The sequence below is a fragment of the Pongo abelii genome, chromosome 3, assembly GCF_028885655.2.
Source record: "Pongo abelii isolate AG06213 chromosome 3, NHGRI_mPonAbe1-v2.0_pri, whole genome shotgun sequence".
NCBI lineage: Eukaryota > Metazoa > Chordata > Mammalia > Primates > Hominidae > Pongo > Pongo abelii.
Window position 1 is genome coordinate 93193434 of NC_071988.2, and position 144179 is coordinate 93337612.

At 37.1% G+C, this 144179-nt stretch overlaps 1 protein-coding gene across 3 annotated transcripts; it reads left to right on the forward strand.

Moving 5' to 3' along the window:
- The first annotated feature begins 3115 nt into the window (after positions 1–3115).
- NPFFR2 (neuropeptide FF receptor 2) lies at positions 3116–108466 on the forward strand. Of its 3 annotated transcripts, XM_024246174.2 has the most exons (5): positions 10219–10501; positions 30100–30210; positions 89789–90123; positions 97676–97775; positions 107139–108466. In XM_024246174.2, the coding sequence occupies exons 3-5, from the start codon at positions 89796–89798 to the stop codon at positions 107971–107973; spliced, it is 1263 nt and encodes a 420-aa protein (XP_024101942.2). In that variant the 5' UTR covers positions 10219–10501; positions 30100–30210; positions 89789–89795; the 3' UTR covers positions 107974–108466. The 3 variants fall into 3 exon arrangements, with proteins under 3 accessions (XP_024101943.2, XP_024101942.2, XP_002814894.3); XM_024246175.2 differs by lacking the exons at positions 10219–10501; positions 30100–30210 and adding an exon at positions 3116–3316; XM_002814848.4 differs by lacking the exon at positions 30100–30210.
- The last annotated feature ends 35713 nt before the right edge of the window (positions 108467–144179 follow it).

A 144179-nucleotide genomic window follows, 5' to 3' on the forward strand; every position in this document is an offset into this window, starting at 1 on the left:
AGGAAATGTTGAGACAGCCATTAACACTGTCAAGTAAGAGTCTGATACTTATAATGGAAATCTCGACTGGAGATGTAAATGTAGGGATTGCCTTCCTATGCATGCTAATTAAGGCCAGTGGTGTGGATAAGAATGCATAGAAATTAGTCCAGCGTAAGAAGAGAAGTGAATCTAGCACTGAGCCTTAAAGAAATACCTATGTTAGGCCAGGCGACATGGCTCATGCCTATAATCCTAGCACTTTGGGAGTCCAAGGGGGGTGGATTGCCTGAGCTCAGGAGTTTGAGACAAGCCTGGGCAACATGGTGAAACCCCGTCTCTACTAAAATACAAAAATTATCCGTGTGTGGTGCTGTGTGCCTCTAGTTCCAGCTAGTTGGGAGGCTGAGGCACGAGAATTGCTTGAACCTGGGAGGCAGAGGTTGTAGTGACCTGAGGTCAAGCCACTGCACTCCAGCCTTGGTGACAGAGACTGTCTCACAAAAAAAAAAAAAAAAGAAAAGAAAAAAGAAAAAAAGTAAAAAAGCTGGGTGTGGTGGCTCATGCCTGTAATCTCAGCACTTTGGGAGGCCAAGGGATCACGAGGTCAGGAGATCGAGACCATCGTGGCTAACATGTTGAAACCCTGTCTCTACTAAAAATACCAAAAATTAGCTGGGCGTGGTGGCGGGTGCCTGTAATCTCAGCTACTAGGGAGGCTGAGGCAGGAGAATCTCTTGAACCTGGGAGGCGGAGGTTGCAGTGAGCCGAGATCGTGCCACTGCACTCCAGCCTGAGCAACAGAGTGAGACTCCATCTCGAAACAAACAAACAAACAAACAAAAAACAAAGAAAGAAATACCTATGTTAAATGGCTGTGTAGGAAAATAAAAATTTAAAACAGCCTGTAAAGGATACAAAAAATAAGTAGCCAGAAATGCAGGGTAAACAAGCAAAAAATAGGGGATTATGATGAATTATATGCCAAGAGGAGGAACTGTTACAGATAGAAATCAAGCTGTTCTAACGCCAAATAAGATGCCGTCTGAAAAATATCCATTGTATTTCATTGTATTTCTCAACATGGAAGTACTGATGATTTTTGCAAGATTGTCCGGTGAGAAGGTCTAACTGGAGTGGGTTGCTAAGTGGATGGGAAGTGAGGAAATGCAAATGAAGATTGGACAGCAGAACAGTGCAGTTGTTCCTGAGAAGGAACGATGTAGGTATTACACTTGGACCTTGCAGGAAAACAGTGGGATTTTCATTTTGTTTTGTTTTAAATGGATGATCTTGACATATATAAAAGCCAGGAATAATTCATTTCACAAGGAGAGAAGAAATATATGAGAGAGTGTGAGAATCCCGAAAATACGGGAGAGGGTGGGAAGAAAAGCTCACCATTGTAGACATGGGCTTTAGCTAGGAGAAAGAAAGACAAGCTCCTCTATTAAAACCAGTTATAGCAAAGAATGATGAATGAAAGCATGGAATTTAAAGCAGGGTGTGTATGTGTTTACAGGAGAAGTACTCAGGGAAAGGTGCATATCAGGTCCTTCCCTAGTTTTATATAATTTTCTCCTGCTTATGGATATAGTCTACTGTTTTCAGTGGTGGTGGAATGGTAGGGGTGGGGAGCAGGAGAATAGTTCTTGCAGTGTGTTGTTTCATGATACAGAAATGGAATCATGGTTTAAATGATTGTTACATAAGTTTCATATTTCTTTTAATTTGTAATAGAATCCTAGCAAGCTGGACATTACCTCACTGTCTCATCAAAAGCATTGCTATTGTTTTCATTCATTTTAATGACTTATTTTTCCAGTGGTATGAGGGACTGTGTAGAGCAATGATTCACAATTATTTTTGCACTTTGATTTGAGAATCTCAGGTTGAATACAAAATGCTTTTCTCTTCTTAGTTTTACTTTATCCAACTAACTTATTATTCTGTCCTATGACTCCTGTGTTATCTCTTTAATGTCTTTTTCTTTTCTATGACTTTCTGTGCCTTGAGTATCCTGATAAACTTCAGAAAAGTGGGACCAGTATCCTTACCTTGAACTTGGTAAAGTCTTGGGAGAAATACGTCTTCCTAAATCCTCAATTTAGTCATCAAACACACACACCACACATACACACTTGTCAAAATCTGCAACTTTAATCCAAGACCAAGGAATCCTACTTTAAAAGGTCTGTCTCACCATTGGCTTTTTTTCTGTATTCCACATGTACCAGTGATATAGGCAGAAAAATGTAGTAGATAAAGAAATGAATTTGGCTTCTGGAGCTTTTCTTTCATTTAAATACCACCTCTGTAATCTTAGGCAAGTCACTAAACCTTGGTGCCTCTGTGTGGACTGGAAATAATTATATACCAACTCTTCACAAACCTAGGGTACTCTCATGAGGATTACGTCCAAAAGGCTCCTCACAGGCTTCTCATGCTTAAAGCACCTTTAATTATCCCCTTCTTAGTAATTGTATAAATCTCTAAGTTAATCCATTAAAGTCTAGTCATCATCTCTCTATTAGCAAGACCCAACTGGGCAGATAGTCCTGTTAGGATCATTGTGAGTGTCTCCAGAGTTCTTCCCCTTCCATTTCTGATTATGCTGTGAATATATTTCCAGAATTTCAGAGGGGTTTGCTTGCAAGCTAAAAGATCTTTGCAAAGACTCAAAAAATAGGGTCTGCTTCAGACAGAGAGAGGGTTTGCAATATGCGATGAAACTCTCAGTCCCATTAGAACCTTAAAGATGATGATAGCTCACATTTAATGTAATGATTAATATGTACCAGGACAATTCCAGGCACTTTTGCATGTAGACAAATAATTCTCAGATTACTTACTGATTAATATCATCATCATCTCTATTTTACAAACGAGGAAACTGAGGCACAGAGAGGCTAAATCACTTGCCCAGGATCTGGAGCCAAGTAATGGCGATGATGCTAGTCATACTGATGCTTCCTTTTCTTTGCCGCACTCGGATTCTGAGTTTCACAAGAATGTACCTGGGTGCCCCTTAGCGGGATATGAATAGCTTCTTCGGAACCCCAGCGGCCAGCTGGTGCCTCCTGGAAAGTGAAGTCTCATCTGAACGGGACAAGGAGGCGGGGAGGGAGCGCAGAGCACTCAGCGCCCGGCAGCGTGGCGGGGCAGCCCGGAGCGGAAGCCTGGAGTGGAGCAGGGAGCCCACGGGGGACAGACGTCGGCTGGGATTGAGCCGCTAGACTGCGAAAAGTAGCTGGAGCTGGAGCAGGGACAGAACCTGTTGCTGCAGACGGGCTTGGTGGATTCTGGTTCCTGCCGCCGACAGGGCTCGCCGGGAGAGGTAACAGCATGGGCCAGTTTGGCTGGGGGCCCCCGCTTGGGAGCGCGACCCCTCTCTAATGCCCAACGCTTGCCTTGATGATACATATTAGCGATTGTGGACCGACACCTTGGATTTTTCAAATCCCTTCCTAATTACACAGGCACCCGCTTGGTCACTGGCCCAACACTGGGGGGCTTCTCTGCCCTGGATGTCTGCACCACAGATGGCTGTGGCCCCAGGCTTGCAGAGCAGGGACCTTGTCAAGGGATGTGGGGCGCTTTCTTAACCTTAAAGTTCCCCCCAAACCCTCTCCGGGGCTGTATTGTGTTGTAACTTTGTTGAATTTCCTTAGCGGGTCTGAAGCTAGCGAGTTTCTAAACTGTTTTTATCCGTGATGCTTCTGAGCGATGATCTTTGTGTATCTGAGGCTTCATCCTGTGCATTTCCACTTGCTAGAAAAGCTGAAATGAGGTTTCTGAGCTGCCTGCAGGACACCAGAGTCCTTATTGAAGGCGTTTGGAGAGGTTTTATCCCCTTCTGGGAGTGAGATAGGGTTTCCAGACAATACCATTTTAGTTCTTCTGTCAAACCATCAGGCATTTTCCAACAGTGCCGCCCTAGGTCAAATTTAGGGTCTGGCGGAGAGGAAAATGATCTTCTTCGAGCTGTCGTTCTAGTTAAAGACAGAACTACTAACTAAAAACAAAAAATACATTTGTTCATCTCCCATTTCCCCTCAGCTATAGTGTAGATATTTGAAATATTTATTTTTAAAAATCTTAATGATAACATGAATTATACAAAGATGCTGGTTTCCTTTTTTTAATCCAAATATTCAAAGTTGTTTTAAACGTATGTCTAAATTTATAATTCCATTCACATCCAAATAACTTTCAAGTGGAAACCACTAATGAGAGGAAGGATGGAAAATTCAATGGTTTGTAAACTGTGAAAGACATATTTTTGTTTCCATCTGGATTTCTAATGAAACCATAATAAATTGAGTAAAATTATCATAATAATGATGGATCTAAGTTATGGATGAATTTGCAAAATGGCTATAATGTGCTCAAAAATAGTGCCATTATCATCAACAGAATGGCAATTGTATGCAGAGTTCAATTAGAGTCTTTCATCTGTTAAAAACTTCTATAGATTGATCATTTAATAAAACAGTGATGCAATATAGTGCAGTAACAGTACCTACTGCACTACATTTAAAGTCACATATTAACATTAAAGACTGGCTATTGTAATAATCAAAAATGTGCTTTCTTTATTGCTTGAAAATAACATGTTACTCATATATCATTATCCTATTCTTTTTCTCAATATGTGTTTCTCCAAAATCCATACACCCCAATAAGATCTTTCTACTAGCCATGATTTCTTCATGTCTATAGAAAACTTCAGAGCATTTGAGGCTTAAGCTTATTTTTGCTTCATCTATCTATTTGTCTGTTTTATCTGGCAGTTTTATTCTTGGTGCATTTTGTGAACACATTACAAAGTATCTAAAATTATATATTAGAAATTCATTGTTTTATTTGTGTGATTATTTTATCCCATAGTTCCTATAAATCATACTGCTCACCAATAATCTCTTTTACAGATGTCAAAGACTATAGGTTGAATAAATATGAATTCACTATAAACCAATGAATGATTTCTTCCAGAAATATCAGTTTATTTATTGTAGTTGTTCTTTGGCTCTGTGTGTGTGTGTGTGCATGTGTGTGAGTGAGTGGCATTTTTTAAGAGAATTCCATGCAAATGCCTCTGTGATAAATATTTATAAACCTTTTCACTGTATTGCATTAAAATGGATTTCCAGCTGTAATATGTAACACAAAATAAGGACAATTTCATGCCTTGAAGCTTCAGAAACTTGAAAATAATAATTTTGTAAAATACTGCCCTCCTTATTATGGAAAAAAGGACAGTGGTTTTAGCTAAAGACTTCAAAACTGTCAAGCACATTCAAAGAAAATGGAATAAATATAATCTCACATTCCTAAAACATATCTGGATTAGTCTATTCTCATGCTACTGTAAAGGACTGCCTGAGACTGGGTAATTTATAAAGGAAAAAGATTTAATTGACTCAAAGTTCTGCAGGGCTGAGGAGGCCTCAGGAGACTTACAATCATGGCAGAAGGGGAAGCAAACACGTTCTTTTTCACGTGACGGCACCAAGGAGAAATGCCAAGCAAAAGGGGGAAAAGCTCCCTATAAAACCATCAGATCTCATGAGAACTCACTCACTATCATGAGAATAACATGGCGGTAGCTGCCCTCATGATTCAATTACCTCCCACCAGGTCCCTCCCAAGGACACACGGGGATTATAAGAACTACAATTCAAGATGAGATTTGGATGGGGACACAGCCAAACTATATCAATATTTATATAGTATTTTAATAATCTTAATAAATTGTTCTCTTAAACATATGAATTTTATGCTTACCATTAACCTGATGTTAACAGCTGATTTTCTTTTCCTCTCTGTTTCCCTTTGATTTTAAGTTCCAGCTTTGTGGATAAATTGGTTCTTAAATGAATTTTCCAATTGCCTTGAAACTGAACATTAAGGGTCCAGGGAGACCTCCACTCCATTAAACTAGAAGGAAATGGAAATATACTGCCCATACAAAAAGATGCAATGGTCACTATAGCAGACAGCTGTTTAGAATGGGTCTCGTGTCCTTGCTTTGCGGAGTTTTCAAATACAAGACTTCTAAAAGTAAAGAAATTAGGTTTCTTCCCAGTCAGACTTCTAACTGGCTCTGTGCCTCAGGCAAATCATTTAACTTCTCTATGTCTAAGATTCCTCAAACATAAAAGGATGAATTATAATTTGATTTCTAAAATCCTTTCACCCCATTTAGATTTCTCTGTTTCTATGGTAGAAGGCAGAGGATACAGAGTGAGAAAGCTCAGATATCCTTGCTTTGCCATTTGAGAGCTTCTGCCCTTAGGCAAGGCCCTGAAATTCTATGACATCAATACCTCCTCTATAAAATGGCCTAATAGAAGAAATTAATGGAATGATCTATTGTGCTGGATACAGTGTCTAGTACATAAAGGATGCACAAGAATGTTTTTAAGGCAACCATCTCTGAAAAATCTAAAGGGATTTCTGCCTGTGGCAGGGGAGGAAATGAACTAAAAGCAGAGGAGTCTATCCTGCATCTGTAGGTAGGCATTTCCCAGTATAGTTTCTATAGTATGCACCAGAGACCAGGAAAAGAGAGGGCCAGAGCCTCAAGCATAGTATGAATGCCTCCTTGATATCTTTCCATAGTTTAGCCCACCCCAAGAAAAGTCAAAGTGAGTCAGGACAGCATAAATATTAAATTTAATGCCACACATGACTGACAAGACATGTCCTATTCTGATTTCCATTCAAACTAGGCTTGATTCTGTTACAGCTAAGCATACCAGCTAGGTTGTATAATGACCAACAGAATAATTGCACAATCCAAATCACACCACACCAGTAATTAGAAAAAGGAAAGAAAAAACAAACAAAATAACTCCTGAAATGCCAAAAAATTGGTTCTCTTTCAGCTGTATTTCCATTTAAAATTTAAAGTTTTCAAATATTATGAAAGCATATTTCTTACTTTTTATCTTCCTGGGCTATTGTAAGAGTCTTATTTAGGTGTCTGCATGGAGTCTGGGTTCCATGTGGCAGTTGCAGAATAAAGCACCTGCCATTAGAACTGATGTGCCTTTTTCTAGTCCCTCAATCAAGTCTCAGTTGATCCATATTTTTAGAACTCTGGAGGGTTTACCAAACATATTAGAATATTACAGTTCTGGTTGCATTCCCACAAAATTTAGAAAGCATCAATAATTTCCCAAAGCCAAATGAGATCAAAATATCTAAACTTAAGTGAGCTGTAACCATACACATTATCTCATTTAATCTTCATGATTTTAGAAATTGAGTATGCTCACAATCCCTTTTCGGTGGATAAAGAAACTGAGGCTCAGAAACAATTTGCCAAAGTAAACATGTTTATTAGGTTGAGGAACCAGGATAATGAACTCATGTAATCTCCCAGTCTACATGCTTAAATTCTACACTGCAGGGCTCCCAAGTATGTAGCAAAAACAGCTTATAATCAAAGTACCAATTTCTGTATATACTGATCCTTTCCACATGAAAGCTGTGTACCTAGGAAGAGATAAATATTACAGTCCTCATGAAGATTTTTCTAAGTGGAAGTAAGAAGCATCAGAGTTATTTGTGAAACTTTCAAATCTCCCACCACAGATTAGTGGGCTGGAGTTGGGTTCGGGTAGTATGTGTGTGTGTGTATGTATATATAATACATATATACATTTAAATACGTAGTATATATATGAGATTCTGAGTCAAAATTATTTTCATGATTTCCCATAATGAAAAAAATTTGTCCCAATCCACAATGCCATTTTGCAGCCATAGAAGACTAATCTTAAGAATCTTAAGTGTTGTCTTGGACAGGAGGTATTTAGAAAAATTATAATGAGAGGATAAACATTTCTTTAATTTAGCCTCACCAGAATGTGAGTTAAATCAAATAGTTGTATATATTAGAATTTACCACCTGCAAACATGCAAGGAAATAAGGACAAATTTCAGATTAAGCGCTTGCACATGACCTTATGATTCTCATATCTTGGGAGAGTTTGTGACTTATAAAAACTGCTGTATCTTATCAAGAATGACATCTCAAACACCCTGTCTCCTTGATAAATGTCAACATTTAAAGAGGTGATACTTGCAGCGCTCAGGATTTCTCTCAAATTCTCTACTTTCCCTTAAAGTATGGAGTCTCATTTAAAATCTTTAAAGTACCTCATTTAGGCCAGGTGTGGTAACTCATGCCTGTAATTCCAGCACTTTGGGAGGCAGAGGCAGGAGGATCGCTTGAGCCCAGTTTGAGATCAGCTTAGGCAACGTAGTGAGATCCTGTGCCTACAAATTAAAAAAATAAAAATAAAAACTAGCTGGTCATAGTGACACATACCTGTAGTTCTAGTAACTCAGGAAGTTAAAGTTAAGGTGGGAGGATTGCTTGACCCCTGGAGGTTGAGGTTGCAGTGAGCCATGATTGTGCCACTGCACTCCAGCTTGGGCAGCACAGCAAGATCTTGTTTGGAAAAAAAAAAAAAAGGACCTCATTTAAAGTCTCTAAATTTTCCTTCTCATTTTACTTCCTGTCCTTGCATTCTTGGCGCACTGATGATAAACCGAATGTGGGGTCTTTCTAGGATCACATCTTCCACTCTTTGTAAGGATGCTGTGTCTCATTTATAATAGACAACTCTCTCAGCAGAGTTTATAGCCTTGTGTTTCCCTTTCTCCTTACTCATGATCTCCTCTTCTGTCTGGAATTCCCCATCCTCCACAGGTGTGCAAAGTGTTTTGTTTGTTTGTTTTTGTCCTTGGGTAGCCATTTATATCATTAATATCAGTGTTACTTAAGGCTTCGAAGGCTTTGGCTAAAATCTTCCCTGTTTGAGGGAGTTTCCTTTGTTCCTGCTCTTTTTTCAGCTGGAAAAACTACATTAAGTAACTTCTGTGATATATGCTTCTTTCAAAACTAGTGGCCCTGTGCTTCCCTTAACACGGAAGTATCAAAGACCAGCATGAGCTTGGCCAATATCCTGAGCTTGCTTTTCTTGATATTTTGATTATCTAGGTTTTAGTAACTTTTTCTAATTCATGTTTACCTACAGAATTAGTGTCCGGCTTGAAGATTCTACAGTATCCAAAGCCTTACAGTGTCTCACTGTCCATATCCTCAGCTCTCATCTTTTTTCCTCCTTTGACACCCTCGAGCCTTGAATATGCCAAGCTCATTCTCAATTACAGGTTTTGCACCTGATGCTCTCCCTGCCTGGGAATCGTGCGTCTCAGAGCTGCACGGGAGGGGTTCTTTAAGTCCTTTCATCTCGGGTCTGGAATGCTTCTCCACACTACTAGTCATCACAGTATTGTCTGATTTGTGTCAAAGCCCACTTGCTAGTTGAGACTTTCTCATTTATGTGTTCACTTATTAATGATTTTATTCCCCAAAATGAAATATAAGCTCCATGAGAGATGTACAGTATGCGTTCATATTTATTGCTGGCCTTAGTGCCTGGAACAGAGTCTAGCACATAGTAGATACTAAGCAAATATTTGTTCTGTGAAAATTTTACTTCCATTTCCCTATTAGATTATCCTGCATCTTTTTATAGGTCCAGACAAGTTGCTGAAACTTCAACCTTAGGTTGGTCCCATGCCTCATTCCTGTTTTTAATTCCTTTCTGTTGATCCTACCTTAGCTAAAATACCAATCAGTATATTTTTTTTCCTGTAATATGGAAAAAAAATTTGAAAAAGCTATCATTGCACCATTTTAATATACATTCAGGTTCCATAGTATCTGTATATGTTGATTTCAGAGAATAATCTGGATCTGAGTACTAGGAAAAACGAAAATAAAAAGTAGCACAACGTTTACTTTTTATTAAAGTTACATTACCAATTCCACTATATTCATTGACATGATTTTTCATGTTTAAAATATATTTTGAAAATATATACATATATAGAGATATAATTTTGTATAAGTGCCTAAACTAAATTATATCATAATGTTGTTTTTTAATTCTTGATTTTTAAATTTCCTTTCTTTTTTTTTTTTTTTTTTTTTGAGATGGAGTCTCGCTCTGTCGCCCAGGCTGGAGTGCAGTGGCCCTATCTCTGCTCACTGCAAGCTCCGCCTCCCGGGTTCACGCCATTCTCCTGCCTCAGCCTCCTGAGTAGCTGGGACTACAGGCGCCCGCCATGGCGCCTGGCTTTTTGTTTTGTTTTGCTTTTTTGAGACAGAGTCTCGCTCTGTCGCCCAGGCTGGAGTGCAGTGGCGCGATCTCGGCTCACTGCAAGCTCTGCCTCCCGGGTTCATGCCATTCTCCTGCCTCAGCCTCCCGAGTAGCTGAGACTACAGGCGCCCGCCACCACGCCTGGCTAATTTTGTTGTATTTTTAGTACAGACGGGGTTTCACTGTGTTAGTCAGATTGGTCTCCATCTCCTGACCTTGTGATCCACCCACCTAAGCCTCCCAAAGTGCTGGGATTACAGGTGTGAGCCACCGCGCCTGGCCAATTTCCTTTCTTAATTGCCTCTGCCCACCTCTTCTCTTCTGCTTCCATATTACAGGTAACCAATCTTAACTGGGTTCTGTTATGTTAGATTTTTCTCTGCTCTTATTTCCATTCACATATATACACATTCAAATCAATCTTTTTGTCATCATTTAAAATATATATGCATCTTGTTTTTTAACTCATGATGACCTTGTGGAAAGCCCTCCATGTCGATTGTTATGGATAAAATTCAATTCTAAATGGCTATGTATAATACACCGTGATGTGGATAATAAGAAACAAATTCAACCATTCCCTTCTTGATAAACATTCACTTTGTTTCCAGAGGTTTCTATTTTGTTGGGTTTTGTCACAAAACAAGGCTACAATAAAAGTAGTTATTTAAAAACTACTTTATCTCCAGGTTTAAAGAGTAAAGCTATTTTTCAATTTTAATGTATGTTGCCTTATTGCTAAGTACTACAAATATTTACATTTTTACTAGAAGACTATGACACTGTTCTTTACTCATGTCCTTACAGCAATAGGTGTTGTAAATGTTTATGTTATTAGTTGTTAAATTAATTTGAATTTCTTAACTACTTGTGAAATTAAATATATTTTTATCTTCTTCAGATGTTTGGACTTCTTGTGTAAATCATTTATTAATATTCTTGCCCATTTTACTGAGATATTAGTCTTTTTCTCAATTTATATGTTCTTTGAATATTGTAATTATTAATACTTATCATAGATAGTAGGTGTTTTCCATATTGTCTGCTGCCTTTGTTCATAACTTTATCATGCACATTTAAAATATTTGTATAGACAATATATTTAATTGTTATTGTATACATTTCGGATTCCAGTGTTGATTAATATGATTTTTTTCTTATTGCTGCATTAGACATGTAGTCTTCTAGATTTTACTGAAGGATTTTTATTGTTAAGAATTTTAGCATGGGTTTTTAATTCAAGTGGGGTTTTAAAACACATGCCATAAATAGTGAGCCAACTTTCACTTCTTCCAAACAGCTTACTAAATATTTCATTTTTCCCCTTCGAATTGAAAATCCACTTTTGTCATATTTTAAAATCTCATATATAATGGGATCTGTATTTGTATCCTTGATTCTGTTTCACTGACCAATTTCTCCATTTTTATGGCAACACCAAATTGCTTTGATTATATTTGCCATAGATTGTTTTTCTGATATCCTAAAAAGCATATCTCCTTACTGTTTTTCTTCACAAATGTTCTTAGCTTTTCTTGGGCACATTTTCTTCCCTCTGAACTTTTAAAAATCATATTCCAAAACAAATCCTGTCACTGCTTTGCAAATATTTTTACCAAACAGTTTGTCTATACATATTTTAAATGATATTATATTAAATTGATATGTTAATTTGGGAAGATGACCTATAAATTATTAAAATTTCTCTTCCAAAAATTAGGCATGTTGTTCAATTTTAAAGAAATTTTAAAATCTTTCAATAGGGTTTTATTTTTTATGTCATTATTTTATACTCCATCTTTTTCCTGTTAAATTTATTTGTATATATGCTACATTTTAGTCATTGATGTAAAATATATATATATATATATATTCATTTTAATTTCTAGACGCTATTGCTAATATTAAGAATGGCTACTTTTTAAAAATTTTTAACTTATTTTATATTCGGGGGTACATGTGCTGGTTTGTTACAAAGGTATATTGTGTGATGCTGATGGTACAGTTGAACCCATTACCCAGGTAGTGAGCGAAGTATCCAATACGTAATTTTTCAACCCTTAATCCCTTCCTCCCTTCCCCTTCTTGTATTCCTTAGTGTCTATTGTGCCCCTCTTTATATCCATGTGTTTCCAATGATTAGCTCCCTTTTATAAGTGAGAACATATGGTATTTAGTTTTCTGTTTCTGCATTTATTTGCTTAGGATAATGGCCTCCAGCCGTATCCATGTTGCTGCAAAGTACATGATGCTGTTCTTTTTTATAACTGCATAGTATTACATGGTGTATATGTATCATATTTTTAAAATCCAAACCACTGTTGATGAACGCCTTTATTATTGTGAATAGTGCTGCAATGAATATGTGAGTGCAAGTGTCTTCTTGGTAGAATGATTTTTTTTTCTTTTGGATATATAGCAAGTAATGGGATTGCTGGTTTGAATGGTAGCTCTATTTTTAGTTCTTTAAGAGATCTGCAAACTGTTTTCCACAGTGGCTGAACTAATTTACTCTCCCACCAACAGTATATAAGCATTCCTTTTTCTCCACAACCTCATCAGCATCTGTTCTTTTTAGACTTTTTAGTAATAGCCATTCTAACTGGTGTGAGATGATATCTCACTATGGTTTGATTTGCATTTCTCTGATGTTTAGTGGTGTTGAGCATTTTTTCATGTTTGTTGACTGCTTGTATGTCTTCTCTTGACAAGCATCTACTCATGTCCTATGTTCATTTTTTAATGGAGTTTATTTTTTCTTGATTTAAGCTCCTTATAGATTGTGGATATTAGACCTTTGTTGGATGCATAGTTTGCAAATATTTTCTCCCACTCTGTAGGTTGTCTGTTTACTTCGTTGAGAGTTTCCTTTGCTGTGCAGAAGCTCTTTAGTTTAACTAGAGTCTCACTTGTCAATTTTTGTTTTTGTTGCAATTGCTTTTGAGGTTTATAAATTCTTTGCCATGGCCAATAATATGGCTTGGCTGTGTCCCCCACCCAAATCTCATTTTGAATTATAGTTCTCATAATCCCCATGTGTCCCTGCTGTTCTTGTGATAGTGAGTTCTCATGAGATCTGATGGCTTTATAAGGGGCTTTTCCCCCTTTTGCTTGGCACTTCCTGCTGCCGCCACGTGAAGAAGGGAATGTTTGCTTCCCCTTCTGCCATAATTGTAAGTTTTCTGAGGCCTCCCCAGCCCTGCAGAACTGTGAGTCAATTCAACCTGTTTCCTTTATAAATTACCCAGTCTTGGCTATGTTCTTATAGCAGCGTGAGAATGGACTAGTAGAGTATATTAATATCCAGAATGGGGTGCTGCTATAAGGATAGCCAAAAATGTGGAAGCAACTTTGGAACTAAGTAATTGGCAGAGGTTGGAACAGTTTGGAGGGCTCAGTAGAAGATAACAAATGTGGGAAAGTTTGGAACTTCCTAGAGACTTGTTGAATGGCTTTGACCAAAATGCTAATAGTGATACGGACAATAATGTCCAGGCTGAGGTAATCTGAGATGGAGATGAGGAACTTGTTGGGAACTGGAGCAAAGGTGACTCTTGCATGCTTTAGCAAAGAGACTGGCGGCATTTTGCCCCTTTCCTAGAGATCTGTGGAACATTCAACTTGAGAGAGATGATTTAGGGCATCTGGCAGAAGAAATTTCTATGTGGCAAAGCATTCAAGAGAAAGCAGAGCATAAAAGTTTAAAAAATGTGCAGCCTGATTATGAAGTAGAAAAGAAAAATCCATTTTCTGAAAAGAAATTTAAGCCAGCAACATAAATTTGCATAAGTAATGAGGAGCAGAATTTAATCACCAAAACAATGAGAAAAATGTCTCCAGGGCACGTCAGAGACCTTCATGGCAGCCCTCCCATCATAGGCCCAGAGGCCTAGGAAGGAAAAATGGTTTCTTAGGCCAAGTCCAGGCCCCCCTGCTGTGTTCAGCCTTGGGACTTGGTGCCCTGTGTCCCAGCCACTCCAACCATGGTTAAAAGGGGTCAATGTACATTTTGGGCCATTGCAAGTCCCAATCCTTGGTAGCTTCCATGTAGTGTTGGTCCTGCAGGTGCACAGAAGACAAGAATTGAGGATTGGGAAACTCTGCCTAGATTTCAGAGAATGTATGGAAGTGCCTGGATGTCCAGGCAAAAGTATGCTGCAGGGGCTGAACCCTTGTGGAGAACCTCTGCTAGGGTAGTGCAGAAGGTTAAATGTGGGGTTGGAGCCCTGACAGAGTCCTCACTGGGGCACTGCCTAGTAGGCCTGTGAGAAGAGGCTACTGTCTTCTAGACCTCAAAATGGCAAATCCACTGACAGCTTGCACCGTGTACCTGGAAAAGGTGCAGAGACTCAAAGTCAGCCCATGAAGGCAGTCAGTAAGGGGGCTGTGCCCTGCAAAGCCACAGGGGCAGAGGTTGCCAAGGCCATGGAAGCCTACCTCTTGCATCAGTGTGACCTGGATGTGAGACATGGAGTCAAAGGAGATCATTTTGGTAATTTAATGTTTAATAATTGCCCTATTGGATTTCGGGCTTGCATGGGGCCTGTAGCCCCTTTGTTTCCACTAATTTATCCCATGTGAAATGGTGTATTTACCCAATGCCTGTACCCCATTGTATCTAGCAAGTAACCAACTTGCTTTTGATTTTGTAGACTCATAGGTGGAAGAGACTTGCCTTGTCTCAGATGAGACTTTGGACTTGGACTTTTGAGTTAATGCTGGAATGAGTCAAGACTTTAGGGGACTGTTGGAAGGGCATGATTGTGTTATGAATTGTGAGGACATGAGATGTGGGAGGGTCCAGGGCCAGAATGACATGGTTTGGCTGTGTCCCCACCCAAATCTCATCTTGAATTGTAGTTCCCAAAATCCCCACATGTAATGAGGGAGATCTGGTGGGCGGTAATTGAATCATGCGGGCACTTACTTCCATGCTGTTCGCATGATAGTGAGTGAGTCCTCACAAGATCTGACGGTTTTATAAGGGGCTTTTCCCCGTTTTGCTTGGCATTTCTTCTTGCTGCCACCATGTGAAAAAGGACATGTTTGCTTCCCCTTCCACCATGATTTTAAGTTTCCTGAGGCCTCCCCACTCCTGCAGAATTGTGAATCGATCAAACCTCTTTCCTTTATAAATTACCCAGTCTTGAGTATGTCCTTATAACAGCATGAGAATGAACTAATACAGCCAATGTCAAGAAGTGTATTCCCTGGGTTGTCTTCTAGGATTTTTATAGTTTTAGGTCTTACATTTAAGTCTTTAATCCATCTTGAGTTACTTTTTGTATATTTTGAGCAGTAAGAGTCTAATTTCATTCTTCTGTATGTGGTTTGCCAGTTATCCCAGCACTACTTTAACAGTATAGATTCTTTGAATCTATGAGCATGGAATGTTTTTCTACTTGATTATGTCATCTGTGATTTCTTTCAACGGTGTTCCCTTTTATCCACATTCTCACCAGTGTCGGTTATTTTTTATCTTTTTAATAGTAGCCATTCAAACTAGGGTAAGATGATATCTCATTGTGGTTTTGATTTGCATTTTCCTGATAATCAGTGACGCTGAGAATTTTTTTTCATATAGCCATTGGCCATTTTTATGTCTTCTTTTAAGAAATCTCTATTTATGTTCTTTGTCCACTTTTTACTGGGATTATTTTTTTTTCTGTTGAGTTGTTTCATTCCTTGTATGTTCTGGATATTAGTGCCTTTTTGGATGAATAGTTTACAATTATTTTCTCCCATTCAGCAGAGTCTCTTTGCTGTGTTCATTTTTCTTCCTTTGCTGTGCAGAAGCTTTTCAGCTTGTACTAATCCCATTTGTCTATTTTTGTTTTTGTTGCCTGTGTTGAGGTCTTAGCCATAAAATCTCTGCCTAGACAAATGTTCTGAATTGTTTTCCCTATTTTTTTCTAGTAATTTTATAGTTTTAAATCTTAGATTTAAGTCTTTATTTCATGTTGAGTTGATATTTGTGTATGAAGGATATGTGTCCAGTTTCTTTCTTCCACATATGGATATCCAATTTTCCCAGTACCATTTACTGAAGAGGGTGTTCTTTCCTCAATGTATGTTCTAGTCCCTTTGTCAAAAATCAGTTCGCTGTAAGTATCTGATATACTGATTTTGTTTCCTTGGGATAAATACACAGTAGTGAGATTGCAGGACTGAATGATATTCTATTTATAGTTGTTTTTGAGAAATCTCCACATTGTTTTCCATCATGGCTGTACTAATTTACATTCCCACAGCAGGGAGTATTTCCAGGTTCTCTATTCTGTTCCATTGGTCTATGTGTCTATTTTTATACCAATACCATTTCCTCTTTTGGCTACTATAGCCTTATAATATATTTTTAAATCAAATAGTGTGATACTTTTGCCTTTGCTCTGTTTGCTCAGGATATCTGAGCAACCAAGTACAGATGCTCCTCAGCTTATGATGTATAATAAACCCATGGTTAAGTTGAAAATATTGCAATTCCCAAATGCATTTAGTACATCTAACCTTCTGAACATCGTAGCTTAGCCTAGCCTACCTGAAACATGCTCAGAAAACTTATATTAGCCTACAGTTAGGCAAAAATCATCTAATACAATACATATTTTGTAATAAAGTTTGAATATCTCATGTATTTTATTGAATGCTGTACTGAAAAGAGAAAAAATAATGGTTGTATGGGTACTTAAAGTATGGTTTCTGTTGAATGCATATGGCTTTCACATGATCATAAAGTAGAAAAATCCTAGGTTGACCCTTTGAATGTTGGGAACTGCGTGTATTGATGGTGTGGAGTAATGAAGATTTTTACTTGCTTTGATCACTTTGGAAATCAATCTGATTTCATACAATTAAAAAGTATATGCCCTATATATGCATAAGGAGATATATATATAAAGATGTTTATTACAGTATTATTTGTAATAAAATAATGAAAAATTAAACCATTAATTAAAGAATGGGTAAGTAATATGTAATATACTCATGTGGTAAATACCACAGGTAGGCAAAAAAACTGCTGCCATGACTTAGTTAAATGAAAAGACTAGATAGGTTTGAGTCCCAGCCCTGTCATAACTTTGAATAGTTACTTATACTTTTCCTGCTTCAGCACTGTAAAATATAGATAATGCTATGGTTTGAAAGCTCTCTCCAAAACTCATGTTGAAATTTAATTGCCAATATAATATTATTGCAAACTGGAGACTCTAACAGATGATTAGGTCATGGGAGTTTCACCCTCATGGGTGGATTAATGCCATCATTGCAGAAGTGGGCTAGTTATTGCAGGAGTGGGCTCCTGATAAAAAGATAAGTCCAGCCCCCTTTTGTTCTCTCTGTCTCACATGCTTGCTTACCCTTCCACAGTGGGATGACCCTCACCAGATGCTGGCACCATCCTCTTGGACTTCCCAGTATCCAGACCCATGAGCCAAATAAATTTCTGTTCTTTATAAGTTACTCAGTGTGTGGTACTCTATTATAACAGCAGAGAAAAAGACATACTATTCATACTGAAAAGTGAGGCTGTCATTATAGCAAAGTGCTGAAAAGGTGGAAGCAGCTTTGGAACTAGATAATGGGTAGAGGCTGGAAGAATTTGGAGGAGCAGGATAGAAAAAGTCTAGATTGCTGTGAATGTAGCATTAAAGGCAACTCTGGTAAGGGGTCCAAACAAGAGGAGAGCTGTAGGGAAACATGAAACTTTTTAGAGATTACATAAGGGGTGGTGACCAGAAGGCTGATTGAAATATTAAAGGTAAAGGCCATTTTGATGAGGTTTCAGAGGGAAATGAAGAACAATGTTTTAGACACTGGGGTAAAGTCCATCCTTGTTTTACAGTTGTAAAGACCTTGACTGAATTGTACCGAAAGCCTGAGGGCTTTGCAGAATGCAGAGCTTAAAAGTGATGAACTAGGATATCTGGTGGAAGACATACCCAAGCAGCAAAACATTCAGGCTGCTGCATGGCTGCTTTTAGCTATATACAGTGAGATATGAGGGATGACTTCAATAAAGAATGTATAATAAAATAAGAAACAGTGTGAAAGGATTTGGAAAATTCACAGCCTGGTTATGTAAAGAATTAAAAAAAAAAAGAAAATTTCAGAAGAGAGCACTAAGGATGTGGCCAAGTGACAATTGCTAAAGAGATTAATATGGATAAAAGCCAAGTGCTATTTATCAAGACCATGGAAGAAAGACCCTGAAGGCATTTCACATATCACTGAGGTTGCCCCGTCCATTATAGGCCCAGAGCTATAGGAGGGCAGAATGGTTTCTGATGATGGTCTTGAAGGATCCTCCATGGGCTCACTGCCCAGGGTTAACTTGGGTCTTTACTCATTGCGATTCCAGCAATGTGCCCCTAGTCTGTACTGGGAGCATCTCATATCTAATGTTTTGATCTAACCCTTTTCAAAGTGGGCATGCCCAATCTGGGATCTGATTTAGCTCTCCCTGATCTACTTTGCCCCACTGCCCAGGTTTCCCAAATCACAGAACTCATAATCCTTATGATTACTTGCTCAGTGCTTTGTCTTTTATATAGGATTGTTAGCTTAATGCAAACTGTTAAGCCCGAATATTGTATTCAATTCACAGTAGAAGATCCTAAATGAATAATGAATGAATAAAAATTATAGAAATATACGCATATATGTTAATAATAGTTGGGTCTTACAGAATATTTCAAATAGTAGCCTTCTTTCCACTCATCTGAATTTGGAGCTGTTTAGAGATAGACACACAAGTATATATGCTTCCATTTAGGATAGATGCAAACATATAGACATCAAAATATCAGCTTTATTCCTGTTGAAACTAACTATTTGAGAATGTGTCTAGGGACTGTGGGCAAGGAGTAAAGTTATTCCTAAATTTGACAGTTTCCCCCACTCAATCTCTCATTACAGGGAGATGGCTAACTTCATATATATTACAGTTCATATCATATTGTGTGTGTATGTATTACACACATGTATATTACACACACACATATATGTTTATGTATAGGTCATCTCCCTGCCATATATATATACACACGTACGTAAAGCACAGACAGCATATGCACTTTATTGGCAGCAAGATTCAATAGGGAGCAATGAAAAGGCCAGAGACACTCAAGTTCAGTTTCTTCTTCCCATGTTCCAGATTCTTGGAGAAGTGAGGAAGGAGTCAGACAACTTATCCAAGAGAAGATTTCGGGAATAGAGAATAAGTTATCTCTAGAAGGGGGTAATTTGGGTTTTTGGTTTTTTGTTTATATTTTCTATGTTTTCCAATGATCATGACTATTTTTAATCAGATAAAAATTCCTAAAACATAAATTGCTATCTTAATTTTTCTTGGCCTCTTATTTTCTCACAAGTGTTAATTTGGCCAATTCACAATATACATATGCCTGTGTAAAATTGTAGCTCTCCTGTGTGGGAATGAAAGAAGTATCTGATGGAGAAAATGAACAAATTGCTTAAAAATATATAAAAGAGAAACATCTATATTAACTATTTACAATTACTTGGGGATAGCTTCTTGTGTGAGAAAATTATATTTTAAATGAAGTGGCTGATGCCAAGTGATATGAGTACTAATTTTTTTTTTTAATGATACTTCGGTAATGTGGTCAAAATGTGAAATAACTTCTTCTTTTATCTTTTTTTTCAATATTTTTCTACTACTTCTCAGTAAGCATGAGTTTTGTTGGAATTATTGTGAAGTTTTAGAGTTAGAATGTAATCTTTTTCCTAATTTCACAGATCTATTAAAATTTACAAATAGTTATATTGCTTATAGAGCCACAATGAGGAGTCTGGTTCTTATTCTGCCGGTTAATGTAGTTAGTGTCTGCTTTAGAATACTATCATCTACCCTAGTTCACAATTTTTGAAGATCCTGTGAAAGAAGATATGTAGGGAAGTCAATAACAATGAATCTTCCAATAAGGAAAAGGAAGAAAGTTCTCATTCCCTTATTTTTTGAACCTACATTTTAACCAGATGGTTTTACTGCTCTATTACACAGCATAATTGGATTGTTTTATCTGAAAGTGAATAATAAGGACAAAACCTTAAAAATAGAACTGTTTGAACTTAGAGCTTACTTTTATTAAGAGAACTTGTCCTATGAAAATTATTATTTGCAAACAGAAGCCAAAGTACATATATTAAATAGCATCTTTTGCAATCAATGTCAAGGCTGTGTTGTGCCTTTGGTTGTCTTTTGGTAAATCTACAAAGGAGCATCAACTTAGTGTCCTCATAAAAGACACATATGTGTTCCACTACATTCAGTGTGAACAATATTTTAATTTAGCTTGCCAAGATGTAGTGAAATATAATTTTTTCAGGGTGATTGTTCTCTTAAAAATATATAAAAGGGCCTAGAAAATGATCTTTTGGCTAAAGCTGTAGAAAACAGACTGCCATTGATTTGTAGAATATGCTGTTTGGTGTTTAGACGCTGGAAAATGTTTGGTAGGAGAACATTAAAAACCTGTTATAATTGTAGCCTTGAGTATGATATGATTTGGCAACTAAGAGATCACCTTACAAAGCTATGATCCACAGGCAATGCAGTCTTAGGTATTATAAATTCATATTTATATCAAAAATTCCAAATATCTATTGAGATATTGTGATACAATAAGAATACACATTTTGGTCTTCTTTCCCAGCTCCTGGCCAGACCTCATGAAACTCTTGTAAGTGCTAGTGATAAGAGCTGTAGGAGCACCTTTTATTATAATGTAATTGGTTTTTGTTCCTGACTCTTGAAACGCTTCTAAAAATGTGAAAGAATAATCTTTTGCTAGTCATAAAAAGCCCCATTCAACTACACTTGAATTTATGTCAGTGAAGTGACTTGTGGAAAGCGCCTAAGGGTGGGGGTCACTGGTTGTGAGGGAAATCAACACCATTATTAGAGGGTTGGAGTTTTTAGCACTCCCATCCAAACCTCCAAGGATGGGAGAGGGGCTTGAGGTTGAGTTAATCATTAGTGGCCAATGATTTAACAAATCATGCCTAGGTAATGAATATCCTAATCCTTCATAAATGTCCTAATCAAAGGAGTTTGGAGATTTTCCACGTTAGTGAACACATGGAGGGCTGTAAGTCTCAATTTCCAAACTATACAAACCAAGAACAAATAATTTCATACAAATCCTTTGCCATTGACATTAGCCAGAAGACAGAGTACTATATAAACCCAAACTAATATTTTAAGCTCCCTAACCAACTGAATGGAACCCTCTTCTTTGCCAAGGGCATTCAAAAGTTAGCCTGAAAAACTAGTTCAGTCTGTGATGGGAAGGGAGGTTGCATGTGCTTCATTATACACTCCTCCCTTTACAATTCGGGCACAACTGAACAGCATTAACATTAAAACTGACACCTTAAGACTGACAAAACAGACTCTTTGCAGCAATAAAATACCAAATTCCAACCCAACTCTAGTATAGCATGACATGACAAATAGCAGGCCCTGAAGGAAATCAACATGTTTTACTTCAAAATACATTTCTTTGACGTATTTTGAAAAGGCCCTGCAAAACTGTCTCTTGTGGGAAAAATCTACATTCTGTAGAGAATCCCTTTCCCTTTCCAGGTCTTTGCCCTGATCTAGGAGAGATTAACTAAGAGTCTGGCACCTTTTTAAGTCTAATAAGAAACATTTACAATCTATTCTCTTTGAAGCCTGCTACCTGGAGGCTTCATCTTCATGATAAAAATCTTGCTCTCTACAACCGCTTATCTTAAGCAGACACTCCTTTCTATTAATTTCAGGTCTTACATAATAACTTAACTCTTTCAACCAATTGACAATCAGAAAATCTTTGAATCTACCTATGATCTAGAACACCCCTACCCCTTGCTTCAAGTTGTCCTGCCTTTCTGGACCAGCCAGTGTACATCTTACATGTATTGATTGATATCGTGTGCCTCCCTAAAATATAAAAAACCAAGCTGTAGCTCGACCACATTGGGCACATGTTCTCAAGACTTCCTGGGGCTGTGTCATTGGCAATGGTCCTCGGGTTTGGCTTAGAATAAATCTCTTCATATATTTTACAGAATTTGACTCATTTTGTCAAAAACTTCAAACCAAGTTATCTGTAAATAGAAAACTATAATAATGACAACAACAATACTAATTTCAAGCAGAGATGTTTCTCAAGCTCCCAGACCTCCAGGCTTTGTGGAGAATGAAGTGAATCTAGGGGAAAGAAAACAGCATGGAAGAGATAATCAGAGAACAGAGAGCCTATGAGTGAACTAAAATTGTCCCCAGAAAGAGAAAGTTTACCCTAGGAACAAAAATACTATAAATAGTACTGGAAATTCTATAAGAAAGGTATTTTTTTAATATCCACCAGCAATGTTTTGTAGTTTTAAGCATATGCATTTTATACACCTTTTCTTAAATTTATTACCATGTATTTTGTTTTTTTATTTATGATAAATCAAGTACTTTACAAAATTTTACTTTCAGGTTATCCATTGCCAGTATATAGAAATATAATTATTATTTGTAAATTGACTTTATATCTTGAGAACTTACTAAATTATTATTTATGATGACTTTCATATAGATTCAGGATTTTCTATGTACGCAATCATGCATTATGCCAATAAAGACAGTTTTAGTTCCTTCTTTTTGATCTGTATGTCTTTTATATTTTTTTCTAATGCACTAGCTATATCTCCAGTACAGTGTTAAAATAGAAAGAACAGACATCTTTGCCTATTCCTTATCTAAGAGCACAGTATTCAATAATTTTACCATTGATGACTATAGTAACTGTATGTTTTGTATAGGTCTCCTTTCTCAAATTCCCTTTTCTCCTAGTTTTTAAAATCATAAACAGTATTGAATAGCATGTTCATATTTTGAGTCTACATTTATGGGAAACTCAATATTATTAAGATTTTGATTCTCTTAAAATTGATCTATAGATTCAGTTGATCTATAGACACTATTGATCTCTATTCAATCTATAGATTCAATCCAACACAATCTCAGCATGCTTTTTCTGAAGAAAATAATAAGCTATTAATGTATATGGAAAAGCAAACAACCTAGAAGAAACAACAATTTTTTTTAATGAACAAGTTTGACTAGACTACTTGGTTTACAGATTTGCTGTAAACTACAGTAATCGAGACAGTGTTGTTGGTGTAAGCATGGCCATGTAGACAAACAGAACACAATCACCAGTACAGAAATAGACCCACACTTATGTGGTCAATTTATTTTAGACAATGGATCCAAGATAATTCAATTAGAAAAGATTAATCTTTTTAATAAATGGTACTGGAACTACCAAATATCCCTATAAAAAATTAACCTTAACTCTTACATTACACCATACACAAAAATTAAATTGAAATGGAACATAAATGTAAACATATAAGCTAAAACTATAAACCTTCTGTAAAAATCATAAGAGAAAATTTTTGCAAACTTTTACAGGAAAGATTTCTTAAATATAACACAAGAATCACAAACCATGAAAGAAAGAAACTGACACAATTAACTTTATCAAAACTTACAGAAAAAATTTTTTTGCTCTCTGAAAGACATAGTTAAGAAAACAAAGAGACAAATCACAGAATGGGAGAAAATGTTTTGAAAATATATATTTTTACAAAGTACTTTATCCAGAAGATATAAACAATTCTTATAACTCAATAAGAACACAAAGAACCTTCACAAATGGAGATATTAATAGCTAATAAACTCATGAAAAAGTGTTCAGAGTCCTGTCTTCATGAAAAAGCAAACTAAAAAATAATGAGACATCTCTACACCATCATCCTCAACAAGGGTGATATCATCCCCAAGGTAGCAAAAATTAGTTCTTAGGCGCAGATGAAAATTTTCTATATTGTATAATATACAGATTTTATATGTATATATAATACATATACACATAGTATAAAACAGATACTATTAAACTACTAATATATGCAAAACATCAATGAATCTTAAAAAGCATTAGACTAAGTAGAAGAAAATCTTAATATCCACATACAAGTATACATCATTTGATTACACTTTTGCTTTATTGTGCTTCACAGTATTGTGTTTGCAAATTGAAGGTTTGTGGTAACCTTGTATTGAACAAAGCTATCAGTGCCATGTTCCCATGTTCCCCAAGCGCATAGGCTCACTTTGTGTCTTTGTCACATTTTGGTAATTCTTGTAATAATAATAAAAAAGTTTGAAATATTGCATCTGTGAACATGATCTGTAGTGCTATTATTGTAATTGTTTTGGGGTACCACAAACTGTGACTGCATAAAATGGCAAAGGTAATAGATAAGTGTTGTGTGTATTCTGACTGTTCTACCATAGCACATAGTAGAGCAGATATTCTCCCCTCTCCCTCTCCTTGAGGCTTCCTATTATATGAGACAAAACAATATCAAAATTAGGCCAGTGAATAACCCTACAATGGCCTCTAAGTGTTTAGGTTAAAGGAAAAGTTGCACATCTTTCACTTTAAATCAAAAGCTAGAAATAATTAAGCTTAGTGAGGAAGGCATGTCCAACGCCAAGACAGGCCAAACCCTAGGCCTCTTGAGCCAAACAGCTAGCCAAGTTGTGAATGCAAAGGAAAAGTTATCAGAGGAAATTTAAAGTGCTGCTCCAGTGAATACGTGAATGATAAGATAGCAAAATAGCTTTGTGGCTGATATGGAGAAAGTCTGAGTCGTCTGGATAGAAAATCTAACGAGCCACAACATTCCCTTAAGTTGAAGTCTAATCCAGAGCAAGGCCCTAACTCTATTCAATTCTATGAAAGCTAAAAGAGGTGAGGAAGCTGCAGGAGAAAACTGTGAAGCTAGCGGAGGTTGGTTCATGAGATTCAAGGAAAAAATTCTCTCTGTGCCATAAAAGTCAAAGGTGAAGCAACAAGTGCTGACACAGAAACTGCATCAGGTTATCCAGAAGTTCTCATTAAGATAATTGATGAAAGTGGCTACACTAAGTAATAGATTTTCAATGTGCATGAAAACACCTTCTGTTGGAAGAAGATGCCATTGAGGACTTTCATAGCTAGAGAGAAGAAGAAAATGCCTGGCTTCAGAACCTCAAAGGACAGCCTGATAAGGCAGCTGGTGACTTTAAGTTGAAGCCAATGCTCATTTATTATTCCAAAACCCCTAAGTTCCTTAAGAATTATGCTAAATATACTCTGTCCATGCTCTATAAATGAAACATCAAAGCTTTGATGACAGCACTTCTGTTTAAAGCATGGTGTACTCTATACTTTCAGCCCACTATGGAGACCTACTGCTCAGCAAAGAAGATTCCTTTCAAAACATTACTGCTCATTTGCAATGCACCTTGTCGCTCAAGAACTCTAACAGAGATATACAAATAGAATAATGTAGTTTTCATGCCTGCTAATACAACATACATTCTTTAGTCCATAGATCAATGAGTAATTTTGACTTTCCAGCCTTAGTATTTGAAAAATACATTTTTTAAGGCTATAAATGGCACAAATAGTGCTTCTTCTGATGGACATGGGCAAAGTAAGCTGAAAACCTTCTGGAAAGGATTCACCATTTTAGATACCATGAAAGAATATTTGTGATTTATGGGAGGTAGTCAAAATGTTAACATTAACAGCAGTTTGGAAGAAGTTGGTTCAAATCTTCAGGGATGATTTTGAGAAGCTGAAGACTTCAGTGGAGGAAGTAACTGCAAATCTGATGGAAATAACAAGAGAACTAGAATTAGAAGTGGAACCTGAAGATGTGTCTCAATTTCTGCAATGTCATAATCAAACTTGAACAGATGAGGAGTTGCTTCTTATGGATAAGCAAAGGGAGTAGGGCTAAAAAATGCTAACATTGCTCACCTGACACATCTAGGAAAAGAAGCGCTTCGAGTGCCCACGTGGTGGAGACTTGTTTCTTACTTCTTCTACACAGGCAAGATGCTGCTGGAGGGATGCTTGCAGCCTAACCTGACTGCCAAATATGAAAAGAGAAAAGAGGAGGTGAAGGACAGAGCACAATATCAATGCATCCAAGTTGTTCAGTGGCCAGAGACAGAAATCTGAAATAAAACAACCAGCACTGGTTGCTCAGAGGAAAAAAAAAAACACAAAGCTTATGACAAAGTCAATTTTCACAAAAATAATATCAAGAATATTTTAAAAGATAATTTAGAGGATTAAAAAACTTCATTAAAAATTATTTTTGAATGAAATAATTCCATGGGCAAGTGGAAAGAGATGACATTAACATTGAGAACTGAATCAGAAACCTGAAATATCAAGTTAAAGAATCAGGTCTCTGAAAAAAATCAGAGACCAAAAGGAATGTGATGGAAATAATGAATGCAAATATGTAAATAATCTTAATTCTTAAAGAAGAAAAGGTATCAAGAAATTACAGGCAATCGTTAAATATATGAGAGAAATAAGCTCTTGGCCTCAAAAAGACTTTCTTCTCCAACAGATTGAAAGGAAAATGAAATTCCAATATTAATGTTTTAAAAGAAACTCCTGATCATATGTTAGTATAATTACTGAATTCTGAGAATGAAACAATTTATCCTATTGTAAATTAGACAAATTGACCCAAGGAGATACACATTTTCTTCTAAGACACTCTCTTTCAGCCAAAGTGGTTTATTTGCTATTCGTTAAATGCAGGGCACCATCATTCCTAGTCCCATTTTCTTCTAGTAGGAGCAGCCTTTCCCCAACTGCACGGTTGGAATTGGAGCGCCAAAGAGAGTGCTGTAATAATTACATTAAGACTAGCATCAGGGTACAGGAACTATCCCAGACAAATCTGGTCCTGTGGTTCTCCCTACCCAGATCTTCAGAAGGCTCATCCTTGCGATGCCCTCAGGACTTTGCTTAAGTGTCACCTTATCCACTTCCCTGACCATCCCCTAGTGAATTAATGAACTACTACTCATGCAAGCCCCCTTATCCTACTTGATATTTTGCCTCATATATTATGCATTTATTTATTATATCTCTCCACCTGTCTTAGTTAATTTGTGCTACTACAACAAAATACCAGAGACTGAGTAATTTGTAAAGAACAGAAATTTGTTTTCTCATAGTTCCGGAGCTTTGGAAGTCCAAGATCAAGGTACTGTCAGGTTTGATTGTCTGGTGAGGGCTGCTCTCCGCTTCCAAGATGGCACCTTGTTGCTGCATCCTCTGGAGAGGAGGAGTGCTGTGTCCTTACAAGGTGGAAGACATAAGGGCAAGAGGGCCAAACACCTAGTGAAGGCTCTTTCATAAGGGTTTTAATTCCACTAATGAAGAAGGATCCCTCATGACCTAATCACCTCTTAAGGGCCCCACCTCCTAATACCATCTCTTTGGTCATTAAGTTTTAACACCTGAATTTTTAAAGCAATACATCCAAATTTATGTCCCTCTTAGATGAAAAATACATTCAGTCCATTCCCATAGCCCCCAAAGTATTAACTATTTCCAGTATCAACTTAAAAGTCTAAAGTCCAAAGTCTCATTGAAATATTTCTCAATTAGATATGGGTTAGATGCAAAGGTATGTATCATCTGTAGGCAAATTTCCCTTTATCTGTGAATCTGTGAAGTTAAAAAAGTTATGTGCTTCCAAAGTATAGTGGTGGGATGGGCACAAGATAGATGTTTCTGTTCCAAAAGGGAGAAACAGGAAAGAAGGATGAGGTAACTGGTTTTAAGTAAGTCTAAAATCCAACAGGGCAAACAACACTCCATCTTAAGCCTTGAGAATAATCTTTGACTCCATGTCTCACATTCCAGGCACACTGGGGTAAGGGTTAGGTCCCCAAGGCTCCAGGGGACTACAACCCCATGGCTTTACTGAGTGTACCCCAAGTAGCTGCCCTCACAGATTGAAATTGGGTGCCTACAGCTCTCCCAGACTGGCATTCCGCATTGGTGACTGTACAGATCTAGGCTCTCTGAGGTGGCTCTGCTCCCACGGCTCCACTAAGCATTGCTCTGGTGGGGGCTCTCTGCAGTGGCCCCAACCCCTCGGCTCTGCTGGGCTTTGCCCAGGTTGGGGCCTTATTCAGCACATGAGCAACAGTCCTCTGCCTGGGCCCCGATCCTCTCTGAGGGGTGTCCTTTGAAATCTTGGTGGAGGTGAAATCATGCCACCACAGGTCAAGCACTCTGTGAGCCTGTTGAATTAGCATCATGTGGATGGATTCTCTCGTTTACGGCATTGTGGTTTACAGATCATGCCTTGCAGAGCAGTGGCCCGAGTTCTACCTGGCCCACTTTAGCCACAGCTGAAGTGGCCAGTGAGCACTGTACCAGAATATGGAAATAAAGGACTTACAGTAACCTTGGGTGGAAAACCCTGAGGCCCCACAGCCACCCTGGGCCCCTCTCTTCCAGCTGTTCTGTTCTCAAGGCCCAGCACTCTGGGTGTTTGATGGGCACTGCAGCCTCTAAGATGCCTTCAGTGTCATGCTGCCATTATCTTAATGAATAACACCTGGCTTCCTTCTATTCATAATAATCTTATCAAATGGTCTCTTGGGTACACCGTTGGTTTTTCTCTCCTAAACAAGCTTTTAAAATTCTGTACATGGCCAGGCTGAGCATTTTTTCAAATCTTTACATTTTACTTTTGTTTTAACTATAAATTCCTTCTTCAGTTTTTTTCTCTATTCTCACATTTTACTATAAACAGGAAAATCCATGTAGCACCTGAATACTTTGCGCATAGAGATTTCTTCCACCAAATATCCTAGTTCATTGCTTTTAAGTTCTGCCTTCTACAAAGTCCTAGGACATAGACACTATTCAGACAAATTATTTTTCACTTTATAATGAGGACAGCCTTTTCTACAGTTTCCAATACCTTGTTTCTTATTTCCATCTGAGACTTCATTAGAATAGTCTTTGCTAACCATATTTCTACCAGCATTCTGTTCACAACCACTTTAAGTAATCTTTGGGAAGAATGAACCTTTCCCTGTAGCTCTGCTCTTCTTCTGAGCCCTCATCAGAATCACCCTTAACACTCCATTCATGGCAATACAGGCTTTTTTCAACATTTACTTCAAAAGTGTTCCAGCCTATAGCCATTACCCAATTCCAAATCTACTTCCCCATATTTTGGTGTCTGTTATAGCAACATCCACTTCTTTGGTACTGATTTCTCTCTTAGTCCATTTTTATGGCTATAACAAAATATCACAGACTGAGTAATTTTTAAAGAACATAAATGTATTTCCTCACACTTCTGAAGGCTGAGAACTCCAAGATCAAGATGTGGGCAGGTTAGTTGTCTGGTGAGGACTGTTCTCTGGTTCCAAGGTGGCATCTTGTTGCTGCATCCTCTGGAAAGGAGTGCTGTGTCCTAAGATAGCATATGGGCAAGAGGGCCAAGCACTGAGTAAAGCTATTTTTGTAAAAGGCTTAGTCCCATTTATGAGAAAAGAGCCCTCATGCTCTAATCACGTCTTAAAGGCCCTACAGTAGTACTTCATAATATCATGTTGCCTATTAAGTTTCAACACCTGAATTTTGGAGGAGACATGCTCAAGCCATAGCACCACTTCTATGAGAGCAGGGCCCTCTCTGTTTAGTTTACTGCTGTATCTATCCTTGTGCCTAGAACAGACAGTGGCATGTCATAGGCATTCAGTAAATACTGTTGAATGAACCAATTTTTGAATGAATGAATGAATAAATGAACAAAGTAGAAAAATTATATAGATCAATTTCCATAGAAAAAAATTGGAAGGGGATTAGCAGATGGATTCAGGTGAGACAGCATAGAATAATGGTTCTATGCTAGAGAATAGAACTTAATAATGCTTAAGTTCTAGAATATGACTACCTGAGGTTCTTAGTTGTTTTTTTTTTTATCTTATCTTTTTTTTCCTGCATGGCTCTAGACACATATGGTTTGATTTCTTTATTTCCAGGTTTCCTCAGTTGTGAAATTAGGATGTTAATTATAGCTTTTGACATACAAGAAATACCAAAAAGATTGAATGTCTTAATAAGAGTGAAGCATGTAGATCAGTGACTGGTGTGTAAGTATTCTAATATTATTTTGATCTTTTGAAGAAGAGATAATGCCAACACTACTTAAGCTATTCTGATGAGGAAAAGATAAGAATAGCATAACAGTAATGCTAAGCCTTATAAAGACTGACTAAGTCTCACTTTTAACTAGAGAAATATCATTTATGACTACAGATTTTTAAAAGGCAAAGTATTAGCAATCTGAAAATTAGCTGTGTGTCAAAAGAACACTGGAGTATGACCTATGAAAAAATATCTTATGAATGCAAAGGAAGTCAATAGTAAATTATCAAATTATATCATTATGTAAACACAACATAGCATTTTAAAAACTATAATTGTACCATCACGTTCTAAAAAGGCATTTCAAATAATTCAGCAGTCTTTCCTGATTAAAGTGCTAAATAAAATATAAATTTAAAAAACTTTTAAGTATAAAACAGAGTCTTCACCAAAGTCCAACCGGAAAAATTCTAAAAAGTGAACTTTTAAAGCCGTTTTTATTACGATAGGAATCAGACAGGGATGCCTATGATCACTGCAGATGCTGTTATTACTATTAGTCAACATGAAAGTTTTAAAACGTTTGCGATAAGACAAGACAATAAACAACATTGACTAAAGATGTAATAAAGTCAAAAGCTTTTCCATAGATTATAAAAATATTTAAGGTACAGAATATTTCTGCAAATTAATAAATGACAATTAGTAACAGAATTGTTGGAAATATGAATAGGAAATTCACAGTAAAGTAAATCTAAATGGCAAATAAACATATGAAAATATGTTCAACCTAGTAATAAGGAAATGTAAATTGTTTTAAAATTATAGAATACTTTTTCTGTATCAGATTGGTAAATATAAAAATTGATCATACAAACTGTTAATAATAGCCTACATTATAATCAAGTACTGATTTATGCTAGGGACTTTTCTCATGTTCTATGTATATTAAGTCATATATTCTTTATAACAAGCATATGACTAAAACTAATGTTAGTCTAATATATCAATACTGGTATTATTATTCCTATTTTACACCCAATTAAACCAAGGAATATAGCAATTTAGTAATTTACTCAAGGTCTCACAGGTGAAAAGTTGAAGAGCTATAATTGATCCCTAGCAGATTGACCCTAGAGATTGCTCCTTTAACCACTACACTAAATTTTCTCATTGCTATCAGCAACATAGGTAAGGTGCCCTTCTCATATATAGCTCATTGAAATAAGAATTATTATAGTTTTTATAGAGTAACCCACAATATTTATTGAAATTAGAACTATAGCCTTTGGCCCCTCACTTCACTTCTAGGTTTGACAATATTTGTGAATAAGCATTCCAATAGGAATAAGCATAAGCAAATTCAGGGAGGTAGAGGAACACACAGTTTTTAAAGGAAAAATGAGGAGGCTCACATACATTTTTTTAAGAAAGTTATCCTTGGCTACAAGTATCAATACTATGGGTGGCATCAGTCCAAAGTTGGACAGGCAGTTGCTGGGCAGATATCCTCATGGAAGTATCGTGTGTGTGTGTGTGTGTGTGTGTGTGTGTGTATGTGTGAGGCTGTGGTGGCCTTTGTGCAAGATTGTGTTTTTATGCAGAGTGTTTTGTGATAGTTATTTTATCAGACACACATGCCTGGGAACCCTCCACTCATGGCCTTTCGCAGCTCCATTTGTCAGGGTTTTCAAAATAAGTGGCTCCATTTTGATTCTGACAACTTTCACACACTTTATAGGAAAAAAAAGTACATAAATGTAAAGATGTGTACAAGATTGTTTATTGCAGCATGTAGTACTAAGGAGTGGATGCATAGCAATAGGTTTAATGATTGAAAAACCTATTGTATACTTGTAATGAACTTTGTGGTTGTTTTTATAATATCCATTCCCATTTTCTTAGGATCAAATTTATTTTGACAGTGTTTCAGCCTTCACCCTCTTGCCAATAGTTCATGTTCTTTGAGAGGGAGAGTAACAGTTGACTGCATTTCTAGTTTTAAAAGTGGTACATGTGACTGAGGCTTTATCACTGTTAGCAAATTATCAAAAGCAAATAATGTTGAACATTGACTGAGAAAAAAACATAATTCTGGACATCATCTTCAGAAATTATGATTCAATAGCTCTAGAGTTACTTCTCCAAGAATCTATGTTTTCCTTTTTTGTTAACCAAGCCCTCCAGGTGTTTCTCATGCACAGACATGTTTAAAAACAAGCATGAATATCATAAATGTCAATGCTCTATGGTAAATATCACCTAGCAGAGACTATGAATTCATGGAGGAAAGTGTAAATAATTACTAAGATCAGAGGTACAGGCAAGAGTTGACACTTTATTGATTTTTGAATATTAAGTGAGATTTTGTTTTTATGAGGAGTGTGTATGACCCCCCAAATAGAAGATAGTACAGAGTGGATTCTTGGAAGATGGTGCAGTATAAAGCATGTGAAATCTTTCTCCCTAACTAGACAATAATTGCACTGGCACAATCTGTCTGATGTAACTATTTTGGAGCTCTACAGTGTATTGAAGGCTTGCAGTTGAAGACTGGAATGATAACTTGCAGTTAATTTCAGTAAATTTCCACTCTTGGCACAAAACCATCCATCCCCTACCTCTCATCCACATGACAGTTAGATCTGCACATGTACCTGGAATAGCTTGAACATAGCTTGAAGAAGCCTGGGTGCACAAAAAGGACCCTTTCCTTTATATACCCGGGATCTATGCCCTGATTGTTACTTCTGAATGCAGATGCACAAAGAGGCTAAAGCCATTGTTGTTTTACCTCCTCCCATTGCTGCAAGCCCTTCCCCTTCTGGCTGAAGTGACTGCCAGGGGTATTAAAGGGCCAGTGACTTCCCCTTCACCTTCATTTTTCTCTTTTTCCACTTTTTGAGCCAGACATTGAAGACTAGCTCACTGAAAAGAAACCACATACACGAGAAAATTAGAAAGTCACCACTCATGCCCAGGGGAAGGCACTGGCTCAGAAAAGGCCAGAGAATACATTCAGTTTGCCCCTCTGGTTTATTCTTGGCACAGAGATAGATAGCCTACAAGAATCAAGAAACAACAAAAAAAAGCAGCAAATCCTGGTGAAGAGGAAGGATTCAATTTCCAGCATTGCTGTACCATTAGATTAACATGTCTAGTTTTCACCAGAAATCATAAAACATATTTACAAACCAGGAAAATATGGATAATTCAAAGGAAAACCACACAAACTGCCCGTGACAAAGAACTGATAGTGGACCTACGAGACACAGACTTTGAACAACTTTCTCAAAGATGCTGACAGAACCAAAGCAAGACACGAAGAATGCCAAGAAGTCAATGTATGAAAAAATAGAAACGTAAATGAAGAGATAGAAAACCTAAAAAGAAAGAAAAAAAGAAATTTTGGAGCTGACAAAGAAAATAACTGAAATGAAATAGTCACTAGAGGGATTCAAGAGCAAATTTGATCAAGCAGAAAAATCAGCTAACTTGAAGATAGGACCATAGAAATTATTGTCTGAGAAACAGAAAGAAAAAAGATTGAAATAAAGTGGACAGAGACTATGAGTCCTGTGGGACACCATCAAACAGATCAACATATACATTATGAAAATGTCAGAGGGGAAGAGAAGGAGGAAGAGGAAGAGAGAATATTTGAAGAAATAATGGCTGAAAATTTTTCAAATATAATGAAAGATATGGAAATAAACATCCGAGAAGCTCAATAGATTCTGAGTAGAATAAACTCAAAGATACTCAGTGTGAGGTACATTATGATCAAAGTATCAAAATCCCAAAACAGGTAATGTTGAAAGTAGCTTTAGAGAAGTGACTTACCACATAAAAAGGATCTCAATACTATTATCAGCAAATTTCTCATCAGAAACCTTGGAGCATTTCCCCTATGGATAAGGGGGACTAAGGTGTAGAAAAAAATAGCAAAATGGCAGCAGTAGGTCCCTATTTATCAGTAATTGCTTTTAATGTAAATGAATTAAATTCACCAATCAAAAGGCAGAGATCAGCAAAATAGAGTTTTTAAAATGATTCAACTACACGCCGTCTACAAGAGACTCATTTTAGATCCAGAAGGCAGTGGACTGATATATTCAAACTTCTGAAAGAGCAAACAAAGAAACAACATGTCAACCAAGAACTGTATAACTGATTTAATTGTATATTTTGAAATAACTAAAAAAGTATAATTAGATGGTTTGTAACACTAAGAATAAATGCTTTAGGGAATGGATACCCCATTTTTCATGATGTAATTATTACATATTGCATGCCTGTATCAAAATATCTCCTGTACCCCATAAACATATACAACTACAATGTACCAACAAAAATTAAAAATATTCTGTAGCCAGCAAAACTATCTTTCAAAAGCTTACCACTAGAACTGCCCTGAAAGAAATGCTAATGGAAGCCCTGCAGGTTGAAATTAAAGAACACTAAATAATAAGACATAAAGATCTCAATAAAGGTGAATACATGTGCAATTATAAAAGCTAGTGGCGTGGTAACCTTGATGTATGATTCCTCTTTTTGTTCTCTACTCTATTTAAGAGATTTATCCATTTAAAAAATTATTAGTGTCAAAGTTAGTATTATTATAACTTTAGTTTGTAAGTTAACATTTTTTTCTACATAATGGTAGAGATGAATACATTAAAATTTATTAGTTTATGTTTCTTAAAACACAATGTGTAAAGATATAATTTTGTAACACTGACAACTAAAAAAGGTAGTGCTGAAACTGTTAAAGGCGCAGAATTTTTATGTTATTAAAGTGAAATGTTATAAATTCAAATTGGTGTAACAACTTTAGGATGTTACATCTAATCCCCATGGTAACTACAGAAAAATAACTAAAGAATATACTCTAAAGGAAATGAGAAAGGAATAGAAATATTTCACCACAAAAAAATTAGCTAAACAGAAAAAAAGATGGTAATGCAGAATAAGAGGAAGAAAATGGCTATGAGGCATAGAGTGGTTCCTCATACGCAGGGTTTCACTTTCCATGGTTTCAGTTTCCCGTAGTGAACTGCAGTTCAAAAATATTAATCAGTACTCTTGTGCTTTTGAACCAGAATTAAGTAAAATAAGGCTTACTTGAACATAAGTACTGCAATACTATGACAATTAAGCTGCTAACCAAGATGGTTATTAGGTGACTAATGACAATCCAGGTAAAGATTTCATCCTGCTATTCAGAATGACATGCAATTTAAAACTTATGAATTGTTTATTTTTGGACTTTTCAATTATGTCACAATGCCTACATAATTCACCTCATAAATCTCATCACATAGGGATTTTGTCATCTCACTTCATCACAAGAAGAAGAAGGGTGAGGACAGTGCAATAAATATTTTGAGGAAGAAACACCACATTCACATAATCTTTATTACAGTAGATAGCTATAATTGCTCCATTTTATTATTACTGTATTTTTGTTCATCTCTTTCTGTGCCTAATTTATAAATTAAACTTTATCTTAGGTGGTTATGTGTAGGAAAAACCATAGTGTATATAGGGTTTAGTACTATCCATGATTTCAGGCATCCACTTTGGGTCTGGGAACGTATCCCCTATGGGTAAGGGGGGACTACTATATAGAAAAAAAAAATCAAAATGACAGAAGTAAGACCCTACTACTTATCAGTAATTGCTTTTAATGTAAATGAATTAAACCTTCTCATCAAAAGACAGAGATTGGCAAGATAGATGAAAAAAAAAGATCCAGCTATATGCTGTCTACAAGAGACTCACTTTAGAGGCCAAGACACAAGTAAGTTGAAAGGTTGAAAATGGATATTCTATGTAAACAGTAATAAAAATTCAGAAGAATGGCTAAACTAATGTCAGATAACATAGACTTTAACTTTAAAAAGATTATAAGATGAACAAGGATATTACATATTAATAAAAGATTCAATATGGCAAAGAGACAATTATAAACATGTTTATTTTTTGTGATGGTTAATACTGAGTGTCAATTTGATTGGATTGACGAATACAAAGTATTGATCCTGGGTGTGTCTGTGAGGGTGTTGCCAATGAAGATTACCATTTGAGTCAGTGGGCTGGGGAAGGCAGACCCACACTTAATCTAGGGGGTGCAATCTAATCAGCTGCCAGTGAATATAAAGCAGGTAGAAAAACATGAAAAGGTGAGACTGGCCTGACCTACATCTTTCTACCATGCTGGATGCTTCCTGCCATCGAACAACGGACTCCAAGTTCTTCAGTTTTGAAAGTCAAACTGGCTCTCCTTGCTCTTCAGCCTGGAGACAGCCCATTGTGGGCCCTTGTGATTGTGTGAGTTAATACTTAATAAACTCCATTCAATTAGTTCTATCCCTCTAGAGAAACTTGACTAACACACATTTAATAACAGACTACCAAAATACATGAAGTAAGAAATGACTAAAGAACTAAAGGGAGATATACACAGTTTTAAAATAATATTCAGAGACTTCTATGCCCTACCCTCAATAATGGAGAGAACCACCAGACAGAATTATAACTAAGGAAACAGTGAACTTGAACCCATAATAAACCAACTATATCTAACATACATACATGGAACATTCTACCCAACAACAATAGGATACACATTCTTCTCAGGTACATGTAGGACATAAGCCAATCACAAAATAACAAATACTGTATGATTCCACTTATAAGAGGTACATTGAGTAGTCAAAATCATGGGGACTGAAAGCATAACGGAAATTGCCATATTCTAGGAGGAGAAAGGAAAGGGGAGTAATTGTTTCATGAATATAGAATTTCAACTTTGCAGAACAAAAAGAGTTTTAGAGATGAATGGTGGTGATGGTTGCACAACAGTATGAATGTACTTAATATCCCCAAACTTTACACCTAAAATAGTTAAGTTACTCGAAATAATAAAAAGTAAATCAATCTCTTTCTCTCTCTGTCACACACACACACACACACACACACACACACACACACTCACAGAGGGCAGACAGCACAAGCCAAAACAAGAAGGAACAAAGCACTTTCTATATTTTGGAAATAACAAAGAACCAGTGAGGCTAGATGGCATAAGTAGTGGAGATAAGTCTAGAAAGTTGGGTAAATGCCAAATCTAGAAAAATAATTGATGCTATGTTATGGAGTTTTTTTCCATTATAATTTAAAGCAAATACATTTTTGGATTAAAAAAATAAAATGACCTTATTTGCTCTATGTGTTGGGAAAAAGTAATATGGAAATATAGATTGGAGAGGAAAGAGAACTGTGTAAGATACTTTGTATTTTTGGTATTTTGAGAAAAACTAATTATTTTATCTATATTATATATAAATTGTTATATTCTAACAAAAGTTGATTTTTATGTACTCATTTGTATCTCATTTTAATAATATTGAGTATAAACCATTTTCCTAATAAGCATGTACCCCCAACTGGAATATTAAGAGAATACAGGGCTTTGGAGTGCACAAGAAAGACATCATGATTTGATATGAAAATAAGCCATTGGTTTGACCATCAGGAAATGACCTTAGCAAGTACAGATTCAGTGGAAAATAGAGGCAGAAGACAAGCTGCTGTGTGTGGAAGAATAAATGGTGGTTGAAGGGGTAAAGACAGCATCATTTTTCTTCAGGATGATTAAGAGTGACTGCTAGAGCAGGAGGCCATCTTGAGGGTAACCAGATCATTTTAGCACAAATACAACCTAATGTAGCCAAGTCCCGAGAGAGCAAGCAAATTCATGCAACAGTCATCCAGCAAGAATGTCCCTCATCACTCCTTTGGTGCTGCACTTTCACACAGTATATCTGTGATGTGATCATGAAAAGTAATTAAAGAAACAGTCTGCACCGTCAGTAAAGCATTACATCTAAGTGTTTATTCAATGTTATTGCCTTTAGTCATCAGCATTTTCAAGAAAGAGTAAAATATTGTTCTTTTTTCTAGAAAGTAATAACTCATCTAAATTAATTTTATCTTATTTTCCTCCAAATGAGAACATGTGCTTTATCAGTTAATGATTTGCTGAGGTACATAGGGTAAAATAGTCTTTAAAAAATCTTTTGTTTATGTTCACTGGTTTCCATTTTTTACCTCTATATTCATCCTCATATTCAGCCTATTTTAAAATACTTCTTTCCTGAGTTCCATTCTTCCAGCCTTTCACTAATGCAACCCTGTACATTACACTGAATATATTGGGGTTTTTTCGTTGGCTGGCATAAACTTACTACAAGAAAATTTTGTTTCTACATAATATTTTATTAAAGTACTGAAAGCTACCCCTATCATCTCTTCCAGGGGCTGTGGTGGGCCAGGAAAATGACAAATTAACTGCCAAATCTAATGAAAGGTTGATTAAATATAAAGAGAAGAAAAATTCAACCATCCTCATACACTGACAACTGAGGTTTCTTGCTTTTTTCTTTCCAAATGCCCTTCCAATGAGGGGAAGATAAAATTAATATCTCATCCATGATTTCAGTCTGGCAGAATATGAACCTCTTTTACAAACAGGTTGATTATTAATTAGCATTCCTAAAATGTTGATCATTTTGCTAATCTTTAACACTGAAATTGAAATTGCTGCAGATCTTGACAGGCACCCACTGAAAGTCCTCACTCCTTAAGTAAGAGCTTCATCAGAAACTATCGAATCTTTTAGCACAGATTTGTCCTGATTTTTAAGGCATACTTTTCACGGGGCTTTAATTTTCACTTGATCACTTGATTCATTTTACCATTTTTTTGTATTAATTCCTTCACACATTTTAGCTATTAGAAAGCCAGTATGAAGCGACATGTTTTTGTAAAAAATAGATTTGCCTCAACAAATTTTTACTCAGATAAAGAAAGTGCAAATTAGATTTAGTTTGCAATTTTAAAGCAGAGATTTTAAAGGTCATTTATGTTGTCTGCATGTGTGTAGCGGTTGTGTGATGGTGTCATTTCCTTTTTTTATTTGCCAGAACCATTCTTAAATAAAAATAAGTGCAATATGTCAGAAATAAAAGGTATCTGCTCTGTCATAATCTATAATTGGTGTGCTGTTTATTAATGTTTGTTCCATAGTAGATGCCATGGGTTATCAGCCATAATTATGGATTAAGATTCATCTTTTGCATGTAGATACCCTATTGTTCCAGCAGTATTTGTTGAAAAGATTGGATTAGAAGTTTTAATGTAGCAACAAAATTGCTGCCGTGACGTGATAAAGTAAATGAACTGAATGTATAAGAATGTCTTCTAAAATCAAGCTTTCAAAGATGGTGTCTTTGAAAGAAATCAAGAGAAAGGGTTGAGGAAAGAGACTGACATATGTACTAAAGCTATCAATGAATGAGTGAGAGCAGATAGCAACAAAAAAAAAAGAGTAGCATGAAGCTTTGTCTTGTGGCATGAGTTTCAAAAGATCTGGTGCTTTTTGAAAGAGGACAGAAGACTCCCCAAACTGATCTGTAGAATATTGTAATTTCTATCAAAATGCACACAAGGATTTTTGTGGACATAGGCAAGTTCCTCCTAAACTTTATGTAGAAAAGCACAGGACTAGAATAGCTAAAACGACCTTGAAAAATAAGAATAAAGTAGAAGGAATTACTCTACCTGCTATTAACACTTACTATATGGCTACATTGATAAAAAAGCAATGTGGTATTGGTGAAGAAATTGACACACAGATCAATGAAAGAGAATAGAAAAAGCAGAACTTGAGACGCATACAAACATACCCAAATTTTTGACAAAAATGTAAAAGCAATTCAGTGGAATTATGCTGAGTGAAAAAGACCAATCCCAAATTTTCCATAATATGTTATTCCATTTATATAACATTTTAAAATCACAAAATTATAGGATAAAGAATAGATTAGTGGTTGCCCAGTTTATGGAAGTTGGCGGGTGGGAGGTGGCTGCTGCTATAGAAGGGTAGCACAAGGAATACTTAATGATAAAACGGTTATTTTGACTGTAGTCATAGTCAAAGAAACTACATATGTTATAAAATGCATAGAACTAAACACACACACACACACACATATATATCTGTTGAAATCTGAATAAGGTCAGAAGATTGTGTCAATGTCAAACTCCTGCTTGTGGTATTGTACTGTAGTTATGCAGGATGTTACCTGTGAGTGAATGGCACATAGGCTCTTCATTGTATGATTTCTTACAACTATGTGTGAGTCTACAGTTATCTCAAAATAAAATGTTAAAAAAACAGGAGATAGAATATAAATGGTTTGATCTTAGTCTTCTTTTTTTTTAGTTTCTATTGAAAAAAATTGTAATCTTTCAAATACTACATTTGGATGATAGCCTTATGAAAGATTTTGTGGTTTGATGCATGCGAATTATTGCTTTAAAAACATATGAACAGTTAGTCAACATAATCAACTTATGTTACCAATCAGCACTGTAATTAAGAAATAAGAACATGATACCAAAATAAACTCAAAATGGATCGGAGACCTAAATGCAAAACTTTAAGCAATAAAATATCTAGAATAAAATAGGAGGAAATCTTTGTGACCTTGTTTAGGAAAAGATAAATTCATAGATTAGACCTCATAATAAAAATAAAGAAATTCAAAAACCAGTACTGAGAGAATGAAAAGACAAACCATAGATAGGGGGACAATATTTTCAAACTATACATCTGATAAACAACTTGTATTCAGAATGTATCAAAACATCTCAAAACTCAGCATACAAACAACACAGAAAAGTACTTAACAGCCAGATTAGCTTTGCAGCATATGTCCCCTGGGCCCTGCAACCCTGTAGATTGATGCAGTGAGAGCCAAATGGAGAAATCTCTTACATGATTGTCAGATTTTACTTGTTGAATGAGGAAAACAGAAAAAAATAAATTTTTGTGATTTTAAAGGGAAAAGAAACCAATTTCTCCTCTTCCCTTCTGAGAGAGGCTGCTTGGATATGTAATGGAAGGAATGCACACTCTAGCTCTTTGATATATAAATAATTCTCTCTAGGAACCAAATAAGTTCAGTGTCTCCAGGTTTCACAACATAGAGATGTCTCTATGGTTCTGGGACTAATTTCTTTTGAAATATAAATACCTGGTTTTTTTGTTTGTTTGTTTTGTTTTTGGTTTTTTTTTTTTTTTTTTTTTTTTTTTTGAAACAGAGTCTTGCTCTGTCACCCAGGCTGGAGTGCAGTGGTGCAGTCTTGGCTCACTGCAACCTCCATCTCCCGGGTTCAAGAAATTCTCCTGCCTCAGTCTCCTGAGTACCTGGGATTAGAGATGCCCACCACTGCTCCTGGCTAATTTTTGTATTTTTAGTAGAGACAGGGTTTCACCATGTTGGCCAGGCTGGTCTCTAACTCCTGACCTCATGATCTACCTGCCTCGGCCTCCCAAAGTGCTGGATTACAGGCATGAGCCACCGCGCCTGGCCTAATCTAAATATTTCTAAGAGAAGTAAAACAAACATTCTCCATCTTATACATATTTCCATGTTTCATGGACCTGTGGCTTTGAAACATGGGAATAAATCCAGGTTTATTTTCTCACAGTTGCATTATGCTAAAATGAGAATATTTGTTCCTCAATTTCAGCTGAGATGCAAAGATAGAACATACCAATTTGTTCTAGAGTCAACTGTCTTGAACTAGAAGCTATGTTCCCCATAATCTCCTTAATCTGTATTAGAGTTGGATAAAAGAGGAAATCCAATATTGGGAGGTTAAAGGGAATCAGGGGCCTTTACTTTCAGAAAGATCTAAGTTTGAGAGGCAATGACAGCTACAGAGGCCCTCAGCTTTTCCTCACTTTCCTGTACTCCACCAGCTCTTCTTCCCAACTGCTGACCTTGAGGACCAACAGTGGTTTCAAGCCTGCCCCCAGATGCGGATAACAGAGGCCACACTGAGACATCTTCCCCATAGATCCCTCCACAACCTCCCTTATACAGTCCCTCTAAAGAAGCTCAGCTTGCTTGTCTACTCAGATGTCACCGCCAACTCCTAGTGGTCCTCTGTACCAGTGCTTCAAGATGACTGTTTAGTGACTTTATCTGCAATACTCCAAAACTTCCCTCTGAAAATTCACCTCCCCAGCAATTCCTACTCTTGTCCAAAACAGGGATGGGCAGAGTATCTACAGTCCCATTGCTTATTTTTTTAAATAAAATTTTATTAAAACAATTATTCCCATTTGTTTCTGTATCGTCTGTGGCTGCTTTCTGCTATATAGCAGAGTTGAGTAGTTGTGACAGAAGCCTTTGGGCCTGCAAACCCAAAATATTTACTGCTGGCTCTTTACAGAAAAGGTGTTGATGTCTGCTGTAATGTATAATTCCTATAAAAATTCCGTATTACATTATGTTTCTCCCTTCCTGACTGAATCTTCACTGATGTTCCCACTTAAATAGGACACATAAAGGAGATGGCTAATAATTGATTTAATAATTTGTTTTTTGAGACTGAGGTCTTGCTCTGTCACCCAGGCTGGAATGCAGTGGCATGGTCAAGCTTACTGCAGCCTCAATTGCCCAGGCTCAAGCGATTCTCCCACCTCAGCCTCCTAAGTAGCTAGGACTACAGGTGCATGCCACCACACCTGGCTAATTTTTTCTATTTTTTGTAGAGATGGGGGTCTTGCTATGTTGCCTAAGCTTGTCTTGAGCCTCTGGGCTCAAGCAATCCTCCTGCCTTGGCCTCCAAAAGTGCTAGGATTACAGGCATGAGCCACCACACTCAGCCTGATTTAATAATTGTTAGTTCATCTCCAAATAGGCACCCCTAAAAAGTTTTACAGAGGTTTAGAGTCCAGTGAACAACTGGAGAGGGAATTTCCTTGAACAACATTTTGTTGAACAGCTATGGCATTCTCCCTTCCCACTGTTTCTCCATCTTACTACCATATTCTCACACGTTTTGTAGGTAGGACACAGGGATGTTCTCCTAAGATCAAGCCTTGTCAGGGAGTGGGATGAGGGTTGGAGTAGCTTTAAGTAGACCGCATAAGTCTGATACTAGAGACTTGTAACTGAGTTCAGACTTAATTGGCAGGAGACTGGCCATGGTGCCTACGGCAGCAAAGTACATAATTGTGTTTGGAAAGTAACTGTATTCCCATCACAACTTCTAAAAGGATGCATGTTTCCCAGATAACACATATGGAACCTGATGTAGAGACATCAGCACAAGACTAATTTAGAAAGAACCACTTTCAAGACAACTTCCTTCAAGGAATAGGAGGAACTCAGCAAAAAGACTGGAATTGTTCCATTCAATGAAGAAGCCAAGGGGCTATGTATCTCCTCTCTGAGTCTCTCTTTAATTCATTCCAATCAGGCTTTCTTCCTACCTGCTCTAGCAAAGATAATCTTTTCTAATTCATCTGGAATATCTATTTTGCCAAATTCAATGACTACTCTTTGGTCCTCATTTTACTCAACTTGCTTTTCTTAAACTGACATTTTACTTTATGTATACACAATCTAATTTGTTATAGATTTTTATTGTATATATTTATGGTGTACATTGATGGTTTGATATGTATGTATTGCAGAATGATTACATCAGGTTGATTAATATATCTATCACCTCACATAAATCTGCATCTTTCTTTGTGACGTGAACATTTAGAATCTACTATCTTAGCAATTCTTAAGTATACGCTACATTATTATTAACTGTAGTTACCGTGATGTACAATAGATATCCAGGCTTAATCTCCTAACTAACTGAAACCTTGTATCCTTTGATCAACATCTCCCCATTCCACCTGCCCACCCCAGCCCCCACTCCCTGGTAGCCCCTATTTTCCCATCTACCGCTCTAAGTTTGACTTCTTTATATTCCACATATAATTGCTATCATGCAGCACTTTTCTTTCTGTACCCAGCTTATTTAACTTAACATAATGTCCTTTAGGTTCATCTGCGTTGTTGCAAATAACAGGATTTTCTTAAAAAAAAAAAAAACCTGAATAGTATTCCACTGTTTGTATGTGTATCCATTCATATGTATATGTGCGTGTGTGTGTATAAACAACAGATAAATTGATAAAGAGAAGTGACATATATATCACACTTGAATAATGGCTACTGTGAATAATGCACCAATGAACACAGAAGTCCAGTTATCTCTTCGAGATACTGATTTAATTTCCTTTGACTCTATACCCATAAGTAGAATTGCTGAATCATATGGTCGTTCTATGTTTCATTTTTTGAGAACTCTCCATACTGTTTTCTATAATGGTTGTATTAATTTATATTTCTACCAACAGCATACACCGGTTCTCTTTTGTCCACATCCTTCCAACACTTGTTATCTTTTGTCTTTTTGATAATAGCCTTTCTGATAGAGGTGAAGTAGTATTTCATTGTGGTTTTAATTTGAATTTCCCTGATGATTACTGGTGTTTGGCAGTTTTTCATTACCTTAGCAGCATTTGAGTATTTGCCATCAGTGACAACTGTCTCCTTTTTGAAATACTTTATTGGCTTCAGAAACACCATGTTCTCCTGGTTTTGTTGTAACTCACTTTCTGTTCTCAATTTCTTTTGCTGGATTCACTTCCTCTGCCTAAACTCTAAATATTGCAGGACTCTGAGCTTGACTCTGGGCCCCTCTCTTCTCATCAACCTTCTTTTCATAGGTGATGTTTTCTGATTCCACAGTTTAAAATACCATCAATATGCTAATAATTCCCAAATTGATCTCATTATCTTCTATCTCTCCTCTAAGCTCTCAGCTCATAAAACCAAGCACTTTAAGTCTCCACTAGGCTCTCTAAAAGGCATCTTATATTTAGTATGGCCAAAACATAACAGGCTTTCCAACATATGTAAATATTACTGCATTCCATTCAGTTCTCAAGTCAAAGCTAGAGCATGTTTGCTTGCTCCCTTCCTTTCTACTCAAGTCAGATCCAATACATTGTCAAAGTCAACACTACCACCACCAAAGATCACCCACCCATCCTTTTCTCTATATTTATAATGCTATCACCTAACCTAAGACGCCAGCATCTTCCATGTAAACTACTAGAATCACTTCTTAATGACTTTCCTGCTTCTATTCTTGCTCCTCTCCTCTGCCCAAACCATTCTATATAACAATCAGAAACATCTTTTAAAAATCTAAAGCAGGTAATTTTTTCCCCAGTTTGAAACACTTCATATTAGGAAAAAAATTCATTTCCTTTACCATGGCTTGTAAAAATTTACTTACAACTGGTTTGATATTTGCAGTCTCTTATCTCAACTCCACAAAAGAATAGAAAACAGTATGTTGTAGCTGGGAAACTGCAAAACATTAATATGGCTGAGGATAAAGGTAGATATGTGAAACTTTGGAAGGTGATGAGACTGAAAATATAGAAAGGATGAAATTGAAAAAGACTTAGGAACTTAGAAGTTGAGACTTTCCTCAAGGAATTTGAGCAATAAAATTACTACATCAAAAATTACACATTTTTAAGACCAATTGGCAATAAACTAACTTTGGTTTATCAATGATAAACAGTGCCTCAGATTAATCATTTTAGCAGATGTTTTAGGTGACCCACTCATTCTTTCAGCCCACGTCTGATTTCAGCAACAGCTGTGGTGAACAGTTTCTGCAAACAATGTCAACTTTTCATCTCAAAAGTGGCCCACTCTCAGCATTTGTGCTTCAGTGCTTTCCTGGAAGCAGCAGGTCTCTCAACCTGGAATGAGGGACACTGAATGCCTTGAGGGTGTCTGGAGTCAGTAGATAAATGCCCTGGCCACAGGTCATGATTTCCACACATTTACTCAGAGAGCTCTTTTTGCCCACAGCACTAAGCAGCTGAAAAACTGGCCTTTATTGAGTTTTCTTCTTTCACTTTCTCATTCACCCTGTTCACTCACTCTTGCTTCCTGTAATTGCCTCCCAAATACGGCATCCAAGTCCTTGTTTTAGATTCTGCATTAGGTGGAATCCAAAAATTATAATCATGCTGTTCTTTATTCAAGAACTATTAGTTGAGAATAATGTGCTTAAAAAAAACAAAGTCATTAAGACATTTCATAAAATAGTGGTAAATCTTCTAAGAGTAAAACTAGAAATGTATGGGATGAAAAACAAGAGAGATACCAACAAATGTTAATACTAGTTAGTACTATTTTCCACATTCTTCAGCCCATATTAGTTTTTTTGGTAGCTATTTCAACTGACATGAGGTGGCTCCCAGCTGAACATGGAGTTATTGTTTGCTCTTAGTTTCATATCTTATATAATAGCAGTGTCAAAATCCTATGAAATCTAAGCAATCTTCAGCTATGAAGGACGAGGGAAGAAAGTCTATTGAGACAAAGGGCTCATAACTTGGATTCTTGTTTTTTATATGTATATTTTGCATTTCAAGCTTCAGCCACAAGCTTTTTTTCCCCAGCATATATTTTACATTTTTTCTCTTTCTCTTACATGCCTTAATCTACTTTTTCTTTTGTTCAACTAAATGTATGCTATGTTGAGATCCTCATGGCATAAAACCTTTCATTTCAGAGTTGTTTCTGCATAATTGCCTAGGCAAATGGTGTTCTACCATTAAATTGTTTCACTTTTTATTGACATCATTACTGATTAAGGAGGACAACTAAATTATGTTAGGTTCAATTAAGTAGGCTGATGGGACAATCCAGATGTAAAGAAGTGCTAGTTATCTAATTTTTTAAAAAAGTCTCTGAACCCTCCTACACTGACTACATTTCCATCCCACTCTTCAGCACATGATTTTTTTAGAGCAAACTAAAGTTTTTAAATGAAACTAATGGTTAAAAATTAAATTATCTTTTTGGTAAGTCCTAAAAGTACAAGTTTAGATGTATATACATATTGTCACAGCAAGCCAAAATCTAAGAAGAAACAATGGAGAGAAAACATGGATTTCTTCATCTTATGAACTGGAAGAGAGCAGGTGCTTTGTCTGACTTGCTTGATATATACCAAGAAGATTCTCAATAATGATCACTCGTTATCAATGTGCCATTGGTTATCACATCACAAGGTTATTATGAGCATTCTTTATATTAAATAATGGATAGAAGATTACTACATACCAAGCACATTGTAAGTGTAAAATAAATATATTTTCCTTGGTATGCCCTATTCTCATTTGTTGATTAATGCAGCAATCATTGCTTTATACTGAACGTTGAAAATAAATTTAAATAAATAGTCTGTGAACTAGCAAAGTCCATAAAAAAAGGTTTAGATCCTTGTTGTTTTGCAGTGTGGTAATGGTTTCAGCTTTCTTAAGCTCTCCTAAGTAGGTAGCAGTCATCTTACATAGATAGCAGTCTGATGGACCAGAACATGGATATCACTAATAACTCTGTATTTCTGTCTCACTGTAAGCAAGCTACATTATTTTCAGCTATTTTTGCCACCTGTAGTGCTCTGTTTAGAACCTCTTAGAATGTAAGCTAGCAAACTGACAATTAAAAATTAGGTCTTAATTAAGTAAGGGTCTTGTGAAAATTTAGATATTAAATACGTAATTTATATGTTTATTCTGATTTTCTTGATGATTATAAGGAAATAATTATATGTCTATTCACTTCAATATTTTTAACTAGTTAACAGAGAAAAAAGCTGAAATTGATGGTTTACATTAGTTAGTTCTGTTTAGTATCCAGAATACTTTAAAACCTCATTAACCATATTGTATGCTATCCTTCAATAATGGATCCCCTTAAATAAAAAATATTTTGGAACAGTTTATTGCTAATGCAGAATAAATAGTAAAACAATTGTTGGTAGAGATTGAGCTGCATATAAATATAAGATGACACCATGTTTAATAAAGAGTTATGCATCCCATGGGAACACAAAAACATATTTCCTAGCTACTGAACTGTTGATAAACTATGATATGCACAAGCACATTTAATAATAATAAAATTAGTAAATATTTTGTCAAGTCTGTAATTTCTGCATAAACATTCCGACAGAGAAATTGGGAGAGAAAAAGAAAATGAAGCATTTATTTTCACATTTAGCATTAGAAGGGTGGTAGACTCCACAAGAAATACTACTTGGGTTGAAAGAAAGACCATTTTGCCCTGAGCTTATATTGATGATGTACGTGTTTTGGTGTGAGGATTTTGCCTTGAAGGTACATGCCAGCCTGTAGGAGTTCGATTTAACATTCACCTCTAAACACTGAAAAATTTGGGTTATGGTCAACACAGCAGCTTGCTAGAAATAAAATTAAGACTCACCTGAGATTCTATGAATTGCTTTACTAAAAGCCTGGTTGTTTAACATTGTTGCTAAAGTTCTGGGAAGAAAATCCAAACACAACATATAAAAAGGAATTTCCATGGCTTCTGCTGTTTCCTTTGGAAAGGCAGATAATACAATTCTTATTGCCTTTTATTTACAGAGATTGTTACAGGAAAGATAGATTTGACTAAAAATGTAATCTAGGAAAATTTTAACCAAAATCAGAAATTTTGCTAGTGATCTGGGTTGCTAAGAATCTAAGCATTAATACATGATGGTCTTGTGTAGATAATCTTCTTCAGTTGTGTTGGATGAGAGACCCTGTATAGGATCTGGAAGGAAAGAATGCAGAGAAATAAGCTAATATCTGAGTAATAAACTTAACAGAAATTTGACAATGTCCCTAGATAAGGCTGAAGATAAAGGAGAACTTTGCTACTTTTTAGAAAGGAGTGGTTCTTTAGAAAGGAGTGATGGAAGAAGGGAGAAAATGGAAGGGATTGGAGAGTGTGAGAACAGTTCCCACAGGCTGAGATTAAGGAAAATAACTTTTCCCTTGAAGAAAACTTTTTTTTCATGGTAGCAATGACAGAAGAACTTTGTGAAAAATGTTATCTAAAGTCCAATTTAAGACTGTTTCATTTCTGGTTCTGCTGCATTTTTCTGGCATCATCCCCCCAAAAATAGCCATGCAAAAGTGTACCTTGAAAATTAAATGGGAGGTCAAGAAAGCCAAAGGAGGGGCGAATTTAGTGAGAGCCAGAACCTGGGACCAGAAGAGAGACCAAATACCTCTTTTCACTACTTAATTTCCTCAAATTCCGAGAGAGAGAGAACTGGATTTATCACAGTCCGCTGGGTAGGGTAATAGCGACTTAAAATAGACATTAACAAAAAGGCTTATCTCAGAAGTATAGGTAAAGGTAAAGTACACATTTTTTTGTATGATTATTAGTCAGTTAGGTAATGAATGGATGAATTTCTTGGGCTGCCTCACTAATTTGTGAACTATGTTGCATATTTATTTAACTCTATATTTCTACCACATTCTTCATTTCTTTCCTGAGTGTCTCTAACATATTAATGAAAATGTGTAGGTTTTGACCTTTAAGGGAAGATGAATTTTAAGGAGCAGATTTTTAAAAAATTATTCAAAGTAAGTAATATAGCTTACATTTTAAAGATAGTTTATAGAATATATATATATAGACATATGTAGAGAGACTATATGAAGGCATACGTACTTCTATGTGTATGTTTGCCTTTGTAGATTTGAAAAATTGTATTTCTTTTATTTTTTAATTTATAAAGAAAAGAGGTTTAACTAACTCACAGTTCCACATAGCTAGGGAGGCTTCAGGAAACTTACCAATAAAGGCAGAAGGCAAAGGGGAAGCAACACGTCTTACATGGCAGCAGGAGAGAGAGAGAGTAAAGGAGGGAGTGCCACTTTTAAAACCATCAGATTTCCCAAGAATACACTCACTATCACAAGAACAGCATGATCCATCACCTTCCACCAGGCCCCTCCCTTGACATGTAGGGAAAACAATTCTTTTTTTTTTTTTTTTTTAATTTCAATATGTTTTGGGGGAACATGTGGTATTTGGTTACATGAATAAGTTCTTTAGTGGTAATTTCTGAGATTTTGGTGCACTCATCACTTGAGCAGCCTACATTGTATCCAACATGTAGTCTTTTATCCCTCAACCCTCTCCCACCCTTTCCACTGAGTCCTCAAAATCCATTGTATCGTTCTTATGCCTTTGTATCCTCATAGCTTAGCTCCCACTTGTGAGTGAGAACATAACGATGTTTCGTTTTCCATTCCTGAGTTACTTCACTTAAAATAATGGTTTTCAATCTTATCCAGGTTGCTGCAAATGTCATTATGTTGTTCCTTTTTATGGTGAGTAGTATTCTATGGTATATATGTACCACATTTTCTTTATCCAATTGTTGGTTGATGGGCATTTGGCTGGTTCCATATATTTGCAATTGCGAGTTGTACTGCTATAAACATCCATGTGCGAGTATCTTTTCCATATAATGGCTTATTTTCCTCTGGGAAGATACCCAGTAGTGGGATTGCTGGATCAAATGGTATATATACTTTTAGTTCTTAAAGGAATCTTCACACTCTTTTCCATAGTGGTTGTACTAGGTTACATTCCCACGAACAGTGTTAAAGTGTTCCCTTTTCGTCACATTCTTGCCAACATCTATTATTTTTTGATATTTTGATTATGGCCATTTTGGCAGGAGTAAGATGGTATCATATTGTGGTTTTGATTTGTATTTCTCTGATAATTAGTGATGTTGAGCATTTTTTAATTTGTTTGTTGGCCATTTGTATATCTTCTTTTGAGAGTTGTCTATTCATGTCCTTAGCCCACTTTATGATGGGATTTTTTTTCTTACTGATTTGTTTGAGTTCCTTGTAGATTCTGGATATTAGTCCCTTGTCAGATGCATAGATTACAAATATTTTCTCCCACTCTTTGTGTTACCTGTCTACTCTGCTGATTATTTCTTTGGCTGTGCAGAAGTTTTTTACTTTAATTAAGTCCTATCTATTTATCTTTGTTTTTGTTGCATTTACTTTTGGGTTCTTGGCCATGAGGTTTTTGAATAAGCCAATGTCTAGAAGGGTTTTTTTCTAATGTTATCTTCTAGAATTTTTATGGTTTCAGGTCTCAGATTTAAGTCTTTGATCTATCTTGAGTTGATTTTTGTATAAGGTGAGAGATGAGGATCCAGTTTCATTCTTCTACATGTGGCTTGCCAATTATCCCAGCACAATTTGTTGAATAGGGTGTCCTTTCTCCACTCTTATGTTTTTGTTTGCTTTGTCAAAGATCAGTTGGCTTTAAGTATGTGGCTTTATTTCGGAGTCCGCTATTCTGTTCCATTGGTCTATTGCCTATTTTTATACAAGTACCATGCTGTTTTGGTGACTATGGCCTTATAGCATAGCTTGAAGTCAGGTAATGTGATGCCTCCAGATTTATTCTTTTTGCTTCATCTTGCTTTGGCTATGCAGGGTCTTTTTTGGTTCCATATGAGTTTTAGGATGGTGTTTTCTAGTTCTGTGAAGAATGATGATGGTATTTTGATGTGAATTGCATTTAATTTATGGATTGCTTTTGGTAGTATTGTCATTTTTACAGTACCGATTCTACCCATCCATGAGTGTGAGATGTGTTTTTATTAGTTTGTGTCATCTATTATTTCTTTCAGCAGTGTTTTATAGTTTTCCTTGTAGAGATCTCTCACCCCTCTGGTTATGTATATTCCTAAGTATTTTATTTCCTTTCTCTGCAGCGTTTGTAAAAGTGATTGAATTCTTGATTTGATTCTCAGCTTGGTCACTGTTGGTGTTTAGCAGTGCTACTGATTTGTGTACATTGATTTTGTATTCTGAAACTTTACTGAATTCATTTATGAGATTTAGAAGCTTATGGATGAATCTTTATGGTTTTTTAGGTACACGATCATATCATCAGTGAACAACAGCAGTTCTACTTTCTCTTTACCAATTTGGATGCCTTTTATTTCTTTCTGATTGCTCTGGCTAGGACTTCCAGTACTATGTGAAATAGAAGTGGTGAAAGTGGGCATCCTTGTCTTGTTTTAGTCCTCAGAGGAAATGCTTTCAACTTTTCCCCATTCAGCATAATGTTGGCTGTGGGTTTGTCATAGATAGCTTTTATTACCTTAATTATCTGCCAATTTTGCTGGGTGTTTTAATCATAAATGTTAATCTATTTTAATCATAACGGGATGCTGGATTTTGTCAAATGCTTCTTCTGCATCTATTGAGATGATCCTAAAATTTTTGTTTTTACATCTCTTGATGTGGTGTATTACATTTATGAACTTGTGTATGTTCAACCAGCTCTGTATCCCTGGTTTGAAACCCACTTGATCAGGGTGTATTATCTTTTTGATATGCTGTTGAATTTAGTTAGCTAGTATTTTGTTGAGGATTTTTGCATGTGTGTTCATCAGGGACATTGGTGTGTAGTTTTCTTTTTGTATTATTCTTTCCTGGTTTTGTATTAGGGTAAACTGCTTCATAGAACGATTTAGGGAGGATTCTCTCTTTCTCTATCTCTTGGAATAGTGTCAATAGGATTGGTACTAATTCTTCTTTTAATGTCTGATAGAATTCAGCTGTGAATCCATCTGGTCCTGCACTTTTTATTTGTTGTCAATTTTTAAATTACCAATTTACCACTGCTCACTGCTTGTTACTAGTCTGTTCAGTGTTTCTACTTCTCCCTGGTTTAATCTAGGAGAGTTGTACATATCCAAAAATTTATCCATCTCCTCTAGGTTTTCTAGTGTATGTGTGAAAAGGCATTCATCATAGCCTTGAGTAAACTTTTGTATTTCTGTAGCGTCAGTTGTAATATATCCTGTTTTGTTTCTAATTGAGCTTATTTGGATTTTCTGTCTTCTTTTCTTGGTTAGTCTCACTAATGTTCTATCAATTTTATTTACCTTTTCAAAGAATCAGCTGTTTGTTTATCTTTTGTATTTTTTGTTGTTGCTTCGATTTCATTTAGTTCTGCTCTGATCATGTTTGTTTCTTTTCTTCTGCTGGGTTTGGGTTTGGTTTGTTTTTGTTTCTCTAGCTCCTTGAGGTGTGACCTTAGATTGTCTATTTGTGCTCTTTCCGACTTTTTGATGTAGGCATTTAATGGTATGAACTTTCCTTTTAACACTGCTTTTGCTATATCCCAGATATTCTGACAGTTTATATCACTATTATCATTCAATTCAAATAATTTTTAAATTTCCCTCTTTATTTTATAGCTGACTCAGTGACGATTCAGGAGCAGATCATTTAATTTTCATGTATTTGCATGGTTTTGTGGGTTCCTTTTGGAGTGGATTTCCAATTGTATTCTACTGTGGTCTGCGAGAGTACTTGATATAATCTCAATTTTCTTAAAATTGTTGATACTTGTTTTGTGGCCTATCATATGGTCTATCATGGAGAAGGTTCCATTTGCTGATGAATAGAATGTATATTCTGTGGTTCTTGGGTAGAATGTTCTGTAAATATCTATTAAGTCCATTTGTTCTAGGGTACCATTTAAGTCCATTGTTTCTTTGTTGACTTTCTGTCTTGATGACCTATCTAGTCCTGTCAGTGGCATATTGAAGTCTCCCACTATTACTGTGTTGCTGTCTATCTCATTTCTTAGGTTTAATAGTAATGGTTTTATAAATTTGGGAGCTCCAGTGTTAGATGCATATATATTTTGGATTGTGATATTTTCCTCTTAGACTAGTCCTCTTATCATTATATATTGTCCTTCTTTGTCTTTTTTGACTGCCGTTGCTTTAAGGTTTGTTTTGTCTGGTATAGGAATAGTTACTCCTGCTCATTTTGGTGTTCATTTACATGGAATATCTTTTTCTACCCCTTTACCTTAAGTTTATATGGGTCCTTATGTGCCAGGTGAGTCTCTTGAAGATAGCAGATACTTGGTTGGTGAATTCTTATTCATTTTGCCATTTTTTGTCTTTTAAGCGGAATATTTAGGCCATTTACATTCAACATTAGTATTGAAATGTGAGACTGTAGTCAATTCATTGTGCCATTTGTTGCTTGAATACCTTCTTTTCATCGTATTGTTTTACAGTTCCTGTGAGTTTTATGCTTCAAGGAGGCTCTATTTTGGTATATTTTGAGGACTGTTTCAAGACGGAGAGCTCCTTTTAACATTTTCTATAGTGCTTGTTTGGTAGTGGTAAATTCTCTCAGCATTGTTTGTCTGAAAAAGAATGTATCATTTCCTCATTTATGAAGCTTAGTTTAATGGATACAGAATTCTTGGCTGAAAATTGTTTTGTTTAAGGGGGCTAAAAATAGGACCCCAACCCTTTTAGCTTGCGGGGTTTCTGCTGAGAAGTGTGCTGTTAATCAGATAGGTTTTTCTTTATAGATTACCTTATGTTTTTGCCTCACAGCTCTTAAGATTCTTTATTTCATTCTGACTTTAGATAACCTGATGACTATGTGGCGAAGCAATGACCTTTTTGCAATGAATTTGGCAGGTGTTCTTTGAGCTTCTTGTATTTGGATGTCTAGATCTCTAGCAAGGCCGGGTAAATTTTTCTTGATTATTTCCTCAAATATGTTTTTCAAATGTTTAGATTTCTCTTCTTCCTCAGGAACACCAATTATTCTTAGGTTTGGTCATTTAATGTAATCATAAACTTCTTGGAGGCTTTGTTTATTTTTTAAAATTCTTTTTTCTTTGTCTTTGATGGATTGGATTAATTCAAAAGCCTGGTGTTTGAGCTCTGAATTTCTTTCTTCTACTTGTTTGATTCTATTGCTGAGACTTTCCAGTGCATTTTGCCATTTCTCTAAGTCTGTACTTGATTTCCAGATGTTGTGATTGTTTTTTATTTATGCTATCTATTTTACTGGAGATTTTTCCATTCACATCCTGTATCATTTTTTTGATTTCTTTAAGTTGGACTTTACCTTTCTTTGGTGCCTCTTTGATTGCCTTAATAGTTGACCTTCTGAATTGTTTTTTATCTTTTTTTTTGGCAATTCAGAGAGTTCATCTTGGTTTAGATCCATTGCTGGTAAGCTAGTATATTTTGGGGGTGATAAAGAACCCTGTTTTGTCATATTATGAGAATTGTTTTTCTGGTTCCTTCTCATTTGGGCAGACTATGTTAGAGGGAAGATCAGGGACTCAAGGTCTGCTGTTCAGATTCTTTTGTCCCATTGGGTACTTCCTTGATTTGGTGCTCTCCCCTTTTCCCTAGGGATGGGGCTTTCTGAGAGCCAAACTGCAGTGATTGTTATTTCTTTTCTGGATCTAGCCACTCAGCTGAGCTACCAGGCTCCAGGCTGGTGCTTGAGAGTGTTTCCAAAGAGTCTTGTGATGTGATTTGTCTTCAGGTCTCTCAGCTGTGTATACCAACACCTGCTCTGGTGGAGGCAGCAGGGGAGTGAAGTGGACTCTGTGAGAGTTCTTGGCTGTATTTTTGCTAAGTACACTGATTTTGTGTTGGTTGGCCTCCGGCCAGGAGGTGGCACTTTCAAAAGCACATCAGCTGCAGTAGTATAGGGAGGACACAAGCTTGGCCTAGGATCAGGCAGTGCGTGGGGCCATAGAGTTCCCAGGAGACTATGTCCTTTGTCCTCAGCTACCAGGGCAGGTAGAGAAAGACCATCAGTGGAGGGCAGGGTTAGGAGCTCAAACTCTCCTTGAGTGGGCCTTGCTGCAGCTGCTGTGGGGGATGAGGGTGTGGTTCCCAGGCCAATGGAGTTATGTTCCCAGAGGGATTATGGCTGCCTCTGCTGCCTCACACAGGTTGCCTGGGAAGTAGGGGAAAGCCAGCAACCTCAGGCCTCATCTAGCTCCTATGCAGCCTGCAGCCTGAAAGGCTGGTCTTACTCTCACTGTGCCCCTGACAACAGGACTGAGTTTATTTCCAGGAAGCTGGTGAGCAGGGCTGAGAACTTGCCCCAGGTTACAAGCCTCCTAGCTGAGAAAGAAAAGGGACTCAGCTCCTCTGCTGCCCCACAGAGCCTGCAGCAACAATCCATCCACTTCAAAAAGTCTGTGGAAGTTCTCAGCTTTCCTGGTATGTTCCTGCTGTGGTTCTTGGAGAAAAGGTTCACAATTTGGGTCTCCACACACTGTTCTGTCCATCCAAGTGGGAGCTGCAAGTTAGTCCTGCCTCCTATCTGCCGTTTTCCAGAACTGTATTTCTTTACCCACTCATTTATTTAGCTGTTTCCTATATTTTGTACAAAAATGACTAAAAATTATAACTAATAAAGGTTATTTTCCTACATCTTCCCTCTTCCAAGGCTTTTTCATTGTTTTCTTTAATGAATTTTTTTGAAAAAAGAAATGAATATTATGTTAACTATAATATTAATTTTCAGAAAGATAGTAAGAGGACGATTCCCAAATCCCAATTCTCAGAAATAAACACTGTTAACACTTGATGGACATAATTACAGATATGTCTGCTGGTGTGCTGGAACTGGCTTGTACTGGCTTCTGAGAACTAATTGTGTGCATCTTGTCCCAGCTCTGTACCCAGGGACATTACATTAGTAGACTGAAATCAGTCATGATGGGAATATTAACACCACGGAAATAGACTACACTGAAAGGCTCTTTTTGTGTTGCTGTTTTTTGTTGTTTTGAAAGCCAGTTACTAAAGATTTGCAAGCCCATACATCACTGAATATATCGCTATGAACAGATATAGAAAGACAGCTAAACATTTTCTATAAGGAGACAGACAAAAATTACCTCATGGTCTACATTATAATATTTAATTATATTTATTCAATTTAAAAATATTTTTAAATTTTAGAAGAAAGAGAAATTGAAGTGAAATTAAAGGAATTGCTAAATTCTGGCTGGTGGGGAGAGGCACTATTATGGGCCGTGTATAAGCCCCAGTACTGCTCACTCTTATTATTTAGGGAGGGAGAGGACCGTTCACTTTCTGTGCAGCTCTCACCTTTCCAGGAGTCTGTCCTGAAGATTTTAGCTGCCTTGGTGTTCCTGGACTTTCAACTGTCTCTTTAACTCAGAAAGTTCACAGGGCTTAGCTCAGTCTCTGCTCAGTAGCCTCAAAACTCTCTCAAGGCAGTAAGCTAGGCAGGCAGTCATGGGGCTCTCCTTATTTGTTTTCCAGATCTCAGTGATAACTGTCCTTTCTATCTGATGTCTAGTGTTTTTGAAATAATTGTTTCAATATATTTTGTTCATTATTTGTTTGTTTCAGGTGAGAGAGTGAATCCAGTTTCTGATATCCCATGTGGATAGAAGTTCTAAGGATATGTATGCAAATATAAAGTGTTTTTTCAAATTATGTTGATATTGTGGATAGTTTAACATTCCTTCCAATAATTCCCTACCTCTACAAAGGTCTGATAAATACCAGCAAAATATTAGGTGGTGAAACCTTGATAAAATGAATGGTACCAGGTAAATATTGGTAATTTTAAAAAAATGAATAGGCCATGACATCTGTTTTGAACCTAAAGCTGAATATCAGAATGAATCTTCTGCTTTTGTGTTAGCATCCATGGACTGTCAAGCCTTTACATTTTATTAGTGTAACAATAATCCATGCTGTATTTATAATATGCATTCATGATCAAACACCATATTTAATAAATGCTGTTGAATTAATGTCGTTTTGTTTAGAAATGCAGCCTGAATAAAGTATTACAAGACAAACATAAAATTACATTCTTTAATGTGCAGTTTTGATAACTGTGTGTTGTTAAATATATATATACAATTTTGAGGAGAACAAACACCTATCTCAATTAAAATTCTTCTCGAGCATCTACTTTTAATATTGTATGAAGAAAGCTACATCAATATCAACCAAGCCTCTTTTCTTTAGAAATGTATGATTTTAATGAAATTTACCAACCTGGGGATTGTGACAACTAATTAACATCTTACTTATATACACTAGATATTTCTGTTCACTCAGTTGTATATTCATTCATTCAACAAATTGTTTTATACAGATGCTCCTTGACTTACAATGGAGTTATGTCCCAATGAAATCATCAAAAGTCTAAAATATCATAAGTCATAAATGCATTTAATACCCTGATAAGCCCATTGTAAAACAAAAAAATTTAAGTAAAACCATCATAAATTGAGGACTGTCTGTGTAATACAAATATTTTGCCATAAATAAAATATTGTTAAAAGTTTAAGTTGTTCTATAGACAATTTAGAATGTAAAATAATGCTTATAATAATAATAATGTGTTCTATCAGATATTATAGAATACTAGATGTTCCTACATTTTAGTTTTCTAGATAATTGAAGTTTTCCCTAAATAGAATCAATAATTTCCAAAAGGATTACCTACTTACCACATATTTTTCTAAAGTACATTCCATGTATTTTGTTCTTCCTACATAGGGAAAACTTATAAAGTTTATAGTTTCACTAATAATTCAGTGTCAACACTTGCATTATCAAATACCATTTTTGTGGCTATAATATATTATTGTCTTTAGAAAATGTGTGAAATTGATGTTCCCTACATGAAATTTTCCAAGACTTTGTGCCTTTTTATTATTTTTTTTAAAACAGCAATGCTTTACATTTATTAAGTGCCTACAAGGTGCTGGGTCTACGTTTAAGCACATTCCATATCTTGTCTTTACCAACTGCTGAAAAATAATAGTAATTATTCCTAGTTTACAGAGGATTAAACTGAGCCTCAGGCATTTAAGTGACTTATCCAAAGCAAGTGTGTATGAGACCTGGAATTTAAGTCACGATCTTACTGACTGATTTCTTGGGTCTCCCCCAGATCTGAGTGTAAAATTCTATGAATAACGTAACTGAAAAAAGAAAGCCTTTTTAAATATGTCAGTGTTTTATAGTTTTCCTCTGTCTTCCTTTATTCAGGCTTTTATATGGCCCTTTTCTAGTTCTGTAGTGATTCTGTCTTCATCAGCTTTTCCTCTCTCAATTCTAATCTATTGTGACCAGCTCATAAGGTAACCCAAGCTACTTAGAATAATGAGTTTAATAAAATTGGTCTGTGAGTAATGCCTTAAAATATGGACTTTATAGTAACAGCTTTACGGTAGTCTTTTAACTACTGGAGACTTTTCCTTGTTTTCTTCCTGCTTCTGGATTCTTGAATTGAAATTGTTCTTTGAAGTTTTACATTTAAACTGCACTTTCACATCTAGAAGAAAAATCACATCTGTAAACTACACCCAAGTCCAGGGTGATAAAGTCTTAATCTGAAAGAGACCACCATACTTCTGAGATGTATCTAATAAATGTTTAGCTTCTCAGAAGATTGTGCAGAATGTACAACCCCCAAAATATACAAGTGGGAAGAGTGTTTTCAAATTACCTCACTTGTTGGTTGTTGATGTAATTTAATGAACTACAATATACCCTTCAGGTTAGGTTCAAATAACTTACCTTCTTGGAAGCAATTTCTGACCTTTCAGATAGAGCTGACAGATTCTTCCTTTGTATTCTTCCTATACCACGCATTTTTCTCTATCTTAATGCCATTATATACATATTTGTTTACATACATATCTTGCTTTTTAGATTGAAAGTTTCCAGATGACAAGTAGAGTAACTTAAAGAATCTCTAAGCCAAGCACAATGCCAACATAAAGTAAGAGCTCAATGAATGTGCATTGAATAGATGGATATTCCCTTTAGCAATTATGGAAACAACATGATATTTTATGAAAACTATGGGATTAAACAAATAGCATATAACATACTGTGTTATGTGATTAAGGTCACAAAGATGAGTAAGATATAAGCACTTACTGTCAAAAACTAGACATATGTAAAAAGAGATAAAATGGTACACAAATAACTGTTGAGCTGTATTAGTTGAGATAGGACAAGATATGCTCTAGTTCAAGTTGGTCCAACCTGTGGCCCATTGACTGCCTGTGGCCCAGAATGCTTTGAATATGACCCAACACAAATTTGTAAACTTTCCCAAAATATTATGAGATTTTTTTGCGGTTTTTTTTTTCTTTTTCAGCTCATTAGCTATCGTTAGTGTTAGTGTAGTTTATGTGTGGCCTAAGACAATTCTTCTTCTTCCAGTGTGGTCCAGGGAAGCCAAAAGATTGGACACCTCTGCTCTAGTGAGTACCGAGTGAACCCTCAAATCTTAGTGGCTTACAGCAATAGAATTTTCTTTCTGCTTCATCCAAGTTGGAGGTGGGCTAGAAACTTTACTCACTCCTCTCCTAACCATGACACAGGGATCTGGGCTTCTTCTGTCATGTATCTGGGCCAACTCTGAGTCTTTGCCTCCAAGAAATGGATGGGAGAGACAGACGGAGGGAAATGGGCAATTACAATATGCTGTTCCATGAAGATCCTGTTTGAAATAGACATGTGTCACTTCTTGTCACATTTGTTTGGCCAGAACTTGCCCTATTACTCTCTATTGATTCAAGAGGCTCAGAAATATATTCTTCCTGTCTGCCAAGGAGGAGAATGGTCTGATTAGCACTGTGGTATGCAGCATATAGTATTGCCTCTAGCTCAGTTGCCAAGTGTAAGTATGAAGTCAATATGTAAAGGCAGCTTATAAAGGAACAATTTACTTATATAGTACTTCAACTTATTTCTTATCACTATACTCCAAGATGTTTTCCTGATGTGTTATTAAATTACAAGTATAAAAACCTCTCTTCAGACAAGAAAGCATGACAATCACATACATCTTAGCACTGTTGAGCTTTTATTTCATTCACCTCCTGATAAATTGCTGTTTGTAAATATTGTGTTAATGTCTGTTGAGACCAGCACAACGAATCTGGTAAAAAATTGATTCAATTAAGAGATAAAGAATGAAGTTTACCATTTCATTATTTTACCTTTTTGGTGACACCAATAGAACCACGTATTTGGTCATTCTTGCATGGCTATAAAGGAATACTTGACACTGGGTAATTTATAAAGAAAACAGGTTTAATTGGCTCAGGGTTCTGCAGGCTGTACAAGCATTGCACTAGCATCTCCTCCGCTTCCAGGGAGGCCTTGGGGAGTTTTTACTCATGGTGGAAGGCAAAGCTAGAGCAGGCATATCACATGGTGAGACCAGGAGCAAGAGAGAGGGGGAGGAGGAGCCGCAAGCTTTTGAACAGCTGGATCTCATGTGAACTCATTATTGTGAGGAAAGCACCAAGCCATGAAGAATCCACCCTGATGACCCCAACACCGCCCATCAGTCTCCACCTCCAACACCAGGAATTACATTTCAACATGATATTTTGAAGGAACATCCAAAGTATATCAAACCATTTCTTAAAAAAATACTTGGCATTTTATTACTTTACTATGGTTTAGTGGTATAATTCTTTATGCTACTATACCTAGAGAACAGACATGTGCTGTGTATGCGTCACACACACACAGAAACACACGAGGGGCCCATTTCCACACATATACATAAATATCAGTGGTCTTGGCATTGACCTAATGTCTGAATTTGTACCTTCAGACATATGGGAATATTTTCATCTCTAAAAATCATTTTGCACATTAATGTTTAAATTATAGCTTCATATTTGATATAAAAATTCTGACATCTAAATATGTGGTTATTATACTGCTGCTCAGTGAATGTATTTTCAACATTTAAACATTTTGTCCTTCAAATTATTAATCTTTTCATTCTAAAGATACCTATAAGAAGTACAAGAAAAACATTATAGAGTAAAAGTACGCATGATTCGGTCTCCTTATTTTACAAATGAAGAAATGGCTTACTACTGGCTAAGACAAGAACTGTAAAGAAAACTGTATAGATTTTGAATTCAGACACACCTGGATTCAAATTTTGGCTCTGTTGCTTAATTTCTGTGTGAATATGTATAAGCTACTTAATCTTCCTAACTTTCAGTCTTTTTATTTATAAAATAGGTGTTATAGTACATGAATTTCAGAGTTGCTGTGATAATTAGATGAAATTAGATAATTAGATGAAAGAAGAAGAAAGAATGTAGCTGTATAAAATTCTTGTTATCAGCAGCAAATTTCTGACTCTCTGATAATAATAACGGGATATTTTTATACTACTACTACTAGTACTATTATCAGTTTCTTTCTAAAGTCCTTGAGGACTTATCAGAGCATCTTCAAACTAAAATAGAATTTAAAAGTGTACTTCTTTTATTTTTCATTTGAATACTATTATTAACAGGTTGAGTTTTGGCAAATAGTTTCCCTGTTAATATAATTTCTTGAATTTGACAAGTATAACAAAATATGTTATCTGAACACAGTGGGAATAACATAATAATTGAACACATCACAGATCAGAGAATTAAAATGATGTAGACTTCAGAAATTTCTTGTATTGTTAGAAAAACGAATAAATGGCAAGTAAAAGATGATTATTGTATGGCTGTTATCTTTTTAAATCATCTTGGTAGAAGGTATAGGATGTATCTTTCTATGCATTTTCCATCCTCATGGGTTCATATTGAGAGAAATCATTCGATTTTTTTTTGTCAATGATAGTGTCTCATTGCTAAAACAACTGCTTGAAAACAGTTTTCAAAAACTAGATTTCACTTTAAAGAAAAAATAAAAATCTACACTATTTCCACTTATTTACATTTTAAATAATAAAATTACGTTAAGAAACAAAATAAATACATTTGCTAAAATATATCTGTCTTTGTTCTTCACATCACTTCACTTTATTTTAACAAATTTACTGAGGTAATTCACATGCCATACAATTCTCCTATTTATGCACATTACTTCTTGAATAAGATATACCTATGCCTATCTAATCTAAGAATCCCAAGAAAAATCAAAATAAACGTATCGATATTGAATATCAACTCTGTAAAAATGATCAGAATAGACTAGAAGAGGTGCTGGGGTGAGACAATTATTTATATGTTTTTTCCCTCAAGATATTAACTTTCAAATTAGAAGAATTGGACACAGGTACATTAATAAAATATTTAAATAAAATATTAAAATATGTTATATATAATAGAAGAGATACTATAACATACTCAATGACTAATAATAAAATAGAGGTCATAAAATAAAAGTGATTTAGGAATTTCAAGGAAGAATATATATTTTACACTATATTAATTGATAAAAATTTCCTAGATGAGATAAAATTTAAGTTAGGAGTTCAGAGAAGGCCAGAAGAGAAGAGGAGTTTTCCTGGGTAAAGGGGAAGGAAGGGGTCAAAACATCAACAAAAGCAAAGGAGTAGAAAACCATAAGACTCCCTCAAGGAGCAATATGTGAAAAATAATCAGCTGGAACAGAGTGTTGCCTTTGAGGAGAATTATAATGTATTCTCCAGCTGGGACTCATGGGCAAGGTTGTTAGCCAGAAGATATACCTAAGCCCATCCAATCTAAGAATCCAAAGAAAAATAAAAATAAACATATCAATATTGAATATCAACTCTGTAAAAAAGGTTAGAATAGACTAGAATAGGTGCTCCAAAAAGCCACAGGATATGCAGCATAGCTTATCATATGGAAATATCACATTTCTGTGGGACTAATTAATTGAAGATGTGATTTTTGTTTTTGAAAACTCATATAAATTTGAATTTTATGTCTTTTTCAAGTGTTTCAGCTGCTCTTTTTAAAAGTCATGAGTATGGGTTTATTCTCCTTAATCATTTCAGTTTTTAGCGGAAAAAGCTGACTATCAAGAATTGAAAAACACAAGAATTATGAGATCAATTGGGTCCTGTTGGTGGAAAAACTTAAATGTCAGATTAAAGAGCTTGGACTTTGTGTTAGAAGTAAGGAGCCTTAGAAGAATGCTAAACTGTGGGAAAATATATTTAAAAATCTTTCAAGAAATTAATATGGAAACTTAATATACAGGATGTATTAATGAGGAAATATTTATTATTATTATTATTATACTTTAAGTTTTAGGGTACATGTGCACAACGTGCAGGTTTGTTACATATGTATACATGTGCCATGTTGGTGTGCTGCACCCATTAACTCGTCATTTACATTAGGTATATCACCTAATGCTATCCCTTCCCCCTCCCCCCACCCACAACAGTCCCCAGAGTGTGATGTTCCCCTTCCTGTGTCCATGTGTTCTCATTGTTCAGTTCCCACCTATGAGTGAGAACATGTGGTGTTTGGTTTTTTGTCCTTGTGATAGTTTGCTGAGAATGATGGTTTCCAGCTTCATCCATGTTCCTACAAAGGACATGAACTCATCCTTTTTTATGGCTGCATAGTATTCCATGGTGTATATGTGCCACATTTTCTTAATCCAGTCTATCACTGTTGGACATTTGGCTTGGTTCCAAGTCTTTGCTATTGTGAATAGTGCCACAATAAACATACTTGTGCATGTGTCTTTATAGCAGCATGATTTATAATCCTTTGGGTATATACCCAGTAATGGGATGGCTGGGTCAAATGGTATTTCTAGTTCTAGATCCCTGAGGAATCACCACACTGACTTCCACAATGGTTGAACTAGTTTACAGTCCCACCAACAGTGTAAAAGTGTTCCTATTTCTCCACATCCTCTCCAGCACCTGTTGTTTCTTGACTTTTTAATGATCGCCATTCTAACTGGTGTGAGATGGTATCTCATTGTGGTTTTGATTCGCATTTCGAATGAGGAAATATTATAGGCTGAAACCAGCTTAGAATGTGCAAACACAAATGATTTATGAAGGCAGTTGAATCATTTTAAGAGCCAATTCTATTATTTGATTTATAAAAATTGTTTAAGGTCTGCTACAGTTTGAATGTATCCCACAGAATTTATATGTTGAAAACTTATAATCCCCAATGTGACAGAGTTGGCAGGAGGAGCCAAATGGGAGGTGTTTAGGTCTTGAGGGTAGGATATAAATGGCTCTCAAAAGAGGATTTGCACTCTTGTTCACTTTGACCTCCTGCCATGTGATGACACAGGAAGAAGGCCCTTACCAGTTGCCAATGCCTTGATCTTGGACTTTCCAGCCTCCAGAACTCTGAGGGAATAAATTTCTATTTTTTTATAAATTACTCGGTTTCAGGCATTTTGTCATAGCAGCACAAACGAATTAAGCCAAGGCCCGTTGTCCTTGACTAATTCTTGAAGATTAGAGGGCTTACTTCATTGGAGTCCAATATTGCTAATTTAAAATCTAATAATTGTATATCATCAAAAAAAATCTGTGAAGGCAATAAACTTTCCTTTATGGAAATAAAAAAGACACTAAATTAGTTATGCCATATCATTTCAAAGCTGAACCAATAGAAAATATTACCCATTAATGATTTATGTTGTCTTTATCAGAAAAAAATGCCTTCCAAATACATTTTATCAAAAATCATTTAAGAAATACATCTCATTTTATATAAGAAATTAAAGTGGGTCTAATTCCAAGCTGTTATAAATAACAAGTGTTGATCTCCTCCTCAGTCCTCCAATAAACAGAACCGGCAAATTTCTGAAATTGTTCTAAAAAAATCAGTGATTATTTCAAAAGGTGGTACCAGTTTTTGAAGATTAGCATTCTTGGTGGAATATTTAATGAGCAGTTTAGCTGTAGTTCCCTAGCAGAATGAAAAAGTCCAGAAATTATGAAAAACATATGGAGGCAAATGGCAAAGTTCACCATCCCCTGCCTAGTTGGATCTCAGCTACATCGATGTGATCCCTCAGCCATATTTAGGTCTTTCGATTTCTGCAGATGAAAGAACATTCTTTCACAAGAAATAGAGAATCTACCATGATAATAGAAGTTCTTTGGGTGCCCCATCAGATGTAAGCTCTCCTTGTGATGATGTCAATTATCATCCTGTTATTTTTGGCATTTATTCATTTTCTCTCAGGCATGGGACTTTGCCTCATAATAAGTAGGAGGGCCTCAATTTCTTGAAGCTGCCAGAACAACCATATTCCAACTATCATTTTTTTCACAAATGCTTACAAGATAATGTATGGTGAACTTCCTGGTTGAGAACATGAAATGTTTTTGTACATTTCTGAAGAATGGCAAACTATCTAGCTTAAATACCCCGTGCCTAATTTCCACTAACATTGTTCAAGAGTCAAACCTCATAAACCCCAAAGCATATATAGCTAAGGGCGGAATAAAGGTGGGCTCAGAATGCTTAGAGCCCGTTATGTCCTATGTTATAAAGGACTCAGAACTAACTTCTCCCCCTGGTATTTCCTTATGCTTCTCTTGATGAGGTCTTTCCAGAAGATACAGTTGTCATTAACTCCTGGAAATCAATTCTTCCTTCAAAATTGTTGCAGGCATTAAAACAGAAGTGACTATTAATATCAAAGGAATATTTAAGTTACAGAAGAATTAGTATGAAATATACATTAATATACATTAATATGAAGTATACACTCATAGGGTATTTTTAGGCGCCATAGGAAATTGAGAAACCTGTTATCTTTCCACAGTCCAAATATTTAAGAATTAACTATAGAAACATATGTACATAAAGAATTGTAAACAACTGTAGGACAAATTTTCTATCAAATTTGAAAAATGTAGGAAGTAACGACAATCTAAGTGGTATAATGTATATTTAATATTTTCTAGGGATATATGTATGCTTGATATATTTACAAACTTTGATTTGATTTTCAATGTAATATATACACTTTGAGAAGTAAATTTAGGTGTTCATAAATTAAGGAGAAAGTAGCCAATAAAAATGAAGTGTCAGTTTCATTTGAATAGGGATTTTTAAATGAATAATTTACAATATATAGAGAGAGTTATAAAACATGAAAAATATTTCAAATAGTATAAAATATATGTGAATATTTATATGGTGCCAGAAAGAATATCTTAGAAGAAATATAAAGGAAATAACATATTTTACTACAAAAATATGAACATTTTAAAACCCAAAACAAATTAATGACATATTGCTAGCTGGAAATTTCTATGCACTCTGGAATAACTATGAAGCAAGATCAACATTCTAGGAGAAAATTATCAATATTTCTTAAGAGCAGAAAAATGATCATTTTTAAAATCTATTAATTCTCAATCCAAAGTATTCTAGAGAGTACTAATGAATGTAAGGAAAGATAAAACATCAAAATATTACCTTAATACAAAAAGGAGTGGAAATTTTATAATTGACTAACACCAGGTTATAGGTTAAATTAATTGTGCTACATCTTAGATCAAGAGTCACCATTGAAAAATCATTCTTGAAAAGAGCATATCTTGCTGTGAACTTTGAAGAGACTATTTATTTGTATGAACAAATACAATATAATCTTAAATGACATCAAGAAAAAAACTATTTTTCAGTACAATTCCAATTTCAAAACCTTAAATATAATGAGTGTCACATGCTAGACTATTCCTAGATACTCTTGCCTTTGGGGTTTTTCCTCCTAATAATTATGTAACAGGATGTTATAACACTATGGAACTACTCTGGTTTTAGTTTCAGCTAAAGCCCCAATACTATTATTGAGACCACCATGCAGAAATTGTAAAGGGGAGTTATTAACCCTCATTAGGAACACTTATCCTCAGCCTGGGAAGATAAAAAGACCCAGGATTAGAGAGAACAGTTTGTTGATGTGTAGAGAGTCCTACACACTTGTAAGATGGAGGGGTCAGTGTGCTTGCCCTTCAAATCATGCTTTAGGAAAGGGGATTAAAGGAGATGTGCAAAGAGTTTAATATACGAGCTGAATACTTTGGAGAACACAGTGGACTTGGGTCTGCCTCACAGACACACCTTAGGCATCTAACGTGGAAGGACCTTGCTGGCTGGTTTCTGACAGCAGAGGGAAGGAGAGTTGGCGTCACTCGCCAACTGACACTCCTAGAGTCTTTCTGGACAAAAGATGCATTAGTGTTAATGGCGAAGCTAGGGATGAACGACACATGTGAGTGAGAGTTAACTTTGGTACTCTATAGTGAGGTGAATTGTCAGATTTCTCACGGCCAAGGAAAGAGCCAGCAGCAGCCAGAGATGAATTGCCCTGCATGAAGAGAACGCTTGTTAAGAAATTCACAGCAATAAGTTGGTATCTCCAAAGAGCCCGTAATAACACTCAGAAAAGTAAGGGTCAGCTTAAAACTCTGTCCATTCCCAGGAACACCTCATGACAACCTGAAAAAGAGAAGTAGGACTTTCCCTGCCTCTTTCTGCCACTCTAAACTTGCTCACCCACAATCCTGGTGACGATGGGAGCTGAGAATGACAAGCTGGAGATGAAGATACTGCAGAGTAAGTCAGGAAAGAGAAAAGAAGCCAACGAGGCATCCTTGTTGGAGATTTTACATTTTATTTATTATTAAGCTGAACAAATTAATTACCATACCATTTTTATTATTAGAAATCAATTAGCAAACTAGTACGATTTATTCCGTCCAAATTTCACCCAAAGGAAAGGGAGAAATTTAGCTTCAAATATTAGACTTAAAAGGTTAGCAGCATACAAATATAGTTGCTTTCACATTGAATATCACAAGTCATGCTTGATCAGTGCAGCTGCTATATAAAAATAAAGTTGTCCCCATTTCTTGTATTTTAGAGAATCCAATATCCACCTATCTCCCCCACCACAGTGTGCCCAGGATTTTCCCGGATATAGATGATTTTTTTTCCTTTTCCTACCTCATCACTTATAGCTGCTTATTTCTCTCTGCCCAGCACTAATTCAAACATTACAATACAAGTCCTCTACCTTGATATTTGAAAAATATCTCTCACAAAGGGAGTTATGTTAAATAGACTCCTGCTCACAACTTGGGGTTATAGGCAGGGTGGGGGAGTACTTTTTAGTGTAGTATAAAAGTTAGCATAAAATTAAATATAAGGCACACTAGATTTTAGAAATTCCTTGGCCATATTCACCTCACTGAACTTCATTCTGGTTAGTTTTCAACCCTCAAGTTGCCCAATTCCTGGCTATGTTGCTGACCTTCACAATCCTGGGAGATCATCCTATATGTTTCCCAACTTTTCCAGTATTAGTTGTGGGGCCTGGGTCAGGTTACTTAGCAACTTCCTATCTTTCTTTCCTTTTCCCTTAAATTGGGATACTATGAGTAGCTACCTCACAGCATTATTGGGAAAATTAAATGGACTGACATGTATAAAGCAATTAGCTTAGTGCCTGGTACGGAGTTTATGTTTCATAAGGTACTCAGCTTGCATTTTGTTTCTTCTACACATCATAAGTATGCCCTAGAGGGTAAGGTAGAATGGGAGTGGTTTCCTTCTTACATGAAAAGAACTCCTCAAAATATTTTCCTAAGTGAAACAGTTCTCACTCCCAATACAATGAGTTACCTCCTTGAAAATAATATTATTTTCCTCTCCGGGACTTGTATGTCAAAAAATAAAGTCAAAAGAATTGTATGAAATAGACTAAAATATTATTTATGTGTATTTCTGGATATAAAGTTGTGAAAGTTATTTTTATGCATATTGTATTTTATATATCAAATCTGAATTTCTTTTCTAAAAACAGAGATCTTACTTATTACCACCATGCCTTACTAACAATTTCATGAATATAGGCGATCAACGAACTTAATCAAAGAAGGTCTGGGACATTGAGAGTGGTGCCTTAGGACCCTCCTTCCTACATTAGATGCTCACTTCTGGCCCAGAGCAAGTGATGAGGCCTCCAAGGAGGGTTTTGCAGTGTTATATACCACAGCAGAGTGAGGGTTCAGTCTATAAAATATCTCCATTTTATACAGTTTGTATGACAGTTTCCAGGGAGTCATACCTCATAAATTCATATGTTCTGTATTTATTTATAAACAATACTTATTCAGGGATAGCCTATTAAAGAATTAAATAAAGAAGGCTTATCCTAGTAAATATCATTAGTCTACCTTGTGGTTTAATTATTATGTTCACAAGAACATTGATTTCAATTGTCAGTCTTCTTTTCATTTCCCCTGGGTGCAATCTCCTGGTATTGGGGGAGAAATAGATTTCTGGCCAGTTGCTTTAACAGCTTCTACCAATTCACTGTCTGAACTCAGTTAATATCTTCTTGCCACACATTTCTCTAGTTATTATTATTTGTTTTACTATATTTTAACAAAGAATTAAGGCATCTAATACCTTAAAAAACCCCAAAAGAATTGTAGGAAACAGACTAAAATATTATATATGTGTATTTCTGGATATAAGGTTATGAAAGTTTATTTTTATGCATATTATATTTTATAGATCTTGTTCAAATCAACAAGATCTTAACTACCTAATAGGGACTATGAATAAAATATATTCATAGTGAAAACATTTATTTAAAAGTCTTTTGATACATTTATTCCACTTAATTAGTGTTTATCTTCAATTGCACATTTTATGTGATTTGATGGAGACACTTAATTGAACAATGCAATATTTATAAGTTCAAATTCACTTTCTTCTCTGGACAATCCATTTTAACATGTTTTTAATCAATGGGAGGATTCAATCCAACCTCTCAAAGCGTTTCCTTTTCCTGGGAAGCATCATTTGCATAAGTCTGGTTTTCACTTACTTCTATTAATAAATTACAAACCCTCTAATACACCTTGTAGCTATGATAGAGAGATTGATGTAGTGTTTGACACACCATACATTAGTAAAACTTACAGTATCAATCAGGGAAATGTGTCTCTTCTTTTCTTTGGATTACAGGTTACTAAGAACCTAATATTCCTTTTTCAGAGAAAAGAAGTCCAAGGATTTTCTTTCAATATTGGCCCTTAGTCAGCACCCAGATCTGAGAGAGATGTCCAACAGTGTTATTCTTGAGCTTATTTATTTTGCATAACTGAAACTTTATTCCAATTGAAGAACTCCCATTTTTCCCTCCTTTTAACTTTTGGTAACCACCATTCTATTTTCTGCTTCTAAGAGTTTCTCATACCTCATATGAGTGGAATCATGTAGTATTTGTCCTTCTGTTACTGGTTTATTTCACTTAACGGTAATGTCTTGCACATTCATCCATGTCGTGAGAAATAGTAGGATTTCCACAGACATTTTTAAATGATTTTTTCTGTTGACTGACTGTGGGGTGCAGTTTCTTATCTCATTAGCCAGTGTATGGCCTGAGAACCCAGTGCCTGCTCACTTCAAGAAGCAGATAATAATCCTGGAAATCTGACTAAAGCATCTGCCTTATTCCAAATCTCTTCTGAGTCAACAACTAGTTATTTCTGGTAGTTATGTACATGACACACTTGAATTCTTCCCTAAATTCCCATGAAATTTGTTGCTGTTGTTGTTGTTTTTTAATGAATGCCCATTCCCTTGACAACAACAACAAGGCCACTGGCTGTAAGTGAAAAATCTTTGAACTGCTTTCATCTCTGTCCAGTGTGCAGGTGTGCCCTTGTCTTCTTCCATTAAGCTTTCCCCATCTGCAGGGTGTATTGCTGTTGTTTTCCAAACAAGTGACATAATCCAGAAACTCTCATCAGTGAACCAGACAACTTACTTTGCTTCATGGGGAGCAATTCATGAGACACAGAACATGCAGCAATTAAGCTGGAAAAGTCTGCTGAGGGCTTTATTTGATCGGCTGTATAGTCAGTGAGGCAACCTGCTTGATATGGTTTGACTGTGTCCTCACCCAAATCTCATCTTGAGTTGTAGTTTCTATAGTCCCCACAAGTTGTGGGAAGTGCCCAGTGGGAGATACTTGAATCATAGGTGTGGTTACCCCCATGCTGCTGCTCTCATGATAGGGAGTTCTCATGAGATGTGATGGTTTTATAAGGGGCTTTTCCCTTTTTGCTCAGCACTTCTCTTGCTGCTGCCATGTGAAGAAAGACATGTCTGCTTCCCCTTTTGCTACGATTGTAAGTTTCCTGAGGCCTTCTCAGCCATTCTGAATTGTCAGTCAATTAAACCTCTTTCCTTTATAAATTACCCAGTCTCAAATATGTCTTTATTAGCAGTGTGAGAACAAACTAATACACTGCTCCTGTATGCAGTGATTCCCTTCTGTGTACTTGCCCACTTCCCAAAGTATGCTTTTTAATATCCCATTTCTAATTTCTGAGTGAACTTTGGCTGTGCTGTTTGATCCCTATGTGAATGTTTCTGACATCATCCAAGACAAAGTTGGTTTCCCTAGCTTTGGAGTTATCTGATGCCCTTCTGTGGTGGGCACAGTTTTGATGACCACCACTCAGTAAGAAGCAATCAATTGTCTTTTAAATGGTTTATTAGGAATAGCTATTTTGCCTAACATTTGTTCTCAAAAAAATAAGAGGTCTTCACTGAACTCTTTCATTTCTGCAGATAGCTCTAATCTGTGTATGTTCTGGTTTCAGGTGCATCTAATATTATCTGTGCAGTCAAATCATACAATCCTAATATACCTTCCTGCATCACCACCCTCCAAAAATCCTTTAGCAATTTCTTCTGCTCAGAGCGTCCACTCAAATTCAGTTATCTTTCTGGTGACTTTGTGAACAGAGGTCAATAGCATTCTTAGATTGAAGAAAACAAAAACAAAAAACTTCTGCAAAAGCCAAAGTAGGCGCTATTTATCTCTAGGTCTCTTAGTCATTTGCAGATTCTGTAAGAGATAATTTTTTATGGTTTCAAAAAATGTCTCTAGTTGCTCCAGTCAATGTAATTCCAAGGTCTATGAATTTTATCTGGGCTCATCAGCCTGGCTCTATTTGTCATGTGAGTCACCACAGTCCTTAACTCCTCTTTAATTCTTACTAGAGGAGAAGATTTTATAATATAATCAATTTACTAACTTGCTTTGAATATTTGTTAAGTCCAAGTCCCACTTCATGAAATTATACAATTGTGCAGGCAAATTCAAACATACTTCTTGCAATATAGTAAATGTATACTGAGTCCTATTCTGTGAGAATGCATATTGTACCTGGCTGTTCCTGGAAATTGAGATGGAGAAGAAAGCACTAGGCAAGTTTCTAATGACATAGCCATCCTCCTTGTCTTGTTGTGCATCCTATACAGTGTTTATCACATCAGGTACAGTTGATGCAATTAGGAGAACTACTTGTTGAATGCTTGATAATCTACAGTTAACCTTCAGGGACTGGCCAGACAGCTCTGTTAACGGTGAAGCTAATGGGAACCAATAATCCTACCCCAAGTATTCCCTTAATCAGGGCAACAATCTCTTGTACATTCCTGGAGTTCTGTACTGTTTATAGTTTATTCTAGGACAACACAGGAAATTCCAAAATCACCATTCAGCATGGCCAGTTAAAACTCCAGGAAGGGTGATTAGGCAATATACCTCCCCACCAAAAATGGAAAAAGGGAACATTCTCTATTAGCACATAATATCTATCCCAATTATGCATTCAGCTAAAGGCCATTAACCAGTGAAAAGTCTCCCCAGTCATATTCTTCACTCCTAATCTTATTCTGATGCTAGTCCCCCCAACATGGCATCTCCAAATCCTGCTAGTTTCAGCTTTGGGTCTTTCATAGCACTGCCTTGATTTATCATAAGTGCTACTGAACACTGAAAACCTCTATCTAGTCATTTTAGAGGCTTTGCCTACCAGTTCCTGGCTTTTTTACCCAAATATTTGCAAAAGACCTATGATTGCTTGTTTGGGGTAGGATAAGAATATCTCAGCCTCTCAGCCAATCTTTTTCAGACTCAATGACTTTATCTATGGAAATACATTCAGGCTGCTGTTTTAAGTACTTTCCATTTTGAATCTTGAATCTTGATTCTCATCAGTTGATTTGATTTTTTCTAGACTACAATAATTTGAGTGAACTTGCAGTGACACTTTAAGAAGTGGGAGGGAGGATCAGAGCAGCTCCCCACCTTCCAAATGTGGATACTGTTGTTCTAACTTCTTAGTAGAAACTGTAAGATTCTTTCTCTCTCTTTTTACACTGCTTTTTATAAACCATCTAAAGAGCTCCACTAAGTTGAGGGGATTCTTATTTCCTTTTTCTCTTCATGGTCCTTTCTTTTGTGTGCATAGATCTTTTTATCATCATGCAGCCCCCTCTGCATTAACTGAGCTGGCAGGTTCATCATCATCTCCCAAATATTCCCTTGGTTTCCCATTACATAAGGAGAACAGGAGACAGAAGCTCTCCAAAGTAGCACGTCTTTCATTATCTGTGCCAGAAACATTAAATTGATTGTATCTTTCTGATCATCAAATAGACAACTTTGGGTTGGTCACTCACATCATGCCTGAAGCATGAAGAGACATATGACACTTGTGAGTCATATGTCTCACAGTGCATCATTTTGTCAGTCATATTGTGACATTTGTGAGTCATATGTCTCATGTGTCTCACAATGAGTCACATTGTGAGATAGGAAATTACCTATCTCACAAGGGAGGGGATAGGGAATTTACCTCTCTCAGGAGAGGGTTGGTATGCTCCTACTTTTACCGGTTATACAGATTAATTATTATACAACATGAAAATACCTGCTTACAGAAGTTTTCAGCCACTGGGGATTGGCCTTCAACTTACATAACTCTAAAATTAGTGAGATTTCCTAGACAGGTAAAGAAACCCTGCAAGTAATAATTTACCTGGCTTCTACTGGTATTTTTATGTAAAACATTTGAAAATTTGCACAGAATAACCTTCGGATTTAGTAGTCACCTGATCTTATCCTGCAGTTATTTGTGTATTTTTTGAGTAATCAATGGCCTTGTTTATGCTACTTTGTGAAGAAGTGGGACATCATTCTAAGTAGTCATAGAAGTACAAGTATGTCTTCCATGACAGGAAAGAAAAGTCTCACAGCAAAGAATAGTAGGATTTGGAAATTTTTTTTCTTAGGATTTGGTAATTATAAGCAATACATAGATTTTATTGTTCTTTGCTTGAAGGGAACTTATAGGTCTTACTTTATCAGCACCACTAGCACTAGCCAGGGGATAGAAATTGTTCTATCTTTCCCTCTTCCAGCCACCCTTCATCAATCCATTTAGCCATTTCCCTCATATCTACATTCCTCCACATTCCTCCACATTCCATTGCATCAAAGATTTGCTGTGTTCTATCATCAATGGGTAGGACTCAACTTGTAATTAGATCTTCACTATATTTTTTATGTACTTTTTATTGCTAAAAATGACCCAACCCATTAAGATTTATGAGACTAAAGCATAGTTCTGCTTGCACTGCCAATCTGTGCTAACACAAAGTCTCAGACTGGCAAAGAAACATGGTTCAAAAGCTTTACCAGTTCTGAAATGTACTAATAATTTCAAGAATACGGGCAACCAAGAGGCTCAGATAACCCTGGGGGGTTGTCTGCGAGTAGACCAGTTCCCTGGCACTTTCCATGTTTGAGATGTAGTCTCCAGTTTGAATAGAAGATGAAGTCTCCTGGTGGAGTTTTGCTTGGTTGACTCACACAGCAGAGGAATATTTAGTCTATAAAATACTGCCACCTTATACCTCAGTTTAAGGGACATTTTCCAGGAAGCCCAGTATTATAAATCCTTAGGGTCTTAATTTATTAATGTTTTCTACAGGCAATCCTTTACCAAGGGCATTCTGTTAAGAACTTTTCATAGATAAGGACTTTTCTAGAAATATGAATAGACTATTTGCCCAGAGCTTCAGTTACCATGTTGACAAGGAGATTATATTGGGTTATTTGCCCTCTTATTTTCTCCCAGGGTCAGAAATGAATAGCCAGTCAGCAGCTTTAACTCCTTCCTGTTCAAAAAAGCGTGCATAAATATAAAATTCATTGAATTTTAAAAAACTGAATATATTCTTGTAACCAGCATGCAGATCAAGAAATATCCCTATTCCAGCTGCCCAGAAGCCTCCCCTCATGCTTGTTTCCTGTCAGTACTTCCATCCAGGGGCAAGTAATCATCATGATATAATTTTATAATTAAAAATGTGTTATTTTAAATTGTTGATTGGTACCCCTATAAGAATTCACATGTAGATAATCACATATACACATGTGTAGATAGAAATGTCTTAAATTATAGAATGGGGTCTAACTTCTGTCTGTTGTATGAAAATATGAAGTTTTCTAAGCATGTGGCTTTCAAACGTTTTCTTAGGATTTGGCAAATGTAAATAATGCATAGATCCTGTCGTTCTTTGTTTATATTAATTATTTGAGTACAACATGAATATATTTGTGCTGTAAAAAGATTCAAGCAATAAAAAGTAGTAAAATGTAAAAGCTTTTTCATCACCTTATAACACAATCTACTCCTGACCCCAGAAGTCACCCCTACTAATAGATATTTTTCTATTAGAGTTTTGCTTTTGACATGAACAACATGTTATAGAACATTATGTGTCAGAATAGACTCTTCCTATTGATTATAATGGCTTTATTTTAACACAAAGGTTACCGTAAAGTCTCTGAAGTCAGACTATCTGACTTTAAATCTTGACCTTGCTACTTCCCTGCTGATGACCTCGTGCCAGTTACTTGCTTTTTCCCCAGTTTCTTCACCTAAAAATGGGAATAGTGATAATCATAGTCTTTTCTCAGAGAATTAAGTGAATTAATAGGGATAAAGTTTATAACAGACCCTGGCAGAGGTCAAACATTGGATATATTTTGCCATTATTAATCTGTTATCATATTGCACATTGGATTATTAATATTGCTATAATTCACTTAAATTTTTGTCTGTTCATGGCCAAATATGTTGTTTCTAAACTTTTCCTATAACAAAGTTACAATGAATATAATGCTTTCATGGCTTTTTACTCACAGATGTATTTATTTCAATAAATTATATTTGTAGAAATGAAAAGGTCAAGTGGAACATAATGCACATTTTAATTTGACTGGCATTCCCAAATTCACTTTCAATAAGTCTTATCATTGTATCCCTAACACTGTGTGAAAATATTTGCTTCCCATCATCTGTTGTTAGCCAACATCAGATATCATTAATCTTTTAAATTTTTGCCAGTGGGATGGATGTGAGGTTTGATTATTAGAAACATGTTTGCTGTGACTGGGAGGGCATGGGAATAACTGCATCTAAACAAGGTCTTAGGACCAAATCTGAGCATGTGTGTCCTTGGTCTTATAGGCAGAGGTGTAGTGGGTACTATCGGGTTCAGCTGATCCAAAATCAGCTTCCCAGTTTACCCCAAATAACTCCCCTGGGTTGTCTCCTATTTCTGTACATTGTAACTCTGATCTTGGAGCCGTCTCTAAAGCTTCCATTTTCATGAAAGTTCTTTCTTAGATGAGTTTTAACCTAGAATTTCCTGCAGTCTTGTTTCTCTTTATTCAACCTTAACAGCCTTTTGTGTTCTGGGCCTTTAAGAGCACTCTTCTTTTGTTTTCCAATGTATCTATAGATTGTTTTTTAATAGTCTTCACTAATTCCTTTAGAACTTTTAATTTAGCCTTCACAAAGGTATTGTTGCATTAAAGTGGTTCTGACTTTCAAACAAGTCATTGAAATTGATCATTCTAGTTTGGGACAATATTAATATCTCTTGGTTTGAATGGGCAATGAAACTGTAGTATTCTAATACACACATAATTAGTCATTTTTACACATTGATTTGTACATTTATTAAAATAAGAATGAAAGGATGCCAGAGTAGGATATCCCTAGCAATATGTTTTTCCACTGCATATGTTTATTGTTTTGAAACTATTGCACAGATTGCATGCAAATATCAAACTTTAATGTTTGTACTAAAGAAATTTTTTTCTGTAACAAGCTGTGTGAATATGCTTGTGTATATATTTTTATTTGTAGACATGTTTATTTCACTAGATTATATTTGAAATTTATTATACTATTAAGTAGAATTCCACTGTTAAGGTGATTATTTAACTATAATCTGCTTTCTTTCATAATTTTATCATAGTAAGAAAGCTGGTGAACTTAAATTCGACTACACATGGATATAAAGATGGGGACAATGGACACTGGGGACTACTAGATGGGAAGGGAAGGAAGGGGATAAAGGGTGAAAAACTACCTATTGAGTACTGTGCTCACTACCTGGGTGATGGGATCATTCGTACCCCAAACCTCACCATCACACAATGTACCCATGCAACAAATCTGCACACGTACCCCTGAACCTAAAATAAAAGTTGAAATTAAAAAAGGAAAAAAATAGTACTTTTGAAATAAAAAGCAAGAAGAAAAATACTTCACTGACACTACAAAATTAAGAGGGAAACCTATAAACAGTTCACTTGAGGTGTAAAAGTATAACAGTCATTTAATTAATGGGCTTATTTCTTTTATGGGCATTCGTTTGATTAAATCTTTTGTTCAGGCATATTTATAATTTTATATTATACTGTCACTCTGGTCTACATTGCCTCATTTACTGTACTTCTTTTGTTTGTGTTGTATCTTCTTTTCAGTTTAGTTGCAGTTGTTAGGGTCCACCCAACTGGACTGTTTCCCCCTCCTGTAGATCTAAGCCCCAAAGGCCAAAAGTAAAACCGCCTACCCCAAACCCGCCTGTATCTGTCTGACCAGAGGCCAGCTGTTCCAGGGTGTGATCAAGACGTCTACCTTACACAGCACAACTGGCAAGAAAAACATCTCCAGGAAGCGGTCAGACACCTGGCACAAAGGACCCCCCACCCTTTTCTTTTTCCTTCACCCTGACCCAGTTCTATGCCCTATAAAACCTTGCTATAGCCTGTAAGCTGGGTTACCTCCTCTGCTTTTGTCAGGATGTAGCCCGGCAGGACTGACAATAAATCAGCTTGCCTGAACTTGGGTCTATTGGCCTCATTCCTTTCTCGGCTGTCCTTCCAATTATCCCTTATAGTAGTCACTTAATTCCTTTTCTTTTTAACCTTCCTAATTATCCTCATTTTTACATTTATTTTCTGCTTTTGATGCTTAGGTTTAATCTGTTGGCATATGAATACACGTTTAATAATCAATTTTTAAAAATAAAGAGGTTTCATCTTTAGAGTTTGCCAGTTCTCATGGTGTAAATATATCAATCACAGTCAACTTCAAGCAGCAACCGTAACATTACTGAATGTGCCTTTGGGCAGAGATGTGCACAGTTAGCTCTCACTTTAAGCTCACTCCAGAACACCAGTATCTGTATTCTCATTACCATGAAAGCTGCGACATGGTCTACTTCATTGTTGTATTCCCTAGTTCTTAGAATACTACCTAGCACATTGTCAACACAGTCAATATTTGTTAAATCAATCAATGAATGAATGAACAAAAGATTTTCCCCTCACTTCCAAGAAAGAGTATAGTGAACTGTTTCCCTGATGGAATGCCCATGTGATTCTGGCCCTTTACCACCTGCTTCAGGAATCCAATAATGAAAGAAAATGTAAACAATTTTGGTAGCCAGTCCTTGAGATAACTTTCTGAAGGAATGATGTTAATATTAATGAAAAAAAAAGGAACAAATAAAAAGCACACCACACATACTTTGTTTGTGTTCTGGTAGCACTAGCCCTAAACACAATATGAGTAAGGTAACAAAAAAGTAACCTGAGATATATTAAAAATGGTTTTAAAACCAAAAGGGAGGAAGAAAGGAACAAAGGAAGGAAGGGGGAAGGGCGAAAATGAAAAACATATGGAGGAAGGAAAGGGAAAATAATATCAAATGTTCACGGAGTTCTTACTCTGAATTATGTACACTTTTATGTGCTTTATATAAACTATATTGTAAGGTTGAAAATATGTGCTCTGGAGCTGAGCTGCATGGAATAAAATCCCACTTCTGCTTTTTACTGATGGTGTGACATTTAGCGGATTAGTTAATTTAGCCATTGCTTCAGTTTCCTATTTGACTGTCCTACCATAAAACTATAATAAACCAATGCATATAAAAATGCTTAGCACTGAGTCTGACATATGGTAAGCACACAATAAATTTTAACTACAATTATTTGATGAAAACCTAACAACAACACTATGAAGTTTGTATCATTATTATTTTTACTTTTTTGATAAGGAGTCTGAATCACAAAGAGATTAAATAATTTACTCAAAGTCACGCAGGTATTAATCATGAATCTATCTTCCAGGAAATATCAATAGAAAACAAGATGTGGGATTTGAGTGCAGGCAATTAGACTCCATTACCTAATGTTTTTAAACCCTATGTTATTACAAGAAGACATGCACTTACCTTTAATAGAAGAAAATTTGAGACAGCAAATGCTTAACAACCAAGAAATTACAAAAGAGAAAAACGACAATCTATGAAACAAAAATTATATGATGAGATTAATTAATGCATTTAACAAATACTTATTGAGCACCAATTATTGGTTCAACCATGCTTTTAGGTACTGAGAATTCAACTGTGAACTGGTCTCTACTCTCACAGAACATACTTTATAATACAGTATAAAATGGCATAACAAAATGGAAATGTGGTTGGTAAAGGCAGCAAAAATCTTCAACAGAAAAATAAATACTTTTATAAACCAATAATTTTTGAAAGATAGGATATAGCATATCAACATATGGAAAATAGGTATCCATGATAGAGAATATAACAATGGAACAGTTAATGACTTCTGACATGAAGGAAGTACTGAGATGAGAATTGGACAGGATTTGTTTTCTTTCAGAAAAAAAATAATCAATAGAAAAAATATATGCTGATATAGCTAAAAAAATTTGAGGATTAAAAAATCTCTTCTATACAATATATAAAAACGCATAGCACCTATAAGAAAACAAAAATATTGGATTGGATTCAAATTTTTTTGTACCAAAATTTCCAATAGATAATGGAGCAAGTCTGCAAGGATATGGGCAAAAAATAGTGGGATCTAAATATGTTGTACATAGATTGTTATTCCTGTCAAAAGGATAAGGATTTGGTCTCATATATGTACTAACTCAGCAGATACAATAATTTGGAAACTTCTTGAGAAGCTTTGTAGTTATATACACACTGTAATTATTTATAATACTATTAAATGCAATATAACAATTTAATACATGGAGAAGCTGCCTTATTAAAATATTGAAATAAGCATTGAAAAATCTAAATGTAGCTGGCAAGATGGCCGAATAGGAACAGTTCTGGTCTGCAGCTCCCAGCGAGATCAACATGGAAGGCAGGTGATTTCTGCATTTCCAACTGAGGTACCCGGTTCATCTCATTGGGACTAGTTAGACAGTGGGTGCAGTCCACAGAGGGTGAGCCGAAGCAGGGTGGGGCATCACCCCACCAGGGAAGCACAAGGGGTTTGGGAAATCCCTCCCCTAGCCAAGGGAAGCCCTGAGAGATTGTGCCTTAAGGAACAGTGTATTCTGGCCCAGATACTACGCTTTTCCCATGGTCTTTGCAACTTGCAGACCAGGAGATTCCCTTAGGTGCCTTCATCACTAGGGCCCTGGGTTTCAAGCCCAAAACTGGGGGATCATTTGGGCAGACACCCAGCTAGCTGCATTTTTTCTTTTTTTCATACCCCAGTGGCACCTGGAACCCCAGTGAGACAGAACCCTTCACTCCCCTGGAGAGAGGGCCGAAGCCAGGGAGCCAAGTGGTCTGGCTCAGTGGGTCCCACCCCCACAGAGCCCAGCAAGCTAAGATCCACTGGCTTGAAATTCTCACTGCCAGCACAGCAGTCTGAAGTAGACCTGGGAGGCTTGAGCTTAGTGGGGAGAGGGACGTCCGCCATTACTGAGGCTTGAGTAGGCGGTTTTCCCCTCACAGTGTAAACAAAGCCACCAGGAAGTTCAAACTGGGTGGAGCCAACTGCAGCTCGGCAAAGCCACAGTAGCCAGACTGCCTCTCTAGATTCCTCCTCTCTGGGCAGGGCATCTCTGAAAGAAAGGCAGCAGCCCAAACAGGGGCTTATAGATAAAATCTCCCTGGGACAGAGTACCTGGGGGAAGAGTGGCTGTGGGTGCAGCTTTAGCAAACTTAAACATTCCTGCCTGCCAGCTGTGAAGAGAGCAGCAGATCTCCCAGCACAGTGCTCCAGCTCTGCTAAGGGACAGACTGGCTCCTCAAGTGGGTCCCTGACCCCTGTGCCCCCTGAGTGGGAGACACCTCCCAGCAAGGGTTGACAGACACCTCAAACAGGAGAGCTCTGGTTGGCATCTGGTAGGTGCCCCTCTGGGACAAAGCTTCCAGAGGAAGGAACAGGCAGTAATCTTTGCTGTTCTGCAGCCTCTGCTGGTAATACCCAGGCAAACAGGGTCTGGAGTGAACCTCCAGCAAACTCTAGTAGACCTGCAGCAGAAGGCCCTGACTGTTAGGAGGAAAACTAACAAACAGAAAGGAATAGCATCAACATCAACAAAAAGGAAGTCCACACCAAAACCCCATCCATAGGTCACCAACATCAAAGACCAAAGGTAGATAAATACATGAAAATGAGGAGAAACCAGCACAAAAATTCCAAAAACCAGAATGCCTCTTCTCCTCCAAAGTATCACAACTCCTCACCAGCAAAGGAACAAAACTGGATGGAGAATGAGTTTGACAAATTGACAGAAGTAGGCTTCAGAAGGTGGGTAATAACAAATCTTCCAAGCTAAAGGAGCATGTTCTAACCCAACGCAAGGAAGCTAAGAACCTTGAAAAAAGGTTAGAGGAATTGCTAACTAGAATAACCAGTTTAGAGAAGAACATAAATGACCTGATGGAGCTGAAAAACACAGCACGAGAACTTCATGAAGCATAAACAAGTATCAATAGCCAAATCGATCAAGCGGAAGAAAGGATATCAGAGATTGATGATCAACTTAATGAAATAAGGCGTGAAGAAAAGATTAGAGAAAAAAGAATGAAAAGGAACAAACAAAGCCTCCAAGAAATATGGGACTATGTGAAAAGACCAAACCTATGTTTGACTGGTGTACCTGAAAGTGACAGGGAGAATAGAACCAAGTGGAAAAACACTTTTCAGGATATTATCCAGGAGAACTTCCTCAACCTAGCAAGAAAGGCTAACATTCAAATTCAGGAAATACAGAGAATACCACAAAGATACTCCTTGAGAAGAGAATCCCCAAGACACATAATCATCAGATTCACTAAGGTTGAAATGAAGGGAAAAATGTTAAGCACAGCCAGAGAGAAAGGTTGCATTACCCACAAACGGAAGCCAATCAGACTAACAGCCAATCTCTCTGCAGAAACCCTACAAGCCAGAAGAGAGTAGGGGCCAGTGCTCAACATTCTTAAAGAAAGGAATTTTCAAACCAGAATTTCATATCTGGCCAAACTAAGCTTCATAAGAGAAGGAGAAATAAAATCCTTTACAGACAAGCAAATGCTCAGAGATTTTGTCACCACCAGGCCTGCCTTACAAGAGCTCCTGAAGGAAGCATTAAACATGGAAAAGAAAAACCGGTACCAGCCACGGCAAAAACATACCAAACTGTAAAGACCATCAACACTATGAAGAAACCACATCAACTAACAGGCAAAATAACCAGCTAGCATCATAATGAGAGGATAAAATTCACACATAACAATATTAACCTTAAATGTAAATGGGCTAAATGCCCCAAGTAAAAGACACACACTGGCAAATTGGATAAAGAGTCAAAACCCATTGGTGTGCTGTATTCAGGAGACCCATCTCACTTGCAAAGAAACACATAGGCTCAAAATAAAGGGATGGAGGAATATTTGCCAAGCAAATGGAAAGCAAAAAAAAAAAAAAAAAAAGCAGCGGTTGCAATCCTAGTGTCTGATAAAACAGACTTTAAACCAACAAAGATCAAAAAAGATAAGGAAAAGCATTACATAATGGTAAAGGGATCAATGCAACAAGAAGAGCTAACTATCTTAAATTTATATGCACCCAATACAGGAGCACCCAGATTCATAAAACAAGTTCTTAGACACCTACAAAGAGACTTAGACTCCCACACAATAGTAGTGGGAGACTTTAACACCCCACTGTCAATATTAGACAGACGGATGAGACAGAAAATTAACAAGAATATTTGGGACTTGAACTCAGCTCTGGACCAAGCAGACCTAATAGACATCTACATAACTCTCCACCCCAAATAAACAGACTATATATTCTTCTCAGCACCCTGTCACACTTATTCTAAAATTGACCACATAATTGGAAGTAAAACACTCCTCAGCAAATGCGAAAGAACAAAAATCTTAACAAACAGCCTCTCAGACCACAGTGCAGTCAAATTATAACTCAGGATTAAGAAACTCACTCAAAACTGCACAACTACATAGAAACTGAACAATCTGCTCCTGAATGACTACTGGGTAAATATTGAAATTAAGGCAGAAATAAGTAAGTTCTTTGAAACCAATGAGAACAAAGACACCACGTACCAGAATCTCTAGGACACAATTAATAGATCTTCCTGCTTTCTCCTGTGGGCATTTAGTGCCCACAGGAGAAAGCAGGAAAGATCTGAAATCGACACCCTAACATCACAATCAAAAGAACTAGAGAAGCAAGAGCAAACATATTCAAAAGCTAGCAGGAAATAACTAAGATCAGAGCAGAGCTGAAGGAGATAGAGACGTGAAAAACTCTTGAAAATATCAATGAATCCAGGAGCTGGTTTTTGAAAAGATTAACAAAATAGACCACTAGGCACACTAATAAAGAAGAAAAGAGAGAAGAATCAAATAGACACAATAAAAAATGATAAAGGGGATACCATCACTGATCCCACAGAAATATAAACTACCATCAGAGAATACTATAAACACCTCTATGCAAATAAAGTAGAAAATCTAGAAGAAATGGATACATTCCTGGACACATACACCCTCCCAAGACTAAACCAGGAAGAAGTTGAATCCCTGAACAGACCAATAACAAGTTCTGAAATTGAGGCAGTAATTAATAGCCTAACAACCAAAAAATGCCCAGAACCAGTTGGATTCACAGCCAAATTCTACCAGAGGTACAAAGAGGAGCTGGTACCATTACTTCTGAAACTATTCCAAACAATAGAAAAACAGGGACTCCTCCCTAACTCACGGAATGAGGCCAGCATCATCAGGATACCAAAACCTGGCAGAGACACAACAAAAAAGAAAATTTCAGGTCAATATCTCTGATGGACATTGATGCAAAAATCCTCGATAAAATACTTGCAAACTGAATCCAGCAACACATCAAAAAGCTTACCCACCATGATCAAGTTGACTTCATCCCGAGGATGCAAGGCTGGTTCAAAATATGTAAATCAATCAATGTAATCCATCACATAAACAGAACCAATGACAAAAACCACATGATCATCTCAATAAATGCAGAAAAGGCCTTTGAAAAAATTCAACAGCACTTCCTGCTAAACACTCTCAATAAACTAGGTATTGATGGAATGTATCTCAAAATAATAAGAGCTATTTATGACAAATCCACAGCCAATATTACACTGAATGGGCAAAAACTGGAAGCATTGCCTTTGAAAACTGACACAAGTCGGGGATGACTTCTCTCACCACTCCTATTCAACAGTGTTGGAAGTTCTGGCCAAGGAAATCAGGCAAGAGAAAGCAATAAAGGGTATTCAATTAGGAAGAGAGGAAGTCAAATTATCTCTGTTTGCAGATGACATGATTGTATATTTAGAAAACCCCATTGTCTCAGCCAAAAATCTCCTTAAGCTGATAAGCAACTTCAGCAAAGTCTCAGGATACCAAATCAGTGTGCAAAAATCACAAGCATTACTATACACCAGTAATAGACAAATAGAGCCAAATCATGAGTGAACTCCCATTCACAGTTGCTACAAACAGAATAAAATACCTAGGAATCCAACTTACAAGGGATGTGAAGGACCTCTTCAAGGAGAACTACAAACCACTGCTCAAGGAAATAAGAGAGGACACAAGAAATGCTCATGGATAGGAAGAATTAATATCATGAAAGATGGCCTTCCTGACAAAAGTAACTTAGAGATTCAATGCTATCCCTATCAAGCTATAATTGACTTTCTTCAGAGAATTAGAAAAACTACTTTAAATTTCATATGGAATCAAAAAAGAGCCCGTATAGCCAAGACAATTCTAAGCAAAAAGAATAAAGCTGGAGGCATCACGCTACCTGATTTCAAACTATACTACAAGGCTACTGTAACTGTACAGTTACAGTACAGTTTGGTACCAGTAAACAGCATGGTACTGGTACCAAAACAGATATATAGACCAATGGAACAGAATAGAGACCTCAGAAATAATGCCACACATCTACAACCATCTGATTTTTGATAAACCTGACAAAAATGAGCAATGGGGAAAGGATTCCTTATTTAATAAATGGTGCTGGGAAAACTGGCTAGCCATATGTAGAAAGCTGAAACTGGATCCCTTCCTTACACCTTATACAAAAATTAACTCAAGACAGATTAAAGACTTAAATGTAAGACCTAAAACCATAAAAACCCTAGAAGAAAACCTAGGCAATACCATTCAGGACATAGGCATGGGCAAAGACTTCATGACTAAAACACCAAAAACAATGGCAATAAAAGCCAAAATTGACAAATGGGATCTAATTAAACTGAAGAGCTTCTGCACAGCAAAAGAAACTACCATCAGAGTGAACAGGCAACATACAGAATGGGAGAACATTTTTTCAATCTATCCATCTATCCATCTGACAAAGGGCTAATATCCAGAATCTACAAGGAATTTAAACAAATTTACCAGGAAAAACAACTCCATCAAAAAGTGGGTGAAGGATATGAACAGACATTTCTCAAAAGAGGACATTTATGAGGCCAAAAATCATATGGAAAAAAAGCTCATCATCACTGGTCATTAGAGAAATGCAAATCAAAACCACAATGAGATACCATCTCATGCCAGTTAGAATTGCAGTCATTAAAAAGTCAGGAAACAACAGATGCTGGAGAGCATGTGGAGAAAAGGGAACGCTTTTACACTGTTGGTGGAAGGGTAAATTAGTTCAACCGCTGTGGAAAAGAAAACCTCCAACCTCTCAACTGTGTATATAGAAAGTTCAAGGAAAAGATCTCAGGTAATACTACAAAAATTGGGGAAGGATAGGTGGTCTATTGGTTTCCTATTAGTGCGGCACCAAGTTGTCACACTTAGTGTCTAAAATAGCACACATTTGTTATCTTGTAGTTCTGAAGGCCAGAAGTCTGGAATGGTTTCCACTAGGCTAAAGTCAAGATGTTGGCAAGGCTGCATTTTTTTCTTAAGGCTCTACAGAATAATCTGTCTGCTTGCTTTTCTTTTCCAGCTTCTAGAGGTTGTCTGCATTCCTTGGCTCATGGTCCTTTTCAATCTTTAAAGCCAGCAATGGCCCATCAAGTTGGTCTCACCTAGAATAGCACCAATACTGATGCTTCTGTGTCTCTTCCACTTTTTAGGACTCTCACGATTACATTAAGCCCACCTATATAACCAGGATATCCTATTTTAATATAAGCTAATTAGCAAACTTAATTCCCCTCTGCCATGTAACCTAACCTATTCAGAAGTTCTGGAGATTTGGACAGAGAAACTTGGGAAGCCATTATACTGCTGACCATAGGTGGTAGGAAGTTTAAATTTTGTAGCTAAGGACAATAAGCATTCATTCGTTTCTGAGGTAGATTAATATTGAAATATTTTACATTTATAGAATTTTTCTAATTTAGAAATTTTCTGATATTTCCTCAGGATAAGATTATGCATTTTTGACAAAAATATTGCTAAACTGATGTTGAATTCTCAAGCATTACATCAAGGATCATATGATGTATTTGCATCCCATTATCCACAATGTTATCCTGGATCATTTAACTAAGGTAGAATATGCCCAGTTTTTTCACTGAAAAGTTACAATTTTAACTTTGAAATTAATAAAGTATTTTGTGGGTAGATAATTTCAGACTACGTAACTATCCTGTTTCAAACTTTTGTCCACTGCTTTAACCAGTCATTTATAATTCTTTGCTGGAACACACCAACAGTGTGGGGAGGTCAATTTTATAAGCCCACTGTCAAATTCATTTTCATTTATGGGCAGATATAACCTTCTGTTCAATTAATTAACAAGGTGTGCAGAAAAGAGATAACAAGCAGGCCTGAGGCTGCTACCCTTAGAAAACCCTGCTTGCTAAGTTGGCCCTAGGTTGGGGTCTGGGAACTTAAATAATAAACACTTACTGTACTGATACACAGGTTTACTTAAATGATGAGTGGCTCACTATGCCTAGACTGTTTGTACAAACAACGTGGTTTATGCTGAATATCTACTTTCTATCTGGGAATCTGGAATTTTGATATATGCTAGAAAGTAGATCCCCACTTGATCATTCTCCAAGAAAAACCCTGGGTGTTGAGTCTCTAGTGAGCTTCTCTGGTTGACAACACTTTACATGTGCTTTCACAATTTGTTACTGGAGGAATTAGGCATGTTCTGTGTGACTCCACCGAGATTAGGTGCATGAGGCTTATGCCTAATTTCCTGCAGTCTTCATCCCTTGTACCTTTTCCATTCCTGATTTTGCTTCGCAACCTTCACTTTAATATATATTAGCTGTGAATACATTATATGCTGGGTCCTGTGAGTCTTTCTAGTGAATCACCATACCTAGGGGTGGTTGTGGGGACCTCTGACATACAGGATTGATTAAGCTGTCTACATTAAGACATACAGGCCGGGTGCAGTGGCTCAAGCCTGTAATCCCAGCACTTTGGGAGGCCAAGATGGGTGGATCACAAAGTCAGGAGATGGAGACCATCCTGGCTAACACGGTGAAACCCCGTCTCTACTAAAAATACAAAAACATTAGCCAGGCGTGGTGGCAGGCACCTGTAGTCCCAGCTACTCAGGAGGCTGAGGCCAGAGAATGGCGTGAACTGGGAGGCGGAGCTTGTAGTGAGCCGAGATCGCGCCACTGCACTCCAGCCAGGGCATCAGAGCAAGACTCCATCTCAAAAAAATAAATAAATAAATAAAAGGACATACGGATTCTAAATAATTTCTTGATACATTGTATATGAATAGAATTATGCTAAATGAAACTAAGACAAGTAACCTAGCCCTATATTGAGACTCACAATATGGTGGCTGTGTCTGCATAGAGAAGTATCTAAACATAATACTCAGGCCAGGCACAGTGGCTCATGCCTGTATTCCTGGCATTTTGGGAAGCTGAGGTGGGTGGGTCACTTGAACTCAAGAGTTCAAGACCAGACTGGGCAACATGGCAAAACTCCATCCCTACTAGAAATACAAAAATTAGCTGGCCATGATGGCACGCACCTGTGGTATCAGCTACTTGTGGGGCTGAGGCAGGAGGATCACTTAAACCTGGGAGATCAAGGCTACAGTGAGCTGAGATGGTGCCACTGCACTCCCGTCCAGGTGACAGAGTGAAATCCCTGCAAAAAAATAATAATAACATTAAATTAATTGAGTCAGAACAGAATATGGCAAATACAAGAAGCTTATTTCTTTAGGAGTTTCAAAGATGTAGACATTGTATCCTGTTCAGATTATCAGGAAAGCTAGAGTCATGTGAGTTAACTTTAAATTAATAAGTGAGTCTTGACAGAATATGATAGCTGGAGGTAGAGGGAAGGAGAGTTTTGGAAGGCAAGGGAAATGGATAGAGTGCATGCTGAAAGAAGTGAAATATAGAGTGTATTAGAAATAAAATATAATAATAACCATTACTTATGGCACAAATTGGAATTTTCAAATGCTCTTGGTTAAAATCCTAATAATTTGAGTGCCTTATTTATAGTTCAGTTTTATGTAAAACTTATAGATTATTATAGAAAGACCACAAAAATTCCATGGCATTTTACAAGTGTTCCTCTTAAACTCAGGCACAGAATTTATGCTTTACTGGTTCCTAATTATGTTTTTCTTTTCTGTCTCTTCTTTGTTAAGGTTCATCATGAATGAGAAATGGGACACAAACTCTTCAGAAAACTGGCATCCCATCTGGAATGTCAATGACACAAAGCATCATCTGTACTCAGATATTAATATTACCTATGTGAACTACTATCTTCACCAGCCTCAAGTGGCAGCAATCTTCATTATTTCCTACTTTCTGATCTTCTTTTTGTGCATCGTGGGAAATACTGTGGTTTGCTTTATTGTAATGAGGAACAAACATATGGACACAGTCACTAATCTCTTCATCTTAAACCTGGCCATAAGTGATTTACTAGTCGGCATATTCTGCATGCCTATAACACTGCTGGACAATATTATAGCAGGTATGTTGGCTTTTGTGCAGTTTGAAGATAATATGAAATATTTGTCCCATATTTCGGCAGCCATTGGCAGGGCTGTTCATTCATTCATTTGTATACAGATATTTATGGAATTCCAGGAACTGATCCAGGCACCTGCCCTCATTGGATCTGCATTCTGAAGGACTAGATGGACAATAAACAAAGAGTTATATAATTAGAGAATGAGAAGGATTCTGGAGGAAAAGAAAAGTGATATAATAGAAACAGAAAGTGGAGGCTGCAATTTTTATAGAGTATTCACTGGAGGTCATGAGAAAATAAGATTTAGTGTGTCTTACCTGAAGCCTTTGAATTTTCTTAATAAAGTTCAGGGCACATATAAGATGATAGAAATATCACTATGAACTGTAAGGTCCGAAGAACTGACACATCTGATTTGAGTTAATGCAATGTCTTCAGTCTGACATAAGCAGAAATTTAGGCCCTCATGTTGTTAGCTAGAGAGATTTCCAACAGTTTTTGAGAGAAGATGCAACAATATTAATGATTTTTCAAAAAGTGGTAGTTTATGTGTGCAACATAAGTTTACATTGTAAAGCTTAGGGTAGCACCCTATAGTACTTCTGGGCCCACAGAAGTACTTTACCTTACTGCACAGATCTGAGTTTCTGTGATGTTTATCATTAAAAAAAAAATTTTATCGAGGATGTGATGAAAGGATCATTTCCTTGACCCCTTCTCGGGACTGGTGAAGGGGAGTCTCCCTTACTCCACCTGCAACTCTCAAGCCCCTTGTGGGAGGGCGAGCATGCAGGTGAGAGGGTACAGGAGCTAGGGCAAGTGTTTTTGGGTGCCAGCAGGAACTAATCCTGTACCAGCCCCAGTGCTGTGTCTAGAGGTTGCCTGTGACCCCTGGAGCCCCAGAGAGCAGACAGCTAAGTGTTAACCAGCTCAGTGGAGGGTCAGGGTGACAGCATTTTGCACCTGCCGTCTTGGTACCTGAGTTCCTGTCTGGCATTCAGGAAGAATCAAGTCTCATGAATGAATTGAAGGGTGGTGAATGTGGAGGATTTTATTGAGCAGTGGAAGTGGCTCTCAGCAGGATAGAGAGCTGGAACGGGGATGGAGTGGGAAGATGATTGACGGTCCCCGGCTGAACTCCTCTCCAACCATAGTCTCCAATGCCCAGCTATTTTTTTCTCGATGTTCAGACACTTCTTGTCTTCTCTTCTTCTCTGACGCACCACTCTGCTGCTGTGCCCTTGGAACCTGGGGTTTTTATAGGTATAGGATGGGGGGGGGCGTGGCAGGGCAGGGTGGTTTTGAAAAAGGCAACTTTCAGGTGGGAAAACAGGATTGCATGTTCTCACTTAGAGCCACAAGGTCCAAGCTTGAAGGTGGAGTCCCTGCCAGGGACTCTGCCCTTTTCCAACTAGTATTTCCTTGCCTCACGTCCATATCAATTATCAAGATACTGTGCTAAACAAAAAGAGGGTGTACAAATTGATAAAAATTATTGTTATCACTCTCAGACAAGTTTTTTTTTAATTTAACTTCTATTTTTAATTCAGGGGTACATGTACAAGTTTATTACACAGGTAAACTTGTGTCATGGGGGTTTGTTGTACAGATTATTTTGTCACCCAGGTATTAAGCCTAGTACCCATTGGTTTTTTTTTTCCTGAGTCTCTTCGTCCTTACTCCCTCTACCCTCTGATAGGCCCCAGCACGTGTCGTTCCCCTCTATCTCATCATTAGCTCCAACGTATAAATAGTAACAGGTAGTATTTGGTTTCCTGTTCCTGCATTAGTTTGCTGCAGATAATGGCCTCCAGCTCCATCCATGTTCCTTCAAAGGACATGAGCTCATTCTTTCTTATGGCTACATAGTATTCCATGGTGTATATGTACCACATTTTCTTTATTCATCTACAATTGATGTGTATTTAGATTGATTCCATGTCTTTGCTATCGTGAATAGTGCTGCAATGAACATACACATACATGTGTCTTTATAATAGAACAATTTATATTCCTCTGGGTATATACCTAGTATTGGGATTGCTGGGTTGAATGGTAGTTCTGTCTTTAGGTCTTTGAGGCATTGCCACATTGTCCTCCAGAATGGTTGAACTCATTTACATTCCCACCAGCAGTGTGAAAGTGTTTATTTTTCTCCACAATTTCGCCAACATCTGTTATTTTTTGACTTTTTAATAGTAGCCATTCTGACTGGTGTGGGATGATATCCCATTGTTGTTTTTATTTGCATTTCTCTAATATTCAGTGATGTTGAGCTTTTTTTCATATGTTTGTTGGCCACACGTATATCTTCTTTTGAAAAATATCTGTTCATGTCCTTTGCCCACTTTTTAATGGGGTTGTTTATTTTTTGTAAATTTGTTTAAGTTCCTTTTAGATGCTGGATATTAGACCTTAGTCAAATTCAAAGTTTGCAAAAATTTTCTCTCAGTATGTAGGTTGTCTGTTTACTCTGTTGATATTTTCTTTTGTCATGTGGAAGCTCTTTAGTTTAATTATTAATAGATTCCATTTGTAAATTTTTGCATTTGTTGTGATTGCTTTTGGTGTCTTCCTAGTGAAATTTTTGCCTGTTCCTATGTCCAGAATGATATTGCCTAGTTGTCTTCCAGAGTTTTCACAGTTTTGGGTTTTACCTTTAAGTCCTTAATCCATCTTGAGTTAATTTTTGTACATGTTATAAGGAAGGGGTTTGGTTTCAATCTTCTGCACATGGCTAGCCAGTTTTCCCAGCACCATTTATTAAATAGGGAGTCCTTTCCCCATTACTTGCCCATTGTTTTTGTCAGCTTTGTTGAAGGTTAGATATTTGTAGGTGCATGGACTTGTTTCTGGGTTCTCTATTCTGTTCCATTGGTCTATGTGTCTATTTTTGTACTAGTACCATGCAGTTTTCGTTACTATAGCCTTGTGGTATAGTTTGAAGTTGGGTAGCATAATGCCTCCAGCTTTGTTCTTTTTATTTAGGATTGCTTTGGCTATTCAGGCTCTTTTTTGGTTCCATATGAATTTTAAAATAATTTTTCTAGTTCTTTAAAGAATGTCATTGGTAATTTAATAGGGATAGCATGGAATCTATAAATTGCTTTGAGCAGTGTGGCCATTTTCATGATATTGATTCTTCCTATCTGTGGGCATGGAGTGTTTTTCTATTTGTGTCATCATGGATTTCTTTGAACAGTGTTTTGTAGTTCTCCTTGTAGAAATCTTTCACCTCCCTAGTTAGCTGTATTCCTAGATATTTTATTCTGTTTGTGGAAATTTTGAATGAGATTGAGTTCCTGATTTGGCTCTTGGCTTGACTGTTGTGGATGTATAGGAATGCTAGTGATTTTTGTACATTGATTTTTTTTTTTATCCTGAGACTTTAAGGAAAGTTATTTTGCCAACAAAAAGTGTTCTCAATATTTTGTCCCATACATATTTTAAATTACATTAATTATTTTAAAGTTCTTGCATACAAATTAACCATCCTTGGCCAGGCAGAGTGGCTCACCCCTGTAATCCCAGCATTTTGGGAGGCCAAGGCAGACAGATCACTTGAGGCCAGGAATTCAAGACCAGCCTGGCCAACATGGTGAAACCCCATCTCTACGAAAAATACAAAAATTAGCCTGGTATGGTGGCATGCACCTGTAATTCCAGTCACTCAGGAAGCTGAAGCATGATAATCGCTTGAACCCTGGAGGTGGAGGTTGCAGTGAGCCAAGATCATGCCGCTACCCTCCAGCCTGGGTGACAGAGCGAGACTCTGTCTCCAAAATAAAAAATAAAAACTACCCATCTTTAGTTCTTTGTTTGCATTCTCAGGAGGCAGCCACCTTCGGCAATTTTTGCTTTTTTTTTTTTGTAATTACTACTATATTTCTAAATAACATGTTTTCAATATTTTTTCTTCAAACTCTCATAGACGTAAATTGAGTTGTCATCAACTTTCACCACATCAGCACAAACATACATTCATACACCTCACCTTCTCACATTCTCCTGGTATAATTATATCACAGTTTTTGTTTGAATCAACATACAGAATATACATTCTTATTTTACATATATCTTATCCCTGCTGAGCCTTGGAAAGTGCTGTATCAATTTCTGTCTTATAAAATGTTTTTCATTTTCCTAGATTTATTAAGGGTATATTTTGATTTTCTTAGTTTGAGTGTGTACCCATTAGTAATGTATCCTCAAATTCGCTTCCAGAGGTGTTACTCTCTCGTCAATACCTTTAAACATATCAGGTATCTATAAATACACCTGCAGGTACGTTTCCTGGTGTTTTCTGTTCTCTTTTGTTTATAGGAACACGTTACTCCCAGGGCAGAGCAGCTTCTGCTCCGGGATACCCCTTCACTGACACCCTAACAACTCTCTTCATCTCTCTTTGTGTACAATTCCATTTTCTGGATGCCATGTCCACTTCTTTTTTGGTTTATTCCTTTCTGAGAAATGGTTTATTGAGATGAAACGTTTGGGCTGTTATTTGTCTGCAAGTATCTTTATTCTGCCCTCACACTTGATTAGTTAGCTGTATGAAGACGTCTAGGTTGGAAATTTCTTCTGTCAGAATTTCAAAGGAATTACTCATTTCTACTGCTGTAAAATATGGTATTACTGCTGAAAAAATACGATATTTAATTTTTTCTTCTTTTGCCCATGATTTGTATTTTGTTTTTCTTATGGAAAGCTTTTAGAACTTCCCTTTATCCCTAATGTTCTTAATTCCATGAAACTATGCTTGGAAGTGAGCCTTTCTATTTTGTATTTATTGTGCTGGACATAAATTCGGGCTTTTCAATCTGAAAATGAGTGGTCTTTAATCTTAGGGAATTTTCTTGTAGAGTTCTTTTCTGTTTTTCTTTCTTCTACTCATATTAATCAGATATTAGAGATTCTGGATTGCTCTTTTAATTTTTTTCATCTTTTTACTTTAATTTTTTGCCCCTCATTCTTCTATTTTCAAAGATTTTCTCAACTTTCTCTTTTAAACTTTATGTTGAACTCCTCAATACTGTTACCATATCTGAAATATTTTGAGTTATTTTTATTTTCTGCATATTTCTGTAGTTGCCACCATGATACAACAGTATCATGATACAAACAGTATCATGCACATGTTTCATGGACAAAGTGCATTATATCTCTGGGGTTATTAGTAATTTTTTTTCTGTTTTCTATTTTTCATATGTCTGACTCAATTTGGTTTTCCTGTAAGTATTTTTCTTCCTATGTGTATTAGTCTTTTTCTTTTGTGTTTGAGGTTTCCCTAGTGTTAACTGCTTATTTTTCATTGCATTTAAAAATTGTTTTAATTTGTTTTTTTTTAGTTAATATGAGTACATATGTGTGTATTTATGGGGTACGTATGATGTTTTGATATAGGCATATAATGTGTAATAATCATATTAGGGTAATAATCATATTAGGGAATTTGGGATATACATCACCTCAAGCATTTATCATTTCTTTATGTTAAGAACATCTCAATTCTACTCTTAGTTATTGCTAAATATACAATAAATTATTCTTGACTGTAGTCACTCTGTTGTGCTATCATATACTAGCTCTAAGGCTAGGTGCAGTGGCTCATGCCTGTAATTTCAACACTTTGGGAGGCCAAGGTGAGAGGATTACTTGAGCCTAGGAGTTCAAAACCAGCCTGGGCAACATAGTGAGACCCCATCTCTACTAAAAATTTTTTTAAAATAACTGGTGTGGTGGACTGCACCTGTATTCCCCACTACTCAGGAGCTTGAGGTAGGAGGATGGCTTGAGCCTGGGGACAGGATGGTGGTGTGAGCAGAGGGGTTAAGTCTACAGTGAGCCATGATCACACCACTGCACTGCACCCTGTCTCAAAACAAAGAAACAAACAAACCAAACCAAAACAAAACACCACCAGAAAAAAAAAGACTAGATCTAGTTAACTGCTTCTTAGCTTCTGTGTTTCAGAGTGAGGCATAGCATGGCTGCCTGGAAGTTCTGCATGTCTGGAGGATAAGGTTAGGACCACTGTCCACTTCATTAGTCTGCACTATTCCTTGAGAAATTCACAACTGTCAAAATCTGCATATCAGTGTTATTGAACAGGTCACTTTTTCCAGAAGTAGATTTTCTAACGTACTGCCATAGGAATGTAGGGCTGGCTGTTACATTCCACATTGCCATGCAGTGCAGCGGTATACTTTTGCTTAATCCTTCTGCATCACAGTGGCACTCATTACCCCCGCACCTGGAGACTCGGGGATTATAGTACTTATGGTTCTGCCTCCTCAGAGAGTAAACCTCCATTCTTCTATCAACATGGGGAAAAAGCCAGTGGCATCTAATTGGATTTATACACAATTTCCACCAAACATGTTGTTTTCTCAACCTCACATTAAGTAGTATCTGGTACTTTAATTTCTAAGGATTTATGCTCTTTTATCCTACACCTATCATTTCAGTGGAATTGTGTGAGGGAGATAAGGTAAAATATACGCTTAATATTCCATATTCAACCAACGGCTACACACACTGTTTTGCATTTTTGTTGACAAATAATACTATCATAAGCTAACACATTTTAGAACTGAAAAAGACATATTCTCTTTTGGTTTCTACTCACTAGAGTCACTCAAGCATTTATTTTAATATGATCTAGATAGGTGACTTTTAAAAGATAGACTTGAATTATTTAGGTTATTTAAAAATACTTTATGGGTAAGAATATTTTGTTTCAGAAAATAAATTGCAGAAAAATTAAAAAAATAAATTTCAAAACTGAGAAATGCATAATATTCATCTTTTGAGAAATGAGAATATTTGCTAGGAGAAGAATATTGTTCCTTTTCTGTGACAGCAAATGGGTGTTTAGAATATCAAACTACTACAATAATTTTATTATTTTCTTTTATAAACTTTACAGTAGCTAAGTTTTAGTAGGAAAGTAATACTTTTGTTCATGCAAAGTGCTCTTTATTCTGGATGTGTCTCTGGGGTAAATTGTCTTATTTCATTCTTTATTAATAAATACATTTTATTCTGTATGTAACTCCTGATTCCTCATAATTTTGGGGTGCCTTTCCAAACTAGAAAACCGACATTCTGACTGTTTATTCATTTAAAGGGCATTATTGCCTCAGAGTCAATGGTTTAGACTCTGGAGTCTTACTGCCCAGGTTCAAATTCTTAAAATGCTCCTAACTAGCCACGGCAAAGTATGTAATATTTGTTTGTTACCTCATCTATATTGTGAGGAAAATAACAAAGTCTTCAAAAGCTTGTTGTGAGGATTAGATATGTTAATAGACAGAGACCACTTATAGTGCCTGGAATGTGATAACTACTGTGTAAGTTTTGACGTTATTGTTAGTGTACTGAAAAACAGAGCTCTGGAGATATTAGGGGAAATACTGAGAAACGTTGACTGTTCTCTGCCTATCATGTAGAAAAAATTTACATTAGTCTTGTTTCCACAACTTTCTATTTTCATTTTCAGTGAGATTTTGGAAATATGATCTTTTGAAAGACTGTTTCATTTTCCTTTCAGGATGGCCATTTGGAAACACGATGTGCAAGATCTGTGGATTGGTCCAGGGAATATCTGTCGCAGCTTCAGTCTTTACGTTAGTTGCAATTGCTGTAGATAGGTAAGTCTGCACCAAACTCTGAATCCAGAAAAATGGGCATGTCTGCAACTAGTATACCAGAAAAATATATAACCTACTAAATTTGGTCATATCTTTTCAAATTGTATTCACAATATCTACCTCTTTTTTTAAATTATTATACTTTAAGTTCTAGGGTACATGTGTACAATGTGCAAGTTTCTTCCATATGTATACATGTGCCATGTTGGTGTACTGCACCCATCAACTCGTCATTTACATTAGGTATTTCTCCTAATGTTATCCCTGCCCCTGCCCCCCACCCAATGGCAGGCCCCGGTGTATGATGTTCCCCGCCCTGTGTCCAAGTGTTCTCATTGTTCTATTCTCACCTATGAGTGAGAACATGTGGTGTTTGGTTTTCTGTCCTTGTGATAGTTTGCGCAGAATGATGGTTTCCAGCTGCATCCATGTCCCTGTAAAGGACATGAACTCATCCTTTTTATGGCTGCATAGTATTCCATGGTGTATATGTGCCACAATTTTCTTAATCCAGTATATCATTGAAGGATATTTTGGATATTTTGGTTGGTTCCAAGTCTTTGCTATTGTGAATAGTGCCACAATAAACATACATGTGCATGTGTCTTCATAGTAGCATGATTTATAATCCTTTGAGTATATACCCAGTAATGGGATCGCTGGGTCAAATGGTGTTTCTAGTTCTAGGTCCTTGAGGAATCGCCACACTCTCTTCCCCAGTGACTGAACTAGTTTACACTCCCACCAACAGTGTAAAAGTGTTCCGATTTCTGCATACCCTCTCCAGCATCTGTTGTTTCCTGACTTTTCAATGATGGCCTTTCTAACTGGTGTGAGATGGTAACTCATTGTGGTTGTGATTTGCATTTCTCTGATGACCAGTGATGATGAGCATTTTTTCATATGTCTGTTGGCTGCACAAATGTCTTCTTTTGAGAGGTGTCTGTTCGTATACTTTGCCCACTTTCTGATGGGGTTGTTTGTTTTTTTTTTCTTGTAAATTTGTTTGAGTTCATTGCAGATTCTGGATATTAGCCCTTTGTCAGATGGGTAGATTGCAAAAATTTTCTCCCATTCTGTAGGTTGTCTGTTCAATCTGATGGTAGTTTCTTTTGCTGTGCAGAAGTTCTTTAGTTTAATTAGATCCCATTTGTCTATTTTGGCTTTTGTTGCCATTGCTTTTGTTGTTTTAGTCATGAAGTCCTTGCCGATTCCTATGTCCTGAATGGCATAGCTTAGGTTTTCTTCTAGGGTTTTTATGGTTTCAAGTCTAACATTTAAGTCTGTAATCCATCTTGAATTAATTTTTGTATGAGGTATAAGGAAAGGATCCAGTTTCAGCTTTCTACATATGGCTAGCCAGTTTTCCCAGCACCATTTATTAAATAGGGAATCCTTTCCCCATTGCTTGTTTTTGTCAGGTTTGTCAAAAATCAGATGGATGTAGATGTGTGGTGTTGTTTCTGAGGTCTCTGTTCTGTTCCATTGGTCTATCTCTCTGTTTTGATACCAGTACCATGCTGTTTTGGTTACTGTCGCCTTGTAGTATAGTTTGAAGTTGGGTAGCATGATGCCTCCAGCTTGGTTCTTTTGGCTTAGGATTGTCTTGGCAATGGGGGCTCTTTTTTGGTTCCATATGAACTTTAAAGTAGATTTTTCCAATTCTGTGAAGAAAGTCAATAGTAGCTTGATGGAGATGGCATTGAATCTATAAATTACCTTGGGCAGTATGGTCATTTTCACAATATTGATTCTTTCTATCCATGAGCATGAATGTTCTTCCATTTATTTGTGTCCTCTTTTATTTCATTGAGCAATGGTTTGTAGTTCTCCTTGAAGAGGTCCTTCACATCCCTTGTAAGTTGGATTCCTAGGTATTTTATTCTCTTTGTACCAATTGTGAATGGGAGTTCACTCATGATTTGGCTCTCTGTTTGTCTGCTATTGGTGTATAGGAATGCTTGTGATTTTCGCACATTGATTTTGTATCCTGAGACTTTGCTGAAGTTGCTTATCAGCTTAAGGAGATTTTGGGCTGAGACAATGGGGTTTTCTAAATATACAATAATGTCATCTGAAAACAGGAACAATTTGACTTCCTCATTTCCTAACTGAATACAGTTTATTGCTTTCTCTTGCCTGATTGCCTTGGCCAGAATTTCCAACACTATGTGGAACAGGAGTGGTGAGAGAGGTCATCCCTGACTTGTGCCAGTTTTCAAAGGGAATGCTTCCAGTTTTTGCCCATTCAGCATAATACTGGCTGTGTGTTTGTCAAAAAATAGCTCTTATTATTTTGAGATACATTCCATCAATACCCAGTTTATTAAGAGTTTTTACCATGAAGCACTGTTGAATTTTGTCAAAGGCCTTTTCTGCATCTATTGAGATAATCATGTGGTTTTTGTCGTTGGTTCTGTTCATGTGATGGATTACATTTATTGATTTGCATATGTTGAACAAGCCTTGCATCCCAGGGATGAAGCAGACTTGATCATGGTGGATAAGCTTTTTGATGTGCTACTGGATTCTATTTGCCAGTATTTCATTGAGGATTTCTGGATCGATATTCACCAAGGATATTGGTCTAAAATTCTCTTTTTTTTGGGGAGGGGTCTCTGCCAGGCTTTGGCATCAGGATGATGCTGGCCTCATAAAATGAGTTAGAGAGGATTCCCTCTTTTTCTATTGATTGGAATAGTTTCAGAAGGTATAGTACCAGCTCCTCTTTGTATCTCTGGTAGAATTCAGCTGTGAATTCATCTGGTCCTGGACTTTTTTTGGTTGGTAAGCTATTAATTATTGCCTCAATTTCAGAGCCTGTTATTGGTCTATTCAGAGATTCAACTTCTTCCTGGTTTAGTCTTGGGAGGTGTATGTGTTGAGGAATGTATCCATTTCTTCTAGATTTTCTAGTTTATTTGCATAGAGGTGTTTATAGTATTCTCTGATGGTAGTTTGTATTTCTGTGGCATCGGTGGTGATATCCCCTTTATCATTTTTATTGCATCTATTTGATTCTTCTCTCTTTTCTCCTTTATTAGTGTTGCTAGTGGTCTATCAATTTTGTTGATCTTTAAAAAAAAACAGCTCCTGGATTCATTAATTTTTTGAAGGGATTTTTGTGTCTCTATCTCCTTCAGTTCTGCTCTGATCTTAGTTGTTTCTTGCATTCTGCTAGCTTTTGAATTTGTTTGCTCATGCTCCTGTAGTTCTTTTAATTGTGATGTTAGGGTGTGGATTTTAGATCTTTCCTGCTTTCTCTTGTAGGCATTTAGTGCTATAAATTTCCCTCTATACACTGCTTTAAATGTGTCCCAGAGATTCTGGTATGTTGTGTCTTTGTCCTCATTGATTTCAAAGAACATCTTTATTTCTGTGTTCATTTCGTTATTTACCCAGTATTCATTCAGTAGCAGGTTGTTCAGCTTCCATACAGTTGTGCTGTTTTGAGTGAGTTTCTTAATCCTGAGTTCTAATTTGATTGCACTGTGGTCTGAGTGACAGTTTGTTGTGATTTCTGTTCTTTTACATTTGTGAGGAGTGCTTTACTTCCAACTATGTGGTCAGTTTTGGAGTAAGTATGATGTTGTGCTGAGAAGAATGTATATTCTGTTGATTTGGGGTGGAGAGTTCTGTAGATGTCTATTAGGTCTGCTTGGTGCAGAGCTGAGTTCAATTCCTGGATATCCTTGTTAACTTTCTGTCTCGTTGATGTGTCTAATGCTGACAGTTGGGTGTTAAAGTCTCCCATTATTATTGTGTGGGAGTCTAAGTCTCTTTGTAGGTCACTCAGGACTTGCTTTATGAATCTGGGTGCTCCTGTATTGGGTGCATATATATTTAGGATAGTTAGTTCTTCTTGTTGAATTGATCCCTTTACTATTATGTAATGGCCTTCTTTGTCTCTTTTGATCTTTGTTGGTTTAAAGTCTGTTTTATCCAAGACTAGGGTTGCAACCCGTGCCTTTTTTTGTTTTCCATTTGCTTGGTAGATCTTCCTCCATCCCTTTCTTTTGATTCTATGTGTGTCTCTGCATGTGAGATGGGTCTCCTGGATACAGCACAGTGATGGGTCTTGACTCTATCCAATTTTCCAGTCTGTGTCTTTTAATTGGGGCATTTATCCCATTTACATTTAAGGTTAATAGTGTTATATTTGAATTTGATCCTGTCATTGGGCGAGAGTGTCCCGATTTTCCAGGTACAGTCTGTCATGGCTTCCCTTGGCTAGGAAAGGGAAATCCCCCGACCCCTTGTGCTTCCCAGCTGAGGCAATGCCCCACCCTGCTTTGGCTCACCCTCCGTGGGCTGCACCCTCTGTCCAACCAGTCCCAGTGAGATGAACCAGGTACCTCAGGTGGAAATGCAGAAATAACCCATCTTCTGCGTCTATCACACTGGGAGCTGCAGACCAGAGCTCTTCCTATTCGGCCATTTTGGAATGGAACCTGAGAATATCTACCTCTTTAAGAGCAACATACCTACCAAAGTTTCAGTAATAAGAAAATGAAACTATTGAATTTTCCATACTTTAAAAATAAATAATTGGAGATGGTAAAATTTCCCTATTTTTCACACTACAATATAGACGTTTCTCACAGCAGAAATGCAAATGAGCTAAAATAAATCTGAAATTTTATCTAGATTTTAAGATTGAAAATCATTCATCCATTCAGTCATTCACACATGTTGTTGAGCATTTATGATGTGCCAGATACTGGGCTGGGTTGGTAACATCTAAAACAAATTAGAAGTGCTGCTTCAGGAAGGCTACAATCTGGCGGAGCAGGCAAAGTCATTAACAAATATTTACAAATAATGCTTTCTAATAGGGGGCCAGTGTTTGACAGAATCAATTCTATCTATTAGGACAGGGAGTGGTGGATTCACAAAAGAGGTGAGACCTTCTGATTCCTTGAGGAGTCAGAAATTTACCCTTAGAAGAAACTAGGAAAAGGGCATCTCTTAAGACAAGTATATACTTATGGCATTGAAATAGAAGGCACTTGTTCAGAGAAGTGCAGAGAGGTAGTTCAGCTGGAACAAGGAAGGTGAAGTGGTACATTTGTCCACGAAGAGAGAGATTTATTATGAGAAATTGGCTCAGATAATTATCAAAACTGAGAAATCTCAGAATATGCCGCCTGTAAATTGGAGACCTCAGAAAGCCAGTGATATTATTCAGTCCAAGTCCCAAAGCCTGAGAACTAGGGATAGCCAATTGTGCAATTGGCCATTTGTGTAAATTGCATCCTGTGGGCAGGAGAAGATGATATGAGATGTCCTAGCTCAAGCAATGAGGCAGGGATAAAAGGGGGCAAATTCCTCCTTCCTCCACTTCTTGTTCTATTCAGGCCCTCAAAGGACTGGATGATGCCTACCCACACTGGGAGGGCAATCCACTTTACCGAATCCACAGATTAAGATGCTAATCTTATCCAGAAACAATTTTATAGGCGCATCCAGAAATCAGATTCAATCTCGGCACCCCTTGGCCCAGTCAAGTTGATAGATTAAATTAGCCATCACACTTTTGTAGCCGAGACTCTCAGTGCTCTGCCAGATCTCTTAAACTTTCAGTGGGTTCTGTCTTACATCCAACTGCCAGTATCTTCATCTCTGTATCTCAAATCCAAATTGTGCAAAGTCTCAGTTCCTAAGCAGAACAGACAAGAAATGCCAGATAATTAATACCCCTAGAAGTAGCCCTCAACTAAAATCTCATGAGAGTTGATGTACTCACCATTATCTCCCCTTGGGTTGCATAATTCTGCAACGAATGGTGTGATTCACATCCCTCACTATCTACCTTCCCATTAATGAATCACTTCTCTATACTTTCAGTTATCTATTGATATATGATGAACCACCCCCAAATCAAACCACTTACTGAGTTAAAATGACAGCAATATTTATTATGTCATGAATCTGTGATATGTACAGATTTAGAAAGTACAGCTTGTCTCTGTTCTACTTGATGTCAGGTGGAGCCACTTCAAGGTTAGGGCTGAAGCTTCTTTCACTCTCACATTTATACCTAGTCCAGGGACACTTGAATATGTGGGGGCTAAGAGAGCTTTGTTTCTACTGGTCTCTCCAAATGGGCTCTCCAGCAAGGCTACTTTAAAGTAACTGTACTTCTTATATGTCAGTTCAGGGCTCTGACAGTCTGTGTCCCAGAAGAGAGTACCAGCAAAAATCATGATGTGGTATCATTTTTGTTGCATTCTATTCATGAGATTGAGTCATCAATCCTTAGCCAAGAAGGGAATAGAATTTGGAAGCAATGTCAAAGAACTTGGAAATGTTTTAAAACTACCACATCTTTATTTTTTGCACTTGCACTCAAATGCTTTTTTTTCAGGGCTAGCTTTTGCAGGAAGCCAAACTAAAAAAACTTCCATGCTGATTTCTCCTGACTAAATCCTTTGACTAAATTTTACAGTTACATTCCAAAGCACCTACTGAACAACTTCAACTGCACATTCAACAAAAGGCACCTTAAATTAAACATGCCCAGAGACGAACTCATTATTCCAAGCCCCACACCATACACAAACAAAATAAAAGGCAGCTCTTTTTCTCATGCTCCCCAAATCAATGAAAGGCAGGACCACTCACTCAATTCAAACAAAAAACCTGAGCTTTATCCTTGAATCTTTTTTCTGTCAACTTTGCTGTCACTCTCCAAATTCTGTTATTTCTGAGTGCTAACTAGTTCTGAACCAGGCCACTGTCCTTTGCCAGTTGGAATACTGAGATTGTTTTCTAACTGGCCTTCGGGCTCAGGAAGCCAACCTCCAATTTATTTTTTTCTCATGGCAGCCCAAATAAGCTTCTTAAACTGTAAAAATGATCCTGCCTTTTACCATGTAAATCCTTCAATGAAGCCCCATTGCTCTTTAAATGAAGTCCAAATTTTTAGCAGAATTTTAGTAATTATTATACAGTTTTTAATATTTTTATATTTCTATTGACTTTCTCAGCAAGGACTATTCTCTATCTTGTTCATCTTTGCCTTCCTGAAAATATACACACAAATACATATATATGTATGTGTACAAATATATAAGTATATATACTCATATATGTACATTTATTAAACAAATATGTAAGTACATATATTTGTTATGAATACAAATACACAAATACATGTATTTGTTATAAATACAAATACACAAATACATGTATTTGTTATAAATACAAATACACAAATACATGTATTTGTTATAAATACAAATACACAAATACATGTATTTGTTATAAATACAAATACACAAATACATGTATTTGTTATAAATACAAATACACAAATACAAGTATTTGTTGTAAATACAAATACACAAATACAAGTATTTGTTGTAAATACAAATACACAAATACATGTATTTGTTGTAAATACAAATACACAAATACATGTATTTGTTGTAAATACAAATACACAAATACAAGTATTTGTTGTAAATACAAATACACAAATACATGTATTTGTTGTAAATACAAATACACAAATACATGTATTTGTTGTAAATACAAATACACAAATACATGTATTTGTTGTAAATACAAATACACAAATACATGTATTTGTTGTAAATACAAATACACAAATACATGTATTTGTTGTAAATACAAATACATAAATACATGTATTTGTTGTAAATACAAATATATAAATACATGTATTTGTTGTAAATACAAATATATAAAACCTATATGCACAGATATACATATGTACTTTTATATTTGTTCATTATTACTTTTATTGTTAATAGTGTCTGCTATACTTCATTTATTAAAATTTTGAGTTAAAATTTATCTCATATATCAATATATGTACTTATATATTTGTTTAATAAGTAAATGAAACAATAATATCCAAAACCCTATTAGTTGGTATTCAAAAAGAGCAAAATACATAAGTTTGTGTCTATGAAATTACCCATAATTTCAGGACAGGTGATTGGGAGGATTCTCGGATTAGAAGACTGGAAAAACACTTGAAGGGGAAGAGAGAAGATCTTACACATGAAAGAGTTATAAAGAATGACAACAGAGCAGTGAAAGCCCAAGCTAACTAGTCATTCTATGAAGATAAGTTAGATAAGTTAATTTGGAGTTGCTGCTCAGCCACTTAAAGCTCTACATTTTCTTATCTACAGATCTGGAATGTAACAATTTTCATAACATTTCAGTTTTATGGAGTCATAAAAATCAAAGAAGATTACATAGGTAATAGTTACTTTGAAAAAATATAAAATGTTACACAGTTGCATAATAGTGTGATTATCTTATGATTAACATAATGAAATTCAATAATAATAACAAGATCCACAATATCAAAATCATAGTAAAATGAATCAGGCTTACTCTACATACTGACGCTGAATTTTTATACTCACCAGAGGACATAGAATGTTAGGAAGGCTCATAATCAGAACTCACAATGAATACTCTCAGATTTTTACAGCTGTAAAGCAAATCAGCAAAACACTTAGTGGCTTCAAACAATATTGGTTTATTACATCTCATGATTTTGTGGGTTAACTGGGCACCTCTTTGTTCACCCTCCTGCTCCGTGTGTTATAACTGGAATCACTCATGTTGCAGCATTATTCTGGGAGCTAAACTGGGGCTGGAACATCCAAAATGGCTAAGCTCTTATCTCCCAGAATCTTTCTCTACCTGCCTTTCATCTAATTCAAGCTTCTTGGAAATTGAAGGCTGGATTTCAAGAGGAAGCATTCCAGAAGGACCTGCCCCACATGCAAGTGTATAAAAAGCTTCTGCTTGCATCATGTTTGCTAATATCCTACTGGTCAAAGCAAGTTACACAGATAATGTGTAGGGGACCATACAAGAGCCTGAGGGATAAAAGGTTCATTGATTGGTACAGATCAGCAGTCTACCACAGCCTAACAGAGCTACCCATCTAAAAAGGACACTGTAGAGGCTGAGTTTGAGCTCTGAAGCAAGACTACTTGCGTTAAAATCCTGTGTAATTATTGGTAAGATTTTTACATTTTCCAAGTCTGTTTTCCCATCTTTTAAGCAAGGAGACTTAAAGAGACGGTCCATGCAAATTAATGGAACAGAGTCTGAAACGGTTTTAGGCATTCATGTTCATTATTACTTTTTATTATTAATAGTGTCTGCTATACTCCATTTGTTCAAATTTTGAATTAAAATTTATCTCTTATCAATTACAGAAAATGACAAAGCATGCCTTTCTACTACAACTTTCTATATTTTTGAGGGGACTGTGGGGTGAAAGGCCTGTAACTACATTAATAAATTTGGTGTATGACTTGGTCAGAATTGATGAAGCAGTGCCTCATTTATATTTGTCTTTAATTGCAGGTTCCGGTGTGTGGTCTACCCTTTTAAACCAAAGTTCACTATCAAGACAGCGTTTGTCATTATTATGATCATCTGGGTCCTAGCCAGCACCATTATGTCTCCATCTGCAGTAATGTTACATGTGCAAGAAGAAAAATATTACCGAGTGAGACTCAACTCCCAGAATAAAACCAGTCCAGTCTACTGGTGCCGGGAAGACTGGCCAAATCAGGAAATGAGGAAGATCTACACCACTGTGCTGTTTGCCAACATCTACCTGGCTCCCCTCTCCCTCATTGTCATCATGTATGGAAGGATTGGAATTTCACTCTTCAGGGCTGCGGTTCCTCACACAGGCAGGCAGAACCAGGAGCAGTGGCACGTGGTGTCCAAGAAGAAGCAGAAGGTCATTAAGATGCTCCTGATTGTGGCCCTGCTTTTTATTCTCTCATGGCTGCCCCTGTGGAGTCTAATGATGCTCTCAGACTACGCTGACCTTTCTCCAAATGAACTGCAGATCATCAACATCTACATCTACCCTTTCGCACACTGGCTAGCATTCGGCAACAGCAGTGTCAATCCCATCATTTATGGTTTCTTCAATGAGAATTTCCGCCGTGGTTTCCAAGAAGCTTTCCAGCTCCAGCTCTGCCAAAAAAGAGCAAAGCCGATGGAAGCTTTTGCCCTAAAAGCTAAAAGCCATGTGCTCATAAACACATCTAATCAGCTTGTCCAGGAATCTACATTTCAAAACCCTCATGGGGAAAACTTGCTTTATAGGAAAAGTGCTGAAAAACCCCAACAGGAATTAGTGATGGAAGAATTAAAAGAAACTACTAACAGCAGTGAGATTTAAAAAGAGCTAGTGTGATAATCCTAACTCTACTATGCATTATATATTTAAATGCCATTGCTTTTTGTGGCTTTGCGCTTCAAATTTTTCAAAGAATGTTCTAAATAAAACATTTACTGAAAGCCCTCTCTGGCAAAAAAAGAAAAATAAACAAAAATGGTCATAAGATCATAAACAATCTTATGTTGTATAAAAATACGTAGAGTGACTTAGACATGTTTGCATGAATAAATATATTTCTAGAGAACAGTTTACAAAGCCTCATCTTTCCCAACTTAACCATTTGTGTATGCGTCAAATCAAGCCTGCATGCGTGTATGCATGTGTGTGTGTATTTTCCCCAAATGGTGATGATGAGCAGTGCTTTGCGTGCAACTAGATTTTATCAATTTCTCCTTTGATTTTGGATTTAAAATTTTAGATTACAAGACTATTACTCTGGTTATGTTTATAAACTGTACTTGGTTTTCTAAGAAATACATTCGACCACATGAAATTCTCTGCTGTTGTTTTCTCATTTCCATTACTTCATTTTGGTTAATCTACAAAGGCAAGATATTATAGGTCCATGGGTAATTATATCACAGAGGCCCTCACTTCCTGTGTGTTAGAACTGTAGTATCAAATAAAGTGACACATATTTCTTTATGTTTAAAAGTTGATTTTTTAAAAAGAGTACAAAGGAGTTTTTGTTGGCTTTTTCATATTTTCATAAGTGAAGTTTATGCCCTAGTTGAACACACATTTGTTACAGAGCTGATTGAGGACCCCAACTTGACCCCTTTTTCTAACAGAATCTCTGATGTAAAGAAGCAAACCCTTTAATAATGCAGCAGTTAGCAGAAAAACAGCATCTTTCTTTGAAGTGTTTAATCATAGATGTTTAACAATTATCGTAAGGCTCTCACATAGAGAGCAAGAACAATTATTTCAAGTCTTCTACTGAGCACATTTAAATCCAGCACCCTGGGTTTAGTAAATTAATATTATTGTTTAAAAGTGAGTTGACAACCCCTGGATTCAGCTATGTTAGAATTATCTAATGATAATGGTTGTCAATGTTAGCTTTTATTCTAGGATGAGGTAAATCTCTAGAAAATTGGAAATTATAACAAAATAAACAGTTTGGCAAATAAAAATAAATTTCTAGAATTGAAGTTACTTTAGTTTTTTCAGTCATTTTTGTGGTTCAAACTAAAAGCATTTGCTATGGTTTGGATGTGGTTTGTCTCCATCAAAACTCATGGTAAAATTTGATTCCTAGTGTGGCAGTGTGGGAAGCTGGAACCTAGAGGGAGGTGATCAGATCATGGGGACACCACCCTCATTAATAGATTAATGTCATTTCACAGGAGTGAGTTCTCACTCTTCTGAAACTGGATTCATTATGGCAAAAGTGGGTTGTTGTAAAGCAAGGTTCTTCTCATATTTTGTCTCTTTGGACATGCCTGCTCACTTGTCTGCTTGTCTGCCACGTTGTAACATAGGACATGGCCCTCACCAGAAGCCAAGCAGGTGCCAGTGCCATGCTCTTAAACTTTCCAGTCACCACAATTGTGAGCCAAATAAACCTCTTTTCTTTGTAAATTGCAAAACCTCAGAATTCCGTTATAGCAACACTAAATAGAATAAAATTTTCCACATTCTAGTCTTTTGAGAAATAATTGTAGAGTTTTTTGTTTATTTGTTTGTTTTTGGTTTTTTGGGTTTTTTTTTTATGAAGTCTCTCTCTGTTGCCCAGGCTGGAGTGCAGTGGTGTGATCTCGGCTGAATGCAACCTCCACCTCCCAGGTTTAAGTAATTCTCCTGCCTCAGCCTCCCCAGTAGCTGGGATTATAGGTGCACACCACTGCACCTGGTTAATTTTAATTTTTGCTTTTTTTTTTTTTTTTTTTGAGACGGAGTCTCACTCTGTCGCCCAGACTGGAGTGCAGTGGCATGATCTCGGCTCACTGCAAGCTCCGCCTCCCAGGTTCATGCCATTCTCCTGCCTCAGCCTCCCAAGTAGCTGGGACTACAGGCACCCACCACCACGCCTGGCTAATTTTTTGTATTTTTAGTAGAGACAGGGTTTCACCGTGTTAGCCAGGAAGGTCTCGATCTCCTGACTACGTGATCAGCCCGCCTGGGCCTCCCAAAGTGCTGGTATTACAGGCGTGAGTCACCACACCTGGCCTAATTTTTGCATATTTTTAGTAGAGACGGGGTTTCGCCATGTTGGCCACGCTGGTCTTGAACTCTTGACTTCAGGTGATCCACCCACCTCGGCCTCCCAAAGTGCTGGGACTATAGGTGTTAGCCACCACACCCAGCCAATTGTTGAATTTTTAGTTGAATTGAGCTATGTGTTATTTGAATATACAAGTGTTATTTCCTACAATTATGAAGGGCAACTCTTAAAAGTTGTAGGTACAGAATTTGACCATATATTCTTTTATCTTGATTTACTGAAGTACTATTTACAGTCAGTGTACTCAGGCATAGAAGATTATTTTGATATAGACTATCACTTTCTTATGGGCCTCCTCACACAGATACACATTCTGTCAGCACTTGAAACTCATTATCACCAAATTGCATGTCCTCCCATTCATCTGCCTGCTTTTATCACCTTCTATTCCCTGTTTTATCTTCCCTAATGGTTACAAAACTCTCCTTACTGCATCTTATCCTGATGTTCAGTCTTGCATCTTTTAATTATTTCTATAGTTGGCAAAGGCATGTTCCTGAACTGGAGGACTAATTTGCTTTCTTTCATTAATAAATAGTTTGACAAATATAAGTAAGTCTCTGGGAGTCTATCTACTATATTTCTTATAATAGCTCTCTCTTTTTTTATAATAGGCTCTCTGCCTCTTAAAAGATGTGCATTTTAAAAGCCCACCATGGACTGGCCCTCTTCTCCTGGTTATATCTCTGACACAAATTGTTTTCAAAACTCAAGTCAGAAATGGTCAGCCTAGATTGTTGTGTTTTTTCTCATTTATTACTTATTCACTGCTTTACTCCCTTATTTGACTGTCTATATTTTGTCCAAGATCTGTTAAAAAGCCACCTCTCTCAGAAGTCTGCATTCTTACAGCAGAAATTGTTACTCTTTTATAAGTACTATGTACCTCTTATATATGACAACCTAACATGTAATTGCTTTGTCTTGTGCTTGCAACTAGAATATAAATTTCTTAAGGGCGTGATGAATTAGGCCTTTCTCACCTTTAGATTCCCTACAGTGTGGATCACAGTAATAGGCAGTAGATACATATATGCTAGATAATTGCCACAGGCAAAAACCATCTGTCATGTTGCTTAAGAGGAATGTCTAATTCTGAACAAGTAGAATTTTGCATACAGATTCTAGTACACCTGTTACAGAAAAAGGAGAGGTTTTCTATGAATTGAAACAACAAAATAACACATAAAGAAAGCTAAAATGTCTTGAACATGCACAGTCACTAAGATTTAGGTTATATAGTGATACATGATTTGCTACCTAATAGCTTAGTGCTTTGTACAAACAAATTTCCTATGCCTGAATTTTCTTATCTGTAATATGGGAATAACAATAGCTCCTTCCTCCTGGTATGCTGTGAGTATTAAATGATTGGAGGAGGTTTGTATAATAAAAAGCAGAGAAACTATAACTTAGCAAAGGCTAAATGATTGTTGCTGTCTTGATGATAGTGAAAAGTATTAATAGGAGTAGTCGTTATAATAGTCTCAAGCCCATGCTAGGTTATATTTTACATGTTTGATAACCCTTACTAGAGCACTTCAAGGTATGTATTATTCCCATTTACAGATGAGAGTATCAAGTCTAAGAGAAGCTGGTTTACCCAAAGTCATGAAGCTTGAAAATGGTACAAACAAGTTTGTAACTCAGAAACATATAATTCCAGAACGTTATTTTTTCCTTCTATATCATATCATCTGTGTGTTATGATGAACTTATTTTGGACTACCTCTTAACCACCTCTCCTTTTTCTGTAAAAATTGCCATTTTTCTAATTGTAAAATAATACCTGGGCTACTTGTAGAATTTGTGAGAAACACAGAATAGTACAAAGAAGAGAATAAAATTACACATAATCCCTCTAGCAAGAAGGAAAAAAAACACACTGAAAACACATATTTCAACTAACACTTACTTCAGCACCCTGTATATAAAATTTGCCAATAATGATTATTTCCTAAAGTAGATTCCTAGCAGGAAAATTACTAGGAAGAGCATTTTTGTAATACTTTTGATATGCACCTTAAGTTATTTTTGAAACTATTAATATAAAATTCCAATTTTGTGGCTGATCATCTCACAGTATCCTTAACACATTAAGTTTTTCTTCAACTTTGCTACTATTATTTGTGAAAAATCAGTTAAATTTGTTGTTTTGATTACTAGTGTAGTTGAACATTGCTCTGTTTCTTACTAATTTATATTTCTTCCTCTTCCTATTCTTTGGCCATTTTCCCTGTGTATTTTTTTCCTTTTGTATTTTTATTCATTGCTACACATTTTTGTATTTAAGGTATAGCATCTTCAATAAAAGGTAGAATAATCTTTTTAAAAACCAAGTTAGATGTCACTTTCTCATTTCAAAGGCATCAATAGTTTCCTCTCAAATTAGGAAAGAAACAAACTCCTAGGCTTACATATATTTACTTTTTCTGCCCTTGCCTACCTCTTAACCTCATCTTGAACTCAACACTCATCATTCATACAGACTGTCTCTTCCTCTGACATCGGCCAAGCCCTTTGCTGCTTCTGTGTTGTGCACCTGTGTTCTTCCTGCCAGGAGTGTCCTCCCCATTTACCTTCACATATTGGCTCCCCCTTAGCCTTCAGTGTTCAACTGAAACCCCACCTGAGCCTTGCCTATTTCCTGCATAGCTCTTCTAATTATCTGCAGTAATCTTCAAAATTTATTGAATTACTGGTTTAATATCTATCCCCTACCAAGAAGCAAAATCCGTAAAGGCAAGGATTTTTGTCTTGTTTATCATTGTATCATTCAGTGTCTAAGAGAGTGTGTGGCTCATAATGGACACATGATAAATATTTGAGCAAATTAACTGGTTACAAATATTACCAGTTTTTAATTTTCATTAAATTTATTTATGAATATGTGTTATTTTATTTTTAAATATTGAAATAATTCAGAACATAATAGAAACATTAAGTAATATACAAAAGAAGATGAAATAAAATAAAATAAAATCATTCTTTATTCTGCTGTCACTTACTGATAATCATTCTTGCTGTCATTTGGGGAGCAAGGGTACATGCTTTCTTTCACTATGATTCTGAGGCATACACTTTATTACCTTTTTATGTAACTTAGCGTATCAAGGACATGTTTTATGTTGTTTAGTAGTCATCAAAATATTTTATTTTCATTCCACTTCCATTATTTATTGAGTTTCTTCCCTGTACCTGGAAATGTAAATTATTTCTTACATTTTATAAAATGATACAGTTATTTACACCTTGTAAAATACTGGGCATATTTATAATAATCTTTATCGGGGAACCTGCCCCGATATTTACGTGGTTCTTTTCTATTTTCCTCAAGCATCAGCCAGCTTGAGAAATAAAGGGACAGAGTACAAAAGAGAGAAATTTTAAAGCTGGGCATCTCGGGGAGACATCACATGTCAGTAGGTTCCGTGATGCCCCACAAGCTGCAAAAACCAGCAAGTTTTTATTAGGGAGTTTCAAAAGGGGAGGGAGTGTGCGAATAGGTGTGGGTCACAGACATCAAGTACTTTACAAGGTAATGGAATATCACAAGGCAAGTGGAGGCAGAGCGAGATCACAGGACCACAGGACCGGGTGAAATTAAAATTGCTAATGGAGTTTTGGGCACCATTGTCATTGATAACATCTTATCAGGAGACAGAGTTTTCAGATCAACCGGTCTGACCAAAATTTATTAGATGGGAATTTCCTCTTCCTAATAAGCCTGGGAGCGCTATGGGAGACTGGAGTCTATTTCACCTCTGCAGTCTCGACCTTAAGAGACAGGCTCACCTGGGGGTGCTGTTTATAAGCCTATACCTCCAGGCACGTATTCTCTTTCTCAGGGATGTTCCATGCTGAGAAAAAGAATTCAGCGATATTTCTTCCATTTGCTTTTGAAAGAAGAGAAATATGGCTCTGTTCTGTCCGGCTCACCGGTGGTCAGAGTTTAAGGTTATCTTTCTTATCCCCTGAACAATTGCTGTTATCCTGTTCTTTTTCCAAGGTGCCCACATTTCATATTGCTCAAACACACATGCTGTACAATCTGTGCAGTTAATGCAATTATTACAGGGTCCTGAGGCAATATACATCCTCCTCAGCTGACAGGATTAAGATATTAAAGTAAAGACAGGCATAGGAAATCACAAGGGTATTGACTGGGGAAGTGATAAGTGTCCATGAAATCTTTACAATTTATATTTAGAGATTGCAGTAAAGACAGGCATAAGAAATTACAAAAGTATTAATTTGGGGAACTAATAAATGTCCATGAAATCTTCACAATCCACGTTCTTCTGCCATGGCTTCAGCCAGTCCCTCCGTTTAGGGTCCCTGACTTCCTGCAACACATCTTAGAACAGACTTGCAAGAAATTCAATTGCTTGGCCAAAAATGCATGTACATTTCTTAATGTTTTAATGCAGGTTATCAAATATTTCTTGAAAAGATTTTTAACATTTAATACGTCACTTAGTGAGGTAAAACTTTGTTCACTCACTTACTCTCAAATACTACACATTCCATAAAACTAGTTGTTTTGCCAATTTGATAAGAAAGAGCTTGTATCCCCATATGTATTGCTACACAATTGAACATTAAAAAATAATCTACATTTAATTTGATTAATTTGTATTCATTTGTCTTCACTTGTATTCATTTGCATTTCCACCTTAGTCAATTCCCTCTTCATGGTTTTTGCCCACATCTCCATTTATTTTTCTTAGCAACTTGTAAACACACCCTCTAATTCAAGATATCAATCTTTGACTAGCAGGCAGATAGCCACATTTTCCTTTATTCAACATGCACCTGTGTGCACATGTATGCATACAGATATGAGGGTAAAGACCTCAGCCTTGAAAGAGTTTTTTTTTTAAGTGACTTAAAGAAGATAGATAATTATATCTCTCTTATAAAATTATACCTGATAGGAGTGGTCTAGTTTAGCATAGACTTTATTTAGAAACCTAGATTCCTTCCTTCTGACTGCTAAAGAGCAGGAATCAGCAAACTACCCTCAAATCTGGCCCTCCACCGCATTTTGGCAAGTACAATCTTATTAGAACACAGCTCTGCCCATTTTATGTATATATTGTCTATAGCTGCCTTTGTGCTAGAATGGAAGATCTGAGTAATTGACACAGAGACCATCCAGTTGACAAAGACTAAAATATTTACTATCTGAATAATTATGGAAAATTAGTTAATTTCTCCACAGAGTTTTGTTCTTGTCTCCATGGTCACAACTAACCAATAGGCACATCCATGTATAAGAACACAGGGAGGGAAAGGAAGAGCTCTAGGGCAGGTAGTGGGTCTTTAAATTGTGGAAAACCTGGAGAGCGTACAAGTCATTGCTGCTTATACACAGTTAGCCAAATGTACTCACATAGCCACGCCAATCTTCAAGGATAGCTGGGACCCACTACTAGGGCAGGTAGGGGGTCTTTAAATTGTGGAAAACCTGGAAAGTATACAAATCATTGTTGTTTATATACAGTTAGCGAAATTTACTCACATAGCCACACCAATGTTCAAGGACACCTGGGAAATGTAGTCTTCAGGTAAGCAGCCATGTGCCCAGTCTAAATTCTACTACTATAGAAAAAAGAGAGAACAGATTGTTTACATTTTTACATTATCAAATATACTATTTTTTATTTTTGAAATCATTTTTTAATTTTGATTTCAGAAAGTACTTTCAAGTCTTTACACAAGACATTTGCTTTCTGTGGTAGGTAAAATAATAGTTTCCTCCCTTCCAAGATATCTATGTCTAAATCCCTGGCATTTCTAAGTATGTTACTGTATTTGACAAAAGAAACTTTGCAGATGTACTTAAGCTAAGAATCTAGAAATGAAAAAATCATTCTGGATTATTTAGGTAGACCTAACATAATCATAAGGGTACTTCTAAGCATAAGAAAGATAGAGAAGGGAGAGGCAAAAGAAACTCTGACTATAACAGAGATCAGACTGGCACAATTTGAGAAAAATTGAAACCTGTCTTTGAATGTGTGGGAAAGGGACATGAATCGAGGAATGTGAGTGGCCTCTAGAGATGGAAAAGGCAAGGAAATGGGTTTTCCTCTAGAGCTTCCGGAAAGAAATACAGCCCTGATGATGACTTGATTTTAGCCCAGTAAGGCCTATGTTGGACTTATAACCTATGGGACTGTAAGAATATATATTTGTGCTGTTTTGACACCCTAAGTTTGTGGTAATTTGTTGTGGCCATAATAGAAAATGAATGCAGACCCTGGTGCCTGGAAGTGAGAAGCCACAGTGACAATAAGTAGGTGTAAGTGGCTTGAAATATGGCAATGAAGTGGGGTTGGAAGAATTCTGAGGATCCCGATAGACTAAGCCTAGATCTTTTTGAACAGGCTGTTGGTAAAAATATGGATATTAGCAATTCTGTTAGTGAAAACTGAGAAGGAAATAAGAGCCAGGAGAGAGAAAAATATTTATCACTTTAGAGAATACCTACATTGTCATGAAAAGGCTTTTCTTAGTAGAAAAGTGGATGTTTAAGACACTGCTTGTACAGACTCAGAAGGAAATGAGGGGCATGTTAGGGAAATTTGAGGAAAGGACAGCCTTGTTACATAGTGGCAGAGGTTTAATAGAATTAGGTCTTGTCATTTTGTGGAAATTAGAACTTGGATATTTAGCTGAGAAAATTTTTGAGCAAAATATTGTAGGCATGGCTTGGTTGCTTCTTGTTGATTATAGTAAAATTCAAGGGGAAATAAATTAAGGGAAGAATGGTCTTTAATAAACGAAAACATGTTTTGATAGTTTGAGAACTTCTAAGACTATTCCGATTGCAAAAAATGAAATTAAGAGAGTCACTGTCAGAAAAGTATGCTATATGAAAAAAATCCAGGGTATGTTTGGATAATCTTTTGCTAAATTTCAGAAAAACAAAAGATCAGAGTATTCAGAGAGTAAGGATGTGACTCATAGATACCTTTAGCCATCTCAGCAGAAGCCAAAAATGGAAATGGGATTATCTTTGAAAAATCTGTTGAGGATCCTCTTGTCTAATAGAATTTAATCTGTGGCCTACATAGGAGACCCACCAAGTTTTTGAGAATGTTATATCAGCAGAAAACACTACCTGATTAGACTAAAAATGACTGAGAGGGGATGACATGAAAGAAGGCTCTCAAACCCCCAAAATTCTATAGGCAAAAAACAAACTGATAAAACTCTTCAACTGTAAAAGGTGATACTTTTCATGAATAAGGGAAGATGACAATAAGGACAGAGTCGAAAACTCAAAAGGCAAAGCCATGAGCCCACATAAAAGAGCTAAGAGCTTAGAGGGCAGAGCCAAGAGCTCAGAGGGAATCAAAACCACAAGCCACAGAAGATTATTCCTAGGGCTTAGAACCTAATGGAATTTGCATCACTGGATTTAAAAAAATACTTGGGATCAGTGACTCCTATTTTTCCTTCCATTTTCTCCCGTTTTGAGCAGGAATGCTTGTAAATGTTATACTATGCCGGCCCTATTATTGTATTTTAGAAGCAGGTAACCTGCTTGTTTGGTTTATACGTCCACAGATGGAGAGGAATTGTGCCACTAAGTGCCACTAAGTTTGTGATCTTTTTTTTATGGGAGAAATATAAAAAGAATACACTTCATCTTCTTTTTTAAAAAATCAATTATTTGATTTGTTTGAAGTGTACATTTTTGTAAGGAAAAATATTTTCTATACTTTTTAATAGGTTCTTTCATTCAATGATATCTCTGCCTGGCTTGCGTTATAACTGGTTAAGGAATTCTAGTTTGAATCTGCCTTCTCTCTTAGGTAATATTTACCAAGCATCCAGCGACAGCCGCTCCACCTGGTGGTTGCTTGTATTGCTCCCATGCTTAGGGATTGTGCTGTAGTGCATTTCCTTTCTCTGGATAGCGAATGCTGGTGGTTAGTGGAACATGGCTTATACCATATACACATTAAACATATGTTCAATTCAGCAAACCAGACATTAAAAATACATACATTAAAAAATCCAAAAATTCAGCTTGAATGAATTTACATAGAAAGTTACAATTTGAAGACTATAAGAAGCTGCATGAATTTCAGAATAGGAATGTTTTATGTTTTATAGTTGTTGATCATAATATAGAAAGAGGATAACCGTAGTCTTTCCAGTGGCTAATGCCTCACATGGCCCACAGGTATGGTAGTGTGGCAGTTAAAACCAAAGATACCAGAGCAGGACAGAGAGGTTCCAAACAAGGATTCATTGCTTGTTATCAGCTGCATGATTATGGGCAAGGTATTTAAACCTTCTGTGCATCAGTGTCCTCATTCGTAAAATGAGGTGATAATAGTACCTATTTGCAAATTGTTCTTAAATGAGTTATACAAAGCATTTGAAACTGCTTGGTCTTCATATAATTATGTCTGCAATTGCACATGCCACATATTCAGGTAGGAAAAGCCAAATTTAAAAATATTGAATAAAAAAATAAAAGTCAAGAAAGTTTCTTTACCTGATAAATTAGCCCTGAGTAGTGACTTTGTGTAAGCTTTCACCTGTCACAGAGTGATCGTTATAGAAGATGACATATATGTAGCATATAAATGCTAATTAAGGTTAAAATGGAAAAAAATTAATAATGGTGAAAATCTCAATCCTGCAGGAATGACAGTGGACTAACAATGGACTATGTATCATTGCTTAATATATATCAAATGTTTTTTTCATTTATTGTTTTCCTCTTTTATACTGTGGGCTTTTGAGGAAAAATCATATGCTTTTAAATCTTTGTATCTTTAGCACTCAGCATATTGCCTTAAAGATATAAGTGAATAATCATTGATTTTGAGTAAATTGAATGTCAGAACAAGTGTTGTAACTTATGAACTTGTTACTCTAATATCTGCATTGCCTCTTGGATAAAACATTATGATCTGTGATTGTGGATTGGAATAAAATAAATAAAACTTCTGTCCAATCAGAATTCTTGGTTTTCTATTAAATATTTCTTGTAAGCAAATATATTTTTCTTATGGAAGAACTCACAATGATACTTTACTTATTACCAAAGCATAATGATAGTGAGTAGATTTCAGATAAAGAACTTTGCCAGGAACTATATTACCAGCATTTTTTCTATTAGTTTCTTAATATTGATTTCAATTTTCTAAAAGCATATCTCTAAAAATTTGGAATCTCTATTTGAAAAACTATTTTTTAAGTATCACAACAGAATAGTACTTATTTTAAAATTATAGTCATTAGACATTTATTCCATATAAAAATTTTCAGACAAAGCCAAATAGTTTTATTATTTAAGTTTGCCGTATTAAGGAAATCAAGCCAAAAATCCTTAGTGGTACCACTCTTAACAAGAGCTATGAACTGCTGATGTTCCTTAAATCTTCACAGCATCACCATGTATTAGCCATTAGTATGCCCATTTTGATGAAGAACTGACCTTATACATGTTAAGAAGATTGTCCAAAGTCACAAAACAAGTGAGCAGTAGAGCCAAACTATAATCATGTCAACATTTAATGAGTTTTTATAATGAGCCAGATACTGTGCTATGGTCTTTATAGGCATTGGATCGTAATCCTTATATGCTATGAGGTGGGTATTATCACTAAGCACTTTTCAGGTAGATGCAGAAGCTGAAGCATAGAAATACTAATATCAAAATAGGGCAGTAATTTAAAATGTTTGTTAAGTGTTGAGACGGTCTTCTTTGCATCCCAGCTCAGTTTCTAAACTGTAAAATAGATATAATATGATCATTTTGAAATTTAATGAAATACCATATGTAAATAGATTAGAACTGTACCTTATTTACCAATAGGAAACATGGTTCATACCCATCTAGTATCTATTACTTATTTTTAAGAGGCTCAGTACTATGTAGATAAAAGTCAGTACTATTTAGATTAGGGATCCCCCACCCCTAGGCCACGGAGGTCCGTGGCCTGTTAGGAACTGAGCTGCACAGCAGAAGGTGAGTGACAGGCTAGCAAGTGAAGCTTCATCTGTATTTACATCCATTCCCCATTGCTCACATTACCACCTGAGCCTCACCTCCTCTCTAATCACCTGCAATATTAGAATCTCATACATAGCATGAACTCTATTGTGAACTGAGCATGTAAGGGATCTAGGTTGCATGCTCCTTATGAGAATCTAAAGCCTGATGATCTGCCACTGTCTTCCATCACCCCCAGATGGAACTGTCTACTTGCAGGAAAACAAGCTCAGGGCTCCCACTGATTCTATAACTATTTAATTATATATTATAATGTAACAATAGTAGAAATAAAGTGCACAATAAATGTAATGCACTTGAAACATCCTGAAACCATCCCCCACCCCTGGTCAATGGAAAAATTGTCTTCCATGAAACTGGTCCCTGGTGCCAAAAAGGTTGGGTACTGCTGATTTAGATGACTGTTTTAAATTGACCACTTAAACCATAGCAAACAAACAACGACAAAAACTCAGTCTCTTATTGAGTCTTATGCACCAAAATTTTATATAATTTTTGTTTGACTTCAAACTTTCACATATGTGTTGTTTATCCTCATTTTATTGGTGTTAAAAGTAGAACTCAAGAGATGCCAAGTGACTTATCTAAGATCGTATATCCAAACTCTGATGAAGCTCTGCATTGGCCACATGTCCATACAGTTCCAAAGTCTGTGCTCATTCAGTCATACTTCTAAATGGAGGTTCTGTTTTTAACATTTTTATTTTATTTTAAGTTCAGGGGCACATGTGCTGGTTTGTTACATGGGTATATTGTATGACGCTGAGGTTTGGGCTTCTATTACTGGAAGTCATCTAAGTAGTGAACATAGTACCTGATATGTAATTTTTCAACCCTCACTCCCTCCGTCCCTCCCTTCTTTGAGAATCTCCAGTGTTTGTTGCTGCCATCTTTATATACGTGAGTACCCAAAGTTTTATTACCACTTATAAGCAAGAATATGTGGTATTTGGTTTTCTATTTTTGTGTTAATTTGCTTAGGGTAATGGCCTCCTGCTGCATCTGCATTGCTGCAAAAGACATGATTTATTTCTCTTTTATGGCTGCATAGTATTCTGTGTTGCATTTGTAGCACCATTTTCTTTATTCCGTCTACCACTGTTGGGAACCTGGGATGATTCCATGTCTTTGCTGTTGTAAATAGTCCTGCAATAAACACATGAGTGCAGGTGTCTTTTTGGTAGAAAGATTTATTTCTGTTTGGGTATCCCGGTAATGGGATTGTTAGGTCCAATGGTAGCTCTGTTTTTAATTCTTTGAGCACTTTCCGAACTGTTTTCCACAGAGTTGAACTAATTTGCATTACCAACAACAGTGTGTAAGTGTTCCCTTTTCTCCACAATCTCAACAACATCTGTTATGTTCTGACCTTTTAATAATAGTCCTTCTATTATGTAAACTGGTGTGAGATGGTATTTCATCATCTTCTTGATTTGCATCTCTCTGATGATTTATAATGGTTAGCATTTTTTCATATGTTTGTTTGCTACTTGTGTGTCTTCTTTTGAGAAGCATCTTTCATGCTTCTTTTAAGAAGCATGTTCATGCCTTTGCCCACTTTTTAATGGGGTTATTTGTTTTTACTCTTGTTGATATGTTTACATTTCTTGTAGATTCTGGATATTAGTCCTTCATTAGATGCATAGTTTGCACAAATATTTTCTCCCATTCTGTAGGTTGTCTATTTACTCTGTTGATACTTCCTTTTGCTATGCAGAAGCTCATCAGTTTAACTAGGTCCCAATTGTTAATTTTTCTTTTGGTTGCATTTGCTCTGGAAGACTTAGACATAAAATTTTTTGCCTAGGACAAGGTCCACAAGAGTATTTTCTAGCTTTTTCTCTAGGATTTTTATGATTTGAGTTATTACATTTAAGTCTTTAATCCACCACGAGTTAATTTTTGTGAATGGTACAAGGTAAGGGTCCTGTTTTATTCTTCTGCATATGGTTAGCCAGTTTTCCCAGCACCATTTATTGAATAGAGTATCCTTTCTCCACTGTTTATCTTTGTTAGCTTTATTAAGGATCAGTTGGTTTTAGGTGTGAAGCTTTATTTCAGGGGTCTTGTATTAGGGTTCTCTAGAGGGACAGGAGTAATATATATTTTATATATATTTCATACATATATATTTCATATACATATATTTCATATATATACTTCGTATATATATATTTCATATATATGTACTACGTATATATATACTTCTTATATACATATTTCATATATATACTTCTTATATACATATTTCATATATATATTTCGTATATACATATTTCATATATATATTTCGTATATACATATTTTATATATATATTTCGTATACATATTTCATATATATGTTTTGTATACATATTTCATATATATATTTCGTATACATATTTCATATATATATTTCGCATATATATTTCATATATATATATTTCGTATATATATTTTGTATATATATACGAAAGGGAGTTTGTTAAGGAGTATGGACTCACACCATCACAAGGCGAAGTCCCACGATAGGCTGTCTGCAAGCTGAGGAGCAAGAGTCAGTCCGAGTCCTATAACTTCAAATTTAGGGACGCCGATATTGCAGCCTTCAGTCTGTGGTCAAAGGCCCAAGAGCCTCTGGCAAACCACTGGTATAAGTCGAAGAGTCCAAAAGCTGAAGAACTTGGAGTCCAATGTTGGAGGGGAGGAAGCATCCAGCACAGGAGAAAGATGAAGGCCAGAAGACTCAGCCAGTCTAGTCTTCCAGTTTCTCTTGCCTGCTTTATTCTAGCTGTGCTTGCAGCTGATTTGATGGTGCCCCCGTAGATTGAGGGTGGGTCTGTCTCTCCCAGTTCACTGACACAAATGTTAATCTCCTTTGATGACAGCCTCACCGACACACCCAGGAGCAATACTTTCTTTCCATTCTTCAATCCAATCAATTGACACTCAATATTAACCATCATAGGTCTCTATTCTGTACCATTGGTCTATGAGTCTATTTTTGTATCAGTACTGTTTTGGTTACTGTATCCTTGTAGTATAGCTTGAAGTAGGGGAATGTGATACCTCAGGCTTTGTTATTTTTTGCTTAAAATTTCTTTGGCTATTTGGGTTCTTTTATGGTTCTATGTTAACTTAAAAATAGTTTTTCCTAATTTAGTGAAAAATGACGATGGTAATTTGATAGCAATAGCATTACATCTACAGATTGCTTTGGGCAGTATGTCCATTTTAACCATATTGAATCTTCTAATCCATCATTACGGAACATTTTTCCGTTTGTTTGTGTTATCTAGTATTTCTTTCGCAGTGTTTTGTAGCTCTCCTTGTAGAGGTCTTTCACCTTCTTGGTCAGGTATAGTCCTAGGTATTGTGTGTGTGTGTGTTTATCTATTGTATATGGGGCTGTGTTCTTGATTTGGCTCCAAGCTTGAACATTATTGGTGGATAGAAATGTTTACTAATTTTTGAATATTGATTTTGTATCCTGAAACTTTGCTGAAGTTGTTTATTAGGTTTAAAATTCTTTCAGTGTAATCCTTAGGGTTTTCTAAGTATAGGATCATATCATCAGTGAAAAGAGATAATTTGACTTCTTTTCCTATTTGGATGCCTTTTATTTCTTTCTTTTGCCTGATTGCTATATCTGAGACTTCCACTAGTATGTTGAGTAGGAGTGGTGAGAGTGGACACCCTTGACTTGTTCTACTCTTTACAGAAAATGCTACCAGCTTTTGCCCATTCAGTATGATATGGCCTGTGGGTTTGTCATAGACGGCTCTTATTATTTTGTGTCCTATTCCTTCAATGCCTAGTTGGTTGAGGGTTTTTGTCATGAAGGGATGTTGGATTTTATCAAATGCTTTTCTGTGTCTATTGAGGTGATCATATAGTTTTTAACTATTTTTATGTGGTGAATTACATTTATTAATTTGCATATGTTGAACCATCCTTGCAGCCCAGAAATAAAGTCCACTTGATTGTGATGAATTAACTTTTGAAGTGCTGCTGGATCTGGTTTGCTAAAATCTTGTGGAGGATTTTTGTGTATTGTGTTCATCAGGGATATTGGCCTGCAGTTTTCTTTGTTGTTGTTTCTGTGTCTTTGCCAGATTTTGGAGTCAGGATGATACTGGTTTCATAGAATGAGTTAGGGAGTTGTCCTTCCTGCTCTACTTTTTGAAATATTTTCAGTAGGATTGGTACCAGCTCTTTTTTGTATGTCTAGTAGAATTTGGCTGTGAATCTTTCTGGTCCAGGGCTATTTTTGATTAGCAGAATTTTTATTAATGATTCAATTTCATTACTCACTATTTATCTGTTTAGGATTTCTGTTTCTTCCTAGTTCAATCTTGGGGCATTGCATGTTTCCAGAAATGTATCCATTTCCTCTAAATGTTCTAGTTTATGTGCATAGAGATGTTCATAGTAGTCTCTGAGGATCTTTTATATTTCTGTAGGATCAATTGTGATATCACCTTTGTCATTTCTGATTGTGCTCATTTGGATCTTCTCTCCGTTTTTCTTTGTTAATCTAGCTAGTGGTCTATCAATCTTGTTTATTCTTCCAAATAACTGGATCATCCTTAAATTTCCAAATATCAAAAATAATTATCAATGTTCAGTTTCTCTTACAAACAGCCACTAGCAACAGAGTTATCAGGAAAATGAATCAAATGATTTGTTCTCTCATCAAAATTGCAGGAGAGAGAGCACAACAATGAACAATGCATAACTATTGTCAGACTGTGCTCACATATCCTTTAAAAGCATAGTTTAGACCAATTTTTTTCCATATAGCCATTTTACCTCTGACAAAAACTAAGAAAATTATAAAAGAAAATGAATTTTAAAGTACTTTTACATGAGAGGCAGTTGACATCTAAATAGGCACATTTTCAATTTTGGAGTTATTTATGGACAACTAAACATTGATATAATTTTACAAACAGAATTTGATTTCAATGATATAATACATGATATTTAAAGTAACTCACCTGAGCTTATAATTCTCACAGGTGAAATGGTTTTATTGTTTTATAATGACAACATATACTCTTAATTTCCTCTCCACTGCAATCAAATCTACCTGATTAATTTGGAAGTATTCATTTGGGCTTGTTGAGCTATATTCCACTGAGTGGCAACTAGTGGGTCATTTAGTTTTCATACATTGAAATCCACAAGTGGAACATTCCTGATACGGACATAAAAGCAAAATTTTGTATGCCACCAAGGAAGCATCTGTATATATGCCTTGATGGCTACAGGATTGTATGTTCCTCAGCTTTACCAACACCTGTTCAAACTCACTTCCTGAAGTAACTTCGTTCTATTCCAAAGACATCTACCAAGCTCATTAGGAACTGTTAAAGTAATATTCTTGGGACATATTTTTCTAGTTTAAATACATGTCTCTTTCTTGTATCCATAGAAATTTACCTAAAATATGTAATAATTTTATAAATTGTTATACTCTATATTCGAAAATTTCTAAGTCAAATGTATTCAAGGAGATCTTTTCTCAATTTTCTCTCTTGGCAAAACTCTTCAGTATTATCAGCATCATTAATATGTACAATAGCAAGATAATCCACTTTAAGGATAACAAAAAAATGCTTTGAGACAGTGTTATGTTAATATGTTCAAACAAGTTAAACTATTCAAGTGACAGTGAAAAAGCTTGTACTCTTATTTTTATTTTGGTCTATGGTAGAAACACATTTTCTTGCATGTGAACATATCCTGTCAAAATAGGTCATCAGCCTCCCAAATGTTAACTTTATGCAATCCTGCATAAAGCAGTCTTGTCACTGGAACTTATGTTTTCTATGTCTTTCCAGAGTATCATTTGCAAACCAAACTGTCCTCCTTTAGGCACACAGCATTGTTCTATTATTTTTTTTGCAATAAATTAAGTTTTTAATGCCCTCTTTAATGTTATCTATCAGAGATAAGGAGCACAGTATTTTCACACTCTAGAGGTGGGGATTGATTTATGCTCCTATCCTTACTCTCTTCACAGCAGTTGTTGTTTATTTGTGCATGTGTGGAGGGGGGAGTAGATATTGAAATGCTGATTTCCTGACCCAGTGACGTGTAAATTTTCCCAAGAGGAAAACTGTTTTTTTTTTTTCTTCACACTTATTGTCTCATGGTCACAAAGTGGCTACCACGAAAGAAACAGTAAATTGATAGGTCAGCAACATCTGCTCAACTCATTCAAATAGCAAAGACTTCCCAGAGATTGTCCAACTGATATTTTATTGACCTAATTAAGAACTAAAGAAGAAATGGTTTAATTTAAATAAAAATAGAATATTGTTGCCATCCCAGCTATTAGTTTAATAGCTATAAATCATTCTTATAAAGCCTTTTTATCTGCTTACGCATGCATAGCAGTAACAAGGTCTACCATCTATTGAGGCTTATTATATGCTAATTTCCATATTAAGTTTTTCCTTTCATTATCTTACTTAATATTCACAACAACCTTAAGAGTTAGTCATTATTATATCTATTTATAGATTAAGACTGGAAAATTATGAAAATGGGTACCTTGCCCTTTATCATGAGCACAAAGCTTGATATTTTATCTTTCCCAAATTCCTACCTAAGGGTTCTAGGGAGTCATGCCCTATAAACTATAAATTCTCATCAGATGGGTTTTATTTGACCATGTATATCATATATATATCACTAGATTAAAAAAATTAGGCTACCAAATCAAAGAAAATGAATGAGAATCATAGTTTAGCTGGTATCTAGAATCACCAAAAAGAGAGAACAATAAACTCGCCTCCCTCCAGGAAGTTAGTAAAAAAAAAATTTGAAATTGTCTCAGAATTAAAGAAATCAGTAGAACCACTTCTGAAATCAGGAAGGCTCCAGAAACTGTCTCCTCTGCTGCTCCTCCTGACCCTCTGCTCTCTGAACTTCCTTGTCTGGACAATGTCATTTTTTCCTCCTCCTTCCCCTACTCCTTTCCTCAGGCCACAGGGTGATCAGAAATAGCTGGAGAAAAGAAAATAGCAGTTGGTCCTTTTTAGAGTAAAAACCAAAGGCACAGAGGATCCTAACATAATATATACCCCATATACCAAATCAGAGTTGAAAACCCTGGTATCTGGATTCCTCAATCCAACTGAAGATCCCTTTGGGTTTGCTAAGGAATTCCAATGAACATTTCAGACTTATGATCCAGAGTTCTCTGACCTATATCAGCTGATTGAATTACTGATCCCCAAAAACAAAGCTGAAAAATGGTTTAGAGTAGCAGCCTTTAATATTCTAAAGGCTGGAAACAGTTTCGAGTCAGGCCTCTGAGCCCAAGCCTGCACGTATACATCCAGATGGCCTGAAGCAACTGAAGAATCACAAAAGAAGCAAAAATAGCTGGTTCCTGTCTTAACTGATGACATTACCTTGTGAAATTCCTTCTCCTGGCTCAGAAGCTCCCCCACTGAGCACCCTGTGTCCCCCGCCCCCACCCACAAGAGAACAACCCCCTTTGACTGTAATTTTCCACTACCTACCCAAATCCTATAAAACTGCCCCACCCCTATCTCCCTTTGCTGAATCCTTGTTTGGACTCAGCCCAGATTAAAAAGCTTTATTGCTCACACAAACCCTGTTTGGTGGTCTCTTCACACGGACACATGTGACAATTTGATCTTTAGAATATTTTGACAAAATAGATGCAACTGGAGGAGAGAAATGCAGAGAGGTTTGCAATCACCTCTGTGAAACTGTACCACAGATATTCCCCAAGGTTATAGATTAGGCAACGGTACAACAATGCAAAATATGCTCAAACAAAACCCTGCCTGACTCTTATATCAGGTGTGAAAAGACATTCAGTTTTCACAAATACCTCCTGAAAACATTAAGGATGGTGGAAGTGACACCTTACCAAATTCTGGGTTTATTCAAGGTTTCTATAAGGAGTTAGCAAGCCTAATAAAGAGGAATAATGTGGCTTGGGCTCAACTCCAACTTGATTAAAAACCCTCTCCCTCAGAGTAAAGAAAATGTCCAAATGGTAGGGTTTCAAAATCTGCTATTACAGCCTTTAAATCAAATCCCCTTCAATTTCAATTAGGATAACTAGTGGGGCATCACGTTTTTCTTATAGTAGATGGTGTCCCCATGCACCTGCTGGGATGGGATTTCCTAGAGACCCTTACTGCTTGCATCTCATTTTCACAAAAGGTTCTCAACTTGGAAGACAGAAGACTTACAAAAGTCCACATGTAATATGCTTGTGAAAGTTAATCAAGATTCTGGACAGGAAGAATTAGAGCCTTTTTTATCTAAGGTACCAGATTCCGTATGGGCAAGATGTTTCGCAGATATTGGAAGAATTCAATCAGTAGTCCCTATAAAGATAATCATAAATAAATTCAAACACCTGCCAATTCAGACACCTGAAGCCTTACTAGGAATCAAACCAATCATTCAGGACTATTTAGACAAAGGACTCATAATACCCTGCACCAGCCTTGCAATCCACCAATCCACCCAGTTAAAAAGCCAAGTGGGAAAGGCTGGAGATGTGTTCAAGACCTAAGAGCTATGAATAAAATAATAATTCCTAGACATCTTGTTGTTCTTAACCCCCACACCTTACTATCCAATATTCCTATCACTTCCAGCCACTTCTCTGTTATTAATTTATGTAGTGCATTTTTTCAGCATACCTGTAGAGGAAAATACCCAGTATCTTTTAGCTTTCACTTGGGAAAATCACCAGTACACATGGGCAGTCTTAACCCAGGGCTACTCTGAAAGTCCTGCTTATTTTTCTCAAATACTAAAGGCAGATTTAGATGACATTGAATTTCCAAATGAATCTACTCTAACGATTTATTGTCGTGTTCATCCTCCCTACCAAAATGCAGAGAAGATACTGTCCACCTATTACAACACTTTTCGACACAAAGTGTCAAAAGATAAATTATGATTTTGCCTCCCTCAAGTTAAATATTTGGGAAATATCATTTCCCAAGGGGGCTATTAATAAACCCTGAGAAAATCTCTGCTGCTATGACCTTTCCTTTGCCCAAAACTAAAAAGTGATTAAGAGGATTCTTAGAGTTGATGGGCCATTTCAGGAGATAGATTCCAAACTACTCCTTAATAATAGCCCAACCTTTATATAAAAAACTAAAACAGACCCAGCCAGACCCAACCCACTGGGAAGAGGGGGAAAAGCAACACATAGAAGATCTAAAGCAGGCTCTTACCAAAGCACCTGCTCTAGGCCACCCCAATTACCGTCTTCCCTTTTCCCTCTTTGTGCATGAAATAAACAGGAATGTTCTATGAGTATTAACTCAAAAACATGCTGATGATCCAGATCAATTGGTTATTTCAGTCAACAGTTAAATCCAGTTGCAAGGGAGCACCCTCCTTGTATGAGGGCTATATCAGTTGCAGCCACCCTATGCAAAAACTTTGAAGAATTTGTCCTAGGGTCCCCTCTGATCATCTATGCCCCCAACTCTGTGAAATCTCCATGCTCAACACTATTCTGTTAGCCACCTCACTTCTTATGAGGTACTCCTGCTTTCTGTCCCCAACATCATTTTGAAGTGCTGTAACACCCTTAACCCTGCTACCCTTCTCCCCCTTCCAGGTGAGCAACAAGAGGAAGAGGTACATGACTGCAGTCTGCTAATTAATATCTTAGTCTCCCCTAGAGAATATTTACAAGAAACTCCCACTGAGAATGCTGAATTAATTTGGTTCACAGATGGTTCTTATTTAAGGGACAACCAAGGGCATTACCGGGCAGGATACACCATCACTTCTATAGCAGACATAATTGAAAGCACCCAACTCCAAGAAGTCAAATCAGCCCAGACGGCTAAATTAATAGCATTAACTAGAGCTTGTAAATTAGCTAAAGGAAATTTGGCAAATAGATATACCGACAGCCAATATGCTTTTGGAATAGCCCATGAGTTTGGCATGCTATGAAAACAGAGAGGATTTCTTACCTCATCTGGACAGCCCATAAGAAATGGGCACCAAGTCTCAGAGTTACTAGAAGCAATTCAGATGCAAAAGCAATTTGCAATTATAAAAGTTCCTGGGCTGATATGCTTTCGGTTAGGTTTCAGTCCATGCTGAGGTCCATGCTGAAGGGAGTGGGTGGATGAGCAGAAAGAACACTTGGGGGACCGTAGGCAGGTGAAAGATGATTTTATTCAGCAGCAGCTCTCATCAACAGCTTTCTCCAACTCTCCACCTTGTCTCGGCTGCTTAGTCTGGGTCCCACACACACAGCTGTGCGGCCAGCTCTCCCCTGCCTTCAGGGTCAGCAGCTTAACTCTTTCTCTGTCTGGGCATGAGTGAGCCAAGCTGTGTCCCGGCTCCCTGCTCTCCATCTGAAAAGATGGCCAGCTCTGGCTCTCTCTCTTTCTCTGGGTGCAAGAGTACTGGCACAGTGTCAATCAACAGGGCAATTATACATTTTACAGACAATAGTGGCTTAGATCCAAGTGATGGCCTTCCCATGTTATGGCTACATAGTTGTGTTTACATTATACATGGAATTGTGCACCTGTATTCCAAACTCACTGAGTCACTTTGTCCCGGATGTCCATCTCAACTTATTCCTTGACCAAAGCACAGCCATGTTCCTTATACTTCACCCCCCAGGCCGAGGGAGACATAAGCCTTGGATACATAGCTTATACATATAAGCTTTGGGTACATAGGCTTGATATAATACTCAGGCTTTATACATAAGTTTTGGGCACATGGGTTTGATAAACAGGCTTGGCACACAGACTTTACATTCCACCCCCTAGGCTGAGGGAGTCCTTAGTGGGGATTCATGCACATAGGGCAGCACCTTGGACTTATAGGCCGCAGCAACAATACAGGAAGCAATAACTTACCATTAATATTCCTGTTATCCTACCTATGATTACAAGAGCCAAACATAGGCCAGAGCCTAGAAACGCTCACCATCTCTGCAGGGGGTTGTCAGTAAGGTGCTTAATCGCTTTAATTTTCTGTGACACCCCTTGTAAAGCTGACATTATGTTTTGGTGGTTGTTAGGGATAAATGTACAACACTGTGTCCCTACAAGGGCACAGGTGCCACCTTGGGCAGCTGTGACTATATCTAAGGCCATTTGGTTTTGCAGCACCACCTTCCTGATCTGATCTTTAGTTAACAAAAGGAGAGCAACTCGGGTGTAATTCAGGACCTAAGCTGTGTGCTCTGCAAGGGCTGTAACTTGCATTTCTGCAGTAATGACACCTGTTTTAGGGATAGTTATTACCAAGGGATAGAACCACCAGGGGGCCCACCACACTGGAAAAATAGTGGGAACACAGCGCCTCCCAGTTATGCGAGAGACTAGGCAACATGGGAAGCACAGTGGCAGACACATAGGGCCACCCCCAGGCAAAACGTCCAGTTTAGTTGGCTGGCAGATATGGCCATCCTGTGTTTTTAGAGACCCATAAACTCCCAGTGGGCGCGAAGTCCATGGGGGCCCAGCCTTGGTAAAGCCACTTGTTCTACCACATCCTTTGTGTGGTGACACGTGTTATATTTACATAAACCTCAGCAGGCAACCATCTACAGTAACTTTACCCCAGTGCTTCTCTATGCATTGCGGCACCTGCAATGGAAGCACCACCAGTTTCTCCCATTAGCCAGCCCCACCAACCATGGACATTATGAGTTAGCCAGGGGGCAGGATTGCCATGGGTTTTGCAATGCCCCCTATTTAAAGCTTGCCATGTTGCATCCCACCCATGGTTTGTGGGAACCCAAGTCTCTAGCCATGTCCAGTTCTGGACAGAAGCTGGAATGCACATGCCAGGGCAAGCCATTTGCAGCTGCTTGCTGCTACTGGAAGGGCAGTGCAGATTTAACAGTTGGAGACATTGGTTACCTCAGTGTAGGTGTGGGCCCGGTCCACGATGCTGTTGGAGCATCGTGGTCAAACTTTGGCCGGAATGACAACGCAATCACAGGTACTAACAGGGGCAAATCACACCCCTCAGGCAAAATACAAGCCAACTTTTATTTCTGGATAACAATGCAGCCGCCAAGGGCTTCTGCCCTGGGTGATGGTACTATACTTTCTCAGCTCCCTATGGTTCCTTTGGGTCCTGTACCCATGCCAAAGTCACAGGGGCACTTATAATAGGCCACAGAGACAGTACATGTCCCCTGGAGGAAGGTTTCTTCCCTGGCCATTCCTCTATGAATGGTCAATCATAGAAGCCACACATTAAATACTCAAGGAGTAACATATAAGTCATACGGCAGACCCTCCCTACAGAGTGCTACGATAGACAATCATTTGCAATGAGGGACTTGGAGGGTCCATTGCTAACACCAGGTTTTGTCTGTTTGTTTCCCTACCTCTAGGGGCATTGGGGCAGGCAATAACAGATTGCCGTTTGTCCCTATACCTGGTCAGGGAAGGATATCCTTCCTCTTATAGATCTGGCCACATGGCTTGGCCCTACATGGTTCAGTGATTAACTTGTTAATTCTATAACTTTTAGGTAATTAATCACAAGGTTAAGCCTCAATAAACTGCCTAGTTACTGCTGCAGATTACCATAGGTGTCACCTCCCTGGTGATTACTATCTACACTGCCTTGAGCTTAACTTATTAGCTACTTTGCCTACACTTGGTATTAAATTATATGGTGTCAGTGCTAGGCTGGACTGTGGCAGCAATCCAGCAGCAATACTCTGACTAGACCTATCTGTATACTATGCCTCATTAGAAATGTGGGGGTTCCTCAGGCTCCATGGCCTTATCTTGCATTAGGGTCCCAAGACTTCTTGCAACTTTGCTGCTAAGGGCTTGTACTTAGAGTACTTTTCTGCTCTAAGTAGGCACCACTTTGCTAAAGTGGATGTTTGTGTCATTCCTGTTTAGGGGGTTGTTACCCATGAGCATATCCACCCTGCTGTCAGCTAAGTTGTCTGTACGATGACTGTAGCCTATCCTGCCACACTTTTATTAGCCTGAGGGTCAGCCTATATAGTTATTTACTGCTTTCCTAGTCTGGGGGTGGTTATCCATGAACTCACCCATCCTGCTATTACTAACTGCTTCTTTATTACGGAATACCGGAGCTCAGCTCCCTTCCATAGTTAGGACTAAAAGCCTACTGGCATACTCAGGCACTCTGTGAGCTGGCATAGGCCTTAACTGAAACTATCTGTGGTAGCATGCACATCTAGCTTAAATGGGCACTTTAATTAATTACCCATAGGGCTTGTGCCAGCTAAACAGCCTGCTTGGCTACAAGGAAGGCTGTGTTAGCCACATCATCCAATCCCAGGCAAGAGGGGCATTGCCACTTTTAAATCTGTAAGAGAATTAGAGGTTAATATAATATTATTAACTAGACCATGACATATGGTGGAGCTACACATATAGCCCTGAAGCAACAGTGTGAAAGTCCCTTGTCGCCCTCCCATGAAGGCAAACTGTTCCTGGCTCTCTGGAGCAATGTCAGTGGAGACGAATGCATTAGTGAAGTTCATCACAAAGTGGTACTGTCCCAGTTCCATTGTCAAGTGGTCCATTAAGTCCATGATGGAAGGTCCAGCTGCACGCAGAGGGGGTGTTACCTTATTCCATTCCAGATAATCCACTGTTATTCACCAATTTCCATTAGGTTTTTTACCGGCCATACCAGGGAATTGTAGGAGCTATGGGTGCCAGGCACTATGTGTACCTACTCTAACTTCTTAATTGTCTCAGGTATCTCTGTATGCCCCCCTCACAAATGGTATTGATGAGTAGAAGTAACCTGCTGGGGTTGTGGCAGAACTTGGGGCTGGTGATATGTATGTTCACACAGTACCAGCTTTATTACACGAACTTGGAGCCTGAATTATCCATCTGTGGTGTGCAAATCCAGGCCATGCAATATGTCCATACCCAGAATATATTCAGGTATGGGAGAAACATACACAGTGTACACGTGGGGAGCCAAGTGGCCAATGCCAAGATGCAGAGACACAGGTTTTACCTTCACTGACTGGCCCCCAAAACCGTCAATGAATGCAGCTTTGCCCAGAAACTTATCCAGGTTCCCATAAATCAGACTGAAGTCTGCACCAGTATTTACCAGTGCTAGGACCTGCTGTACATTAGTCGGGGACCAGTGGGTTGCCAGCTTCACATATAGCCTCCAGTTATCCGGTTCCCCTGCCAAGCTGGGCACCTTGGCCAGTTCCCTAATTAAACAAGAAAGGCTCCGTATCTACACCTGTCTGCAAATAGTCCTTGAGTTGCTGTGTCCAGGCAGGATTAGGTTGAACAACATTGTCTTGCCCACTCTTGAGCATTCTCTGAATTGCTGCTCCAGGGACAATTGCCTCCACAGAGCCAATAGAATGTTATTGGGTTTTCCGTCAACTTTTTTCCTGAGCAACCCCAGCTGCAATTAAATCAATCCGGATCGGCATGCAGGTCACTGGCTGGGGCCCCTTTTCATTTTGTGAGGGGGTTACCTGTGGATGAGGCATCTTCCCCTTCTTCATGGCACAGTTTCCCCAGTCCTACCAATAGCCTTCTGCCTCCTTGAGGGCTGCCATAACAGTAGTCATTTCATGTTTGCAGCACCCCACATATGGGGTGAGAACAGCAGCTAGAGAGCTAAAGGCCCTCAGGGGTGCTGAACCCAGCACAAGATCCCTCATGTGAGATGTAAAGCATTCATTATCTGGCCCTTGGGTGTTCAGATCAAACATGGCCTGCTGCATACCCATCTCCCGGAGTACTTGCACCAAATCAGTACATGATCGCCATTTACTCACAGTGTCTAGTATCTCTCTGGCATCATTCCAAACAGTCCATATGGCTGCCATCAGCCACGCGATCAACATGTGGTCACCTTGCCTTTGTACCAACTGTTGGCACAGCTGCAGCCGCTGATGAAAGGAGGGGTGAGTTGTGATAGAAGCCAGCTTCTCCATCTTGGAGGCAGAGCAAGAAATGCTATCAGCTCTTTTGGACACCGCCAGCACTGTTTACCTAATTCTCGCAACTCAGTGGGGGTATAAGCACTATAAGAGGTGTATTCCACCACTGTGGGGGGGCTCCTGAGCTCTCACATGGGGTCCCATTGGCTGCTTATATTCTACTTTCTGATGGATCCCAGGTCGATCCCGCAGCAGAGGAGCTTCCTTCTCCTTGGCATCAGAACGAATGGGACTGTCTGGCTGGGGGGATGGGGTCAAGGTCTCATTAACAGCTGTTTCCAACTCATGTTCCAAGCTGTTTATCTGGGCCTTTAAGGGCCCGGCTTGTACCTGGAGGTCCCCAACCCCCAGGTCCTGCTCCAAGCTGTGCACTTGGACCCCCAGGCACACGGCTTGCACCAGGAGGTCCCTTACTTGTGGGACTGAGCATGTATTTCCCACAGTGTAGTCAGAAACATTCATCCAACTGTGCTGGCGAAGGAGCATTTCTTCTCAGTGCCATGTGCTTCCAGCTGCTTCAGTGCTTTCTCCAGACCCGCAGGAGACTTGTCCACTGCCTTCCATGTTTCCATTGGGGCTCATCCAAACAGCATCGCTGCCACTGGCTACCACAGCAGACCAGGGAACCTTCAGGGGCTGAAGACCCACTCACTTCATCCTGCTGACTATGCCAAATGCCACTATTGGGGTCAGGTTCCAGCACATGCTGAGGTCAGATGAGAGTGGATAGATGGGCAGAAAGAACACTCAGGGGGCTGTAGGCAGATGAAAGATGATTTTATTCAGCAGCAGCTCTCATTAACAGCTTTCTCACATGGTCCACCCTGTCTCGGCTGCTTAGTCTGGTTCCCATTCACACAGCTATGTGGCCAGCTCTCTCCTGCCTTCAGGGTCAGCAGCTTAACTCTTTCTCTCTCTGGGCATGAATGAGCTGAACTGTGTCCTGGCTCCCCACTGTCTCTCTCTCTTTCTCTGGGCACAAGAGCACCTGCACCATGACAACAGGGCAATTATACTTTTTACGCACAATAGTGGCTTAGAGCAAAAGTGATGGCCTTCCGATGTTATAGCTAAATAGTTTTATTTACACTATATGTGGAATTGTGCACCTGTGTTTCAAACTTGCTGAGTCGCTTAGTCCCAGATGTCTGTCTCGACCTATTCCTTAACCAAAGCACAACTATGTTCCTTACATGGACACCCAAAGGATAATTCTGAAGAAGCAAAAGGAAATAATCTAGCTGATGCTGCAGCAAAGAATGCTGCCCTAGGAAAGATGATCTGTCCTGTACGGGAATGTACCTTTCACCCTACAAATACCCTCACCAACATTCTTTTACAATATCAACAAGCATCTAGCCCTGAAGAGAAACAAACCTGGCAGCAGAAGGGAGGCATGTTTGACCCAAGTAAGTAATTATGGCTAGGGCCTAACAAAAAACCCATAGCTCCCATGGGTGCACAATTGTCTTTCCTTCACTTTATTCATAAAATTACTCATCGGATCCCTGAAAAAATGGTATGAAAAGGAAAACAATACTTTTTGAAACCATCCTCCATGGTAGCCCAAAAGGTATACTCTTGATGTACTATATGTCTAAAACATAACCCTGGCAAGCCCTTACATGGCTCCCAAGGTCATTGTCCTTTGCCAATAAGACCTTTTGAAGTATGGCAGTTGGATCTTATCCAGATGTCACCATCTCAAAATTTCAAATATGTGCTGGTCTTAGTCTGTATGTTTTCTCATTGGGTAGAAGTATTTTCCTGTTAGAAGGCTGCCTCCTTAACAGTAGGGAAAATTTTGTTAGAATTATTCCAGTTTGGGGAATTCCTTCTGAACTGCACAGTGATCATGGGACTCATTTTATTGGACAAGTTGTTTAATCCATTTGCAAAATCTGGCCCATAATACAACATTGTGCCTAGCATCCCCACTCCTCTGGGTTGGTGGAATGGACAAATGGTACAATAAAAATTTAGCTAAGTTGACAGAGAATTTTAACCTCTCCTGGCCAAAAGTCCTGCCACTGGTCTTGCTTAATCTTAGATCCACTCCTTTTGGAAAACATTGTTTATTGCCCTATAAAATCAACAGGGAGACCTATGAGGCTGGATGAGGGCTTATATGAACCAGCCTTACTCAAAGGGGAAATATTGCACTATTATCAAGGGCTCCTCAAAACCTTAACAAATAATACAAGATTGGTAACAGAATCTTGCCACAGTGAGCTCCCAGGTGCTGATGACCCCAAAGACCATGGATTACACACAGGTTACTTTGTATATTGGAAAAAATACCAACTGAAGGATTCCTTACAATCCCACAGGAAAGGACCTTATCCAGGTGCTTTTAACGAACCCTTGCTCTGCAAAGTTATAGGGAGTCACTTCTTGGATTGACATTTCATACCTAAAATGAGCAACCGACTGCATTCCTGACCACGCTTAGACTTCTGAACCAGTCTCTGACACCCATCTGTGAATCAAGAGAACACTGGAGGCTCAGCCGGCCTCTAGGACTACAACAAAAGCCAACATACTTACAAAGACACCTGATCAGGCCAGTCCTCATGAACCCTAGAATAATTCTCATTCTTATTTCCCTTGCTAAATAATATTGCTAAAACCCTGAATGTTTTAACTGAGATCCCTAAGAAGCTGTTTGGAATCTATACAGTCTTCCTTGGTATAATTTTCTAAATGGGTGTGGCTATACATTCCCTTGCTAAAGCCAGGAAAATGTTTTACTTGCTCATTCTCATTCCCACAACTTCCTCTGTCTGCCTACTGTCTGCCCACACTCCTTCTCTTTTTAAATCTGAAAATTTATCCTGGTCCCCTGCAAACCTTAGCAATCTTCCTGCAGGCAGAGTTACATCATTTGATATGATATAGACCAGGACAAAAAGAAGACTGTTACGTGGAACAGCACCATTCTATACATTCCCCGAGGTCACCCCTACAATCTTAAATAGTGTCAGCCCTATAATCCTCAAATAAGATTTATCGTAAAGTTCAAATGACCCTTGATAAGAAGGGTAAACACATTTTGAGTCTGATCAAAGAGTATGATGATGCTTGCCTAACAATGCCTCAGGATGATCACGGAGGGGGTCTAACCAGGTACAACATTGCATAACAATAGATATTGGGGATAATCAGTTGAGGCAATTGCCTGATTACAATAAGAAAAATCTAGCTGCCTCCTGTGTAAACTGCCATAGCATGGCCTGCCCAAATGACCACCAGCCTTGTGCTTGCGGCTGGATGCCTCTATCCAGCACCATCCACACTGACACTGCCCTTAAAGAACTATTTATGGGAGTCAATTGATGGACAGAGGTTCCTCATAGCACAAATTCCACCCTAAGACCAGGGCACCTCTGGGAAGCCTTATGGAATACCAAGACAAGGGTATACTTAGGTGTAACCTCCACTCACCTAACAATCAGCGGTTCTGGATTGACTCCATTTATGCAAATTGTACAAATGTCATCAGTATACAATGACAACAGCATTCCTGGTGGATACCTCAAAATTGGCCATCCAAAAAACTAACGCGTGACCTCACTGGAGGAGTTGGAGCTGGGCTAGGCATACTGGGGCAAGCTGAATTTATGACTAATGAAGAAAGACGTTCTTTAGAAAAAAATTCCCTATCAAAAATAGGCCACTTAGAAGGAATGCTATTCCAGGAAGAGGGAAAAGGATGGGAAGCTGCTTTAAAAAGATAATGCAGCACTCATCAAATGGACAGAATAAACCAGACGAACCATAAAAACATACTCCCAAAACCAAAGATGGGAACAAGCGTGTACTCTTACTCAACAGGGGCTCATTTTATTACAAATGGCATCTGAGGTGGCTATGGAGCAATGGCCTACAATCCTAAGTGCTGAGGCACAATCCAAACACCTGTGGAAATTATATGTCCCCCCCAAACTTATGGAGATTTTTGGATGGTAAATGTGACCTTAAAAATTGTATTCTTAGAGCACAGGTACTGAAGTTAAATGAGGCTTAGAGGTATTCTGCCATCCAACTGTCAGGCATTGGGACTGTTGTAAACAATACAAGACTACTCCCCCTGGGAAACACGTGTGCTATTTTAGCTGGTAATAACACATGGCATACCATCTCCCTTTCAGATTGTGAAAACAGAAAAAGAGAATGGCTATGCCTTCAAACCGTTTGGAATCCTGATTTTTCCCAAACTTGGCCTCTAATATCCACCCGCATGGAATATAGCATCTGCTATATGGGGAAGGGCTAATTCTGTTGGGAGGGACAACAAAATGACACTGTAGAATTCTATGACTTCCCCTGTGAAAAAAATCTCCTTTTCTCTCCCAAGTATCAGCATATGGTGCAATACAAAAGTGGTGGGAAATATAGATTTGTCCACTGTTAACAAGTTTCATGACAATTTAGACATTGAGGAACAGGCATTCCTCGCATTTGATTTATACCCTCCTCAGGGTGTATTACCTATGGAGATAAACTGGCCAGAAGAGAGATTAAATTTATTGGATTCTCATTAACTGTCAGCCCTACAATCCTCAAATAAGATTTATCGTAAAATTCAAATGACCCTTGATAAGAAGGGTAAACACATTATGAGTCTGATCAAAGAGTATGATGATGCATGCAGTGGGTGTTTTGGCTATTTAGGTTGTTTACTGCCCTCTGACTCTACCTCTTACCTTCTTGGGTGCCTAATCTTTGCTATCTTCATAGTATTTGTCACTGTATTAGCATTATATATCTCTTGTAAATGCTATGACAGATACAGCAAAAGGAAGAAGGCACATTTCAAGACCTGGATCATGATACCTCGCAAAATAGACATGATCTGGGATTTTTTTTTAGACTAAACCCTAGGCCTGACTTCATCTCACCCCTTAAACTATTGGCTAGTACATCAGGTCAGACCGTGTCCTCTCCCCGTGATTCAAATCGCAAATATTTAAAACTATTACCACCAACCATACTATTCTAGGAATGGGCCTTCCTAGCACCGTGGGACCTGTTGCTGTTTGTTGGCCTGCATGGGCATTCTGTGGAATGATTTTTGTCCAAGAAGGGGGACTGAGGACTAACCTCTGGTTTTTTATCTTGCCCAAATTCCTGCCTAAGTGGTCTAGGGAGTCATGCCCTACAAACCATGCATTCTTATCAGATGAGTTTTATTTGACCCTACATATCCTGACTTACTTTTCAATATGACTCTGGCATAACATTATGAGGCAAGGAAAAAATATTTAGCCCCAAAATATATTTCCTTGTCATATCTTGAAATTGCCCTGAAAAGTCTCTTGTAGCAAAAATCCACATCCTATAGAGAATCCCCTTTCCCCTTTCTTTCTTTCCTTCCTTTCTTTCTAGATCCAGGAGATAATCAACTAAGAACCAGGCACCCTTTTAGGTCTGATAAGAAACATTTTACACCATGCTCTCTCTCTGAAGTCTGCTATCTGAGAGATTCCTCTGCACAATAAAACGTGGTCTCCACAATCCTTTATCTGAAGCTGAACATTCCTTTCCATTGATCCCAGGTCTTCAGATAAACTCAACCAATTGTCAACCAGAAAATATTTAAATGTACCTATAGCCTGGAAGCCCTCTCTCTGAGTTGTCCCGCCTTTCTGAACCTAACCAATGTATTTCTTTCTTCTTTTCTTTTTTTTTTTTTTTCTTGAGATGGACTTTTGCCCTTGTTGCCCAGGCTGGAGTGCAATGGTGCCATCTCGGCTCACTGCAACCTCCGCCTCCTGGGTTCAAGTGATTCTCCTGCCTCAGCCCCTGAGTAGCTGGGATTACAGGCATGCGCCACCACACCCAATTAATTTTGTATTTTTAGTAGAGATGAGGTTTCTCCATGTTGGTCAGGCTGGTCTTGGACTCCCGACCTCAGGTGATCCACCTGCCTCGGCCTCCCAAAGTGCTGAGATTACAGGTGCGAGCCGCCATGCCCAGCCACCAATGTATTTCTTAAATGTATTTGATGGATGTCTCATGCCTCCCTAAATTATATAAAACCAAACTGTACCCCAACCACGTTGGGCACATGTTCTTAGGACATCCTGAGAGCTGTGTCACAGGCCATGGTCACTCATATTTGGCTCAGAATAAATCTCTTCAAATATTTTATAGAGTTTAGCTGTTATTATTGACAATAATAACTGAGCTAGAAAGAGATAAATTACTAAGAACTAAGACTCTGACTTCAAACACCATGCTCTTGACCATCATAATAATCAGTCAGGACTAGATATGTGTATGTTGTAGAATTCAAGAGCATTCTTTTGCCCAGAAGTTGCCTCTTGTAGGCACATTTGCATTTGGGCATTATTACACATTTCACCCCTTGAACTTTATTTCTTGACTTCTCTGTCTATGGGTCTATAGTGGGCTGAATGGTGCTCCCCCTACCTCCAAAATAAAGATGTTCATGTCTTAATTCCTGGGAACCGTGAATGTTATTTTATATGACAAAAGCGTAACATTAGGTTATATGGCAAAAAAAGTAATTTAGATAAGGATCTTGAAAGAAGGAGCATATCCTAAATTATCTGAGCGGTCTCTAAAGCCATCACAAGTGTCTGTGTGAGAGTTGGATGGAGACTAGACACACACAGAGGACAGAAACACAGGAGAAAGCAGATAAGACATTTTGAAAATGGAGGCAAAGACTGCAGTAATGCAACTTCAAGCTAAGAAATGCTGGCAACCACCAGAAACTTAAAGAAGCAAAGATCAGAATCTCCCCTGGAGCCTTTGGAAGACAGGGCAGTTTTTCCAACAAGTTGAATTTCTGGTCTCCATAATTGTGAGAGAATACATTTGTCATTTTAAGCCACAAAGTTTATGGTAGTTTGTTATGGAAGCAACAGAAAATTACACAGCCTCCATAACCTTCCCTATATTCGATCTTTATTTGGACATGGAAAAATATCTTATAATGATTTTATGAGTTTATTAAATGTATGGAGAGGCAAGCAGGAAGGTAATCATTAAAAGAGCATACATCCCCCATCTATTCTGGTATCTTTCAGCCTCTCACATTTGCAGATGCACCACTTTGCCACTGTTGGTTCAGCAAACATGCTAAGCTATCTTTCCTGTAGAGATGAGGGAGTAAAGTGATTCTCAATTAGGGTTTACCTTCTAGATCATGACTGCCACATTTGCTGCAGCTATTCAAGAGACTCATCAAAGACTTCTCTATATTTTCACTATCATACCCTTAATATATTTGGCTTCTTGCCTCACAATTGTAAAATGGCTGTCACAAAACAAAACAAAACAAAACAAAAAAAAGAACTGTCAGCCAGGCCTGTTTGAGATTGTGATGTTTAGGGTACTTTGTGGTTAACAGGTATTTTCTCATTTAAGAAATTGGTTATAACCAATACAAAACGACTAACTTCAGCATTATTTTCCATAAAATGAGGTAATTTCTCTTGAGAATAATGGATGTAGAATATTTTATGACAAAGTTCAAATAATATTTGTTTCTATTTGATGTCCTGGATACCATATGCTTACTCAAAACAGGTTGATTAGTTTATAACTTAATCTGTAGTGTGGCTTGCCTTGGATACCTTAAAACGGCTTCTCTGAAAGAAAAACATAAAAATAAACATAATCACTTTCTTCTTTATTGCTTTCTTTTATCATATTTCTGGTTACTTTTACTTTTCAAGTAATATTATTTTTCAAATAAGTATTTATTTATTTACAAAAGAATTTAGCCTTATTCTTCCACAGGCTTTCCTTGGTAAATATAGATTGCCTGTCAGATTTATAGCCCTTCATTCTGAGGAGCTCAGGTTGTTGAACAAGGAGTTCTCAAGTGTTCACATGCAGAAACAGTGGGAAAATAATGAGAGTGATGTCATGGAATGAAAACAAAATGGTGAATGAGCACAATTTAAAAGTAAAAGTGAAGTAAAAATTAGGATAATTTTTAAAGTGATTATACATGAAATGACATTGTATATTTCAGTTTTTTATCCTAAAATTCATAACCTTTTGCCAATTATTCCACCAAGTATTATATTATCAAGAAGAGTCATACTGTGGAGTCATATTTTTTATCAGAATTTAAATTTCTGGATGTACCCATATTAAATGAACCTCCCTTGGAAGGTGACTTAATCTCTGTAAGCCTCATTTGTCTCGTGTAAGGATCAATTTTCAGAATGAAATTTGCTTTACAGGTGTTGGGATGAATAAACAAAGTGATGTATGGAAAAAGTCTCCAGAATCATCTAACACTGCAAAAATATTCACTAATGCCAGCTTCCTCTATTCATAATTAAGTGAGACTTTTGCTCAAGATCCAAATTTTATGGGATTAATCAAGAATATCTGTGTTCTATTTCCTGTCTAGATGATCGTAATCCAGCTGTAACTAGAACCCTGGAGATGACTCTTGTCTTAGGCTAATCTTGGGGCAAGATTCTGTACCTTTCTTCCTTATCCCCAAATAAATTTACTCCACAGGTATTATTGTAAAAGGAAAAAAAATTACATATACTCAGAAAGTCGAGAAAGGAAAAAAAAGCACACATCACAGACCATTAAGTAAAACATAACAAAATCAACATTAGACATCAGTGTTCTACCATATCGTCTCCAGAGTTTCATCTTCGGCTCTATTTTCTGCCCCATGCAGCCTTTCTAAGTAACCTTTCCCTTCTCCTGGAGCACCCTTTTGGTTAATCTCTTTTTTTCTTCTTATGGGCATTTTAGCCCTTAGTCTGAGTATTAGGAGTCTTTCTAAGTGACAGAAATGTGGATCAAATGGTCCTAATCCAAAATAAAAGAGTGGCTTACATAACTAAAGTACAAGGATGGATATGATTTCATGTGTTACATGGTGCTGATGTTCTAACTATGTAAAAGGTCTGTCTTTCTCTGTGTCATTACTCTGCATTCTTCTCATTTTGTTTTCTTTTCAG

Coding starts and splice junctions, on each gene's coding strand:
- NPFFR2 (XM_024246175.2), top strand. CDS start 89,796: ATGAATGAGAAATGGGACACAAACTCTTCAGAAAACTGGCATCCCATC. Junction 90,124..97,675: donor GCTGGACAATATTATAGCAG/GTATGTTGGCTT, acceptor TTTTCCTTTCAG/GATGGCCATTTGGAAACACG. Junction 97,776..107,138: donor GTTGCAATTGCTGTAGATAG/GTAAGTCTGCAC, acceptor CTTTAATTGCAG/GTTCCGGTGTGTGGTCTACC.